At 41.0% G+C, this 142,317-nt stretch overlaps 13 protein-coding genes and 1 long non-coding RNA gene across 17 annotated transcripts; 7 read left to right on the plus strand and 7 right to left on the minus strand.

Annotated features, from left to right (window-relative positions):
• Nucleotides 1-13,035: 13,035 nt before the first annotated feature.
• Nucleotides 13,036-14,819, plus strand: LOC128732603 (putative defense protein 3). Its single transcript, XM_053825887.1, has 2 exons — nt 13,036-13,451; nt 14,708-14,819. The coding sequence occupies exons 1-2, from the start codon at nt 13,036-13,038 to the stop codon at nt 14,784-14,786; spliced, it is 495 nt and encodes a 164-aa protein (XP_053681862.1). The 3' UTR covers nt 14,787-14,819.
• A 4,807-nt stretch (nt 14,820-19,626) lies between these two features.
• On the plus strand, nt 19,627-21,063 carry LOC128734040 (probable phosphoserine aminotransferase). Its single transcript, XM_053828020.1, has 4 exons — nt 19,627-19,906; nt 19,966-20,338; nt 20,400-20,569; nt 20,632-21,063. Exons 1-4 carry the CDS (start codon nt 19,731-19,733, stop codon nt 20,999-21,001), a joined length of 1,089 nt encoding a protein of 362 aa, XP_053683995.1. The 5' UTR covers nt 19,627-19,730; the 3' UTR covers nt 21,002-21,063.
• LOC128734048 (guanosine-3',5'-bis(diphosphate) 3'-pyrophosphohydrolase MESH1) lies at nt 21,010-23,464 on the minus strand. The gene is made up of 3 exons (XM_053828032.1): nt 23,370-23,464; nt 21,544-21,708; nt 21,010-21,463 (listed from the first exon to the last, which is right to left on the minus strand). The coding sequence occupies exons 2-3, from the start codon at nt 21,668-21,670 to the stop codon at nt 21,039-21,041; spliced, it is 552 nt and encodes a 183-aa protein (XP_053684007.1). The 5' UTR covers nt 21,671-21,708; nt 23,370-23,464; the 3' UTR covers nt 21,010-21,038.
• An 815-nt stretch (nt 23,465-24,279) lies between these two features.
• On the plus strand, nt 24,280-41,970 carry LOC128733171 (pyruvate kinase-like). 2 transcript variants are annotated; one of them, XM_053826834.1, is made up of 4 exons: nt 24,280-24,488; nt 40,033-41,413; nt 41,476-41,632; nt 41,737-41,970. In XM_053826834.1, exons 2-4 carry the CDS (start codon nt 40,042-40,044, stop codon nt 41,747-41,749), a joined length of 1,542 nt encoding a protein of 513 aa, XP_053682809.1. In that variant the 5' UTR covers nt 24,280-24,488; nt 40,033-40,041; the 3' UTR covers nt 41,750-41,970. The 2 variants fall into 2 exon arrangements, with proteins under 2 accessions (XP_053682809.1, XP_053682800.1); XM_053826825.1 differs by lacking the exon at nt 24,280-24,488 and adding an exon at nt 26,394-26,584.
• Nucleotides 41,971-43,112: 1,142 nt separating this feature from the next.
• Nucleotides 43,113-44,751, minus strand: LOC128745374 (dimethyladenosine transferase 2, mitochondrial). The gene is made up of 3 exons (XM_053842434.1): nt 44,006-44,751; nt 43,627-43,946; nt 43,113-43,573 (listed from the first exon to the last, which is right to left on the minus strand). The coding sequence occupies exons 1-3, from the start codon at nt 44,741-44,743 to the stop codon at nt 43,222-43,224; spliced, it is 1,410 nt and encodes a 469-aa protein (XP_053698409.1). The 5' UTR covers nt 44,744-44,751; the 3' UTR covers nt 43,113-43,221.
• Nucleotides 44,752-46,038: 1,287 nt separating this feature from the next.
• On the minus strand, nt 46,039-47,101 carry LOC128742466 (uncharacterized). Its single transcript, XR_008412259.1, has 2 exons — nt 46,994-47,101; nt 46,039-46,920 (listed from the first exon to the last, which is right to left on the minus strand). It is a non-coding gene; the product is annotated as an uncharacterized LOC128742466 (long non-coding RNA).
• A 12,429-nt stretch (nt 47,102-59,530) lies between these two features.
• On the plus strand, nt 59,531-60,306 carry LOC128745394 (huntingtin-interacting protein K). The gene is made up of 3 exons (XM_053842457.1): nt 59,531-59,807; nt 59,880-59,987; nt 60,041-60,306. Exons 1-3 carry the CDS (start codon nt 59,658-59,660, stop codon nt 60,134-60,136), a joined length of 354 nt encoding a protein of 117 aa, XP_053698432.1. The 5' UTR covers nt 59,531-59,657; the 3' UTR covers nt 60,137-60,306.
• A 205-nt stretch (nt 60,307-60,511) lies between these two features.
• LOC128735364 (uncharacterized) lies at nt 60,512-61,438 on the minus strand. The gene is made up of 3 exons (XM_053829855.1): nt 61,275-61,438; nt 61,087-61,203; nt 60,512-61,022 (listed from the first exon to the last, which is right to left on the minus strand). The coding sequence occupies exons 1-3, from the start codon at nt 61,436-61,438 to the stop codon at nt 60,512-60,514; spliced, it is 792 nt and encodes a 263-aa protein (XP_053685830.1).
• Nucleotides 61,439-70,012: 8,574 nt separating this feature from the next.
• On the plus strand, nt 70,013-88,093 carry LOC128735571 (uncharacterized). The gene is made up of 8 exons (XM_053830087.1): nt 70,013-71,290; nt 83,888-84,046; nt 84,152-84,279; nt 84,345-84,658; nt 84,721-84,844; nt 84,901-85,029; nt 85,095-85,783; nt 85,846-88,093. Exons 1-8 carry the CDS (start codon nt 71,166-71,168, stop codon nt 87,211-87,213), a joined length of 3,036 nt encoding a protein of 1,011 aa, XP_053686062.1. The 5' UTR covers nt 70,013-71,165; the 3' UTR covers nt 87,214-88,093.
• A 2,831-nt stretch (nt 88,094-90,924) lies between these two features.
• Nucleotides 90,925-93,254, minus strand: LOC128735458 (glucosidase 2 subunit beta). Its single transcript, XM_053829943.1, has 3 exons — nt 92,609-93,254; nt 91,637-92,550; nt 90,925-91,576 (listed from the first exon to the last, which is right to left on the minus strand). The coding sequence occupies exons 1-3, from the start codon at nt 93,104-93,106 to the stop codon at nt 91,336-91,338; spliced, it is 1,653 nt and encodes a 550-aa protein (XP_053685918.1). The 5' UTR covers nt 93,107-93,254; the 3' UTR covers nt 90,925-91,335.
• Nucleotides 93,255-97,221: 3,967 nt separating this feature from the next.
• On the minus strand, nt 97,222-100,839 carry LOC128737905 (uncharacterized). The gene is made up of 3 exons (XM_053832677.1): nt 100,538-100,839; nt 97,785-98,339; nt 97,222-97,726 (listed from the first exon to the last, which is right to left on the minus strand). The coding sequence occupies exons 1-3, from the start codon at nt 100,652-100,654 to the stop codon at nt 97,496-97,498; spliced, it is 903 nt and encodes a 300-aa protein (XP_053688652.1). The 5' UTR covers nt 100,655-100,839; the 3' UTR covers nt 97,222-97,495.
• A 5,369-nt stretch (nt 100,840-106,208) lies between these two features.
• On the minus strand, nt 106,209-108,045 carry LOC128745148 (uncharacterized). The gene is made up of 2 exons (XM_053842149.1): nt 107,833-108,045; nt 106,209-107,778 (listed from the first exon to the last, which is right to left on the minus strand). Exons 1-2 carry the CDS (start codon nt 107,843-107,845, stop codon nt 106,298-106,300), a joined length of 1,494 nt encoding a protein of 497 aa, XP_053698124.1. The 5' UTR covers nt 107,846-108,045; the 3' UTR covers nt 106,209-106,297.
• Nucleotides 108,046-123,716: 15,671 nt separating this feature from the next.
• On the plus strand, nt 123,717-127,814 carry LOC128738656 (uncharacterized protein DDB_G0283357-like). The gene is made up of 5 exons (XM_053833967.1): nt 123,717-124,177; nt 124,241-124,414; nt 124,571-124,790; nt 124,858-125,004; nt 125,062-127,814. Exons 1-5 carry the CDS (start codon nt 123,962-123,964, stop codon nt 125,721-125,723), a joined length of 1,419 nt encoding a protein of 472 aa, XP_053689942.1. The 5' UTR covers nt 123,717-123,961; the 3' UTR covers nt 125,724-127,814.
• Nucleotides 127,815-135,056: 7,242 nt separating this feature from the next.
• On the plus strand, nt 135,057-139,354 carry LOC128732673 (RNA-binding protein cabeza). Of its 3 annotated transcripts, XM_053825966.1 has the most exons (8): nt 135,057-135,196; nt 135,338-135,568; nt 135,857-135,968; nt 136,464-136,501; nt 137,940-138,049; nt 138,122-138,386; nt 138,451-138,865; nt 138,923-139,354. In XM_053825966.1, exons 1-8 carry the CDS (start codon nt 135,187-135,189, stop codon nt 138,960-138,962), a joined length of 1,221 nt encoding a protein of 406 aa, XP_053681941.1. In that variant the 5' UTR covers nt 135,057-135,186; the 3' UTR covers nt 138,963-139,354. The 3 variants fall into 3 exon arrangements, with proteins under 3 accessions (XP_053681941.1, XP_053681960.1, XP_053681951.1); XM_053825985.1 differs by lacking the exon at nt 135,338-135,568; XM_053825976.1 differs by lacking the exons at nt 135,057-135,196; nt 136,464-136,501 and having other exon boundaries at nt 135,344-135,568.
• The last annotated feature ends 2,963 nt before the right edge of the window (nt 139,355-142,317 follow it).

Consider the following 142,317-nt stretch of genomic DNA (forward strand, 5'->3'; position numbering starts at 1 on the left):
CGCGAAATTTGTTTTGTTTCCAGCGATTGTTTCGTGTTCGTTTGCAATATAGACTTACTGCACATTATTTCTGGATGCATTAACATCCATGGTAATCATGATTGTACTTTGCAATGAATCTGACTTTATAGATTACTTGAGCATCACTCGAGCCTTTGGAAGCATGTGTAAGTGAATTATATTCATCCTTGTTAGGTTTAGGACCACCACTTTGCAATCACTTTATGTCCAAGTTGTCGATTTCCCAACAATACAGTTTGTAGTGTACGCCCAAAACAAGGCCGCATTCGAAGTAACAAAATAGTTACAACGAATGATACCTACTATTTTCGTTAAGGAAAAATTACTTCAAGTCACGCGCATTGATGTATTCAAGCCAAGCAAGAACAAACAAAATCTGAAATCTGAAAGTAACACACCGAGTAAAATTGTGGCACCACAAACAGTGCACTGTCTTGAAAACAATACATTATTTGTATAGCAGCAAATTATGAATTGTTCAGGTTTCTGCACTTGGAAAAGTTGGCGAATCATTGGATTTCGTTTTGACCTACCATTTTATTACTCCAATAAATCAATAAATATTGAATTTCGACCACTGCATCGGTTAAAAAATCAATGTTCATTCATTCATACAGCATTACTATGTTTAAACAGCAAATTACATGCCATTGTGCGCCATGAAGAAGTTGGCCCATTCGGTGAAAACAGCTCCTTTACTAGTAGAGCTCCATAAATATAGGCGAGTTGAAAAATTACGCCCAACATGTTTGGCTAAACGAAGCAGGCTAGAATACAGTTGCATGATTTCCTTCTTTGGCAATCCTCCACCAGTTTACCGTCGAAAACATGACGCTCCTGGCAGCACAAAATGCATCAGGAGCAGCAGCAGCAGGAGCAACAAAACGACGCCGCAGTTCTGGCCACAGCTTAGTAGCACAGGTTCACCGTCGTATCGTAAGGCCAACAGAGTGGCACGCCACTTTATTTATTTTGTTCCATGCCATACTCGGCTGCACAACAATAATTGGGAACAGTACCGAACTTGATTTGGGGGTTGTTTTTGCTGTCAAGGTTAAGAAGAAACTTTTACCACCTGTCCAATTCGCCGATTTTGAGGAAGAAGAATGTCTACATTTCGGAATTGAATCGGGAAACTTTCGTTAAAAACATCGTAATTCGCCGATATTGATTAGTAAATAACTGCAGTCGAGCGCCAAATTTTGAACACAACATCCTGCCTGATGGTTTTCACTTTATAAGAACCTTTTTTCCATTCTGTTCCTTTGTTCGACCCTGAACATCCAAAACACTTCTGTTGATGAGTGCATTAAGTTCCATGACTGTCTGCTTTGGTTGACGATACGTTTGTAACCTTACTTAACGGGTACGTCTGTAACTTCATTAAAATCAGTCATTACTTCGGACATATATTAAGGACTACTTTATTTTCAATTTACTTTAGAGGCGACGGTCCATTACCGATCCTGCGCCGAACGAATTATGGTCCTTCAGCACTATCGCTCCTGGGCCACCGTTCTCCGATCCCCTCGAAGGTCATCTAAACCTGCATCGTCCTCAACAGCACACAACCATCGGGTGTAGGGTTTGCCCCGAAATCTACGGCCTCTTCCTGGTTCTCTGATGAAAATAGTTTCGGCTATTCTCGCGTCGGGCATTCTGACCACGTGCTCAGCACACACCGCCTGCTACATTGTACTACCTTCATTCACTATGTAAGCATATTTGTATATTTGACACAGCTCGTGATTCATGCATCTGCGCCGCACTCCATTTTTCATTTTGCCATTAAGTATTGATCGCAGAAATTTACGCTCAAAAACACCAAGTATTCGTCGATCATATACGGATATGAATCATGGACGCTAAAGGAAGCCGTCCATGATTCATATCCGTATATGTCCACCGGAGGGATTGATGTTCTCTAGAGCACCTGTTTTGTGCGAGTTTGCAAACTACGGAACTTCAGTTGGCTACGAAATCTGTGGAAATATATGAATTACTCCCTTACGTCATTTTGTTCTTCATCCAGCTTCATCTCGACACGAACACCTTTTAAATCCCACGTTCCCTACCAGCAACCATGTACCTGAAAGCCACTGCTTTACGGTTGATTTCGATGAAAGCGACGTCATCCTCAAAACGAAGAAACCTGTTAGATTTCGTGATGATAGTCCCGTTCCTTTCCACGTTTATTATTCGTGTTGAACCTTCTAAAGCAATGCTGAATAGCAGGTGTAGCAGAGTGCATCCCCTTGCTTCAGTCCATTCAACGTCACGAAAACAGTTGAGAACTCACCTACTATTCTGATGCATGATTTTGATCTATTTAGCGTCGCACGAATGAGTGTAACTAGTTTCGTCGGAAAACCATATTCTTGTATTATCTGCCACAGTTCGTTTCGTTTGACTGAATCGTACGCCGTCTTGAAATTCACAAACAGACGATTAATCTGCAAGTTGTACTCCCTTGAAACTTATCTAGTTACTAACGCAGGATAAAAATCTGATGCGTCGTGGAGCAACTAATGGCCTCAGCCGAGAGCCGAGGTCTCAGATATGAGAGAGCACATTGTAGGCAGAATTAAGCAATGTAATGCCTCGATAGTTTTTACACTCGCGTCAATGTCTTTGTCAATGTGGATTGCTTCGTACAGCCGATCGCTCCCCGCTTTTAGAAGTTCAGCCAGGATACCGTCCTTCCCAGCAGCGTTACCCTTTTTCAGCTCACTGATTGCCTTCTTAACCTCCTTCTGTGTTGATGGCTCCACAGCTTAATCATCGCTCATAATTCTTATCCTGTTCTTACTGATCTCTGTGGTTACTTATTCATTTAACGGCGTCTGGCAGTGCTCCTGCTACCGCTGTTTTGTCAGTAAGCAGGTTGCCAGCAATGAGGTTTAAAAATGTGTGGAAGTAGAAGATATTTATTGGTATTAGTAGCGAAAAATCAGAAAACGACTTCAAATTACAAAAACAAACCGCGCCGGACAATGGGGTTTGTTTTTGGAGTTTGACGTCACGCTTCATGGTGATTGGTCGGTTTACGATTCCACCCACAGCATGATGAAATTTCTTCACTGCACGAACACCACTTAACCAACAACTATCCACCCAACCAACCAAGTATCATTGCACATCGCAGGCATGGCAATATTCCTGCGCGTCACCTTTTTGTACGCTCTGGCATTTTATTATATTTTATTATATTTATTTACCAACAGACATATTGTTGTCCTAATGATAATTAGTCTAACGAAGAATGTTTAAAAAGTTTTGACGAATAGTTCTACGATTAAGGTGAAAGCCGAACTCAGCTGAAACTTCGCTAAAAATTCGTTGTAGCCCGACGATGACCCCGTTTACTGCATAATTTGTCCTTCAAAACGGTATTTAGAGGAACATTTTGCTACGAAGAGGTCGTGGTTGAGCTCGTAGACTAATATGGTTGAGAAGCCATGGACAATCGGCCCTCGTGATTAGGTCAAGACTGCGGGATGCGTCAGCAACGATGTAACTGATGTGCTGCTTGTAGGTCAGCTGTGAGTCAAGGAGGACTCCCAGGTCCTTGATGCAGGACACTCTTTTAATCAGTTCACCTCCTAGATGATAATTGAATAGGATTGGCCGTTTTTTCCTGGAGAACAACACCACTGAACACTTGCTAATGTTGAGCACCATTCTGTTTTCGTTGCACCATCTAGAAAAGCTCCGCAGTGGCTGTTGCAAAAACATTGCGTCTTCAACTTTTTTGACCTCGAGATAGGGTCCTCGTGGCGAAAAGTTTACATCGTTGGAATATAGCACGAAGATAAGCGGTCCTAGATGACTGCCTTGTGGAATACCGGACGGAGCAAACAGGTCGAGCGAAGGCTTCATTTCAGAGAAGGCTTTTTGGATCATAGCATCGCTCAAATTAATAACATTCAACGAAAGCCCAGAAAGCGGAACATTATTTGTAGCCAAGAAGATTTGGTCAGCTGACAGTGTGTCACACGAAAATCTGGAGAACTTCTCGGCGAAAAGCTTACAATTTTCATCTGCATTCGTACCCGTTTTGTCTCTGTACTTCGTTACTGAGGGTAGACCGTATTCTTTCCTTTGCTCGTTAAAGTATCTTCAAAACGAGTGCGGCGCTGTTTTCAGTTTGCTCTGTATGTTACGCAAGTAATTCGCATAACAGCGTTGGCTCGTACGCTTGTATGCATTGTTTATCTGCCTGTAATGATCACGCAGGAATAGACCACCATATTTTGAGAGCCTTCTTAGAGCTGCTCTTTTCGATATCTTCAAGCGTCGCAACTCAGTAGTCTGCCAAGGTGCATGTTTAACAAATGGAAGTATACGTTTAGGAACATGTCGATCAATAGCATAATTCAGGATATTCGAGAAAGTCTGAACAGCAACATTGATATCGTGGTTGTCTAAAATCTCGTTCCAATTGATATCTAGTACTATATCTAGAATACCAGAGAAGTCAGTTCGTCTAAAAGGTGTAAGGCGGGATGATGATACAGTCTTCACGAGAGGATGTGGGGCTGCCGTAAGCCGAGGTGCGTAATTAGGAGCATTCGATTGAGCATTCGACATTTCTCATCAGTCACGGAGTTGGTTTGTCGCAGAAGGTTGAGGTTGTAGCTGTCCTGCAGTGTGTGCATACCATCATGGAAGGTGGATTGTGATGGATCTGCATACAAGAATCCATCAGTAGAAGACTGTCACTTCAAGGTAAGAAAATTGGAGTCGCCGAGAACCACCAGTTCGTCGATAGGCAATGCTTGCATACAGATATCGCGCAGCGATTCAGTATGAGTTTTAATAAGCGCGAGATCACGCGTTCGGTCAGGTGGCAGATAGAGCACACACAGGTAAAGCGAATAGCCCTCTAGCTTGAGTTGCACCCAGATTTACTCGATGCTTGTCCAAACACTATTCTCCACGATTTGTGCCTTGATTCGTCGGTGAACAGCAATCAGCACCCCACCGCCGTGAGATTTGGAACTGTTCTATGCACCCGTATCACTCTGTCAGACCGAAAAACTTCATAGTAGGTAGTCTACAAATATTTGGCATGACAAGGTCCGCTCACAGATCCAAGTCTCCGTAAGAACGATGACGTCGAGCGATTCGTCTGAACTGGCAAAAAAGTACTCGGCAACGGACGTATTCATGCCGCCAGCATTCTGATAGTTACAGTTAGATAGCTGCAAGATGGAATCACTTCAGGCAGTGCCGATGAATGCATACCACGATACTTGCCTAAGAACGGATGCTGGAAGCCCACTTCCCGATCCCTGACTTCAGGGCCGAAGCGACTGGGCTGGCGGAAACAAACACCAAACGCGTCGTGCCTACTACCTCTCTCGCAATTGTTCCAACAGCACCATGGAGGTTTCTCCATAGCCCACTTATATCTTCTTCCATTCCATCCTTCTATTCTGCGATGTATTGAGCATGCTTTCTGGAATATACCGCTACCACGTCATCTGCCATCAACCGCTGGATGTTGACACGCGCGAGCCTCCGCCGGTCTTAACAACCTTGCGCGAATCTTTCACACGATGAGATAGTGATCAGAGTCGATATTTGGTCCTCGAAAAGATCGTACATCGATGGCATCCGAAAAGTGTCGAAATAAAAAGAGCTAGTCTTCATTTGGATGCTTCCAGGTGTGTTTCCGCATATTCTAACGTGGAAACTAAGTGCCACAGAAGGTTATTCCTCTGGCCACGGCGAAATTCATGAACCTCAGATCGTTATCATTGGCCGTCAGATGAAGGTTATGTCTTTAAATAACAGTAGAGAAGAATTCTCGCGTCACTTTTGATTTCGTCCAATGTAACAATTCCACCATATTGAGAAAAACGAGATCGAAGTTCTTCGAATTGAACTTTAAATTGTTTCAAAATGAAATAATTTTCAGTCATTCACTCAACGTGGTTGATGAATAATAACATTCAATATTTAACGGAGATTTTAAAAATCTAATTAAAACTAAGCAGTTTTGGTTTATTATGGAAAAAGTTACATTGGACTGTTTACCATCTCATGCTGTACTTTGGACGGTTTTATTTTTCCAGGCTATTGCACATAAATTAAGCGAAATCACCGTAAAATACGTGCGTTGCCGTGCTACGCTATTTTCGAGGTTATTTTCCAATATTAGACCGCTTGTTTCACTTAAAATGCATAAATAATGCGAAAAAAAACTTTCACTTGCTAAACGTCCAATGTACAGATTGGGTTTGTTTTGATTTTTTTTGCACTTTGGACATCAGATGAGAACGACCGAAGTAACAGTCAGTCATTCGTAATTCGAATGTGCACATTGGACATTTTGATAATGCTAATTTTTTCACCTCAAAATAATTCTATTTGGGCAGGTGTTTTTGTATAACATAGAGTTTAAAAAGAGCAATAATTTGTTGTGATAAACCGGATTTGTTTACATTTGTTACATTGGACGAAATGAAAAGTGACGCGAGAATTCCTCCCTCCCGATCTGCGCTACGCTTACAATCAACCTATTTCTATGATGATTCGCCTATTTGCACCACTCGAATTTGCGTTCAAATAAATAATTTCAACAGCTCCAAATGCTGCTACTGTCCTACCTGACTCAGAACGGTATACGTTGTGCACGCGGTGTCGTTCGGTTTCAAGCGACAGTAATATGCCATGATTTTGTTCTTAAACTGAACGGTTATTCGTTCAACTTTTTACACTTAGGTTAAGTTTACACCATTTTTAGCACCGCAAAATTCACCAAAAGCGCCGTTACTTTTTCATCTTTCAATATTTTTTCACCAAATTTAGATATTTTCCCGAAAATCTTTTCTATTTGCATGATTTTTCCAACCTAATTATCAAATGTGATCATATCAGTTGCTTTGCTGGCAGTTACGAGCCGTGGTACACGCCATCCAAATCCGGGGGGACACTGGGCACTATGAACTCGGAATCGGTTCCCAAAAAATACTTTTCTAAATTTGAGAATTTTTGCATTCGGATTTGAATGTTTGAGAAATGAGTTTTTTTATTGAAACTTTCTCCATTACCACGACTTTATTCAGACACCAACATATGACATCACCAGCACCACAGCTGCAGGGAAATGGGCTTATTTGGCCACAAAAGGGTTTATGATATGTACAAAAACTGTTTAGAGTTTTGCGTGCCACACCACATCAAACTACAACCAAAAATGTGACAGCAATGTGACTTATCAAGCGATTATTCCACTGTTATTAGCCATAAAGCGGTTGAATAAGCAGATTTTTTTTCAAAACACCAATTCGAAACAACTTTGGCTCCCTAACAGAGTTCCATTGATTCATATTAATTAAACCTTCGAACTCCTAACGAACTCAATCTGATAACACTATACAAGCTTCCGTATTAGCTTACGAAATCCTTTTTAATCACAAAATTACCAGCGATTAACTTTAGCTATTTAATGTTAGCGTTTAAATCTGTCAACCCGGCGAACACCTTCCGGTACACAAGAGGAAGAAGAGTGTCGCCTAAAATTATGCCTAATATACATAAATCGATTGATCCCAGAGCGGTTGGTGCCTCTCGGGCCGAGGTCACTCCATATCATTATTACCAGCTCGCGGTTATTTGAAGACTACCCAGAGCCCGCTTGGTATTCACCATGGCCGTTCTGCCTGGCGACACTGTGGTTATTGCAATGAACGCCTAACGTGTCATTACACTCGCTGCTTCGTACATTTGAAATTCGGCTATCAACACTGTTACTTAGGCATACGTACTTGCTACTGTCTGAGCTGAATACATGTCGGTGTCGCGATAGTTGCCTACCGTAAGGCGTGCATGATTTTTCCCCCGACGGTTGGTCACGTTATTTCTATTTACTCGCATGACACACACGCGCTGATGATGGAACACAGAAAAAGTGCCTGTTCGCTCCGACAAGGAGTGTGAGAAACACTGTCCCCCGGTGGGTCGAGTGAAACAAAGAAACCCCGCCATTAAACCCACACTCCGCATGTATTGCTAAATGAAATATAAAATTACCGTACATCGGTTCCACGCGAATGCGTGCGAATGTCCGTTCAAATAAGAGTAACTTACCTCAAAGCCTACTACGCCGCACGGTGTTCCTTTACTTGGGCGAAATGTGAAAAATCAACTAGCGCCGAAAAAGCATTGTGACTACAATCCTCGACAGAACGTCAGACTGCTGCCTTTTTCGGACAAATCTCGTATTTTTCAACCCCCAGGTCCCAGGTGATACCACTGATCCTGATGATGGTGATTGAAACCAAAATCACAGCGAGCTGGTCGAGCTAAACACACTCCCGGAAACTCACTTGAAAACAGAACCGAAACGAGGCCAATGGGCCGTTGCACCGGCTGATGTGCTTTACTGCAGGATTTTTATTTTCTTTATTTTCTTTCTCTGGCGGCACTGGATTTGTTTGCTTCACAACACTTTTCCGCTTCGTCTGCTGCTTTTTCTGTATCGATTTCCAAGCGAAAACTCGGTTTTCCCTGTGAACAATATGTATAATACGCAAAAATATCAAAATCCGATGAATCTAATCGTTCCCGTTCTAACGATCAAACATTAAACCGTAAAAATTCGAAGCTGCCCTACATACCACACACAAAGACGGCTGCAACCGGACAAAAAATCACATTACACGAATGAAGCAGAAAACATTTGCCGTGTTGACAAAACTTCGATTAAAACGCTCGAGTGGAAAAGCCGTAGCTTCCGGATAATCACACCCCCGCGAGCCCGTGCAGTGTTCGCGAAGAATCTTCCACGCCTGTTAAGGTATCCGAAAAATGCAACCGTGGTTGTCACATGCGGTAACCGTCGGATTCCCGAATCGACAGTTTACACTAAATGAAGGCTGGTGGAGGGGGTGACGTCGTTCGGCTGTGGTGTAATAGCACTATCTTCGGAATAACCGCCCGCGTGTCTGCAATAATCGAAATAATAAATAGAACTGACAAACCGAACTCGCTCGATTGCGGTTTGAAGCTAACGGGCTTTGTGCTGAACTGGCGTTCCGCTGGTTCCAGTCAGTTTGCAAGCCGAACACACTGGCACAAACGTTTCGATCGGCGGCGGTGTGCTCTCTCGATGCTCTGCCACACAGGACTTGGAGTAGCAAAAATACTGCAGCATAGGATGGCGCCCCGATTATCTATGCGCAGGCGTTGCAGTAGAATAGAATTGGCGAACGGCCTACGAACGTGGGGCACCGCCGTTTCGCAATCCGAACGATGATTATGAGAGTGTTCGCCTGTTGGGGGTGGTGGAGGGCGGTTGGAGAACATTGACGGGGTGGTATTTTAGTAGTTTAGCAGAAGAAGTGTTCGTTCACAGTTTGCCTAGATGTGTGCTACACGGTAGACGTCAGTGGAAACAGTGCTGCCAGGTTCATCCTTTGTTTCGATATAATCGAGACATTTCGTAATCACAAAATAAGTTGAAGTGAAAGTCCTATGAAATTTATAATACAAAAAAACGACAACGTTTATTAATTACGTAATTACGTACAGTCGATTTACAGTCACTTAAAAGCACCAAGTGGTGGGTGCAGTGAATATTATAATCAAAAAAATGTCAATCGAAATTCCTACGAAAGCTCACAGCACACATCAAAAGCTTACATCGATTACCGGTGCTTTACTTCACCTGACTTTGAAACGAAGCCCGTTGGCTTGTGGAATCAGAGTACGTTGAGTAAATATTTTACACAAAGAATTTTCCTTCCTCTATAAGAATCCTTTTTCATCATCCAAACTTTAGCATAAAAATGACACCGACAGCACTCATACATTCAGCTCGAAACATTCGTGCTTTTTCGGTTTTATCCCCGAACTATTACAAATTTAGTACCACAATTCACGAAACACAATCGCTACCTGCAGAGAGTCCGAAGCGAAGGTACTCGGCCTCGGGAGAAATCGTTCTCCGAACTCGATTCGATCAGTTGGTAACCGCTGGTTGGCTACTCTACTCTTCCTTTTCTGGCTACCATCCAAACCTCATTCCACCGATTAATTCCAAGTCCAACACATTCGAATGCTTACGACCTGCGACGGCACGGAGCAGCTTTGGTGACGAATGAATGCACTTGAGTGTATCGCATCCATAGACTGGAGGGTGGGAGAATGATTTATCAATGATTGACCGGCATTGCGTTTTCTCCCGTATTCGAAAATTTCTCTTACCGTCAAACAAACTCAACCCAACCCCTTCTGACAGTTACCGTAGTGTTTGCAGTGTTCCACTGAAAATTGAAAATTTGCACTGGGAATTGTGACGTTATTTGAAGTGTCACATATGTAATACGTTTGGTTAATTTCAAATTGCGTCCATTTTCATATTCCGTATTTACTGAAAATTACTCTGGCCATATATTCGGAACTGATTATCCGAATCCAACCATAATCAATAGCGACATATTGGACATTATTGCTTTTCATTTCGCGGTTGTAAACTGACTGGTGCTAAAACTACCCCCATACTGATTTCCAGTATTGTAAGCCCGCACCCGTGTGGTCTATTTTTCTCACACGCGCGTTTTAGTTCTAACGAACAAGCCGGCATTAGTATCTCCTACGGACTCTCGCTCTTATATTTTTATGCACTGCGACAAGTTTTTGCGAGTGTATATTTAGCTATCGGCCACAGTCGCCGCTCTCGCTCGTCATTGCAATCCAAGCAGCTGACACCAATCACTCGCGAGGGTTCGCAGTATTATCCGCGTGTGTAAGTGAGGGCGTTAGGTGTACAAAAAAGAAAAAAGTGCAAAATAAGTATCCATATATCCTAGTATGTTGCTAGCCCGCACGGGCTGTTGGCTTCTCACAAGTTGTTGGCTTTGTGAGCGGGCTGTGCAGCAGGACACTTCGAGGCTGTGCGCTCGCTAGTGAGTAGGTAGCAAGATGTACGCACGCAGCATCGGCGGTTGCTTATCGTACGCTTGCATCAGTTGCGTAAGCGCTGGATGCTGCTTATACTCGCTCGCTTGAGACTGAGTATACTTTACTTCTCGCTCGATTTGCAACATTGCCGATTTCACCCGCCAAGTTTTAGGCGCCGTCTGTTATACGCAATGCATGTAATATCCCTTAATTAAAAAAACACATAGGCAAAAAACTGAAATTTAAATTCGATCTATACTATAGCAATCGAACGTTCATATGTATGACATAAAATCGAAAGATGGGGTGCGTATCCCAATCTTCCCTGCCTTTTACGTACCAGTACCTACCATAGCGCGTATTCGCAAGCATGCAAATAAAAAATAATTCAAAGATTTAAGGGTCATTAAAAATCATTCACAAAATAAGCATTATTAAGATTTGTTTTACCTGTCAACTTTAGTTCGATTTTTAAAAAGATTTTACTTAAACTTATACGAAATGCGGTAATTTAACGATGTAAAATACTCGCACGCCGATGCAGGACGCCGCCGCTGACAGTAACGAACGGCGTCACACCGGCGAATTGAGACCCCTTCGCTCTTTAGGAAGGGAATTATGACCCCTCTCCCCTTTAAAAGGGGGGGGGGCTTCCATACAAATGAAATACAAATTTCCTGATAACTTGAGAACTAATCAAGTAAATGGAACCAAATCTGGTATGTGGAGCTTTTAGGGGGCAGAAATTTTTCCTATGGTGATTTATGACCCCTCCCCCTTTTAAGAGGGGGGGGGGGCTTCCATACAAATGAAATACAAATTTCCTTATAACTCGAAAGCTAATCAAGTAACGCAGTAACGAACGGCGTCACACCGGCGACGCCGCCGCCGCCGAATAAAAATGATTCCTGCGCCATCGCCGCCGATCTGACCGGCTCACACCTCATGTCACCCGATTTCGGGGTTATCCCGATGTTTCTTGAGAACCCGGAATAGCTTTTTGGGGTAATTTTGTCCAACAGTGATTGAAATCCGAACAAATCATCAACAGTAGCCATATCAGTATGGCTTCTTTTTGACACAAAATCGGATCCTGTGCGATACTTGTTAGGTCCTGTCCTAGCCCAACACCTTTATTTAATTTTATTTTATTTCAACCTTTATTTTATTTAACTTCGAACGAAACTGTTTCGACTGAATTGTTTGGCCGTTTGTTTTTGCGAGTCAAAAAATACCGGCCTCTTTGTTTCGAAAATCGATCCATCGAAATACACCATTTTCACCATTGTGAAAGTTTGATTTTTAATGAGCTGACTTGTTTTTTCTATGTTATTTCAAAAATTTTGTAAATAAAGTGGGACGTCTTCCTAGAATCTAGCGACAAAATAAACAAAATCCTCCACGTGCAATCATCCATACTGGACAGATGCCCAGCAATACATACAAGCAAACACAATTTGAGCTCAAAATCAAATTAGTTTTCCTTTTCTCGTCCATTCCAGCATAACGCCAACGTTGTAAGTACTGCATATGCAGATCGGAAGGTCAAACCAAACTTGTGAACCCTCTGCCGCAATGATGAGCCGCCGGTACATCAACCAAAATCTGTCTAGCTCTACCGAAAACAATAAAAAACACGGCATTTCTCACTTCAACGCCACCCGACTACAGAGAAAAAAACTCGTTTCAAATGGATCGTTTTTCGTTTGCCTCCTTCGACGCCAAGGCGCCATTCATTCATATTTGACTGCTCTCTGCAAGACGGCGTATATGTTTTAGGAGCATAATTAAATTGAAACCTTGTCACAATCCGTTTCACAAACCAGCCTCGCCTGACTAGCGGGTCCGCTGGACGGGTAAACGCACGGCAGAACGGTGTACTCGAGTTTGCCAGTTTCGCGACCACCCCCTTCCATTCGAACTAGACACTAGCGGGCCTGGCAGCCATCATCGGTATGACTACTACCTATTGCTAACAATATAAAGCCCACCGGATCGACCGTTTTTGGCCGTTTAGTTCGTACGCATTCGAACCGTTCAGTTCTCTCTTGGTGCAGTGTTCTCAAAGAGAAGGAATTCGGAACCAAACTAGACTATCAAGTAATGAAGGTGATCCCAGCGTTTGCCTACTTTGGAGTACTCCTGGGTGCAGTCAGTGCATTCCCGGATGGAGCTCCAGCGGATACCTGTGTCAAAAGCCGTTTCAACGAACCGAATCATGGTGCAGCTAGAAAGCAAGACCCCAGCACAAGTCCGTTCCGGGTGACGGCCAGTGGCAACACCTACGGACCAGGTACCCAAATTCAGGTGGATGTCAGCGGCCATGACGTGTTCCGTGGGTTCTTCCTGCAGGCCCGGGATGCCCAAAGCAACGAATGGATCGGCGAGTGGATTGAGTCCCCGAACACGAAAACCATTCCGGAATGTTCCTCCATCACACATGCCGACAACCGGGACAAAGAGCGGGCAAGCTTTGTGTGGAACGCGCCAAAAAATGGTCAGGGGCAGGTGCTCTTCATGTAAGTGCAATATTGACCCTCTGAAGAATGACGAAACTTGTTGACCGGTCGAGTCCTTTCACTCATATACTGGAAGGTTCGTTAGCACTTATTTAAACGTATAATTTAGTGTCATTTGAAACTGTATTTTATCGATAGTGAGCACCAAACCGTGCATTACCAACGGACACACGTTAGACGACCTTTCTATCACCACGCACGCCCTCAGCGTGAAGTGCTTCGGAAAAGTTTTGTCCGCCAAACGTTCTCTCCTAAGTCTGAGAAGGTGAACAAGATGTGGGTTGCAGTGAAACCGGTTCGAGTGTTCCACTCCAACTGCATACCCTATAGTGGCCCCAACCAAAGTGGTAAAGTTTGATAAGTGCCCTCGCCGAAGGCTGCCGCACAGTTTGCCGCTCCGAAGCCGCGTTTTTACAAAGTGTCGCAATTGTTTCGAGTGTCACCACAACGCAAGACCAAGACCCCCTCACCCGGTCCAACGCACGATGGGGTCACTGTTCTGAGTGCGTAAAAAGGTGAAAATGTGTTGGGAGCGGCACCCGGCACGGCGGTTGGCAGTGTTATGCTCGGTACAGCAGCATCGTGCACTGGTTCCGAAAGTTGGCAAATAAAATGGAACGTAGAAAAGGATTGCGATGTAAGCAAATCAAAGCAATAATTTTGTAAGTTGCAATGTATTCTTTTTCAAATTCCATAGGATATCCAAAATCGAAGTCACAATTTGTTGTGTTGAATCCATAATTATTAAATTGGATCAACTAAAGCACGTCAACCACTAGTTAAACTTTCGATCATTGACAATAAAGTCAAAGATAAACGTACTGAACACAAGGAAATGTTTATGAATTTTTGCTGGAACCGTTACGCTCAACGAATTAAGCTGTTTTGCATGACTGCTATTAGTGCTAATACGTTTCAAGGTTGAGGAAGTTGACCCTTATTGAGGAAGTAGCTGGGTGATAGCTATAATAAGACATACGCCTACCAAAGATAATGTGATTTTATAGTCATTTACCTCACTTGGCGTTGCAAACCTGATCCTGTCTAAGCAATTTTCTTATAAAATCAGAACCTTGTAAATCATATCTCCCGGTTTAAACCATCGGATATGCTGAACTCTAATTGCTCCTCTACAAAATTCTTAATATATAAATGGTCAAACTTATCAAAATTATCTCAAAATCTAAGCGTTGTTGGTTACCATCAAATTCGAATTAAACTAATTATTTTCCATTCCTTCGATTTTTCATTTACAGTGCAACCATTGTGAAAAACTATGGAACGTTCTGGGCGAATTTGATTGCCGATGTACCAGCAGCTCGCCACTTCGGATGATTTTCAAACATTTATTGTAATAATATGTCGTCGATGCGAGATGATTGTATGTAAATAAAAAAAATAAAAACATGGTTAAATACAGGATTCTACACTCTATGATCACGCGATAACGAGAATGATATTGTGTCGCAAAGTAAAAGTATTTGGTTTTGGCGATACAATCGATTGAAAGGAAGATGCCGTAGCGCATGTTTGTAAATCAGTTTAAAATGTAATGGTCACCTAGATGCAAATTTCACAGAGATTTTTATGTAAATGTTGGTCGCAACTACGCTAAAAATGGTCCATTCGAAAGGTCCAACCCCGCACCATTTCTTCGAGCATTCGCCTCTCAATAGATCATTGCATCTGCATGCTGTCACCATTTAGCTGTCAAATGGCAATTCTGGGTGGTTTGCTTGCATGAATTTAGTAATTTCCATTCGTCTCAATGCGAGTGTTCATGAAAGTTTCCTGTGTCGATTGTCGATTTTGTTAAAAACAAAAAAATGACCATTATCTGAAAGGCTAAATCGAAACAACAAAACCACCCACGATTATCAGAAAAGTGAGGTTAGCTCGTTTCATAAAATGATCTATTCATCCATTGCTTCGCATGCGGTGCGACAAATAGCGCTGTCTGGCTGAAACAACATATCGGCCATATCCAATGCTTACAATTAAAATTACAATTCCCATCGTACATCTGCCGAAAGTCAGTAGGCAGAGCCGGCGTTTATGCCGGCAAACCCGTGCGGTGGATCGGGGTCTCGCGCTTCAGGGGGGCCTCGCGCTTGGTGATGACAAGAGAACTTTTAAAAATTCTAGTGACCCTTCTTTGGCTGTTCAGAAAAATTTGCATGATTTTTATCGCTTATTTTCTTTCCTCCTTATTGAAATTGATTAAATTAGGCCTCGTTGCTTTGGAAGGTGTCGTTACATAATGTGCCAAACGATTCCGCTCTGCTTACACGCCGGTTATTTCCTGAGGATTCGTTCAAATGAGTACTAAGCTCTTTTGAACCAATGAAATTTCCAGATCCGGGTGGTATTTTGCCCGTTTCCTTACAGAAAATGGACAGCATTATAATGTCCAAGCTTATCAACATTTTTCGAGCCAATTTAACTTCGGAACATATCCTGGAGAATTAGTGGAAAGCAGGCAGATACCCAAAAGCATACCTAAGGCCGATAAAAAAAACTATGCAAAAGACTTTAAGACCAATAAGTTTGACATCACCACTACTCAATTTGATAGAGCAAATCGTGGATAACTATATCCGCAATGAATCATTGCATGGAAATCAGCATGCGGTTGAAGAGAATACAATTTGTTAAAATACGCGGCAACAAATCTTGCTCATTTACTGTAGACTCTGGAGTACCGCAAGGCAGTCACTTAGGACCGCTTTTGTTCATGATTCTAATGAACAAATTGCCTGATGATATCTCCCACGCAATTATTCTAATTTACGACGACGATGTAAAACTATGTTTACCTATCAAGTCCATGGATGATTACTTGAAATTATAGTTCGACCTAGGAAAATTTGGAATGTATTGCGAAAACCGTGGATTAAAAGTGAATACAGACAAGTGCTCAGTAATGACATTCAGCAGAAAAGTTCGACTGCGCTTACCGGAATAGAGTCGTACCACATACAGAATATGTTCGCGACTTGAGTGTAACATTTGACCGCTCACTCTCCTTCAATAGACACATTGTTAACGTGATCAAAGAGAGCTTGAAGCTGTTCTCAATCGTCAGGAGATTTGGTCGTCACCTCAATGAGCCACACGCTATATTGGCATATTTGATTTGCTCTTGGAAATCTCGGATGGAACGGAGAACAGCTACCACCTTATCATGATCTGTGTTGTTTGGTCGACCTCGAATCGGTCCACTCAAGGCATAAGATAACCGATATCATATTCTTCACGAACATCCTTGCAGGGCGAACGGTCAGTTAACCGCTTTCCAGTCGATTAGTACTAAACGAAAGCCCAGTTTCGCTTCGAAGAATCTTTATCATTTAAACAATATCGAATGATACAGACACCTTCCGTTTTTGTGAATCTGCATTTGAAAGTACAGCGCAACTGCTCTGCAATTGCGGGGCTCTTGCTTTATCTAGGCATAACTTCTTCGGAAATTTCCTTCTTACTCAATACCGAGAATAGAACCTAAATCCCAAAAAGTCATTGAATGCATTAACCATGTAGTACCGAAAGGCGCCACAGGATTACAACTATCTAGCTCAACTTCATCAATGGGTATGAGCAGTCCGGAAACTGTGTACAGCAATCGAAGCCCACCTCATAAGACGATCATTGAGATTGTCACAGTAGCCTTTCTACCCAATGCTCTTCCGGTCCTGGCATACAAAAAAGGGCCTCGCTGCTTAATCTGCACAGGGCCTCGCGCACTGTAACGCCTGCTCTGCGGTAGGCAACGGGGGGCTGGACACATCGTAAGGATGCCGGACGACAGTGCGTAGTGTAGAAAACAGTTCGTTTCAACCAGCACCACCAGCACCAGAAACAGGAGGACTGAGACGAATGGGAAATTGGCGACGAGGTCCAAGATTGAGTTGAACGGAGACGACTGCTTGAAACAGCACGAGCCACCCCGACTCTAGGCTGCTGACGAAGACGATGAAGGTAATCCTAAACCGGATCCAAAAGCCGTTCGACGCTACTCTCCGGCAGCAGCAAGGTGAATTCCATGCTAGCCGCTCAAGCATACAACATATCACAAAGCTCCTTATTTTTTTATGGAGACTGCCAATTTTGGCATTCGCCGCATTATATTGGAGCAGATCAACGAATTCCAGGACTCTCTTCTGCTGCTGTTCGTTGACTTTGAAAAGGTGTTCGATCGACTTAACCGTGAAAACAACTGGTGCGCTCTCAGGCGTAGAGGAGTTCCAGTTAAGCTAGTCCATCGATTGAGGCTTAGTACGTTACGAGACGTTTTCGTTCTCGATGGTGTGAGACAGGGCTGCATACTATCACCGCTGTTGTTCCTCACCGTTATGGATGAGAATGAGATACTAGTTGGTGAAATTGACAAACTGCTGGAGATAGCGCAAAACCTGCAGGTATTTATTAATCGCTGTCTGCAATATATCATTCGTGCTTGCTGGTCTGACAACTGGATATCCAACGAGGAACTTCATCGTCGATGTCATCATCGACCGATAGCAACAGAAATTCCAGAACGTAGGTGGAAGAGGATCGGACACACCTTGGCGGAAAGGAGCAAACGAGATCTGCAGAGTAGCACTCGATCGGAAATCGGCAAGGACAGCGTAGAAGCGGCAGAACCAATGTTTCAAGGCGACGCAGCTTAGCCAGCGACATTCGGGCTGTAGACGAGAACTTATCTTGACGACAAGTGGAAGCCATGGTCTGTAGTCGTCGGTAGTGGAGATCTCTGATTTCATCCCTTTGTTCTGCCGAATCGGAGGGTATGGACCAGCCACGTAGCCAGAAGGGGGGGCCCGGGGGCCCAATTTTGATTTTAACTGTTTTATATGCATATTTTTTCGTTTAGAACTACAATACATTAAATCTATTGTAATTTATTATATTTATAAGCAGTAAGATATGCATATAATGTATTAGGAGCCAAGATAGGGCTCCTGGCCCCCACCTCTGGCTACGTGGCTGGTATGGACACATAAGTAAGTAAGTAAATTACTTAGTTACTTTGACGAAAAAAAACTATGATTCTATTTTGTTATTTTTTCCATCAGCTTCTAAGTTAATTGAACAGTTTTTTCGACAATGTTGAAAAAACAATGTAGAGAAAGCGGAATACGATGCAGTGTACAGGAAGTACCATATTACCATATTACCATGCTGTTGATTAAGTACGAGGGTGAAAGTTATTATTGCAATGAATTTCGTCATCAGCTGATGCAACGCAAGTGTTTGCGTTTGTGATAGTGTTTATTATACACTACTTTCAATCTGCTCTAGAGAGACAAGCGAAAAATATTTACAATTTTATGATAGTGCAAACAACAAAAGTGACCTGTTTGTTCCTATCAACAGTTATCTGCATCTCAGAAAGTGAAGATTCGAAAATAATCACACAGAGCCATATGTTATGGTTTGGGTTGGCCAGAATCGTGAATGTGAAATTTTATTTGACGAAAATTTTGATGGTTTGATATTAAAGAAATGTTTATAGCAAACAATAATGTAAATACAATGACCCTTGATTGATCAATTGCAGGTGTACATTTATGCTTTTATTGTTTGAATTATGTCGTTATATAATGGAAAAAGAGAACCATGAGGAGCTTTCGAAGAACTGTTGCTATAAAACCTCGCTAATGGATTTGCTGTTAATCTCTAAGTACAATAAATAAAATGATAAAATGTTCTCAGTCTCATGGAGATTGTGTGGCAAGTGGTGGGAAAGTAGACAATTGATAACAGTTATCAACTCTACAGATCAGCCAGTCTGCTTCGGTTGGTCCCAAGCCCAAAATAAATTCGTCTGTTTTCGTCTGAACCGGTTTCATTCGATTCGTTCACGCACAGGTCATTCGAACTGCGATTAACCAAAGAAAATAACCAAAACAACAACGCAAACAAATTGTCCTATCAGTAGTGCTGACCTCCGAAAGCGTTGAAAGCGGCCCGGCTTTCAAGAATGAATACGAAATTGATAGGCATAAGTTTCTGCCGCATCGTCTGCTCCTTTCTCTCACTCGCCTATCATGTACACAGAGCGTACTTACTGCAACAAGTGCAACCTGATTCTTGGCCTTCAGTATTAACTACTACACATGTAAAGCCGTACGATTGATTGAGCGATGGAAAATTGCCATCATCGACTGTGTCGCCACGCCACGCCATTCGTAAGTGGATCTCGTCGCAGGTCGGTCGTCTAAAGATCGCAACCTTAACTGTACTGTAAGTCCCGTTAGCAACAGTGAATTGTAAAAGATGGTGATAAATTTCGGAGCTGGACCGGCTAAACTGCCTCGTGAAGTGCTCCTAGAAGTTCAGAAGGAACTTGTGGAACATGGCACGACCGGCATGAGTGTCATGGAGATGTCTCACCGTGGATCATCCTATGTTAAGTTGCATAATGACACACTTGAGTTGGCTCGGGAATTATTGTGAGTAGTTTTTGGGTACCCGAAAACGGAATATTTTTCATTGATAAGACAAATTTTAGAAAGGTGCCTGACAACTACAAAATTCTACTCATGCAAGGTGGTGGAACTGGGCTGTTTGCAGCTGTAGCAATGAACCTAATCGGTAGGACGGGAACAGCCGACTATCTCGTAACTGGCTCATGGTCAAGCAAGGCCGCCAAAGAGGCTTCTAAATACGGCAAAGTTAACCAGGTAGTGCCGAAACCCGACAAGTACATCTGTGTACCGAACGCAAAAGACTGGAAGCTTGACCCGAATGCATCATATGTGTATTACTGTGATAATGAAACCATCGAAGGAGTAGAATTCAATTTTGTTCCACAGACCAACGATGTCCCGCTGGTCGTAGACATGTCGTCCAACATTATGTCTAAACCAATCGACATCAAAAAGGTATGAAAACCAATACCCACAAATTTATTTTAAAACATATACAAATCGTTACCAATTACAGTTTGGAGTAATCTTCGCTTGTGCTCAAAAAAATATTGGACCAGCCGGAATAACGTTGGTTATCGTTCGGGAAGATTTAATTGGACACCATTTGCCAATAACACCGACCATTCTAGAATTCTCAACCGTTGCAAGGGACAATTCAATCAACAACACACCTCCTACATTCATGTAAGATCTCATACGTTCATTCACTGGCTGATAAATAATATCTCACTCAATATTGCATGTAGCATCTACGTCGTGGGTCGCGTCTTTGCTTGGATCAAACGTCAGGGCGGTATGGAAAAAATGCATCAAATCGCGCTGAAAAAGTCAAACATGATCTACGAAGTGATCGCCGGATCCAAGAATTTCTACTATTGCCCTGTGGAAGGCAACGTCCGCAGTCGAATGAATGTACCCTTCCGTATCGGGGGCCCCGGTGGTAACGATGCCTTGGAAAAGGAATTCCTGAAAGGAGCTGAAACCCTAGGAATGCAACAACTAAAAGGCCATCGTTCCGTAGGGGGCATCCGAGCTTCGCTGTACAATGCAGTCACCCTGGACGAAGTGGAAGCTCTACGAACATACATGTTGGAATTTCATTCAAAAAATTCATAATAAATTACAATAGCATTTCTATTCAATAAATATAACATCACACAACATTCTCTTTCAAGAAGATATCGTCTAAGATGCCCTCTAACTTTGCATTGGTACCTTTCAGGTTATCACATACCTTCTTCGCCCACACAAAGTACTGCCGACAGCGTTCGTCGGTCCATCCCTCCGGTTTACACCTTTGCAAGTCCCGTAGGTTGTAGATCTTATCGGCAAGCTTCACCAACCTTGCCTGTGGACTGCTGCTAGCAGCATGTTCAATCTGAAGACGCTTGCGTTCCATCTTCGGCAAGGTCTTATCGTCGGTAACTTCTTCGACTAGTCGGCGAACACGTGTCCCAAAGTGCTGTTCAATCTCTTCGAAGCTGGTGTCGGTGTCCTCTACGGTGTCGTGCAAAATCGCTGCCTGCAGTACTTCGAAATCGGCCACCCCTCCTTCGGCGGTAAGGATGCAAGCGACACCTAATGCGTTCAGTACAATGAAATTGTAGCTATTTGTTTGAAAATATTAGGATTTAACAATCAGAATATTTAGCCCCTACCGATCGGATGGTTAATGTATGGTGTTTTATCGGCATCTAGTCGGCGTTGGTTGCGGTGCTTGACAGCTGCGAAGTCTATGCATTTGGTGTATTGTGACAGCACGGTCGAAACTTCATCGCAAGACATTGTTAAGTAGGTGAATTAATTGATTGGATGTGAAATTGCTAATTGGAAAGAAAAGTAGAATGGTAAGTTTGATCAATGATTTACTTATTAGTTACAGTTGTTAAACTAGACGTTCCCAAAAATTCAAAATGTTCAAAATTCAAGATCAAATAATTCCGTTGCCTGTATGTAAATTTTTTATAACGGTAGTTTTTACAATCGACGGAGGGGACGGTAGAAGAAAGTAATGAAACAAAGGAGTTGATAGTGATCAAACAGAATGGGACAAGGCGTAAAGTGGAAAGAGCGAGAAATTAGGTAAGGGAGGGCCATTGAAGCAACTCTTGAGAAGTTGTGTACCGTTCCTTTCTACCCAAGCTAGAGGATCCGCTCGTCGAACCCAGCTTTAGTTACAACCAATTTTTAGCGGAATCGAAGGCAAGATCTTAGGCCTTGCGGATTGCAGATATTGCAGGTACTTTTGAAGCACAGTGGACTGGATAGATCAGCGGATCCCCCTTTGAGGGCTGAGGGATTTCTTGAACAGGAAGTCATCTAAAAATTATGCATGAACATAATCTACTTGCCAAATTCCGATGCATCTATTTTCAGGCCTATACTCATAGCCTCCGCCTTCAGGGAACGATACAAGTCGGCATGACGATTTGACGTAATACAGACTCTCTCCATCAACTTCCCTAATAATATGTCTTGCTCCCAAATCCTACAACTTATTGCCGTAGCCAGAGATTTTCAACTGTGTTCATAGAGTTACTAATCGGCAGTTTTACTGATCGTTAGCAATTCAATTTTGTGACAAATCTCTTGAAGGATTATTGTGAACGCCGCTAGGCAATGCTAGGTTAATTTATGTTAAGCTTGCCTCTGTTATTTATTTATTTACATTATCAACAGGCTCATTTTATGCCTTAATAATATTTAAGTTGTATAAAATTGCCCTAAAATTACGCTTAATTGCTTCCCTGGACAAATCATTGCGATGACGTCATTTTGCCGTCAAATGACACCACTTGGTGGTTTGTTTACATCTTTTTTGTCACATCCAGCGGTTTCGATTTGAAATTTCGTGAAGGATTACTGCATCCAGGGATGGCACGATCACTTTGACTCAATTCACATTCATTTGACAGTACCGTCTTAGCCAAGCAAAATTGAACAAAGTTTTATATGGGACATTTGTAGAATTAAAATATCATTCTTCAGCATGTTCAACTTCAGACATTTGTCAAAAATTCATTTTAACTTCAAACTGGCTAGAATTTTCAAGTTGACCTCCCAAAGTATTCTAGAAAATGATAAAAATATAATGATGGCAAAAGCTTGAAACTGGATTTTTGACTTTTGGCGAGTGGCCCAAGACCGAGTTGACTGGACACGGGTGCTTGAAACGGCACGAGCCGCCCCGGCTCTATGCTGAAGAAGAAAATGTCCACCGTCTCGCACTCACATATCACATATACATATCAAACTCTGTTCAACTGTTTTGTTTTTGTAATTTAGTAATTCATACTTTCATTCGTAATTTAGTATTCACAGAAATTGAAAATTAAAGAAAATTTAAATTGTTTCGATTAGAAATATTATTTAACCTAATCTATTCTCATCTTCAGCCCATAGCGTAGCGACGCATGCACAGATCATGCCGATACGGTTAAGGTATTCCTCACAAAATTTTTAATAATTGTACTAGCTCACTCACCTATTAGAGAATAAAACAAACGTTAAAAAAGAGTACTCTTGTCTTTATATTACACGAGTGAAGTAACAACTGAAAAACACACTCATAGACTGAATTTCTCTGTAAAAACAACAACAAACTCTTGTATACTGTCAAAACAACTGATAAACACTTGCGCATGAAGCTCTATCATCGGCGGTTTGCGTCTTCGCTGTTGAGTCTGTACCATAACGTGAATAACACATGTAACTTTTTGCACATAAGCTGCCGCCCGCTTCGGTATTGGAAAATTAGCTAATGCTCTGTTCACAGTCAGCACAGCTGAAATGATCTCATTGATTTTACAGCTAAAATATTTCATCCGCATAGTTTCTCGCTTTTCCTGCATTAAATTCCTGCCCATCACAGGAAGAACATTGGCAGATCAAATAATAACGGTTGCCAGCAGCGAGCAGCACCACGACTACAGATGATGATAGCGATAATTTCGCTGTATGCGATAAGACCAGAAACGGTATAAACCGGAAAACCTGAGACTCACCGCTCCGTTACTCCCCGCAGAGCTGTGTGCCGGTGTGTTAAACTGAACAGACAATAATTATTGATGTCCTTTCGAAGAAAAAACTTGAGCTTTCATAAAAAAGTCGGTAGAATGCTAATGAGCTCTCATTTAATTAATCTTCCAATATGTTTTAAATTTTAATTTTACAACTTATTTACCTACATTTGCAATTGCATTTCAAAATCAGAAAAACTAAAGATTGAATACATTAATTAAAAGGCTAGCAAAAGAGAAAATCCAGCTGTTCACTTCCAGTGGGATGGAGCCGCGTCCGTTTTATTGCCACCGTGTGAACGGGCAACGCCGCCGTTCTGATAACACACACTCCACCCGAGCATCGAGCGAGGCTCTGTGTGACGGTAACGCTGGCCCGTTTCAGTTTACTTTAGTCGCTGGAATTGATCACAGCTTACTGTGTTGAAGTAATAAAATAGTGCAAACAATCGTTATCGTTGTCATCATTGCAGTCCCGTCGGTGTCCCGTTTGTCAAATAGTGAAAGTGAACGGAAACAGTCACATTGTTTTAACTGACGAGTTTTAATTGTTGTCTATTTGCTACGCTTCGAACAACGAACAAGTGAGTGCATTGCTTTTTATTCCTTAGAAATGTTAATATTTTTTTGACAGGAAGAATTGAGGTGACCTCTAAGATAGGTCAAGACAAAAGAACTGTAAACTTAATATTTTTCTCGGTAGCTTAGGATCCGTAGGATCAACGGAATCAATTGCTGTGCTTTTGTTGCAAAATGTAACCTTCATTGACCTTCAGCTAAAAGTGTGTTACAAACGTGACTCAGACTCGGTGTCTCAATGCGAATGGGGTTCGCACATTAGGTGCGTTTCTCTATGCGTGCAGGATCTAATATTTGGAAGAAATCACATTTATTTTGGTTTCGAAATCAACTTTCACGGGATAAATTTAGCGTTAAATTTTTGGCATAATTAGCAAATACAGATCAAGCAACAATATCGGCTCGCAGCCGTCCAGTAGATCGCGTGAGTGTCTTCGGCATAAAATGGTGAGCGTAACGCGAGTATGTTCTTTTGGATATTTTATTCCTTCAGTAGGTATATAAGTGCTAGCTGGAGCGGCTGGAACGGTGTGCGTGCTTTTTATTTGCAAAGCGCAGACCGAAATTCTGACGGCGACTCAATTTAACTACTCTTACTGAACCAAAATGCGTGAAAAACTCCGTTTACTGGTCATAGGCACTTTCGAATTGAGGAAACGTTTTTTCAGAAAATGTCAATAATGCCTTTCATTTGCTTCTAAAATCAGTCTAAACACTATGTTAAAACAAGGACGGGGCAATAGTAATGATTTTTGGAACCACCTTAGCCCAGGAGGGGACAGAGCGAAATAAAAAAATAACAATCCTATTTTTTCAAAAATGAATTAGTAATTAAAGTTTGAGTAAAACTTCTAGAAAAAAAACCCCACAATTCCCAGAAGCTCGTAAAAAGTATGAAATATTCATAAATATTTAATTTGCTGACCACAGACAAGTTTTTTAATATCCCGTATGTTACGGGAACTGCAATGCAATCTTTACGCAGCGGCAATGAGGTCATGAAAAGTTATCAAGCAGCATGAACCCAACGTAAAAACAATCATTGGCAACAACCCATTCATCATGAAACCTACTTAGAATAGTTTATCTAGGCGCCTTCTTGAAAACAACGGAGATAACAAGTGCATCGAATGACATGTAAGCAATAAAATCACGTGATTATAAATCTCACCCATGGATAGCCATAAAGCTCAAGTGAAATTAAAAATTTACAGCGGTACTGCTAATATAATGGTTGCTATAACGACTATTTTTTTCCGATCAAACACAATTCGATCTTTCTTCCCTGTGTCAGCACAAAACAAGGCGTATGAACTCTGGAATGACGATTCTTTTGCACTATTTTCTAAATATCTTTTTAGATTTTTTGTGACTTGCCTTTTAAAAACAGCTGCATAAAGGTGATAAATAACCTCAACAATTATTCTCGTTAATTATATGCCGGTCAGCTGTGCTAGGGTTCTCATGTTTTCAAGTATGTACCGGTTTGCGGTGAAACTCACATTCAAACCTTAAATATTTATTAGGGGTGTATCAGACTAGCTGTCAGCTTTCCTCTGCAGGAAATATCCAGGTGATGCTTTTCTTACTCTCGAATTATAATCCCTTGTGAATGTTTGCAATTTCGGGTTATGGGTATTTTCAAATGACTTTTTTATTTCACTGCAATCACCGTAGCTGTTTCTGCGAAAAAAAATGACATACACAAGCGTTGTCTCACGTTCGAAGCCGGCGCGGCGGCAGTTTCATTCAAAAAGCGTACATCCAATTCAACTCATGCGGACGAAGATAGGGACAGTCAGAGTGAGCAACACAACGGGTAAAGCTTGAACAAACGTTCTTCCAGTAGGGACTGTCTGAGCCGCGGCAGTCGGGTAAACTTTCTGCGCCTGTTAGTTGATTGTCACGATTCAGCGAGAGCGCATCGCATCGTTGTTTTTCCCGGAGGTGTTTTGTAATATTGTGTGCGATTGGTGCGATTTTTGCTTTGCTTGTGTTGTGCATAATAACCCTTGCCGAGACTCAGTAGATATCGGAAAAATTTTTATTTGTTCTGAAGCGCAATAAGACGAACAGCAAAAAGGAAGCGACAATGGCAGAGGTAATGATATGAAGCCGAAGCCGGCATGGAAAATTTAACCAATCTACCGGCATAACACTTTCGGCTGCGTTTTTTTTTTCTTTCTCGGGGAAATAAAATTGAATAATTCGACAAGCGGACTTGATTCTATCCGGTCAAACTAAACACCTTAGTTTGCTGAGTGAAGGTTACTTGAATGTCACCTATATATATCGTCATCGTTTTTGTCCAGCAGTTTCAAGAGAAAAAAAACCTGGAAATGTGTGAGAAAATTCTTGATGACTCAAGTTGGCACTGTTGACGGAAATCGAAAAAAGATCTATCAAAAACTGAATGATGGGTGAGCTGAACGTACTCTACTCAATGGGCGAAAAGATAAAAAAGAAGTGTACCGCCTGTTAGATCAGATGACTTTGCACATGGTTGCGGGTTGCGGTTCGTGCTTAGTTCAATGAAACAAAGCGAAAAGAGAGCGAAACTCCAGAAAACAGCAACGCGAACGGAACGTTTGCTGGTCAATGATCTTCTTTTTTTAACATGACGAAATTTGAACACTAAACGTGACTGCGTTCTATATTTATTTCGCTTTGATGTGTGCTATTTATAGTCGCATATGTCGGTCGTATGTAAAACGTGGGTAAATGAATTATGAAACTAAATGGAATCAGCTGTGTTTGTCTAATTAATGAAACTTATTTTAACCATAATGCCGGATTCTCCTAAACGCAAAAAAAATTGATCATAGAAGATCAATATAAGAACAGTAGAAAATTCATGTGTTTGAAAGTCATCTGGTATCAAAAACCTGCCTTTGGCTTTAACGTAGAATTACGTTTTTGTTTTCTATATTGGGGTGCACTTTAGAAGTAAGAAAAATAAACATGTAACGAAACGTGGTTACGTTTTGCACGCTTATAACTCAATCAATCTTCAATGGAATTTAGAGATATTTGCATCAATCGATCAGAAATTTTTCTAAGCATAGATTGTTAAAGCAACTATAATAGTAATTTGTCAAATTACTATTGAATCAACCAATCACATGTGAGCATGACTTTGCTTCCCAGACCCGAGACGGCAAATTTATACCCTCGCAAGTTCAACTACCTCGATATTAAAAAAAAAGTAACAATGTCTTCCCGCCCAACTGGTAAAGAATTATTTGTTTCGAACGAACCTGTACTAAGTTGGTGTTCTGAAAGTAAACATTTTTGTGAAAGTGTAACATTTCCATTTCGCTCCAATCAATTTAATCATTCGAACATTGAAACTAGAACAAATTGATGTGCTGAAAAAAGAGTAAAAAAAAGTTCGTAAAAAAGAGCAGTCATCCCTTTCTCTCAACCGATAATTTCGATAACTAGCCCGATCTCACTCGGAATGCCTATGGATGACAACCACTTGTACATCAGTTATTTTCCAGCTCCCCTTCTTTTATCTCCCCGGCCACTTACACATCAGTTTTCTTTACAGAAATCCCTATAAAACCCTATAAAGAGAGTTAAAGACATTTGTCCTATTTGCACCTTCCGCTTTTAACAATGGCCACCCCACCCATAGCAAATAAATAGTTTTGTTATTGTACTTTACTAAACACAGCTTTTAGTTTATTTATTAGCTAGTACTAAATGCTATCCTAATAAAAAAAGTAGAAGATGCAACAGTGTTTCTTTCATGGATACAACAAACCTGTCATTCCTTTCATCTCACTTCAAGACACTTGTTTGTAAACAACGTTTTTAGTTTCACCGCCAGGAGCAAGTATGCGCAAATTATTGGCTAAGCCCATTCTGGAACACGCCACATAAAGTTGACCATGTAAAAAACATGGTGTTCTCAGAACAACTACACACTGTTCGAATGATTGCCCCTGTGACTCAAATAGAGTCGACCAACAACACTTAGCAGTAATAATCGAACGCTTCTTATACGGGTCGCTTTGATTCGATGCCTAATTACTTACTTTTTCGGCGACAATCCGCTTATCGAATCCATGCCGAATTCAGGAGCCATCTCCACAATACTCGGTCTTGGGCTGCCACTCTCCAGTCGCCCCTAACACCCGCTGTTCTAGCATCCTCGTCAACAGCGCTTAACCAACGAGTACAAGGTCTGCCTTGAAGTTGTCGGCCTCTGTCGGGTTCTCTGCTAAAAATTGTTTTCGCTGGTCTCTTCTTCGGCATCCTTGCTACGTGGCCAGCCCATTGTAGCCTGCCGTATTTTACAATTCACAATATCCGCATCTTTGTATACTTGGTATATTTCATGGTTTATGCGCCAGCGCCACACTCCTTCATCTAATATGCCGCCAAAAATCGATCGCAGGATCTTACGCTCGAAAACGCCAAGAGCTCGTCAGTCGCTCTCTTTCAACGTCCACACTTTGTGGCCGTAGAATACCACCGGGAGAATTAGCGTCTTATCAAGCGCGAGTTTTGTAAGGAGTTATAGGCTACAGGACCTCAGCTGGCTACGTAATCCGTAGAAGGCCCTGTAGGCAGCCACTACCCGCCTTTTTACTTCACGGCTCACATAGTTGTCGCATGTCACTAACGTACCAAGGTAAACAAATTCGTCGACCACTTCAAAAGTATCTCCATCTATCACCACCGCAATTCCAACACCCGAAGGGCTACTACGCTCTCTACCAGCCACCATATACTTTGTTTTTAGGAGCATATGAGATTTCGTGATGATGGTACAGCTTCTCTGCACGCCGGCTCTTCGAATAGCACCTTCGAATGCAATTTTGAACAGCAAGTTCGATAGTCCGTCACCTTGCTTGAAACCATCGAATGTCACAAACGAGTCCGATGTCTCACCCGCTATCCTGACGCTTGGTTTTGAACCATCCAGGGTAGCACGTATCAGCCTAATCAGTTTTGTTGGAAAACCATGTTCAAGCATGATCTGTCACAGTTCATTTCGTTTAACTGAATCGTACGCTGCCTTGAAGTCTATAAACAAATGGTGAGTCTGCAAGTTGAATTCCCGGAATTTTTCGAGGATCTGTCGCAAATGTCGAACATTTGGTCCGTCGTGGAGCGTCCCTCTCGAAAACCGCACTGGTATTCGCCAACAAAGGTTTTCTGCAACGGCCTCAGTCTGAGAAACAGAGTGCGGGAGAGAATTTTGTATGCAAAATTGAGGAGAGTAATGCCTCGATAATTGCTACATTCGGGCCGATGACCCTTTTTTGTAAATAGGACATACGAGACCTTCCAAACCGTCCGTAGGTAATTTCTCCTCAGTCCATACATTTAGTATAACCTGATGGATTACACAATACAGCCGTTCGCTCCCGACATGCAAAAGTTCGACGGGGATGCCGTCCTTTCCAGCAGCTTTGCGGTATTTCAGCTCTCTCGCTGATTTTCTAAGTTGGTGTATCCACAGCTTGTCCATCATCCTCAATCGTTGTGTCTGTTGACCGCTCCATCTTGTTCATTATTCAATAATGCATCGAAATGTTGTTTGCAACGCCTAGTCACCTCTGATCTTTCGGTAATCAGGTTCCCCTGCTTGTCATTGCACATAACAGAAGCTGGCCCGGTCCGGTTCCTGATTCCGTTGATAGTATTCTCGAACCTTCTCGTATCATGCCTCTCGTAGCAATTCTCCGCTTTCGCAAGAACGCGATCCCAGTGCTGACGTTTCTTACGACGGTGAATTCTCTTTTCGACAGCTCTAGCATCTCGGTATCTCTCTTTGCTCTGGCGAGTCATAGTTGCAGCTAAAATGTGACTTCCGATTACAGGCAAACTTCGATATAACGTACCCTCGTTATTACGTACCCTCGATACAACGTCACTCGATATAACGTACAATTTACCTCGATATAACGTACATATTTTCAAGTGTTGCAAATTTCTTCTGAAACTGTATTTAAAGTTTCATTCGCAATTATTTAAATACCCTGTCAATCTCACAGATTCATAATGGCCATCTAGTGCCTCGGTAAAGGTTCCTGAGTTTCAATTAGGGTATTTCATAGTACAGTGGTGCTGAGTTGCAAAAACGCGATCATTGGCTATTACGTAAGAAATGCCTTATTTTTCTAGGATAATGTCTTTGGTGAAGATTATTAAAATATAGCGCATCTTATTACATTATTAATGTGATCGTGAATCTACCTATTAGGCTGATATAAAATTTTGTTTTTTTAAATGCGTCCAAAATTTGCTCTTTTATCGGGAAAGTTGTAGAACACACCAAAACCAGTAACTTTACTGAATACTGTAACTATCTATCTCTTACCGTTTGCGAAATATAATGATTTCTTTGAAAAGAGTTAGTGTACAGGACTGTGTACAGGAAAAAAAACACCAAAAAGGTTGCAACACCCTTCTAGTTGGATTATATTATCATAATTTATTAAATGTAGTTAAACAGTAACAAAATAAAGTAATATAAGCTATATTTTTGAATTCTTTTTGTATGCTTCGATATAACGTACAATTCGATATAACGTACAACTTGAAAATTAAAATGTACGTTATATCGAAGTTCCCCTGTATTACGGCGATGGAAATGTATATAAAAAAATCTTAACACTTAGCTACAGACTCCAGCAACCGAATCATGCAAAGCTGATGTGTTAAAGCGCATTTGTACCGCCAGGATAACCGGAAGAGAAAAATACGAAGATAATCGTTCATTGTTGCTTACGTCCTTTTGAAAAAGTACCCGTAAGATGTAAGATTAGGAGCCAGAAGCCACGTGACACCGCACCTCCCAGCTCAACTATTTGATTTTGAAATTGCAGTATACCGGGTTAGTAACCTTCCCCATTTCATACCCAATATCAGTCGATCGTCCCAGTTAGCTTCGAGGTACGATGCTGGTTAACAAGCCAGTCGTTATATGTTCGAATCTCTACTGGGCACAGTGTTACTAGATAGAGACTCAGTAGGTAGTTTTACAGCCGGCTAGCAAGTCCGTCGATAAAGAAGGGCCAAGTCTTAAAGACGTTTAAGCCGCAAGCTTAGGATCAGTCGATTATTGATCTCGCTTTGGTTATCTCTTTCACATCTCTGCATATGCCGGCTTACGGCACACAACCATGGGGCAGATTCATCTTCTCCCCATGATCACGATCTTCCTACTGGCGATGCTTCTGTTTCAGAACTATTGTAATTCAGAACCAAGCCGAAAGAAACTGCTCAAAATCCGATACAACGGATTAGATTCCCTGGAAGAATCCCTTCTAACCTTCAAAACTAATTCATTTGTTGATTATAATGACGCTCAAATTCAGACTGACCAGCGTAAACTAGAGTTTAATAGCACACATAGTAAATTTAATATTTTTAGAAACGATGGTTTTACAATTGATGAAGGGACGGTAAGGGAAAGTAATGAAGAAGGATTTTTTGGGAATGGAGGGGAAAGGGTGGAAAGGAAGGGGGGGGGGGGGGTAATAGGTAGCTACGCTTAACAAGTAGTCGTGACTCCTACCTTTTGTCCAATGCTGGAAGGTGCATGGGTCGAACCAAGCTATAATTTAAGATTATAACCGGATTCGAACCCACAACACCCGCCAGTAACCACAGAGGCACTGGACAAAAGGAAACTGCACAACCCCCCTTATTAATGTAGCGACATGGGTTGGACTATTTTTAGACACATTTTATTTTTCTTCCTCCACCTACTGTAGAAAACCACCGACCGAGAAGTTTAATCTAACTTTGTGTTTACTGGCAGGACGACGACACTATGCAGGCCCTTGCGACTTACAAGGTACTGCGTATGAACGCTGTTCGTCTCTCAGCGTGTTAGCTGCGATTCTCAGCGCAGGGTTTCGGGGGGAAGGCCCCGTTCCTGTGAAAATTTGACCAAACCCCCCTCCTCTCCACTCTTTCCCCTCAAAAGGTTTGGTCAAACAATAAATTTGTTTATTATGTTTGCTGCTCATAGTTTAACCTTGTAACAGACAGCGTAAAAATAATAGAATCAAGCTAATATTTTTTTCATGTAAATTTAAACAAAAAAAGCTTAAATAAATTGTGATTTTTATGCGAAAATAATTGTTTGAACGACCGGCAAGACGAGACATAATTTGAAAATTCAAATATATTATGATTATCATGTATTATTTTGGCAAGTCGGCCTTTTTGCGTTTTGCTCTGAACTTACATTTCCTTAAAAAGCAGCAACAAATCAGCTTTTAATAAAAAAAAACTGAAAGTTAGTCAAGCAGAATAAACAAACAATGAAAGCCAAACCCTCTCTGTTAGCCTCGAGGTCGCACACTGCCCAACAAACATTTTTGATTAAAAATAGCTTATTAAACTATTGTACAACTATTTCACGTGGAGCAAGTGCTTGATAAGCTATTATACAAAGAAAATGTTACTTGGGTGGTCTAGCAAGCCAGTCCTCACATGTTCGAATCTCGACTGGGAGAGGTTGTAAGGGCACACACTAGTCCCGTACTTGTTTGTATTCTTACAACTGGTGAAGTCTGTCGCAAGAAAGCAGAAGGTCAGCAGAACGACGCTGCATTCCGCACACCTAAGTACAAGTCGATGAACTCGAAACGCTCTTTCCTCGGCAAGCTGATTTGAATTGCTGGATAGATGCGGCGTGGGCGGCAGTGCTGCTGTATGCAAAAGCAGATTATAAATCTTTCCTGTGTTTACTAAAACATGTCGCTATCAGAGCTGACATCGGAAATCGTTATCGCAGTTATTGTTTTGGATAGTAACACCAATCCTGAAAGAGTTGTTGGAATGAATGTACAATCATTTCGTAACAGAGAACATATCGATATAGCACCACGTATTCATTCGTCGTTGCAAAAGCGCATGTCCACAACACAATCACAGCTGATCAACCTTGTCGAATCTGTATGATGTTTAAAGGTTCTCACTTTTCTATAAGTAGCGATTTTAAAACACTTAAAATCTCATAAAATATTTTTTATTTCAAAATCAAATGTTAGAGAATTAGGATTGATTTTTATGAACTTGTTCCTTCTATGTTTGAACACTACTCTCGCTTTAATGTCACATTGTATAAAGTAAGCAGCGGGTTATTTTTATCCAAACCTGCGTTGGCAGGAAAATGAACAGGATCGAAACTATTCCCAGTTGAACGAATCAGTGCAGATACTTTGCTCATAACAACCCAACCGAACTTTGCTCTAGTTTTTAGTCTCAGGTTTTTAGAAAATAATTTCAGTATCGTCGCCTACTGGATGGTGGTCGAAGAAAGGGGGAGGAATTTTTTCGAAGAATACTGTCAAATACCCACAAAAGCCCAGAATAACAATCGAAAAAAAACTCTAAAACCAAACAGCTGTTACGATAAGACCACGGAACAATTAATTACCGAACAATTGTACTAACTAGCAATGAACACACCGCGAAGGTTCATCCGGCGGTTGTCATCGAGTTCCGCTCGCGGCGTGATCCTTCGGGAGAGTGAATCGTTTCTACCGAGCGGCGATGTCCCGTTGCTTCGGCTGTCTAGGGTGAAAATTTTATCGATCGATCAGCGGTTTCATTCTCGTTCGGCATTGCACTCGTACCGGTCGATTGTCGCGCGGTTGTTGTGTAATCGAAAGTCTAACCCGCTAGTGAATTACAATTATTACTATCAACTCCAGTGCAATACACTTTTCCGGTTCTGTTCAGCAGCATTTGGACATCTTACCACCCGAGCAGCAAGCAGTGTAAAGTTTAACCCTCCAACTTTGGGCTTTTCCACCCTCTCCTCCCCCTTCTCAATTCGACTGATAAGTTCCTTTCACCGCACAGGAATGATGGTGTGGCTGACTGACTACGACTTCGAACCGAAGGTAACGAACCACGTAACAACTATTTGTCCTCAGCGGAGCAGTTTCCGCCGTGGCAAAGTCTGTACCAGTGTGTGTTCTGTTCACGGTAACTAACGCCACCGGATGTTCGTCTCATGCCGCCGATTTCGCTGAGAAGGGCACGCCAAATCAACAGCAGCCATCGAATCACGGTTGTCATCTAACCTCAGCCCGGCGAAAGGCCACACCGGTCATACAACAACATTGATCTTTTTAGAGTCACCGTGTGCCGAAAACTAGTTGAATCGAAATCTAAACTAAAAATAGTGCATTTGATGCGCTGTAATGCATATCGGGGAAGGTCAGGTATCGATGGTTGAATATCGATTTTTCGCAACTTTTCTCCGTCAATCATCGCAGGATGCGCAGTGTGGGAGAAGACGGGGTCGTACAACGATAACCTCAAGTGCCCTTGGTCAAGGACATCAAACTTTGCATCTGTGAAACAAGCGATGCCGTATGTCGGCGGTCACCTTAGTAGCGTGGAAATTCATCAGTTTTCATTTCATTTTGCGGAATTTCTAAAAATAATTTTCCCGGCTAATACCTACACGCATAACATAGACATGTTGGCTGTTTTGGTTGTTGAATAACAGTCGGGAAATTAGTAGAGGACAAATCTACTAGTAGCACACTTTTATTAGCTGTCAAAAATGTTTGGATACTTTCATAACGCTGACGAAGCATTTTTTATCACTCAAGTTCAAATCAGAAAACTTAAAACTGCAGTTGCTCTCCTAGCTTCAGTTCGAAGACTAAATAATACAGTAAATATGACTAAACCAAGATAAGCGATGGCTAGTGGAGATGTATGGGAACGGAAAGTGTTACATTTTACACTTTATTCTCAAGATGATGACTGTGAATGTGACTGAGTTCACCTTGTTTGTAGGTTGTTGTTATGGAAACGATGATGGAATCGTTTGGAAGCCTAATGAACGCCGACATCAAAAATGTTACTAATTTTCTAAAAAGTCATCATCGGTCATCAAAACGGTGTACTAGCATGTACTGTGTTAGCATTTTTCAGTAAATCAGTGTTTATTTTTTCGTTTCAAATTTACCGTGCTTATCGCACGAAAAGCCCGGCAAACGTGCGACAGGTCCCCGCTAAGCGTTCTAACTCTTGGGGGAGCAAAAAGATCCTGAACTTTAGTGAGACACTATCAATAGGTATAGCCATAGTCCATAAGGGGTTCTATACTAATCTTGTATGATTGTATAGCTCGAAAAAATGATAAACTTAGAATAAAGACTGACTTGAGAACCAAGAAGGCCCCAAGTTGGTTCTTCGCCAAGGACGCCACAATGTCACGTTACGGTTCTGCATGTATTGATTAGTAACGTAACTTTTCTTATTCCAGTTGAATTGAATCAATTCAAATCTTTTTTCAACACAAAGACTACATATTATATACTCAGGGTAATGTAGTATAATGTGCCCCTTTTAGGAATAAATGGACATCTCAAGACTAACGTTACAACTACAAATGTTTGTTAGTTTTTTAGCTGAAAATTAATTGCAATTGTGTGGTAGAATAAAATTTTTGGGGCTAACAATAGCGTCTAAATTTTGAGTTTATAGTGCTCCTCAGACCGTTATTATCAAAAAAAATCTCCATGAAATCTGAGTACGCCGGTCGATTTGAAGTACTTACCACCATATTTGGGTAAAATTGTAGGCACAGTTTTGAAGATACGCGCTTTTAAAGTGAAAAAAGCACAAATCTAAAAAACATTGACAAAAGACCTGTACAAATGCGCACAATGGTATTCAATATCTCTCCCACTGTGCATAGATTCTGAGGCTTGTTCATTATGCCAGCCCAAGCCACGTCCAGATTCTTCACAAAACTCTTTAATGTGAAATTTGGTGATGTGGTATTTCGACGTTTTGGGAAGTTGTAAGTCTTCCCAGCAAGCAGCGAAACTATCGATTTCTTCTCTATATCCATCTTGCAAATCAAATGAGAATCATTTTTTATAGAGACTTTTGAAATGCTTCAGGACCTATATATAATAAAGAAGTGAAATTTTATATTTGTCTGCCATGGTCGTAAAAAGGAAACCTTACATGTGCTATACAGCCACGTAAGTCCTCATTCTCCAGCAGGATATCTATATTATCAAGCCAACTGTGGCAGGCACGGCCCATAAACCCGTAAGTTCGCTGCTGATGTAGTCTAACATGACTTTTGTTGACCTATAGACCCGCCCAGTCTGGACTTATTTTTTCAACGGCTTTGAATACTGTGTTTACTTTCCCAAGCGTCACGTGGAGGGGAGGCGGTGGGCTTAGTAGCAGAATAGGAGTACTATCTTGACCGTGTACTATCGGAGGCTTGATGATTAGAAGGTTGATGATTTTCAAATCTCCGGCAATAATCGATTCGATTTGATGCAGTTTTAAAAGTTTTATCCAAATTAGAGAAATATTGTCGTATTTTTCTGACAGATTAGAAGCCAATGCCAACAAATGAAGCCGTTTTGCGCCACTATCTTTGATCTTTGAAGCATTAGCATAATTGTTTTGAGTCTTCGAGATGATAGAAAGGGTTATTTTTAAAAATCCTCCTCCACCATCGACACCTAGCTTAATAAAGAGATCATCATCACCAACAGGTCTACTTTTCTTGATTCGTTGGATGAGTTCGGGTACATTTTGGCAATGTACCACGGGTACGTGGGAAGACTAGGTCAAATAGAAATCTTCAGCTGAATTAAAAATATTCTTGATATGGTCTCTTTGAATTTTTTTTGTTTAATTTACCTCTGCTATTTCTCCAAACTCTACTATACCGAACAAATCATCAAGCTGTGAGTTGAGCCTAGCGAGTTTTTGCTTGAAACCAGTTTGTATCTTCATCCCGCCACGCTTTAAGTCTTTTACAATACCTGCCAATCAACGATGAAACAAATTATGTGTTATCGAAAGAATTGCAAATAAAAATATTACCCAAAGTTTTACGCAAGCTCAAGTTATTTTCCGTCTTCACATTAAAAATATCTTTCGTCTTCAAGCAACTATTTTCGGTTGAAGGTGCAGTAGATATCACTTTCCTAAAAACGGATGGTTTTTCTCGACGACTTGATAAACGGATATTTTCAGATCCTATATAAATCAAAGTAAATATAACTTATGTTCAAAATATATATGCGGCTCGTATACCTGAAGTTGATGCTTTCCATCTTCTTCCAAATTCTTTCCAAGTTTTTGGTACGTTCTGAAGAAGTACAGACATGTTTCCCCGACCGATTTCCGTCAAGCAAGTATCACACATACGTATAACTTTACTTGTGTTGAAATTGGACGTCTTCGTTCGGCCAACTTTTAATTTCCTCGGAATTGTTCTCGGTAGACTTTTCCCAATTTGCATTCGAGCGTCACAACTCTAGAACTAATCAATCAAATGGTACCAAATTTGGCATGTGGGGGATTTTAAAGGCTTGAATTTATTTTATGATGGTTTGAGACCGCTCACCCCTGTGGTAGTGGAAGCGGCCATACAAATGAATCAGAAATTTTCGCGTAATTTGAAAAGTAATCGAATTCGAGAAATTTTAGACTTTTCCATAAAGCATTAGTCAATAACAAGACTACCAGAAACTACCTACAGTAACACTAGATGATTCAGGGCGAGACGGCCGCAGGCCACGAGTGTTGTCAGCGACCTGCCGTCGGAAACGCTGGGCACTGCGGGGGGTAGCACCCAGGATTTATGCACAGCACAGTTTCGTTTTTGGCAATACGAAGTTTGTCGGGTCAGCTAGTATTTAATAAATTTTAAACAGTTTCGTTGGTTGCAGCATGTGCGCATTTAATTTAATCGAAAACTAGTTGTTTTAACAAAATGAATATATTCAGTTAGTCAATCTCAATTTCTAGCAAAATCATTTTAGTTGCTTCATGTGACAGAAAAACCGATGAATTACACCTTTCTTGCTGCAAAACACCTTGCCGTGATGAATTTTTGTTTGCGAGCTAAAACAAAATACTTGAATATGGCAATATTGCTTCACATAAAAAAATAATTTTAGTGTTGAACTTTAGTATTGTTCATGATAGCAGCAAAAAAACTGTTTGGACAGGGTGTTACCATTTTAATAGCTCTTTAAAACTAACAGTTTTATTGCGGTTTGACAAGCAACCGCAATAAGATCAATTTAGATTGGTGCGTCATTTCGTGTTGCTACGCCACACTTATGATAAGTTTATAAGAGACGTGGTGCAGCTAACAAGTTTTAACGAGTAATAGTAACTACAATAAATTTGCTTTATAAACAGTTTTATTATGGTATAATTGTGTTTGGACTCGTATCCTCTTATTATTGCGCAATACCGCAATAAAACCTTTATAAAATTCAACTAAAACCAAGTGGCTTTAGAATTGTGACTTGGGTTATTATTTAAAAGCTACATATAGCTGCCACTAGTAGTACAAACATTGACGCACCCAAGCTGGGGCAAGTGCTCCACCTTCTATTAAATTTGATGTAAAACAAAATGGTTTCTCGTGGTGTGACCTGCGACACTTAAGGGCTGTTAAGCCCAATTTCAACTTAAATTTTAGTTTTAATTTTCATGTCCCTTTTCAAGTCCTATTACGAGTGCATTGTTATGTCGCATTTCAAGTCTAATTTGAAGTTTAGTTCCAACTTCAATTAAAAATCCAGTCCTATTTCAAGTTCAATTTGAAGTAAAGCAAGTCCAAATTAGTGCTAATTCAGGTGCAATTTTAAGTCCAATTTCAAGCCAAATTCAAGGTTCTTGTCTTATTTCAAGTTCGGGTTGAAATCCAATTTCAACATCAAACTTAAAACTCTCAATTTCGCGCTCAAATTTACGTTTTCCTAATAAAGCAAAAAATATTGCACAAGAATAAAGAACGTCGTGAACTCTCAAGGTTTCTCGAAAGAATCAAAACAATCGTCAGCTTTTGGATTGTATAACTAAAGAAGTTTTAGGTAAAATGCCTTATATTTTTGTATCACCATCAGTAATTCGGATGTTTAGGATAATTACGATGAAATCTATAAGGTTGATCCAATCATATCAGGGAATATTTATTACCAACTGGATTCCTCGCATGGAAGTTATGTGCGTTGTTTGTAAGGAATCCCGCAAATTCCTTTGAAGATTCTGTAGAATTCGAACATAGGGTAAACCAAATGCTACAGTCATTCCGACACAAAATCAGTGAATTGTATTGTTATCTTTACTAGATCTCGTACTGTACTTTCAGAAAGTATTGCATTGCATTCAGCACTTTTCCTCTTCAAACCCAAACACGCTTCAAATTCTTCAACAAAGATCAGTTACCTAACTCAATACGCTACCGTATAATTATGTAATAAAACAGCTTTGATAACATAACCGCAAACCGATCATCCGATTGATAAGGAGATAGTTTGTTTACTGACGAACAGTAACCTACAGCTGACATTCCTCGATTGTTACGAAAAGTACCAATCGCGATTAGATTTCCGCCCAAACTAGCTTCCAGCATACGGTCGACCAATTTTCTTCCAGGTTCTATCCCGTACCGGTACAGGTATCATTCTGTAAATAACCGTTTAGTTTCAAACAAACCAGCACAAAACAAATCAAAAGCCACCCGGTACTAATTGTCCCCTCCGCCATTTCTTTCAGAGTCGCAACATGAATCCGCAATCGGTGTCCCACCTGGAGCACATGTGCTCGCTGGACATTGACTCGCCGACGGCCTTCGTGCGACTGTCCGGCATCATCTGTACCATCGGGCCGGCTTCGGTGGCTCCGGAAACACTGGAGAAGATGATGGCCACCGGTATGAACATTGCCCGGTTGAACTTTTCCCACGGATCTCACGAGTACCACGCCAACACGATTAAAAACATCCGCGAAGCGGTCGATAATTACTCGAAAAAACTGGGCAAACCATTCCCGTTGGCTATCGCATTGGACACTAAGGGACCGGAGATCCGTACCGGTCTGATCGAGGGCAGCGGAACCGGTGAGGTCGATCTGAAGAAGGGTGATAAAATTCAATTGACCACCGATAAGGATCACCTCGAGAAGGGCAGCAAGGAGAAAATCTACGTTGATTATGTAAACATCGTAAAGGTGGTGAAGCCAGGCGATCGAGTCTTCGTTGACGACGGTTTGATCTCGCTGGTGGTGGACAGTATTAGTGGGGATACATTAACCTGTACTGTAGAGAATGGTGGCGCTTTGGGATCACGAAAGGGAGTTAACCTGCCTGGAGTTCCGGTAGATCTGCCTGCCGTGTCCGAAAAGGACAAATCCGATCTGGTGTTCGGTGTCGAGCAGGGTGTTGACGTAATCTTTGCCTCGTTTATTCGTAATGCTGCCGCGTTGAAGGAAATCCGCGGAATTTTGGGTGATAAGGGAAAGAATATCAAAATCATTTCGAAGATTGAAAATCAACAGGGTATGCAGAATCTGGATTCTATTATTGCTGCCTCGGATGGTATTATGGTTGCCCGCGGTGATCTGGGTATTGAAATTCCCGCAGAAAAGGTGTTTTTGGCGCAAAAGTCAATGATTGCACGGTGCAACCGGGCTGGTAAACCGGTGATTTGTGCCACCCAAATGTTGGAATCCATGATCAAGAAACCGCGCCCAACTCGTGCTGAAATTTCCGATGTCGCCAATGCGATTATTGATGGCGCGGATTGCGTTATGTTATCCGGTGAAACTGCCAAGGGCGAATATCCGTTGGAATGTGTGCTGACAATGGCCAAGACATGCAAAGAAGCCGAAGCTGCTTTATGGCATCGCAATCTTTTCAACGATTTGGTGAGCGCTACTCCAAGCCCACTGGACACGGCAAGCTCGATTGCGATCGCCGCTTCGGAAGCGGCTACCAAGACACGTGCGGCTGCAGTTATTGTGATCACTACCTCGGGACGTTCGGCTCATCTGATTTCTAAATACCGACCACGCTGTCCGATCATTGCAGTTACACGGTTCCCGCAGACCGCACGTCAGTGCCATCTATACCGAGGCATTTTGCCGGTAATTTACGAGCGTAAGTTGAGAATAAAAATGTATAAACGGACTGCCAACAACTTAATTTTCCTCACTTTACAGAACCTGCTCTAGAAGACTGGCTGAAGGATGTCGATGTTCGCGTTCAGTACGCTTTGGAATTTGGAAAGGAACGTGGCTTCCTGAAGCCAGGCAACCCGGTGGTAGTCGTAACTGGCTGGAAACAAGGCTCCGGTTTTACCAACACCATTCGTGTCGTGTATGTATATGACGAAAAAATGCTCGTTTGATTGCACCGGTTCATCAAGAATGAGAAAACTATAATTTTGCTTTCGTTTTTCTTTTCACTTTGTTATTTTACAGGAACGTCGAATAAATCTAGCTACTCTCACAGCGATGCTGTTTCTTCATCTACACCAACTAGAGTGTTTCATGGAATTACTCATAGTCGTTATAACATTAATCTGGCCCATAAATATAGATATACTACCGAAGAATGTTTCACGTTTTAGTCTGCTAGTAACACAAGCTATTCCAGACTTTAAACAACATGTATGTCACGAAGAAAGTATCTGACCTCAAATAAAATAACCAGCAGTTGAACTTTGTGGCTTATCCTCCTTTACAGCACATATCACAAGTCCGTGCATCATCTGCTGCCTCTATCTGTGCTTTCTGGTAAACGTTGAATAGTAAGAAAATATTATGTGTTCCATGTCGAATAGTGGTCTGGTTAAATATCTGAGACCTGAGGTTTTAAGCTTCCAAAACCTGCTGGTTGCAGGCAAAATAGGTTATTATGCCTGCCATATGGACGCCAGATAAATTAAGCATCAGTAATTAGATCGCTTTAAATAGTGCAATAATCGTAGCAGGCGAAAATTAGAAAACCCTTATTTGACAGTTCGCTAGTAAAGTCATAAATCGTTACACACGCTGTTTATTCCCCACAGTAATCTGAAGTTTTCCAATATTCCACGGACACAATATTTTTTCTTCCAGGTGCTTTAAACCAGAGCGACAATGGATGAACCAGTTTGATGGGCAGGTAAATTTTGTGTCTTCGCCTCGTAGGCTGGCTTAGTTTGATTCTGTTCTTTTGATTGAAAATCGGAATTTCAAAAAATGTTGCTGTTGGATATTTTTATCAAAAAAAAAGACCACAGATATCCGTACCCTTGGAGGTAAAAACACTATGCGTGTCATTGTATTACCACATATTTTTAAATAGTAGCTCAAAAGCTCAAAAACTCAATTTTAACTTCTCAGAATATGTTTTAATATGTTATTCCAAAAAAATGTCTAGTATTAAAAACGGGTATCGTTCGGTACTCGGTAAAAAATATTTTTCATGCTTTGAGGTTAAAAAAAATCAAGCCATTCCATAGTTTTGTGGACAAGCTCATTAAAATCTCCCGTTATGTGAACCAAAAGTTAAACATTTGGAAATGGCAAGCAATGATCCTACTAATCCGTTTTGTAGGAACTGTCTAAGCTTGAACCTTCATAACTTATCTCGCTTTACTGAACCGTACGCTACCTTAAAATAAAGACTCCTGTATTGATCTCGGCCTCTGCTATGGAATCAAACGATAGCAAACGAACTATAATTACACGATATGGACGTGAAATAACTCACGGACTCAACTTTCGTTAGAATTTGTATTGTTAAACTTTACTTCAAGTATTCAGCAATACTTAAAATTTAAATAACAAAAATTTTAGTTTATCTGCCTACCTATCTACAACAGTCTAATGAGAAGAAAAATATGAATCCAGAAAAAAATCTAGGAAAACATAAAATCTATGGCATAAATGTTCAGATTGCTTCCCGTTACCTCCACCCGGCTAAGTCCGGTTGCTATCCTCTTCGTGATCTTCTTCTTCGTCAGCTATTGCATCTGACGACTGTTTAAGCACAGACAATGGCCTTTTCTGATACTGTTCCGCTGACTGGATAAAAGGTGACTGCTGGAATTCGGGCCAGCTTATAAACCGGTCGAATACGGCCAGGATTTGTGACGGCGTGAGCTCCCCGAACTCGGTAAAAATGGTCACCCGCTCAGGCAAGTCATTCTTCCGAAGGGGTGACGATTTTTGCAGGAAAAGGGGTAAACTTTCTTCCCTTTCGAGTTCGGCACCTGACGGGACATAGTTCTGGTTGAGAATCAATCGTGCGCCGCAATAAGGGATCCATTTCCTAAAAAAAGTGGAATAAGTTCAACAGTTCAACAATAAACTCAGTCAACCTACTCCATTGCAGGTACAATTCGGTTCTTTCGACTAATCAAATGTTGATAGACGAAAAATTTTAACAATTTCAAATTGTCCGGGGAGCAAAAATCATGGAGATTCTGTCGAGGCACTATTCGCATCAAATACCATTCATCCTTTTGAAGTTGTTCATAACGCGCTCGTTCCGTTCGTACTTTTCGTTTGGTTGGATTAGATGCCCATGGCAGAATATGCTTTCGTGGTATTGTTGTTAGCAGTTCATGTTCAAACAATAGCTGAAACAACACGGAATGCTGCCGGTACAAGTTATACCCAGCTTCTTTAGTGGATGTAAATTGCTGTTGAATAAAAATAAATGTTTGCATATTAGCTGGTACCCCAATAAATCAAGACTTACCACATAAGTCAGCGGAGGAACAATTAGCACCATTTCGCACCTTCCAAGAGAAAACAATCCCGTTTGAGCGGCTAAGGAGCTCACCATTGATTTGAAAAACTTTGCGGAATCTACGATTGAAAACAGTCGCAAATTTGGTTCGTCTTTCCATCGTTTTTTAGGTATTCCTTCTAACAAATGGCGTATCTTTTTCCTGTTGTCCTCACATTCGTAATACATATGCCGCCAATGCCCATTGAAGTTGGCCACTTTGAAAGACCAATCAGTGTCGCTGTGGGATGCCATTAAATTGCGAAGAGTCGGTTCAAAATATTCGTCGCCTTCGATTAACAGCAGTTTTTGCATACCACTATTTAGCAATTCTCGGGTTAAAAGACCGGGCCCAGGATTCACTTCAGCCAGTAAGGTATTTTTCGATAAACCCGCAGTAACGTGTTTCTGAACGATAGACGCACACTCCGGTGTTCCGATGTACAGGCGATCGGTTTGCTTCGGACACTGATTCAGCATTTCAGCTGGAAGCTGGCCCAATATTGTTTCATTGCTATTTGCTTGGAAAAAATTTCGAATTTCTTTTTCCAAACGGTTCGGCTTGCCTGGTGTCTTTTGCTTTCTGTTTGATGTTAACTCGGAATTGTCTTTGCGTTTTAGACGTGTCGCCTCGGAGCTCCATGATCTATATACGATCCCGTACAGGGATTGTCTACAGGGATTCAACTTTAACACTGAGTGGCTCATAAACAACATATTATTTACGTTAGTGCCTTAGGTGCCTTATTAGTGCCGGAGAACAGCACGAAACGCGAATAATTTAATTTATTTCTTCTTCTTCTTCGTCTTCTTCTTCTATTTTCAGAACTGACAGCCGTGAGCAGAGCTGCTATAAATACAGATATTTGTGCATGCATAAATTTGGGTCCCTACCGTTTTCTCCGGAGAAGAGTGCCCAGTTTTGATGTATGCAGAGTTGTCAAAAAGATTGTTCACATATTACGAACACAATTCAAGAGCAACATTTCAAATAGGCCGAAGTCAAAACTGACAGTTTCGAGAAAATCGATGATGAAACTTGCGCATCATTTTTTAACTCCTCATTTGATATAAATAGTTATGTTTAGAATTGAATGACGCATTTTGATGCAAAAACATAACAGTTTAATGTGTAATGCAACAACTAGCAGGAAACACATTGATTTACTTTGTAATTTGCAAAAATATGCGTTGGGCCGTTTTCGGAAATCTTTCGGCAATACGACTTTTTCATAAGGCTGATTTGATTATCCATTGTAGTTGAGGCCTTTGACATGAGGCTTTTATTTACTGTCAGTGGTGATATGATTTTGGTGTTGGGCCGATTTTCAGTCAGCGTTTTGCATTTGGCCCTTGTTTATCGAGTTGCTTTAAAGCACAGTGGCTATAAAAGGTTAAAAATTCTTGATCAGGACAGAGGACAGGATGCCGGCCAGCTTCATTATTTGTACTAGAGAAGTTGCGGTTTAATTTCATCATCAAATCTGCCACCTCCGTTGAGCAGGTTTTTGTGAAGCGAAACCTGTTACCCGTGAAATGCAGAAAAATTTGCCGATTTACGTTAAAGGTGCGTTTAGACCGGACAATTTCTTGTCAACATGTGGAATGCAACATGCGGAATGCGACATGTTGCTAGTTGTTGCTAAGCGTTGCTTCTGTCGCCATCTAAATACTTGTGATATGTTGCTATAGTTGCATGGAAACATCAGGTAACAGTTTGGAAAAAGTTGCGTGCCACATGTTGCCAATCTAAATGTACCTTTAGGATTTAAAACTTGCTGTCTCCAAAACCATTAAAGGCCAACTTGAAAGGTCAATTCTTGATAAGATTTATTTATCAGGATCAAGTTGGAATCGTTTCGCGTTCCAGTAACACCGTAAAAACATGTATGGTGGTTGCAAGCCATGTATTTTTACCCTATTTTTCGCGGAGGACTCAAATGTTGGTCTCGTTGCCATCGAAAAACTGGATTTTACAACTTTTAGTAAATATAATTTTCATGTTCTTCAAGAAAAAATGTTTATTTTGGCATTCTTATTGAGAAATTGACAATTTTCTAAATCATTGTTCTTTCATCAACGCCAATCAAAAGCTTTCGACACATATTTTTCATCGCCGTCATTCGATCGGATTTTCCAGAGCCTCAATATGCTGCAAAAGCGAATCATCTATCCGTACATTTTTAATCAGTTCACCGGGTCTATCAGGAACTTAAAATCCGACCCGGTCAGCGTATTATCATACAATAACAATTTCCTTTCCAGTTAGTTTACGACTATTAGCAGCAATCTTCTAGTTCAAATTAAGATTCCACGTCATGAACGACATCCACCGATGTTTGATGTGTCCTCTTTATAATCATCTCGAAAATTTTCTGGATCTTTAATTTCTAGCAAAGGTGATAGTGTGTGGATATTTTTCTGTATACGTGAAAACTATTTTGCAGAATAAGCCTTCAGTTACCGCTTCCGTTTCATACTCAGCGACAGTCGCTATGGTAGTTTAAAGCAATGCAGCGGTTCATTCATTTGCATTTCTAACTCACCGCGTTCAAGTGCATCCCGCCTTGGCAGTTCAGCGATAGTAAATGTTGGTCGCGCAACTAATGAACTTACTCCGGTCGGTCCCTCCACAGGTGATACATATATCAAGCGAAATAGCTTTTTTTTGTGTGAGCCGGAAAGGCCGGAAAGTAGCGTAAATGTTTGTTGCCGTGCAGGCTTAAGTACCAAAACGTGTCGTCTTTGTGAATGGCCGTGTTATTTATGCAGGTGAAAAGTATTTAAACAACGTATTGTTTTTATTGCCCGTTCGAATATGGGTCTTTCTCGCAATTGTACGGAAGGGATCATCTTCGTGGCAGCAACTGCAGAACTGGCTGTTTCTAAAATATTTAATTTGCATTGTAACATTTAATTACTATTGGAAACACAAACGTTTGTGTATTTAATACTTACGAAACGTACTAAACCGGAGATGGCCAGTGATTACTTGCCACTTGCCACTTGCGATGCGTAGAAATCTCACAACAAAAATAGGGCCGAAAGCAAAACAAAACACAAACTGCCTATAGGCTTTTTCATACAGAAGGGCCGAAGCACAAAATGAAAACTTTGTTGCCAGTTTTCACATAAGGCTTTTTCAAATTTGCTTTTTAAGACCTATATAGTTTTTAAATCACTATGATGTTTTGTATTTACTATAGATACTTAAAAAAGCTTTAAATATAACCAAAAAACCAGTTTTTTTATATTTTGCACTTGGGTCCTATTGAAATGTTGCTCTTGAATTTATAGCGTCCGCCATTATAGCGCGTAAAAAGCTGGATAAGCGCAAAAAAGCGCGCTATAATGGCGGAAGCTATAAATTGTGTTCGTAATATGTGAACAATCTTTTTGACAACTCTGCATACATCAAAACTGGGCACTCTTCTCCTGTACGGCAGTGTTGCTCTTTCTTTCGTTTACGCAAAAGAAGGAGAGCAATAGTTTTGTTTACATTTCGCACATTTTTGCTCTCCTTCTTTGGCGTAAACGAAAAAAAGAGCACGGTAGTGTTGCAAGAGAAGAGTGTCAGATTTGATGAATGCAGAGTTGTCAAAAAGATTGTTCGCATATTACGAACACAATTTATAGCGTCCGCCATTATAGCGCGTAAAAAGCTGGATAAATTGTGTTCGTAATATTCGAACAATCTTTTTGACAACTCTGCATCCATCAAAACTGGGTACTCTTCTCCTGTACGGCAGTGTTGCTCTTTCTTTCGTTTAGGCAAAAGAAGGAGAGCAATAGTTTTGTTTACATTTCGCACATTTTTGCTCTCCTTCTTTGGCGTAAACGAAAGAAAGAGCACGGTAGTGTTGCAAGAGAAAAGTGCCAGATTTGATGTATGCAGAGTTGTCAAAAAGATTGTTTGCATATTATGAACACAATTTATAGCGGCCATCATTATAGCGCGTAAAAAGCTGGATACATTTCGCACAGTTTTGCTTTCCTTCTGTGACGTAAACGAAAGAAAGAGATCGGTAGTGTTGCAAGAGAAGAGTGACAGATTTGATGTATGCAGAGTTGTCAAAAAGATTGGTCGCATATTACGAACACAATTTATAGCGGCCACCATTATAGCGCGTAAAAAGCTGGATAGTTCGGCGGATAGAAAACCAGGCGAATTGGCAACTCTGATTTTAGAAATTAAATTTGAAATTATGGAGAAAATGTGCAGGTTTTTACGAAAAATAATCACTAGTGGGTGAATCACTAGTTCTATGAAAATAAAGTGTGTTTATTAACATTAGTCCCACAATTCGCATTTTGAAAAACGTTTGGCTCCGCTTTTGACGTTTATTTGGCTGCCGATTTTTGTATCCGCCGAACTATCCAGCTTTCCACGAGCGATAATGGCGGATATTGAGCACAAGTGGGCACAATCTTTTGACATGTTTGTTGTTCGAATGTAAAAATGTAAACATTGTTCAATTTTCCAGATCAGCTAAAGAGGAACATAATTGTACGGACAAGAAGTTTTATGGATTGTGGCTTCGCAGTTTTCGGACATTTCAGGGAAAATGTCCAAATACGCAACGGAAAGTTTCTTATCAAGTCGAGACGCTGTTCGAGAGTAAACTTGACAACGGCTCGACCAACATGAAGTTAATGTTTGCGTTAATGTGTAATGTTTCGAATGTTTAATTCGCACGATTGTGAAAAAGTATTCTGAGTCAGTGCCTTCAGTAAATTATGGCCGCAAACCACTATAAAAGTTTGAATCCGTAGTTATGTTCCACTTCAGCTGATCTGCAAAATCAAACAATGTTTACATTATTTCACTCGAACAACAAACAATTATAAATGTATCCATAGTAACTCCGTCAGGGCGAACTCGACGCTCCTCCAATGCATGTCAAAAAATTGTGCCCACTTGTGCTCAATATCCGCCATTATCGCTCGTGGAATGCTGCATATATATAGTAACTATATTATGGAGGGGTATGGGGTTCATATCCACCTTTTCGCGCGCTTAATGGCGGCTAGTGGGTACAGTTTTCGACAATGTTTATTTGCTTTTCGGAACTCCGCTCACATATGCTGGAAAGTTCTACAACAACAATTAAGGCTGGAAATATCAACTTGACGTGAATAAGGTTGCCAAAGGCATGCTAATGTTCTCCGAAAGTTGTACCCACTAGTATAGCCCCCATTACGCACGCGAAAAGGTCGATACACACAGAAAAATTTCATGGTAAATTCTACCATTTTAGGGGTAAGCTTGACCAGAAAAGTATGGTGGTTTTCAACCGACTGGGAAAACTGGTCTAGACAACATTTTCATGGTTATTTCGACTATAAGCTTGAACAATGGACGCATGGTACGGTTGACCATGCATAGTAGGCATAACTATAATCTGTATACCATAAAATTGTCATCATTACAATGCTTTAGTTATCTTAACCACTTTTTGTATAGTTTTACTGACAAGAAAATAGTCATCTTGGACAAAAAAATAAACGGAACTAGCTGGTTGCAGTGACAATTTTATGGTAAAAATGACCATGTATGGTTGGGACAACTATAATTTAAAACTATACAATTGTCATCATGACAATGGTTTTGTTATCATGACCAGGTTTTGTATGATATTGCTGACAAGAAAATAGTCATCTTAAACACGCAATGAACGGGACGAGTTGGTTTTCGTGACAATTTCGTGGTAAAAATGACGTTATTAACTATTGTTGAAATAACCATGAACGTAGTCATCTCAACTATAAATTTTATAGTTTTTATAATCATTGACGTTATACTTACTCCGAATGAATCAAACGAATCTTTTGCAATAAATGAATGTGGTGCACCTGCAGGTATACTTGCAGAGAAACTTTCAAGTATACTTGCAGATGCACCACATTCAATTATTGCAAAAGATTCATATGATTCTTTCGAAGTAAGCATAATGTGAACGGTAATATATAAATAAATTAGACGGATTTCTCATTATTTCACAATCCAAATAACAAACAATCGGTTATGTCTATACATATATATCGTAGATTACTATAATTTTAACAGGAATTTTACGTACGTTTTTGGTGTGGCTCTGAAGTGTAGGTTTGCTGACTGTGGTTACCTGCATTCCAAGTATAGATTCATCCGCGGCTAAAACCACAATTTGCGATGTTCAGCCTGCAGCAGAGCCGGTCAGATCTGGCATATTTAGCTGGAATATACTGAAGTGAAACCACTGGCTACCTATTAGTTTGAACTGCCTGAACATTAATCGAATGTGGCATAGACTTCACGTTATCCTATTTGGGATGAGAAGCGGTTTTAGACGTGTGCTAAACTAACACATACCAATATTTACCTCAAAGTTGTCGAGCCCGTGTAGCTACTACTCTAAAAATCCTTATCATGATGGCACATCCAATGACGATCATCGGTTATTGGGACTTCGAATAAATTGGAAACATCTCCCGGGGGCATTATGCAGCAGAATCCTGTACGGATGGGAAAATCGATAATCCTGGTTCCAGCTAGTTTTCTGGACATATGCCGTATTCTTGACTGCAGACAACACGTCTAACTTAAGCCTATCCATGATGCCAGTTAACTACAGGATAAGATTCTCCACCGTGCACCATGCATTGAAAATATTGTTATTTCAACTGTTATAAACGGCAAGCAAAGGTGATCTCCGTCAAGTGATTTAACAATTGGTTTCTGATCAATTTCATTAGAACAGGTTGGTACAACCGACATAATTAGCATTTTATATATGTTCGGTTCTAAGGGAAAGTCTGTCATACGGCAATCTAATCATGCCGGCTGTCTTTCGTTGTCTAATGCAGATAAAGAGTGCAATAGGTCTGAAGCAGGCAACAGTAATTCAACTAGCGGAGCATCCATAAAATCAAACTGCAGGAAATCGTTAATTTCCAGCTGAAATATCATTGTGGTCAAATCGGTACGCTAAATTTTTGGAACCAGCATCGGAAGCGTTTTACGTTCCATTCTAGTTTTTGAGATGAAGACTTTTTGCTCAACAAATCCTGGATTAACCACATAATAAATACCATCGACTGTGAGCGATGTTTTCGTTATGTCCGTTCGTAGTGTGTCAGCAACTTGAATAACAGACGACTGAAATGAACAAAATTGAATAAACATTGAAATACGACAAAAATTAAATACTCACTTCGTTCGTTCGTTGGATATGCCGTAGTTTCGGGGTAGTTTAAAGGCCGGCCGAAATCTTCCGATCAAGTAGGACGTCATAACTGCTGGTAGAAGTAGATTTTACGATTGAAATATTTCAAAGTCTCGGAGTTGCTAATTGTGACTCTGATCGGTTTTAGAAGTCTATTGTGCTCCAGTGTCTGCTGACGGAAATAGTTTGACGATGGTCTAGCTCAGTGGTGGCCACGGTACAAGCATATTGCGGGCTAAATCAGATCTCCCCAATAGATCCGCGGCCCTAAATGACTTCTGACATTAATAAATTCAACCTATAGTGTCCGTCCGCCATCTATCAAACCAGTTCGCGGGCCGCAAAGGCCAAATTCAAGAGCCGCAGTTTGGCCATCACTGGTCTAGCTGGTGTTACATAGGATGTCATTTTGAATTATTCGACTGAAGGTACCGAAAGTGTAATCCTCAATTCCCGACACGAATCAGCCATCGTTGGCAGTTCCAGAACCTGCTTTTTGTTTGTACGTGTGGCAGGATGTTCGAACTGGTTTGTCTGATCATCTGGATGCTACGCTTGTTCCGCACCTGCCACTCTACCGGTCAGGAAAAATATGTACTAACTTTTGATTCCTGTCGGTCTACTATATTGCCGCTTTCCTCTGTCGAAACGTATTTACTTCTGTTTTTTTTGCTGAAATATCCAGTAAAACACTGTACCTGGAAAACAACATATTAGCCTCAACCGTTTGAAACAGTCCTAATCGAGTTCATTGCTGGTCCTAAAAAGAGTTATTATGGTGTATTTGAAGATAATAAAAGATGATTTTTCTATTTCTTTACCTAAAGCACAAATGGTGCTTCCTGTAGTCCGTACGGTATGGAGTTATGATGACGGCGATTAAAACTTTGGATTGATTCTTTTTTTTTCACTGGCCTAATAAAATAAAAAGTTTCACTGGCCTGTGGATTCCGATATAAAACATCTGTTGGTGAGCAAACCGTGATCATTGTATTGTATTTACGACGAATCAAGAAGATCTATGACGTGGATCTTGGACCCGGCAACAATACCGTTCGCACAATAGAGGCTAAATGTTGTGATTGCTGGATGGTGTTGGCTCATTCCTAGTTTTTGTAAAGAGCTGCAATCCGGTTATGTTCGATATTTCGGAAGCAAGTAACAGATGCAAATTTTCTTAAAAATATGTTGCGGAAAATATAAAGAAAAAGAAAATATTGTACCCAACAAATATTTTTGTTATATAACAACTTATCAGGCGTTTGCTACTCGGTATTAGCTATACAATGGTTTTAATAAGGTATACTATTAAACAAAAATGTTTGTTGGGTATACAGAAAAATGAATTTTGTCTGTTCTGCATGTGCCTTATAGACTAGGAAACTACTAAACCGATCGGAGTGAAAATTTGCATGCGGTTTTTAGGGCCAGGGAAGGTTCTTATTGTACTAGCTAGTGCTGCTAATGAAAATACGTCTGTGCCGCCCAGTTGTAAAGTTTGTACTTCCCAGTATGTATATTAAATAACATATCCAAGAATCTATGTTTACTAGATCAACGGATAATAGAGTTTATAAATATTTTACTATACTACACAGGGTGGCTCCCATACAAATAAAACCCAAATTTTACATATCTCGAGAACCAATCAAGCAAATTGAACCAAATTTTGGATGAGGTGGGGTTTTCCCTTCTCTGGAAGGGGTTGTACTCACACAAATAAAGCGGATATTTTTGCAAAACTCAAAAACTAATTGAACTCGAGAAAAATTCTTCCATAAACATTAGTCAATATCAAGATCACTAAAAACTGCTTATATACACTAGATGATTCAGGGCGAGACGGCCGCAGGTCGCGAGTACTGCCGGCGGAAGCGCTGACCACTACGGGGGGGGGGGGGGCAGCCCCAGAGAAAACACCTCTGTCTAGGTTTATTTGTTTTCCTAGGTCTACTGCCCTCTATTACTTTCCTTCAGTTGGGTCCGAAAGAGCGACGGCGGGTAAGTGAGGATCGCACCCGCGAAATAGTACTTTTCGCTAAAAGGGTTTTCGCGAAATGGTATTCCGCTAACACTATATTCCGCATTATGGTCAACTGAGAATTAGTTTTCCGCGAAAATTCGGCGAAATGTTATATAATCACGGTGAATATTTAAATACTATTAGCTTTATTTTATCTGCCGTAATAATAATGGTGGGAGCAGCCACGTAGCCAGGAGGGCCTGGCGGCCTTGGCCCATCCCCCGAAATATTTTGGCTCACATTTTTATCGCGGCACTGCAAGAGATCTGTCGCAAAGGCGAGAAGGTGTGGAGGATCCGTGGCGGTAAAGCCAAATTTTTCCAGAGCGGTGGAGCGATCGACGAGCTGGGAACGGGCTTCGTAGTATTGGGACAAATGCAGGATCACGTAATGGACTGGAAAGCGATCAACGAGAGGATGTGTGTGTTGAGGATAAAAGGCCGTTTCTTCAACTACACCATCATAAACGAGCATTGTCCATACGAAGGTAGACCCGACGACGAGAAGGAAGCGTTCTATGTGCAGCTGCAGGCAACGTACGACAGCTGCACACGACAGGACATCAAGATCGTCATCGGCGATATGAACGCCCAGGTCGGCAGGGAAGCAATGTATAGACCGGTGATCGGGTCCCATAGCCTGCACACCGATACGAACGACAACGGCCAGCGATGCATGATCACCAGCGATGGTGATCAGAAGCACTTTCTTTTCCCACAAAGATATCCAAAAAGCCACCTGGAGATCACCTGACCAATGAACTTCGAACCAAATCGACCATATTCACATCGAGGGCCGGTTTTTCTCGAATATCACCAACGTACACTCCCTACGGGGTACGGATACCGACTCGGACAATTACCTAATAGCAGTACACGTGCGCTTAAAGCTAGATGCTTCGACCCTCGAAAACGGGTGGAGTATGATACGCTCGGTCGTCAACGGGGTCGCAACCTCGGCGCTAGGAGTGGAAACCTCGAGCGGAACCAAAAAAGTGGTCTCTAGGAAACTCCGGTAATATACGTGGGAAAGGCGAGACCACACGAAGCCAGCTCCCCCTCGATCCAAAGTGTGTTCGGCTACTGGTAGTAAGAAAACTACGGCCTCCATGAGGCCAAACCTCCGGTAATTCCGTCTCTCCTAAATGCCAGTGAGCGGAAAAATCACAAAAATACAGTGCAGATAAACCTTCCACTTGCGAAAGCTGTTTCGGGCGTAATTTTCAGGAGGTTTATCGAACACGGTGTGGACCTGGCCCTGGGGTGACATTGCGATTCTCGTTTCGAGTGATTTTGGTTCGTTTCGACCACGTTAAACGAATGGGCGAAACGAACTAAAATCACTCGAAACGAAAATCGCAATACCACCCCTGATTCAAGAGCCCTGGGTCTACAAAGGAAGAATACAAGGTATTCAAACAAGAACATGTAAGTTCTTCTATGATGACAAATATGATCCTCCGAGAGCTGCTGTCTTGGCCAACGCAAACATTAATTGTTTGCCCATTACAGAGTTCATCAAACGAGACATAGTGGCGATCAGAGTTGAGGTATCAATCGCCAAGGGAAATCCGATATTATCGCAGCATCGCCCCATTTTCCTGGAGACGTTCCTAAGGTTGCAACTCAAGAGGTTGCGGCGTTCGTCAAATTCTGCATAGAAGTCAACAAAGACTGTATTATCGGCTGCGATGCCAACGCTATCGCATTTTGTGGGGAAGCACCGACCAGGGGTGTGAAATTGTCAAAATTTTGCGGACTAAACATCCATGAATAGCGACAATTTGGAACCAGCCAGCGTATCGAAAATAACAGCTAATAATAGTTAAATTATAACTAAAAGGCTACGTTTAACTGCTTTCTAATTAATTTCAGTTGTTTTAAAACGAATCAACCTTTAAGTAGGTCCCAGCACCAAAGGTATTAAAACCAATGAGTGGGACATGGACAATGTATGTGATTTGACAGCCACACCACCTCGCTGGCACCGACATCAACAATCGAGATGAGTGCCTTTTAGAATTTCTCTCGTTAAACAATATCGACATTGCTAATAAAAACAATGAACCTACATTCATGAATGCTATGAGGCAGGAAGTCTTGGACCTGATCTTGTGAGAAGCTAAGAGGCAAAAGGTTTCGAATTTGTGGGTTTTGCTGATGATTTGGTCATCATGGTTCTTTGAAAATTCGACGACGTGATATCGGATAGAATGCGGAATTCAATCGGATAGAATACGAATTCAATTTTAAGCAGCTTATCATTTATTTAGATAAATCACTAATAATATAAATCCAAAAATAACCAAAATAAATAAAACGAAACAAAATAAAAGTTATATCAGACAAAAAGTGAAATGTCGGAAAACTACCCTTTTTGCCGCATTAACTGTTTTGTGGATAAAATATATGCCGGGCCAGCTAAAAACTTATTTAATAACAACAATAAATAAACTCAAAAATATAGATATATGGACAAACATAGAGTGCCACACAAGTCTTTTTCAGTCTAACCCATCTTGCCCCTATTGAACTGGTAGAACAAAATACATGTTTATTTAAAACTTTGTAGTATATAACAAACTAGCTGACCCGACAAACTTCCCCCATTGCTTAGCCTGATAATATAAAGCGGATAGCATTTAGATATTCGCCATCATTGCAAACCATTTAGCCGAATACCATTTTGCGGAACACCAATTCTCGGTTGACTATAACGCGGAATATAGAGTTTCGCAAAATACTATTTCGCGAAAAACCTTACGCGGGATGTACCATTTCACGGAAAATCTTTTCGTAGAAAGTACCATTTCGCAGGGGTGACCCAACTGAAGGAAAGTAATAGAGGTCAGTAGATCTAGGAAAATAAATAAACCTAGATAGAGGTAATCTCTACGGGGGGCTGCCACTCACAGTGGCCGGCGCTTCCGACTGCAGGTCGCCGGCAACACTCGCGGCGTGTGGCCGTCGCACGCTGAATTATCTAATGTTACTATTGATAGTTTTTGGTGGTTAATCAATAACAAGATTAATGTTTTATGAAAGAATCTAAAATTGCTCGAATTCGATTAGTTTTTGACGCAAAAATTTCTGTTTTATTTGTATGAGAGTCCTTATCCCCCTACCACAGGGGTGAGGGGTCTCAAACCATCATTAAAAGAATGATGGCTCCAAAACCCCCCCACATCCCAAGAAACATTTTTGTTTAAGAATAGCTTATTCAACTATTGTACAGCTGAATCAAGCAGAACAACCGCTTGATAAGCTGTTATACAACAAAAATGTTCCTTGGGATGCCAAATTTGGTTCCATTTGCTTGATTACTTCTCGAGTTATAAGGAAATTTGTATTTCATTTGCATGGGAGCCCCCCCCCTCCTAAAAACCGAGAGGGGTCCAATTTCATCATAGAAAAAATTCATACCTCCAAAAACACCCACATGCCAAATATGGTTCCATTTGATTAACTAGTTCTCGAGTTATAAGGAAATTTGTATTTCATTTGTATAGGAGCCCCCTCTCCTGAAGCGGGGAAAGGTTTCAATTCATCATAAAAAACATTCTTGTCTCTAAAAACACCCATATGTCATATTTTGTTCCACTTGCTTGATTAGTTCACGAGTTACGAGGAAATTTGTGTTTCATTGGTATGGGAGCGGCACTAAAACCCTTTAAAGTTTTTAAGTGCTCCTCAAAAATTGTCTGGGATTGCAATTGCTTCTTACGGCAACTAAGCCAAGTGAACTCGGTAAAATTGTACTAGGTTCCTGGTCATTGCGCTATAGAGTGGAATGAACTTGCAGACGAACCAGCCAGATGTGGATCTAACCCTCCATTCACGGTTCCAAATCCATTTCGCTGCATCCCTGACTGTGTGCTGAAAAGTGAGCTGACACAACGGGAGAGCCGAACAGGCATGGCCAATTGGATGGCCGTACAATCCCTCAAACAATCAAAAAAATTATAACGCCGTGTATTAGGGTTACTCAAAAGTTGACATCAAGAAATCTCAGCACGCTTACCGGTCTTGTGACAGGACATTGTGCAAGTAAATACCATCTTCGGAATCTCGGTTTCGTACAAGATAACATTTGTCGCTTGTGTAATGCCGAGCGTGATACCTCGGAACACTTGCTCTGCAATTGTGGAGCACTAATAGGACGTAGAGTGCAGTATCCCAAAAATGGTCTACCAGAGCCAAGGGAGATCTGCTTTGCGTCGCCGATCAAGGTAACAACGTTCAAAAACCAAGTCATCCCTGATTGGTACCTGTCTCGCTCCAGCTACGAGCCTATTACTTACTTAACAAGTGATAGGTAAGCTTGAAGCGTACAGTAAAAGAAATAAACGGGGCATAGCACAATAGTTCAAAATAATGGACGCAGTGGTAAGAGTACTCAACAGAAGAGGGAGTTTCATAAAGCAATTCTTGATAGTTATTCAAGATCAGTGTTATCGCTCAGAAGTACGAAAAATCGAGCAGATATAGTATAATGGGGACATGGCAATCGTTCGCATTATTCCAATTTTTCTCGGTGACGGTAATTGCGGCTTTTAAAAGTAGAGAGTGTTGGTTATTGGGTTATTAGGTTAGGTTACATGCTATACATGAAACTAAAACTGGCGGTTGCTGAAGGACTCAACAAACCACCTACTCATGGAAGAGAAATTAATGTATCTAAAGTAATTGCTCAGTAAGTGAGTAATTTTTATAAAAGAGAATTTGAAATCAAAGCATATTAATAGCTAATACAATAAAAACATTAAATGCATACCTGTCTGCAAGATTCTTGTGTTTCGCAACTTTTGATGCAATTTGCAATCTATGTTCAGTAATGATTCTCTGCTCAATCGCTTGCGATAGTGCTTTTCCACTCGCGCCTCCACATATTGCGATCTCTCTAAGGCCTAACTCAAGAGCATGTTTGTCGCTTAAGGATTACTCGATCTAGATAAAACATTTCAATTAAATTATGACTATTAAATTTTCAACCGTTACTCACCAGGTCATTGACTAATTTACAAGGGTATATTTTACGCTCAAGGATTGCAATTGGCAATCGTAAAGCCATAGCTTAGCCAGTACATTTCCTAAAAAAGTTATTTATCACAATTTGCTCCTAGTAGTTTGCGTCTCATGTGTAGTAATCCAAATATACCTGACGAATATTAAAGAAAAGATAATACCAATAATTCATACAATCAAAAAATATCGAATACTACCTATAGATGATGGTCTGCATGCAGATAGGATATATAAATTGCCTTTATTACAGTTCCAAATATACGTTTCCAACAGTCTATCCCGCAGCTCCCTCGCCGCAGTCAAGTTAAATGGAAATATTTGGACATCATTTCACGTTTTATCCAAAAACACTTCACGGACACGTCTAAACCACCGATTGAACTGTTTAGAGCGGAAGTCCAGCACCATCCGCAATTAAAAAAATAAAACAGACAAGCTATAAATAACACCGATTACACCATAACAGTTTAGCAGTTTGTTTTTGTTAGTACACTACACAGTAAAATAATTCAACCTGTTTTCACGTACACAGAAAATAATTTAATGCAATTTGTCACTTAAAGATTAGATTTTTTTTATTATTTGTTTTGCACTAACAAACTGTTCATAATATCAAAAAAAAATTTAATAAAAACAAAAAAACTCACAACTAAGCACATCACTCGTGACTCAAATTTTTCGTAATGGCGGTGCGGTTTCAAATGACAGAAAGAAAAAGGGCAAAATAAACATAAAATTGTCATCAAGAAACGCGTTTCCATAGTCGGTTGAAAAGCACTAAACTTATACTGTTACGATAACCCATAAAAATGTTAAAACTACCATGATATTCTTACAGTTAGTAAGTTACCAATTTTATGGTCCTGTTGACAATTCAATATTGTTATATCAAGCTGCAAAAATATTGTCATTAGAAGTATAAGAGAAAAGTCAATTTAACCACGGAAATAGTCAGCGATTTGCTTGTTGTCATAGTAGTTTTAACCACGAAACTTCTCAAGTTGACAATAATCATGGTAAGCGCTACAATATTGCAAAATAGTTAAGATGACCATGCATACATGTTTCGCATTACCATGGTTTTTTTCTCAGTGTAGAAATGGTGTTTTTGATGTTACGTAATATTTAACCGGGACAGGAAAGGCGGGCAAAAACAAGCAAAAAATTGATATGCCGAAGTAATCTGGCAACTCTGATCTGTCTGCAGCTTTATACGCTTACTTGACAGCTGGCGGTGGTCTGAATGTAGCACCAGGAGGTTTTCTTCGCAAGGCAGAGGTCTCATCGGTCTCATCCATAAAATCTTACAAAACGCAAGAAATTAATTGCGATTATTTTACAAAAGTAGTGCTAAAATAACGAACTGCACTATGGCTGATCCTGAAGAAGTAAATGGTGTCGATGATTCCGCCGACAAGAAACAGAAAAAAGCTTCGAAACACGATAGCGGAGCGGCGGATTTGGAACGAGTGACCGACTATGCTGAAGAGAAGGAAATCACATCCAAGGAGATTACCGATGTAAGTCATAACCTTGCCAATGTATGTAACGAAAAATTAAAGAACAATAATAAGTTACATATTCTCCCTTAGGCGGCTAATATGTTCGAAGAAAAACGAAATAAGGAAAATGAAGAAAAGCTAGCCAAAGAACGAGAACTGCAAAAAGTCCACGTGAGAAAAGAGGACATTGAGCTAATAGTAAGATAGACAATATTTTCCACCTCCAAAGGAGTTATTATACTTTCTTGTAGATTAGAGAAATGGAAATCAGCCGGTCGAAAGCAGAGGAAACCTTGCGGGTACACATGGGGGACGTCGTGTCCGCCCTGGAAGCACTCACCAACTAGCGAACTGATTGTAACAACAGGTAGTGCAACGTGACATGCAAGGATCAGATCAATCAGCTACCGACCAGGTACTCATGGGCAATGATTTTTTTGTTTAATTGTATAGTAGATTACAATTGTGGCGCTTATCGATAATAGATGCAAGCCGATGCCGTAACTACATCCGCTGACCGACTATTTGTGCCGCTTGAAAAATTCATGGTTTGAGAAATCCGAATGCAATATGTTGTGGCTTGTCTTCATGTTTTTGAGTGTAGTGGAATCAAGAAAATCGGAGTAATTTAAACTTCCCTGTGTCCTGAATTGGTAAAATATGTACATTTATTTGCGTCGCGATCACTTTGAACTTATTATATTATTCTAAGTTTAGCAGTCTTAAATGTGTACTGTTTTATGTTCATCCTCACCATCAAGCTTCAATTTCAGCTCTTCGAAGCCACTGGTTCTATTTTGTTCTAAGTCTGTGGAAATTGGGTTTACTCTTGCATCTATATTACTGCACGCACTATTTGAACGGTCGTTCAAAGTACCTTCTGGAGCGTCGTGATTTGGTACAGATTGCTCACCTATTATGGCAATTCTTGTTTCCGCATGGGATGGTTCCACCGAGTATGGCGGAGGCAAATCCAGAACGGAAGTCACTTCTCCATCGTACGTCGGCGGTGGATCTCCGGTAGGCGAACTGACTGGACTAGTGTCGTGTCGTCGTTGTTGATTAGTCTGACCGGTACGTTCTCGTTGGTGAAATTCATAGTTATGCCGTGTTTCATACTTCGGAGGCCTGTCTCTTAATCGTCGGAGAACTCGTATCTGAATAGACGAAAGTGAAAGTCGACTCGCCCTGGGGCGATTCTGGTCGCTTTCTAGTGTTTGTTGATTGGCGTTCCTCCTTATCGAAAAAAAATTGATTCAAACCACCGAATGATGGTTTAATTAGTAGCTTTGCTTACCTTGCTCTCGCTCTAAATGTCTTATATAGTAGAGTAGCTAGTGCGGAAACTCCTATCACCATTGCTGTAGCCAGTGCCACTTGAGCTGCTGTGAGGAAGAACAACGAGTCCTGTGTTCTGTGTTCAATCGAAATAAAATCTATGTCAATGCAATAAGTTTGCTTGATTAGCTGTTGGCAATCACTTACATGCATTCACCGTCCTGATCTTTCCAACAATGTGTACACCTTCCGGCATGGCACACCATTCCTCCGAAACAACATGATGTACATAACTGTCCATCACCAGGACAAACATGACATCTACCATCATCTGGATTATAGTCGAAATCCGGCCTGCACTCACACGTCATATTTCCTTCGCATATCTGGGTGATTCGGTTGCAAAGATATTGCCCGCATGGCTCTTGATCGTAAAGTTCATCAAAAAATTCTCTATTTGAAACTGCAATTAGGTATTACTTACTTATTGCCGTGGAAATAATCACATTTATATTACGAACCGTTATCACCAAGTGTTGTAACCACCACTGGGTAGCACAGCTGTAAGAGTATTACGATTTTGGGCAGCATGTTTAAATAATAATAACCAACGATATACACAGCATAATTCAAACATCAAAGCGCGATCGTTTTTGGGGTAAATAAATTTGAATAATGATCACGTAATAAGATTAATATTTTTTTAATAATGACAGTTGCTTGGAAGCATTTCAATAGATAAGATAGTATCCTTATCTATGCGCGCAAAATGCTAGATGCATTCAAATGGCTATTAAACTTTTGTCACTTTGCATTTGCGTATCCACAAAGTAGTGCACTTTTTACGAACTTAGCCAACAGGTATAAAAAATTAAACGAAACTAGAAAGCAGTTTACAGTTTCGGCTCCAAACGCTTATACTAATTGATGGTTCCGTGACTGACTGCAACTGAGGAGTGTTTTCCTGATAACCGCCTCTATCGCGGCTTCACCTATCGATATGTACTGCGCGTTCGGATGCTATTCAGAAAAAAAATTATTCTACGGTTACTGATAAGATATTGTGCTGCTTGCCAAATGAGCACACACACCGTGCTTCGTCGCGTGGTTCGCATCCCGAAAAAGCGATAGTTTACCTGTGTGATAAGCGACGTTCATTGCTTCACTTTGCGGTGCGGAAGGGTGACTATTTAGTTCGTGTTTTATGATTTCCTGTTGGTGACAAAAAACCTTTTTCTCTAACTAAAGGGATTTTCAGGAACCTCTCCTGCTATAGGAAAAATCGAACCAACCTAAATAGGTTAAGGTAGCTAGATTATTATGCGGCGCTTATCACTATTATCGAATGTTTGTGTCGTGGTCATCAATGAACTGATTGCTGTTCAATTGCTCTGTTGTGTCCTGTCTGACTCGCTCTATCCACTTCCCAATTATTTCTTCCAACTGCAGTACTACAAATTACGTGACAACCGTGAAGATGAAGACACACCTTACTCTCTCGTATATTTACATACCTATTAATACTCGGCAAGTGAGTTTTGACGTAGGACTACGTCCTACATTAGCAAAGAGGCACGCTGAACAAGCAGCAATTCCAGCAAAAAAGTACCTACATAAAAAGGTTCCCAAGGACCTATATTGAACCTTTGTCTGAATTAGGGGTTTGTTTTAGAAATGAAAATATTTTTCAGTTCCTCAACATCGTAGTGGCTGACAAAGGGTGAACATGTGCATTCCATAACCTCTGTTCATTAACTGCTATTCCTACCTCCACGAGGTGCTGGCTGGGGTTCGCAACTTCGGTTGTCGTATGCTAACAGGAAATGGGGCACAGTGGCTCTTGCCCACATTAAGATGGCAGCCCCATCAGCGGGATAAGGACCTTAAGTTAACAGCCTACTGTACCGGAACACAAAAAAGTTACCAAAAATGAAAGAAATCTCTCTGGATTATTGGCAACGACCTTTAGCATGAAAACACGGACACGAATCGGAACATGAAATAAACTGACCCTTGCCCAGCAGGGCAAGCTGGTTCAACTTGCAAGGGAAGCTAGCCGCCTGAAGCTTGAAATCCTGGGGCTGAGCGAGGTCCGCTGGCCGGGTACTGGCGAACACAGGACATCATCCGGGCAAGTCTTGCTCTACTCTGGCATACGAGGTGAAAATGCTACTCGAGAGAGAGATGATTTGGATTCCTACTGAGCCCAGGGGCACATGCAACCCTGATGAAGCGGGAACCGATAAATGAGCGAATAATCGTTGCCAGATTCAGAACACGGGTTAGGAACCTCCCAACAAACATTTTATTTGAACAGTAGATTATTCAACCGTTATACAGCTAATGTTCAGGAATCAAGCGCTTAATAAGCAATTATACAGCAAAAATGTTTGTTGGGCTTACAGCAATCCAGTGCTATGCGCCAACAGATGCTGCCGACCTGCAGGAGAAGGAGAGTTTTTACAGCCAGCTGAACAGCGTGGTTGAGAAAATCCCGAAGGGGGACATCCAAATCCACATGGGCGACTTTAACGCGAAGATTGGCGCCAACAACGCGGACCTTGAACGCGTCATGGGACGCCATGGCCTAAGGAGAGATGAGCGAAAACGGGGAGCTGTTTACAGAATTCTGTGGTAAAAGCAACATGACCATTGTTGGATCGCTCTCCCCATAAACCAGTACATAAAGTCACGTGGGTTTCCCGCGACGGCTGAACAGAAAACCAAATCGACCACATCTGCATCAGCCGTACATGGCGAAGGAGCCTTCTTGATGTACGCAACAAACGCTGATATTGCATCCGACCATCATCTTGTTATCGCTGAGATACGTCTGCGCATCGCACGTGTGCAACGACAGGAGGAGAAAGTTGGGGACCGCTACGACGTCCACCGATTGGAGAATCTTGCGGTGAAAAGGGCCTTTGTCGAACAACTTGAATCTCGAGCCTCGGGGTTGCCACCTGGTGGAACCGTCGAAGAGCAATGGACCGGCATCAAGAGCGCCTTAATCACGACCAGTGATGAAACCCTCGGCAAAGCGCGTAGCGGACGGAGGAAGTGGATTTCGGATGAAACTTGGAGGAAGATCGGCGAGCGGAAAGAGGCGAAAGCCGGCATTGAGCGAGTGCGGACCAGAACGATACGCCGAACTGGAGAGGGCTGTTATACGTGCTAGTAGGCGGGACAAGAAAGCCTGGACTAACTCCCTAGCCGAACAAGGAGAAACCGCCGCTGCCAGTGGTGATATCCGTTTGTTGTACGATATTTCTCGCCGCCTTAGTGGTGCCAGGATGAATACAAAGATGCCACTAAAGGACAGAGCTGGTCAGCTACTGACTGACCGTACAGAAGAGCTTAAGCGATGGACTGAACATTTTGAACAACTCTTCCGAGTTTCAAATGTCAGAGACCAACAAAACCAGCACCGTATGACGCCTGCAGTTCGTCGAATTAATCGCGTCAACTCGTAGGCGCCATCGCTGGATGAAATTGTAGCTGCCATCAAGGGTATGAAATCCAATAGAGCGCCAGGGATAGACTGTATTTCAGCCGAAATGCTCAAAGCTGACCCATCTTTGTCAGCCCAAATGATGAATCAGCTTTTTAGCAATATATGAGAAACCGCAACTTTTCCGGTTGACTGGATGTAGGGCATATTGGTCAAAGTCCCTAAGAAAGGAGACTTAACTGAATGCGGTAACTGGCGTGGCATCACGTTACTCTGTATTACTCTCGAAGTACTCTGTAAGGTAATCCTCAACCAGATCCAGGAGAAGATTGACGCTGCTCTCCGGCGGCAGCAAGCTGGATTCCGTGCTGGTCGATCATGTGTAGACCATATCACAACGCTTCGCATTATATTGGAGCAGATCAACGAATACATAAACTTCTATTTGGTTTCAAACATGAATTCAATAGGAACTTAATTTGTATATGATAGAGATAGAAACAAATATTTGTCATAATCTATGGACCTACGTTTATGCTTTCTATGCACTTAAATCGTGGCTTCGTTGCTCTAATACAGTGAAAGAATTGAAATTTCCCTTACGCATGATAACGCACACAACACGTGCATAGATACGCTTCTGACACCGCGCTAAACAAATTAGCTAAACAGAAAAAAGGCTAAAAGAGCACACGATCCTTTTGCCCTCGTGCTTTTCATTTCACTTTCGTTTCGGTGTGATCTCCACCTAAAGCAATATTTCACCAGCATGTCTGATGCCAGCTCATTATAGGCAACAGATAAGCCAAATTTAAGCGGGACGAATTCACAAATACCTTTCCCGACTAAACTATTTCATCGAGTCATTTTTCCCCGAACGGAGCATTTCCCTGAAGCATTTTTCCCCGAATCAACATTTTGCAGAAACAATATACTGCATTTGACCATTCAGATTAAAAATGAGCTCGCCGAATCTAAACGAGGTCCCAGATAACACAAAATCGTAATAGAAAGTTCACATTAAATTGTTTTCATATCAATTTCACATTGGAATTGTATAATGATTAGAGAATGTCAAATCTAAGTGAACAATAAGCTACCCCGTAACAAAGTGACAGTTATTAACAGTTTGCCATAACACCCGCCAGTGTCAAAAATGTCGCGACGATCGTTTTTACGTGCCAGTCAAAATTGACGCACCTTCAGGGGCTTGCGATGGGTGCCATGTTTTTGTTGCCAACATCTCAGCACATCTCGACAAAGGTTGGCAGCAAATCTACCTGTCAGACGGGCGCTATTTCTTGCATTTTTCGAAATAGCGCCCTTCGTTAAGTGGACTGTCAAACACCGTTCGTTAAGATACGGATAGCACCCAATGAGGTTTAAAAAGGTGTGGCAGATGAAGATATTTGATGGTATTAGTAGCGAAAAATCAGAAAACGACGTCAAACTACAAAAACAAACCGTGTCGGACAATGGGGTTTGTTTTTGGAGTTTTACGTCATGCTTCATCGTGATTGGTCGATTTACGATTCCACCCACACCATGATGAAATTTCTTCATTGCACTAACACCACTTAACCAACATTGCCACACCTGTATATATCACCTTGGATAGCACCCCGCTGCGCACCTTCGATTTCCAAAGGAAATGTTAATTTTTGTTACGTTAAATGTGAACGCAAAAAGCTGTCTGGACAACGATTTGAAAAGTGCGTATTGATTATTTCAGCATTATTTCATGTTTTCGGTAAAACTGTATGAATTCTTGGTGGGTCGTTTGATTGATTTGTTTACAAGATAAAAAGTGGTATTTATTACAAGATTGTCATTCTTGTGTACGAGTTGTCTGCTCTAAAGTATTTGAATATTGCGTGTTTCATTAAAAGTTATCCGCTGCGCAATTCAAAATGAAATGCTCTTTCATGATTGCTGGATCGATTTTGTCGTTAACAGAACAAGTTAAGCAAAATTCAAGAGCAAATCCAAGCAATAGAGATCGTTGCAGTTGTACAAAAAACACACTGTTATATGACAGAACCAAATAGAGCATGTTATTATGACAGAAGAACCAGTTATGCTGCTATTGTCATTACCACGGAAACGTTTTGGTACTTGACATAATATTGTCAGTTCGTAAAATACTCTATTGAAATAATAAACCAATTCAGATCTCATATGCACAAGGGATTTTTTGCCAAAACAAATGATGATAAACTCTTTCTTCGTTATTTACGCCGCTTTCAAACATCTGTCGTGAACCATGAACCAGCAGTTTTAGGTACGTTTGATTAGTATGGGAGCTGTCACATTGTTACCGGGTTGACAATAAGTTGTTTTGCAGTCGTGCGTGTCTTCATATACAATTCATGACTATAATTCACAGTGTAGACGATTGCAATATTTGATTATATCTTAATCATATATTCAGGAGTATTTAGTTGCGTGTTATAAAAACTACGCAAAATACAATTACAAATAGTTTTCAAAATTTTCGCACCTATATCGCCTCCACTTTGGTACATATATGTTCTTATATGGCGTGAAATATAACTTTTTCGTTCAGATATGATTTCGTATATCTCAGTTGCAATCGAGATATACAAACCAAATGGTTTACTGGGGTATTCTTCATATTAGCGGGGGTTCACGGTATTTAAACATAATTTGTTGTTTTACTTAACGATTTGTTTTATTGTCCGCTTATAAACCTAACTCTAGAATTATAGTTTTCCAACGGTCGCATATTAGACCATTTCAAGAGCAACATTTCAAATAGGCCGAAGTCAAAACTGACAGTTTCGAGAAAATCGATATTGAAACTTGAGCATCATTTTTTAACTCTTTATTTGATATAAACAGTGTTGCTTAGAGTTGAATGTCACATTATGCAACAACTAGCAGAAAAAACATTGATTTACTTTGTAATTTGCAAAAATATGCGTTTGGCCGTTTTCGGAGATCATTCGGTAATACGACTTTTTCATAAGGCTGATTTGATTATCAATTGTTGATGGGGCCTTTGACATGAGGCTTTTATTTACTGTCAGTGGTGATATCTCGCGTCACTTTTCATTTCGTCCAATGTAACAAATGTAAACAAATCCGGTTTATCACAACAAATTATTGCTCTTTTTAAACTCTATGTTATACAAAAACACCTGCCCAAATAGAATTATTTTGAGGTGAAAAAATTAGCATTATCAAAATGTCCAATGTGCACATTCGAATTACGAATGACTGACTGTTACTTCGGTCGTTCTCATCTGATGTCCAAAGTGCAAAAAAAAAATCAAAACAAACCCAATCTGTACATTGGACGTTTAGCAAGTGAAAGTTTTTTTTCGCATTATTTATGCATTTTAAGTGAAACAAGCGGTCTAATATTGAAAAATAACCTCGAAAATAGCGTAGCACGGCAACGCACGTATTTACGGTGATTTCGCTTAATTTATGTGCAATAGCCTGGAAAAATCAAACCGTCCAAAGTACAGCATGAGATGGTAAACAGTCCAATGTAACTTTTTCCATAATAAACCAAAACTGCTTAGTTTTAATTAGATTTTTAAAATCTCCGTTAAACATTGAATGTTATTATTCATCAACCACGTTGAGTGAATGACTGAAAATTATTTCATTTTGAAACAATTTAAAATTCAATTCGAAGAACTTCGATCTCGTTTTTCTCAATATGGTGGAATTGTTACATTGGACGAAATCAAAAGTGACGCGAGATATGATTTTGGTATTGGGCCGTTTTTTAGACAGTTTTTCGCGTTTGGCCTTTTTTTATCACGTTGTTTTGAAGAGCAATGGCTAGAAAAGGTTAAAAATTCGTAACTGGGACACCGATCAGCTTTATTATTTCTACTAGAAAAGTTGGGGTTTAATTTCATCGGCAAATCTGCCACCGTTGAACAGGTTTGTGAAGCGGAACGTGTTACCCGTGAGGTGCGGCAGTCGCTATTGGTAGTGTGATGCAGCAGCAGTTCATTCATTTAGCATTTCTAACTCACCACAGCGTGCAAGTGCATCACGCCTTGGCAGTTCAGCGATAGTAAATGTCTCGGGCGCGCAACTAAGGAACTCTGTCCGGTTCCTCCACAGGTGATATATATATACAGCGAAATAGCTTTTTTCGTGTAAGCCGAAAAGTAACTTAAATTTTTGTTGCCGCGCAGGCTTAGATACTAAACATGTCGTGTCTGTGAATGACCGTGTTATTTATGCAGGTAGCATCGTATTGTTTTTTTCGGTCGTCCGTCGAGTCTCGCGCAATTGTACGGCGGAGATCATCTTCGCAACCAGCGGGGTGCTATCCGTATCTTAACGAACGGTGTTTGACAGTCCACTTAACGAAGGGCGCTATTTCAAAAAATGCAAGAAATAGCGCCCGTCTGACAGGTAGATTTGCTGCCAACCTTTGTCGAGATGTGCTGAGATGTTGGCAACCAGGGGCTTGCGATGGGTGCCATGTTTTTGTTGCCAACATCTCAGCACATCTCGACAAAGGTTGGCAGCAAATCTACCTGTCAGACGGGCGCTATTTCTTGCATTTTTTGAAATAGCGCCCTTCGTTAAGTGGACTGTCAAACACCGTTCGTTAAGATACGGATAGCACCCCGCTGTTGGCAACAAAAACATGGCACCCATCGCAAGCCCCTGTTCGCAACAGCAGCAAGCAGCAGAAATCCCACAACAAAAAATAGGGCCGAATGCAAAACAAAACACAAACTGCGTATAGGCTTTTTCATACAGAATGGCCGAAGCACAAAATGAAAACTTTGTTGCCAGTTTTCACATAAGGCTTTTTCAAATTTGCTTTTTAAGAGTCATAAAGTTTTCAAATCGCTATGATGTTTGGTATTATTATAGATACTTAAAAAAGCTTTAAATATAACCAAAAAACCAGTTTTTTTTATATTTTGCACTTGGGCCCTATTGAAATGTTGCTCTTGATTTTATATGACAAGCGACAAGGTAAACGCGCTGATATTGATATTGCGCTTTCCCGTGCTGTAGTTTTGACAATTCGCAGATGACCCTACGGGAAATCGTGAAATAATCGCTGGTAATGATGCAACTCCAGACCCCCTGTTGTTTTTCCTTTCGAATATTCTGGCATCGCTGCTTGAAGAAATCTTTCGTCAAATCAAACCAAAGCTGTCTGTCAAATCCAGGGATACCAGATTTGCAGATTTGTCTGCAAATTGCAGATTTTTGAAACGGTCTTGCAGATTATTATAAATTTGCAGATATTTGCAGTTTTTATGACTTTTATTGTTTTGTTGCAGATTTTTGTTCGAAGCTCTTTAAACTTTCACAGACTTCCTAAAAAAGTGTGCAGATTTTCGCAGATTATTTTCAAACCAGAAAATTCGAGTAGCCGGAAAACTGCTCGATTTTTCCGGTTTTCGAGCAGTTGCAGACATTTTTTTTAGAAAATATGGCATCTCTGGTCAAATCGTTCAATCAGTGTCTGTGTTTTTCCCGTGGATGCGTCTCGTTCGTTTTTGTCTACTAGCAGCTTTAAGTGAGAAGTTTTCTTTTGCTGGAAAATATAGGAAAACTTGCTGCAGTTTTTACGTTCCAAACTTTATTTTTAAAGACGACCAGTGGCAGTGATGTGAATGTACTATTTATCTTTAAATGTAGTCTTATCAGGCTCGTCATGACGGTTTTGAAAACTAGTATCTGTGATTATTTGTGAAAAAGGCAGAAGTAGATATCGTAGCAATAGCTGGAGGAGAGAGTTTCTATCCGCTTCGATAGCAAAGGCCAACGCCAACCAGTGTATTATGTATTAAAATTCAAGACCTGTGTGCTTGTGCATAACTGTGCGACGAATCGCGAAAGTGCAGTTGAGAGCGGATAAAAGCAACCTGTGATTGGTATGGGAAAAGGGGTGTGTGAGCAGTACATGGATTAACAGAAGAAAAAAACGCAAAGTAAAATAGTGTTGTGCTGTATTATTTGATGTTTTTGCCTCTGAGCGCTTTGCTTTTATTCAATTCGTTGTCAAACCATCGTGAGTGAATGGCCTTTCTACTTCACGGTAGCAGTAACAACAACAAGGGCAAGCAGAACAGCTCAGCAGCCAGCGGGTCGGAACCGTGAACAACTCGCCCACCACCACCGCGAGCCGCACTGTGCACTAACTTATAAGTTTTGTTTTGCTTTGATGGCCTTTTTCGTTCCGAAAAGTGAACTGCTTTGCTGAGTGTTTGTCATCTAACTACGTGGGACATTGCTAGGTTTAGATCGGAAGGTGATTTTTGTTACACAGACGTTTTGAAATCGTTTTTATGGAACAAAATTGGTAGAAGCCACTAATGGCAGAATGTGCATTAACTTGGGATAGAAACTGCGTTGTATAGTGTGTTCAATAGTGTATTGAGCTTAAGATTATGATGATTCAGTCTGCACTGAATGCCGTCATCATCGATTACTACAACGCACAACTGTAGAGTACAATTGCGGAAGCAGAAAATATTCTTCTCGTCTATTCCAAGATGAGCATCGAACGGCAGAAACACTTTCTAAGTTCCGACGTCATTGGAGAGTAAGCTGGCCCCAGCGTACTCCAACAGAGAAAGTACTGTCCTTGCCGCTAGTTTTTCCCCCTACAAATAGTGCCGAGAGCAAGAATGCTGTACCTGACAGCGTTCGCCACTAACAGCTTCTGGATCTACTGCACTCTATCGGTGGTGGTCATGGTGACCCTGGTCACGACTTTAGCTTCGTGCCTATGCTGCAGGAAGCAAGAGATCAAGTAAGTTATCGAAAGGTTTTCTTCTGTTGTTTTGTTGTATCGTAAATTATTTTGATCACCGCACCTAGTACTTCTATCATGGTATAATAATATCATACATATTTGCATAGTTTTGGTTTTGTGATTGGACGTATATTGAGTTAGATTTACCTAGGAATTTTTGTGCACCATATTTCTGTACTCATACGTTGGCCAAGTAGCGTGAAATTTTACTTTTCATTTACTTTTGACTACAGCATATAGCACATATCTCTGCAAAATGTACCCAATTCGTGAGAAAACAGTTGCTTCGGATAATTGTGAGAGAGTTCATTGCAAAGCAGATCATAATAAATTACTTACTTATTTTTTAGGCGACAATCCGCTTATCAAACCCATGTCGAATTCAGGAGATGTCTCCACGTTTCTCGGTCTTGGTCTTGCCGTGTTTTAGTCGTTTCACAATATCCTCTTCATCTTTGTATATTTGGTATGTTTCATTTCTACGGTTAACATCGATGATTAGGAGCACCTGAGAATTCGTAATGATGGTATCGCTTCTCTACACGCCTGCTCTTCGAATAGCACCAATTCAATGTTGAACAGCAAATTCGATAGTCTGTCACCTTGCTTCAAACCGTCTAACGTCACAAACGAGTCCAATGTCTCATCCTTACGTTTGATTACGAACCATCTAGCACGTATCTGCTTAATCAGTTTTGTTGGAAAACCACGTTGAAGCATATTCTACCACAGCTCATTTCGTTTAACTAAATCGCACGCCGCCTTGAAGTCTATAAACAAACGGTGAGTCAGCAAGTTGAATTCCCGGAATTTATCGAGAATTTGTCGCAAGGTGAACATTTGGTCTGTCGTGGAGTGTCCCTTCCGAAAACGGCACTGGTATTCGCCAACAAAAGCTTCCTACAAAGGCCTCAGTCTGAGAAACAGGATGCGGGAGAAAATTTTGTATGCAGAATTGAGCAGAGTAATGCCTCGATAATTGCTGCAAACATTTTTGTACGTCAGCTGACCATTCATACAAAATGTTGTGTAGAAATGTCATGCAATTGCCGTTTTTTGCTTACAGTTGTAGTTGGACTAGTATGGAGAAGTGATAGAGAATAAGGTGTATTGGAGACCTTCTTATTTAAAACCGTCTTGTTTGGGTGAAAGTGTCTCCAAGACCGATGACATTTTCTTCCCGATTCCGAAGATTGTACGACACGTAGATCAAAAGATGTTTTTGTTGTTCTTGCATTTCTTATCTGTGCTTGTATACTTGTGTTATCTCACGGTTGGTATCGTTGTCCTCTGTTGCCAGTGAGCCAAGGTATACGAATGCGTCGACTACCTCGAACTCATCCCCGTCGATTACCACGGTACTGCCCAAGCGGGCCATGCCGCGCTCTGTCCCGCCCGCCAGCATATACTTCGTTTTGGACATATTTATCTTCAATCCAATCTTCTCTGCTTCGCATTTTAGTCTGGTGTACTGATCTTTCACCGCGTCAAATGTTCTGCCGACAGCATCCACGTCGTCAGCAAAGCAGATAAATTGACTGGATTTATTGAAAATCGTGCCCCGCATTTCGATCGTCGCTTGTCTTATAACATCTTTAAGCGCAATGCTGAATAGCAGGCAGGAAAGATCATCTCCTTGTCGAAGTCCCCTACGAGATTCGAATGGGTCCGACAATCCACCCGAGATCCCATCCATCGTAGACATTGTTAAGTAGATATATAAGTCCCCTCGTACCTGAACTAATCTAGATAAGTTTCTTGTATCTTGAGTTTATATAATTATGTTGTATCGATTGTATTTCCGGTTTATATTATATAAAAGAGATTGCGTTGAAAGGTTCGATCTCTTTCACCTTTCGGATGTCGAAGAATAAAGTATAGTTTAAAAGTACCAAGTGTTTTATTGAATAAAGCGGTAATTATCATTGGCGACGAGAAAAGTGCAACAAAAGTTGCGGAAAGCGCGTGTGTAAGAAATCGTCTTATCGTATATAGGAGAGTGAGCGGAGCACGTGTTCGTGAGTATTGTTCGAATCATCGTTGTGGATATGGCGACTAAAGCTGAACATGGAGAGGCTTCGGCAGTGCAGACCATGAAGCTAATCGGGAATCTGGAGAACTTTGTTCCAAGTACAGACTTTGATGACTACTTGGAGAGAGCGGAAAACTTTTTCGAATTGAACGATATCAAGGATAACACGTTCAAACGGAAGCTGATCGTGCACTATATCGGGTTGCCGGCGATGAAAAAGCTTCAGCAATTATTGTATCCTCAAACACACAAAGAGGTTACATATGAGAAGGTGATCGAAAAATTAAAAACCTACTTCAGTCCGAAGAAAAACCGTATAGCTCAATCGGTGGAGTTCTTCAAACGAAATCAGAACGAATTCGAAAAAGTAGCAGACTTTGCAGTTGAACTGCAAGCACTCTCAAAGCACTGCGAATTTGGTCAATTCCTCGACAACGCGCTGAGGGATAAGTTTATAGCCGGCCTATGGAACCCCAAAATCCAAGGCGAGCTATTAAACAGTACGGACGATACCACGTTTGAAAAAGCAGTAACCGTAGCAAAGAAAAGAACCTTGAGCAAATTGAAGCAGACATGATGAAGATGAAGACCAGACAGGAGTATACCAATCGGATCAACGCTGGACAGTACACAAGACGAGGTCGTTCAAAAACACGTGGCCAGGAAGAATGTCAGCGCAATTATGGGAGCTCGGCGAGACGGTCCCAATCCAGAAAGAACACGAACAGACGCGGCAGGAAAGAAATCACTTGCTACGCTTGCGGTAAGAAGGGGCACTTCGCCAGGAACTGTTGGGGAAAACGAAATATGAACGGACTGGTGAGCAGCGACGACGACGCCGGTCTGGTAGAGAGCGACAGTGAAGTCCACCACGTGGCCAATCATCCCTTGTTTCGAAAGATATGACTAAATGGAAAGTGGTTCAATTTCGAGATCGACTCAGGAGCAACGTACACAGTTATGAGCAAGTATGATTATTTAGACAATTTTTCAGATTTGCGACTTCGACGAAGTGAGGTTAAGTTAAAAGTGATTACTGGAAGCATTTTGAAGATCGCTGGATCGATTCAAGTTGAGGTTAGTTGTGATAATAGGCGATCGTTCATTCTACCGTTAATTATTGTCGATGGTGATAGATTTTGCCCGCTTATGGGTCGGGATTGGTTAGCTATTTTATATCCCGAATGGCGGAACTTTTTTGTACACGAGTTAGCTGATTACTCGAATACGAGTGTTTCTGGTAGTGACCAGAAGTGTGAGCGAGAGAAAAGCAAATTAACCGCGGTATTGGGTATCAAGTACCGGGAGCTTTTTACAGATAGTCTACAGCAGCCGGTAGAAGGATTTGAGGCTAGCATCCGCGTAAGAGACCATGCGTCTCCCATTTTCTATAAGCCATATGACGTACCGTTTTCTCTCAGAGATAAAGTCTCAGGGGAATTGGATAGATTAGTAAGTGAAAATATTCTCAAACCGGTGCGCCATAGTGACTGGGCATCACCAATCGTAGTGGTTCCTAAGACTGACGGTAGCGTGAGGATCTGTATGGATTGTAAGGTGACAGTGAACAAGGTTATTTGCAACGAGCATTATCCGTTGCCTAACATTAGCGATGTATTCGCCAAATTAAGTGGGTATAAGTATTTTGCTAAATTGGATCTCCAGGGCGCGTACATGCAGATAAAGGTCACGGATGAGTCGCAGAAATATTTGGTCGTAAACACACATAAAGGCTTGTACGCATATACGAGATTGCCGTTTAGAATTTCGAGCGCGGCATCTACCTTCCAGCGAATTATGGACGAAATCCTAGCAGGCATAGAGGGAGTAGAGTGTTATCTTGACGACATTCTGATTGGGAGCAAGACCACTGAAGGGTTAATTGCAGCCGTTTATAAAGTACTTGATCAGTTGCAAAAGCATAAAGTAAAGGTCAATATGCACAAAAGTGAGTTTTTGGTGCAAGAAATTCGGTATTTGGGGCATAAGGTGTCAGAAAAAGGTCTCAGTCCATCTGACGAGAAAACAAAAGCAATCGTTGAGGCCCCACGTCCTCAAGATGTTTCGCAGCTAAAATCGTTTCTAGGTATGATTAACTATTATTCGAAGTTTATTCCGAACTTGTCTGTGAAACTAAGTCCACTGTATGCCCTGCTAAAGAAAAACTTACGCTTTCAGTGGAATGAACAGTGTGAACGAGTGTTCGGTGAATGTAAGAAGCTTTTGCTCAGCTACAACCTGCTCGAATTGTATAACCCTGAGTTACCTATTGTGATTATATGTGATGCTAGTTCAAACGGGGTGGGAGCAGTGTTGTGCCACAGAATAGGTGAGGTAGAGAAGCCTGTTTTTTACGTATCTAGTACACTGTCCGCATCGGAAAAAAATTATCCGAACCTTCATCGAGAAGCACTTGCGGTGGTATTTGGGCTAACGAAGTTTTTTAAATATGTTTACGGCAAGAAGTTCACAGTCGTTACCGATAACAAGCCGTTAGCCAGCATTTTTAACTTCAAAAAAGGCATTCCGTCACTAACCGTAACGCGTTTGCAGAAGTATGTACACATGTTGTCTATTTTTGATTTCGATATTGAGTATCGACCGGGTTCGAAAGTCTCGAACGCAGATGCCTTGAGTAGGTTGCCGGTTCAAGGCGAGACAGGGATAGAGGATGCCGCTGACCTTCGATGGGTGAGCGACGAGGCGGAAGTTGTCGATCTAGAGATGATCGGTCGGGCCACTCAGGAGGATCCAAGAATGAGAGAGCTTTTTCGTTGTGTGAAAGACGGATGGAAGGAGAATGCAGTTCCAGGAGATTTGAAATTCTATTTTTCGAATCAGAGCTGTTTATCGCTGTACATGAACTGTGTGATGTATTCGGAGAGAGTAGTTGTTCCAAAGTCTTGTCGAAGACGTACTTTAGAGTTGTTGCATGGATGCCATTTAGGTGTTGTTCGCATGAAACAGGCAGCTCGAAGATTTGTGTTTTGGCAAGGGTTGGACAAAGAAATCGAGGAGTTCGTCCAGCAATGTGAAGTGTGCAGTAGTATGGGTAGATCCATCAAGAAAAAGTTTTCAGAATGGCCTAAAGCTTTCCGTCCCTTTGGTCGTATACATTTGGACTTTTTCTACTTAGCCGGAAAGACATTTTTGATTTTGATAGATGCTCATTCTAAGTGGATGGACATTACCATGATGCAAAGGACAGACGCAGAAGCATTAATCAATGTGCTGAACTCTGTGTTCAGAATTTTTGGTATTTGTGATACTATTGTGAGCGATAATGGTCCTCCATTTTCTAGCAACTCATTTTCTAAGTACGCGAAAGTTATGAAAATCGAATTATTGAAAAGTCCTGCTTACTCTCCAGAAAGCAACGGACTTGCAGAGAGGGCAGTGCAGACGGCTAAGAGTGGTATTAGAAAATTATTAGTTGATCCGAAGTTTAGCCACATGAAATTGTATGAGGTCATTGAAATATTTTTATTCAGCTATCGTAATAGTTATAGTCAGGCTATAAATTGTACTCCTGCTAGTAAGGTTTTTTCATTTACTCCAAAAACGGAGCTTGAATCAAATTTAAAGCCACATGAAGAAAAATTAAAGAAAAGAGTTACTTTTGAGTTGGATGGTAAAGATAAAATCTATGATAAAATGAAAGATAAAGCCAGATACAAAGAAGGGGATCTGGTATGGTATAAAAGTGAAGTGAGATCTACGAGATCATGGCTCGAAACGAAAGTGGTAGGAATTAATAGTCCTAATACATTTTATATCGATATTAATGGAGCTGTTAAATTAGCTAGTAGAAACCAGTTAAAACCTAGAATAGTAAAGAGAGATGATTATATATACCCAAAAATTGTAAATGAAAAAGTTCAAGTGAGGACACGTGTTCAGCCTAGGCACTCACGAGCTTTTAGTGCTAATTCACCCAGAAGACAAAAATCCCCTGATGAGCCTAAACGAAGTGTAAGTGTCGAATCGCCATCAGTGGAAATTCGCAGGAGTAAGAGAGCAATGAAGAAACCAGATAGGTATGGCTCTGGTTTACAATGAAATTATTTAAAAATGAATTTAAGCAGGGAGGTGTTAAGTAGATATATAAGTCCCCTCGTACCTGAACTAATCTAGATAAGTTTCTTGTATCTTGAGTTTATATAATTATGTTGTATCGATTGTATTTCCGGTTTATATTATATAAAAGAGATTGCGTTGAAAGGTTCGATCTCTTTCACCTTTCGGATGTGGAAGAATAAAGTATAGTTTAAAAGTACCAAGTGTTTTATTGAATAAAGCGGTAATTATCAGACATGATAAGTCTACTAAGCTTACCCGGAAAGTCGTTTTCGTCCAAAATTTTCCATAACTCCATGTTGATTTACGCTATCATATGCGGCTTTGAAATCGATGAACAGGTGATGCGTGGGGACTTGGAATTCGCGGCACTTCTGGAGGATCTGCCGCAGAGTGAAGATTTAGTCTGTTGTAGACCGACCCTCCATGAAGCCGGCCTGGTAGCTTCCCACAAATCTATTGACTATTGGCGATAGTCGGTGAAAGATGACTTGGGACAGCACTTTGTAGGCGACATTCAGGATAGTGATTGCTCGGTAGTTCTCACAATCCAGTTTACCACCTTTCTTGTAGATAGGGTAGATAACTCCGTCCCACAGTGGGACCATTCTAGAAGAAGGCGGTCAAATGTTTTTTCTCGCTTTTCCTGACGTTTTTGAGCTTAGGTGTCTTCGGAGAAGTTCCTTTAAAAAAGTATTCTGCATCTGTTGACCTTTTCATACAATTGGATATTAAGGGAATAACACATTTGAAAAAAATAACTTTTTATAGGAACTATATAGCATATTCGTGTGCTCGGCAAAGTTGTAGATCTTTGAATTTCATTAAACTTTGCCGAAGATACTAAGTATCTGCATCATATGGTTTGCGAGATATAATTGACTTTCTGTCGTGACCCCCTTAAAATCAGTTTATTAAACTTTTTATATACAAAACCTCATCAAACGGGTATGACAAGTTCTACAAACTTTTTGATACTAACAAAATACACACTTAAAAATACTCGCCAAATTTGCAGACAGCAGAGCGTTCGGTGAAAATTTCGGGTTTGCCAATCGACGTTTACGGATCTTTACTCGGCAAAATTTGCCAAGATTTGGACAGCCGCTCCATCTTATTGCACCAGGTCTTCATCTGATTGATGTCTTTGACAACTTTTCCCTTTGCCTTGAGTCTCCTGTTCATGATTGCCCAGTATTTCTCAATAGGGCGGAACTGGGGATAATTGGGTGGGTGAAGGTCTTTTGGAACAAACTGGACCCCTTTCTTTGCATACCATTCGTGAACGACTTCTCTGTAATGACAGCTTGCCATATCTGGCCAAAACGGTATTGTGGTGGAATCGAATGAACGGCAAAATTCGTTTTTGGAGACACTCCTTTTGGTACAGCTCCGACGTCATTGTCTTATTTGTAACGAAAACTTTCGTTTTTCTGCCACAGCTGCAAATGCTCTGCCAAATCATAAATTTTTGTGCAAATTTATCGGCAAAAACCAATTTAAATTTACTTGAAATATCCTCCCAAGCCGTTGCCAAGGAAAATTTTTGACCTGGCATTTGCTCGAAGTCAGCCTTAACGTAGGTTTTATCGTCCATCAGAAGACACCTGTCGAACTTGGTTAGCACCCGGTCGTATAGCTTTTAAGCAGGGATTTTGGTCACACTATTCTGTTTTATCCCATATAGCCCTAACTGTGCTGGCGGCCGGCTAAATGGAATCAAATGGACTATTTTATGGTTCGGTTTGGCTGTTTGCTAGCTCGATACGACTTGATTCCTTCCCGGAGTCGAATTCTCCTCACGGTACCATGGGCAGCACCGAGTTTTCTGGCCAAATCACGGTCCGACAGATTGGAATTCCTCTTGATGGTCTTCAAAATCTTACCACGGAGTTTCCGGTCGACAGTTCCACTTCGATGATTAGCTTGAGGCTTTCAAATCGTCGTCAATGTTTCCTTATACCGTTTGATAACGCGCTTACAGTATTTCCAGGCAATTTCAGCTGTTTAGCTAGCCTAGATGCAGATCACAATGTATTTTACAAATAACTGTGCACAATATTCTCCTTCTTTTGGCTTCCATGTTTTGTTTTTACAAAATGCAGTCGTTTAACGGAATGTCAAAAAAATGTATAGGTGAAGCTAACAAAATTTCCGACACGTGAGCGCCAAGAACTTCCAAATCCGTCTACCAAGAGCGCCACAATATGAGCAAAAGTTTGTTCCAATTCTAAATGAAGCAAGCGTTAGTTTTCGTCCAGGCTAACAGCCAATTAGCATGACGGAAGCATGCAGTCGGCACGAACTGGATGTCGAACCAGTTGAGTAGCAGTTGAGTGCGAATTACCCAGAGTTAGAAGTGTAGAACTAACCTTGAAAGGTCTGACAGATCGATATGCAGTGATTTCTGCTTGAAATTCACCGATGATACCAATCTCTCGTCTTCACTGATATAGTTTAGTTTCCGTCTAGTGAGTTGGTGGTTGACCAATTGTGTATTAACCTTCGGCTATACATTTTTTATGAAGTCGAAATTTTAAAATCCAACGAGTTGAGCTGATTACCAGTAGACACAGCCTAATTGTATGTCGCAACTTCCCAGAAGCAAACGAATTTAACATATTATTCCAAACGTGAAAATTAGCATTAAAAAATCTTCAAATTTATCTTCTTGTACCAACATCCCTCCCATGGGTAGGTGGTTTGTCGTGTTCTTCGGCATCATCCTATAGCTTAGTTCCGCATGTAGAATGTAATATAGTTTAAGTTAGATATATGTGTAGTATGTAGTATAGTATTGCATAATTTACCTTTACGTGTAGTATGTGTCTCGTAAAGCGGAATGGAGCGGAATTGAACGAATTGATTTAAAATCAAATCCGTTCAGGCCGAAGCACCGGGAGGGCTTACTCAGTTCCCTAGATGAATTGCTGGTATGCACAGAAATTTCTCTAGAAAACTGAAACCAAATCCTATCCACCATTCATGAGATTTTTACTTACTCATGAAAATTAAAATTTATCGCTAGTTAGAACGAACGAGTGTTCAAAAATGATGTGATGTCTTTATTTGCGTAATCGAGACATTTTCTATGAGATTGCCATAGAATTTGTGGCTGTTATGCGATTATGGACAGCACAGCACTGAAAATATACACACACGTACATGTATACATGTGTATGCATGTATGAGTGTGCATGAGTGTATAGGTACGAATGAATATATGTTTGAGTGTTCTATGATGAGTCGGAAGTTTTTCTTATACTTATGCTGCCAAACTACAATTGATAATGGGCAGGAAGTTATAGTCAGTAGCTGTGTTTCCTGTGTCAGTTTCCTATGTTATTACTAATATTGCTATCGTTGCTGTTACTGTCACCTCTATTGTATTGTTTTGGATGTAATTAATTATAATTATTTTTTTTTTTTTTTTTTTCTTATTTCCCTCCTTTATTAGAATGATTTGCATGTCTTGTGACTAACCGCGTTAACGGTATTCAACTAACAACATAAAATGATCATGAATGACGCTGTTTGTCTCCCAAGGCCCTCCTAATGCTGATGAGCCTCTGTCCGAGAGTCCATCAAGTCGAACGGTGGCAACTCACCGGCGGCCTGCTCCTCTCCATTCTTGCGGCAGTCGTCGCGGTCGGACTTAGTGGATCTCTCGAAAAGCTTTATAGCCTCGATATATATTTTGTTCTGTCCAATGCCCAATGCTGGCAGACTTCAACTGAAATTCCATTTCTAACTAAATCTTTTTAGAGTTAAAACTTCTTCAAGTAAAAACAGGTATTCGATTCTCTGGCTGATTCAAGCGATAGCGAAGGGCTGTCCTCAATATACCATCATTCCCACTTCCTAAAATAGGGTCATAGTACATAATATATGGCCATGGTATGAGGATTTTTTTTTTTCGATTCAATACCAACCTCACAGAATTATCAACGTCGTTAACATCTTATTAAGTCTTGCTTCAGTGACAGCTTGCACTTAAGACTTAACACGGCATATATACATATCTCCAAGTGAAGTTCTACTTGATCCACCTCATCCCTTCTTAGTTACAGAATCATTTCAATTGACCACGGTCTGAAGAGCATACCGACAAATCGGTTGACTACCGCTACAAATATGCAATTAATGCCACCGGGAATAATACGAGCGAGTACCAGTCCCCATTATATCGCATCTGCTCTATTTGTCGGAAGTTTAAATAGTTTTTCGATAGTTCTGAGCGATAATATTGCTCTTGAATAATATTCAGCACAAAATATTCGAAAATTTACGCCAACAGCTACAATACTGCAAAGATGGTAGATAAAGAGGCGGCTGTGGCTTTTAATGAGCACAGGTTGTTGAACAGCGCTGGATCAATCGTGATGGCATGAGTATTTGGGAGATGAGCAGCGTCCATCCTAGCGAGTAGTTAGTCGGTAGTAGCATAGGTGATGGACAGACATAGAATTCTCGTGATATTACTAACTCGAAAATTGCGATCAACATGTTGACTAAAAATTTCTTCTTTTCTTTTCTTTTCTTTCTCTGCCTGATCTCTATCGCTTCTTCTCACGGCAACAATGTTGTCGTGAGGGGAGGCAAGAGATCAGCCACAGATAACTGCACTGGAGACAACGATGGAGAGGGCGGCCGTCGTGGAGCCTGCTTTGGGCTTAATTAAGATCGACTACGAACAAGACTAGGAAACAAACAAAGGAAGGAGAAAACAAGATAAGTACAAGCCATCTTATGCTATATTGACCAAGCACACAATTATATCAAGCCAAGTTCTGTCACTCTTCTTCCGCCCATTAATCCATAATCACCAACACATTATGGAGCTAGCGTAATCCGCACGGATTCTTTTAACATTATCACAACCACCTTATCTCAGCCCTGGACAGACTTGGCTCTAACTGCCCCACCTTGTGCTGCAAACAGAAACAGAAACAGAAACAGAAATTTATCTTCTTGTACCAACATAGAGCCGTGGTGGCTCTTGCCGTACCAAGGATTTCTCTCCACTGTACTCTGTCCTGGGCTATTCGTCGCTAATTCGTTGAGCGTTTCGACACACGCAAGTCGGCTTCAACCTGGTCGAGCCATCTAGCACGTTGGGCCCCGCTATTCCTGGTGCCGATGAGGTTCTTGGAGAGAACGAATTTCACTGTACAGTTGCGACGTGGCCGGCCCACCATACTCTTTTCGCTAGGTGTACGATGGGACTCTCTCCTAGTGCCTGCAACTCGTGGTTCATGGTCGACGACAAGTGCACGTATGTCTTCCGCAAGCAAAGTTATTATCTCAAGTCCGTAGAGGACTACCGGTCTGATTAGCGTTTTCGTTTTGTCATTCGTCAGGTACGAAGGGAAATGTAGGCTCGACTTCCAGTTCAACAATAATGTACCCTTTTTTAGGCACTAACTTAAGTTCGATTCTAGGGCGCTGTCACGGATAGAAAAAGATCGCTTCTAGGGATTAAGAACATAGGAGCGATCAGATTCAGATTCATTGACATCACTACTTGGAAGCGACATATACTTTGTCGCAATCTGTACAGATTGTGACAAACCTCATCTCAGATCATGTTCATTGCTTGAGAAATATAACAGATACAGACGATTGGTTGTGTACAGTGTATGAATCTCAATTCAAACAACATGAGTAACATTTTTTCTCGCAGCTAGGTAAGATGTAACACTGTGATCGACTGCTGACCATTGTTAAGGGAACAAAATCTTGTGATTCACTGTTTCTTATGAACTGTACAGACCATGATCTGTGCGTGTGGCGATAACTCACAGATTTTATCAAAATAACTAACTTTCCATCCCTGGGCGCTGTAATTTGACTCCCCGTACTGAAAGCAACCTCCTTAACCGTATTCAAATTAACAAGTTACTGAAAGATTCGTAATAGCTTAGCAGAATTGATTGGTGTCAGTCTATCGGTACAAAATTTTACACCGAAACAAAGAAGGGAAACCGGTTAGAAGGGGTTGGTAATTAGCGCGGGTGTTAAATTTGGGTGAGCGATTTGCATCATAAGATGGTAAAAGAACTAAATTAAACTGTCCAGAATCATTCTGATTAGTCAAAATGTTTTGCACCCTTTCACTCCTCACGTGATGTGGCTTCCAGTCTGCAGTAGAAAAGCGACCTACGTTGACGTGGGCTGATTAACATCTTGATGTGATTTTTCAATTAGACATCGATCTCGTATAGTAAAGCCGCAAATGTTTTCTATTTATTTGTATGACAAATGTGCTATTCTTAGAAAGATGACCAAAAATTTGTATGCTTCTTTTTGTTTTTTTTTCATCCCATTTCCACCAGTAGTTTGAACTAATTTATTTTTTTCTTCTTCACCAAACTTCATCGTGCATCCTTTTCCGCGTGCGTGTCATTATGTTTATGTTTGGCGTGCCCATTTATTTGTGCCCTTTGCGTGTGTATCTCGCCCGCCCGTTTGTGGCCTTGCTGCAGAAATGACCTGCTCGGTTTGGAAGGCATGGTCAAACTAACAAATCCGGACGAAACCATAGCCAGCCAGGGAAGCACCTCTATGACGGCCACCACCGTAGCCATCGGCGGGCCGGGACCGGATCAGACCGATTGCAGCGAACCGGAGAGCATAAGTAAAAGGTTGTTATTCGTTTCATTTTATTGTGTGCCAGTGTGTGTGTTTGGTTTTGTTGGTTGCAGGGTCTGTGTTTCTACCGTGTGGTTAAACTTTTCTTTATCTTTCAGAGCATCCAGTGCGCCACATCGTAGTTTACCGGATATTCCAGTAGTGGAACCGGTCGGCGATAATAACTCTGAACTATACGCAACGGTAGGCGATAAGGTACAGGACTTGCCACAGGGAAACCGAAGTCGTAAGAGTCGCTGGTCGCTATTTAAGGGAGTCAATCATGTTTTCAATATCATTTATCCATTTTAGCGGCATCCAGTCTGAAGAAACAAGCCAGCGTATCACAGCACAGCTCAATTAGCCAGGCGGACGACATTAGTTCTCCGTATGCACGTGTTCGATCGCCGCCCCATGCGTACGATAAATTACGCAGGACAGAACATCCCTATGCTCAGGTGGTACAGCCTGGCGGTAGTGGATCAGCCGCTCAAGTTGACGACGAATTGTTAAGCCCGATATCAAGACGCACCGCAGTTGCTCCTGGTGGTGGACTAGCGGGAAGCAGCACTGGCGGTAGAGATTCGAACCAGAGCTTGCTGGACGAGCGCGAAGGCTCTTCTGCGGTTAGTCGTAATCCTACTGTGTTTATTAACTTTTCGCTAATAATTTTTGTTGCCATAACCAGGATATCCCAGCTGCTTCAGCCATCGCCGGTCGAGTTTCCGCCAGTCAAGATCTACCCTATATGACACCACCGATTGTACCGCAACCGCAACAGCACTTTAGCGGCGACTCGCAAGACTCCTCAAGTACGATTCGATGGTCTGCAACAAATTTGTTTATCTAATTTTGTGAAATTTTACAGAAGGCTACACCAGCATCAGTGTTCGAGAGCCGCTGGCCAATCTTTTACCTCAGTCACAAAATCAAACCACCGCACAAAGACGCCAGCTGATGGGCGATTCACACTATGCCACCGTGTCGGATGATTCTGGTAGAATAACCCCGTCAAGTCGAACCAAACTTGAAGCTTACTAATCAAATTCCTTTGCTTTACAGACGAAATGTATGCAGCAATAGAGGATCCCACCAATCAGGGAGACCTGTACACCAGTGGATCAGAAACGTACGCGCAAATTCAACCGCCAAACATGGTGACGGTGTCGGTCGAAATCAACACCGGAGCATCAAGCCGGCCAGCTGCCGCTGGTCAACCAGAGGATTCGGGCGATGCGCTTCAACCACTTCCAGCGAATCCAGCCTCGGGTGCAATAACAGTCCACAATCGGCTGAGCAGCAGCAGCGGAAACAACATTCCATCGGTGGATGATTCTCCAGCGCCGCCTCCAATCGACAGTCTTCGGGCGCATCAGTCACATGTAGCCTACGCACATTCGCGGCAAGCATCGAGCTCTAGCTGCACCAGCTCCGTTGGAAATCTCGGCTCGCCCAAGCCGGAGAAACGACAAGCCAATTCTCCTCTTCCGCCTACACCAAAGACGTTGAAACATCAGTCCACTGGCAGTTTCTTCAGCAATTCGAACCTCACCTCGATCAGTTCCAATACTTCAACACAGACAGCACAATCGGGACGCAATTCAGCGGCCTCGGTGATCGAGTATAAATGCTCACGGGAGAACATAGCCGTCGGTAAGCTTGCCGACCCTGACGGTACTCATCTGGCAAATGGGTCTGCCGGTAAGCCAAAAAAGAGTCCCTCCAAGGATCTGGAAGGGATGTACGCAAAGGTATTACTTCTCCAGTTCACATCAAGTTAAATAAAAATTAACGTTTCATTCGTTTTTCGTAGGTAATGAAGAAAAACAAACTATCGAAGGCTCCATCGCAAAGTTCCAGTCCGGTACCAATACGTAAGGAGGGAACCGCTCTGCTGGCAGATGCCGAACAGTTCCTTTCCGATACTGAGTTGACCCATCTGAACGGTAGCAATTCCCTGCATGGATCCCCTAATAAGAAGGCTTTACCGACTATCATATCGGGTAATGATTACGAAACTTTGGAGAAAAAACATGTACGCCATCGTAATCCGTCGCAGGATCCAGGGTACGAAACCATCCCCGGTGATAGTGGTCCCAACAGTAGCATGTTGGTGGAAATGCGAAAATCGGCTGATTTTGCACAAATGCAGAAGCGAGCCCTTGCGGTAGCTCAAGGCATTCAAAGTGTCTCACGTAATTCGCTGGAAATTTTTCAAGGTCTAGATAAGTCCTCGGTGGATGGGGAGCCTGGCTATGAAAGTTTACCCGGCAGCAATGATCCGGGGTATGAAACGTTGAATCGCAACCGGGCAGAGTCAGATTCGGATCCCAATTACGAAATCCTAAGACCGACAGTTCGCAATAACGACGGTTACAGTAGCATTAGAGATAAAAGATCAGCCAAAAATCGACTGGATTTTGGTAAAGACGACGACAACGATAGTACACCCGGTTACAGCAGCATTAAAGAGAGAGTCGATTACGATCCGGGCTACAGTGTAATATCGGAAAAGAGGAAGCCACCTCTGGGGCATGACTATGCAAGCATCACCGAGGAAACGAAGCGGAAAAGACAAAACTTGAATAACAACAATCCGGATCCAGGTGAAGAATCGGACATTTATTCAAGCATTACGAATGCCCCGATTGTTGGTACCGGAGCAGTCACCGTTCCACCGAACGTCGGCAACAATAACTATTCCACGATTCCGGAACCAACTAACCTAACATCCTCGCCGGGTTATTCGAGCATTTCGGAAACCCGAACCACTCCTTCGACCGACAGTACCAGCTCACCGGACAATTTGATAGGATACGCTAAACACCACAACAACACGGCCACGAACAACAGCAACAGTAGACTTTCGTCAAACTACGAATCTCTGACCGGGAGCGAATCCGACCCGAACTACGAATCGGTAAAATATCTGAACGTACGGGAAAATCCGTACGAACGGTTGCACAACGAAGCGGGCCAAACGCCGTCCACGGCTGGGCCGTCGTCTGCCGATTCGCTGAACCGCCAGTCGGCGGACTCGAGCCAAATGAATGATATTACTACCACCACCACGACCGGTTCCGACACCATTTCGGTCGAGTGTCCAGCGACCGCCGGTGCCAAAACGCCGTCCGTCTGCGAACTGGAGGTTACCGGCGTTAGTGACTACTTCCAGGTATGATTCGTTCACCGTGAGGACACTCCGTAGCCTGGTATTTTAGCCATTAATTAATGGCGAAAAAGTTGTGAGTATTTTTTAGTATTTTTTTTTTGTTATTGAAATGTCTGAACGCAGAAAAAAGCTTCGATAGCGAAAATTATTATGATTACCGAATAACTTAGGCCTAGTACACAGCACAGATGATTAATATATTTCAGGAAAAGCTAAGGGAAACTCGTACAAGTTGATTTATTGGTTTTCCGTTCAGTTTTTGTTTTGTTTACTCGTACCTTTCATTTGCTTACTTATACACTAACAGAAAATGACTATTTTTTATCATATACAGTTTAGTTTAAGAGCTCCGAGAGTAACATCATTTTTAAAAAATGATGCTAAGAAAAATCGCATAACGTAATATTTAGTGCATAATTTAACAGTAATCGCATGTAAGAACAATTATTTATTGTTGCAGTCGTTTAACGCCTATTGTTTGGCAAAGCGACCGTTAGGATCTTAGATACAAAAGTTGGACGAAAATTAGGTTTTTTTTCTGTTTATATACCGTCTTATATACATAGTATAGCATCATAGTATGTATGGTTCAGCTTGGACCAATCAGGCAAAAATAAATCGACTAATACATTCCACCGTGTAATCAACCCGGCTAAGTCTATACACACCGGTAGCCACCAAGCGCCGAGTAAAATAATCGAATAACCTTTTACAACTTACAATACTAATTGCTAATCGTATTTATTAGTCCATAAGAGTGCCGCAACCCGCAACAACACCAACGAAACCCAACGTTTTTTTAATATATTGTTCCCGCGCGCCTTATTTGTTCCGGCTTAAGTGCGAAACGCGCAGCCAGCTTCGTTTGAGTGATTGAACAATTTGAATGGACGTGTCGTAATATAGTATACATATTCATAAAATAACCACCCCGTTGTGTGAGTTGTCGGTTTCTCCGGTGATTTTATCATGTCCCGCTTGTTACTTATTGCTATACTACTTGATTGATTGAAGATGCAGTAGGATGCAAACAGGGATCGGGTGCTACTCAACTCTCTTTCCGGGTGGAGACAGTGCGTAATGGTTCACAATAAAAGGATCTTACATTTCAGTCAACTTAGCTATGGGCTGCTGTCTTTCAATTCCCTGAACACCATGAACTCGCCGCCAGATTGCGCTCCACTTTATCTAACAATGTTGCCCGCTGTGCTCCTGGTTCACCGAAGAGCTACGCGAGTTCATGGCTTATCCTCCACCTCCGTACACCGTTCTCGTATAAATCAACGACGATCGTTCTTAGCACTCGTTTCTCAGAAAATTCGAGCGGTCGCAGGTTCACGTTGCATATCCGTTGAGAATAGCCGACTTAATAAACGTATTGTACGGACCGCAATTGCTTGTGAACCCAAAGTAAGCCTGTCACTGTCGTCAGCATAGAGCCACTCATCGCCAACTTCACAGCCGTCTTATCGAGTCATCTTGCATGTTGCGCCTCTTTGTTGTTGGTGCCGGTGTTGGTTCGCACAGCAGTCGTCCGGCAATCTTACGACGAGTCCGGCCCATCGTAGCCTGTCGATTGGCTCCAACCTGTGCATGCAGCTCATGATTCATACGCCTTCACTGCTCTCCGTTTTCAGTTTGTATTCCGCCAAATATCGTCAGCAACACCTTCCGTTTCAACACGACAAGTGCGCATATATTCTCCGTGAGCTTGAGCAGCGTCACTGTTGAAGGTTAACCTAAAAGGACTGGAACCGGGGGCTCATCAGTGATGTAGTAAAGACAAACACGTACGATTACTAGCTCAGTACAAGAAAGAATGAGAATGTACTCGTAACAGCGAAAGTAATAATGTCTAAAGAGTATGGTTGCCAGATAAGCAGTTATAAATGAAGCGTTGCTTCAAGAATCGAGTGGTTCAACACTCCTTATCAAAGCTGGATTGTCGAAGGCCAATCGCCTCCCGGTGTTGCCGTAGCTTGATTGCTTCCAGGGGTATGGTGAGCAGGTTAGCTTGCATATGCTCCGTCGGACAGTACTGGAGACGGACGATACCTTCTCGAACCATCTCCTTAATATAGCTGTACTTCGTACCGATGTGTTTGGTTCGCTTCTCCGCACGGTCACCCATGATCAACGCGATGTAGCTTTGATTATCCTCCTGAACTACGATCGGAAAATCCAGTTCCTTCGCCGACGTCTAGCATCAACTTCCTGAGCCATTGTACCTGCTGTAGGCCCTCAGCTAGCGCGACGTACTCGGCCTCGGTACTGGAGAGCGCTACACACTTTTGCTTATAGCAACTCCATCCAATAATGCCGCCGCCGAACTTGAAGAGATAGCCCGAATTAGAGTTCCGGTCGCTGACGTCGCCGGCCCAGTCGGCGTCTACGTAGCATTCGAGTTTCTCGTGATCGTAGCCCAGACATAACTCCGTGTCGAAGGTACCTTTTAGGTAACGAAGGGCAAAGTAGGCCCGATTTTCCGTTTGGATGCTCCTTTGGGTCTCCTTACTAGTGTTGTCGTCCGCGCTCACCAACGATCCCAAATACACGAACTCCTCTACCACTTCTAGTTCGTCGCCGTCAATGGTTACCATCCGTCGGAAAACGCGCGTTTGTTTCCTTTGTGCCTGTTCCTTTCATGCATTTGGCCTTCGACGCATTTATTTTCAGCCCAATTCTCCTAGACTCCGCTTTCAGTCTGGCGTAGATTTCTTTCCTCCGTCGCAAAGTTCCTGGCTATGATATCGAAGTCATCTGCAAGGCCTAGAAGTTGGCTACCCTTGGTAAAAACTAAAAATCGTGCCTCTCGTTTCGATGCCCGGTCGTCGGATCACCCCCTCAAGAGGGATGTTGAACAGCATGCAGAATAAACCGTCACCTTGTCTCAACACTCGCCGCGTCTCGAAGGGACTCGAGAGTGTGTTCAGTCTAACATTTTTCGCACCAAACGCTCCTCTGCTTTAATCAAAATAGAATTTACGTTTGACCGCGCAAAAGCTAGTAAAAAGTCAGTAACTGTAAAACGAAAAACACACCCGATGTGGTTTAACACCGTTGTGCCTCGACGACGGTATGCACCAGACTGTTAGCTTCTACAACAATGCAGTCGATAATCGTCTATCTTCTCGTGATAGAAGCAAAGGACAGTCATATTACAAATAATAACCGTCACTGGGGGAGCATATGTGTGCGAAAGATGGACTGGTAGGGACAAAACTAGATCTGAGACTAATTAATACATGGGTGCGGTATAGTTTAAATGCGTAAAGCACTCGAGTACTAATCGAGAAATTGTGGGTTGGAGCCCCACTGCCACAAACTAACCCAATATATTTTTAGCGGCCGATCGAAACTTTCCCAGTATTCAGTCTAACATTTTTCGCACGAAACGCTCCTCTGCTTTAATACTTAAACCTTCCTCAAAGGGATGCCCATTTATGAAACATTTCAAGCGCAAAAAAAAATTGAGTTTGTAAAAATAGTTGAATTCTTTCAATCGCATCGGAAGCGGATGTCGTCTGTGATGATTTTTCAAATGACCCGTTATCATTTTTAACGAATTATATATCTGGAAGACGCTCCAAAAACTTCAGTGCATTACTTTACACTTTTGAATTTCCGAGGATTGTATTCAACCACAGGATCAAATCGAATGACCAAAACATTGTCCATAAATTGAGCTACAAAAATGAACACTACATCGGATAGTTGTAGTTGTTTTTTATTATCATTATTGACACTTTATTACAACATCAGAAAGTAGATTTATCAATGCCATATTGTAAACTACACGGTTCAATTAACGCTTTCTGCATCGCCCTTGCGAAAACAGTTGGTTTCGTTTGGCGCTAATAGGCGATCCTATAAAATAGAGGAATGTGCACATCCGAATTTATTACAAAAAATAATATACAACTACACTCGTTCGTTCGATCAACTGTTTTCCTGAGTCTAACCACCAACGCTATTCGAAAATTCATTGCCAATACGATGCTGTTTCTTTTCAAAGTAGGTATTAAAATATCGTCCTGTTATTTAATACTTGTCCCATTGTTTTGTTCCTCAATCTGCTTTTAACTTATGATGAAGGTGTTCGAAATGAAGATGAACGATGACCGTCGTCTTTTACAGCTCATCGTGAAGCTGATCCTTGCTGTTACTTTCTTTGAACGTACAAGCCGCTGGTGTTTGGATGCGATACTCGTACTCGCACCGGTTTGGTTCAGTCACGGATAGGATTCTGCTGTCAAGTCCACAGTCCAGATGGACAAACGCGGACCGCGCCGGTCCGTTCCAGCAAGTTGCTCCGTTATTATATTTCATGGCAGTGTAATCTGTGTTGGCCCACTTTTCCCAAACACCCAATCTACAAGTGAAGTGATGTTTGATAATACAAGCTCGCATAAGCACAAAACAACTATCTTACCTTGTTTCTGCGCCACCATTCTTGGGCTGCTGTATAGCTTTGTCAAAGGGACAAAGCTTGTACACGTACTCCCGATCTTCAAAGTTCAAACACTCCCCGTTGAGCGGGGCGAATTCTTCATCTTTTCCGTAGTCTTTGTTGAGCAAATCTTCAATTTTTTTCATTTCCGTGTCAATTTCGCGAACGTGGCGCTCTGCTTCGGTGAGTTGATTTCTGGCATTGTTGGCCTGACGAATCAATTCCTGCGTCTCGGCGTCATATTCCGGCTTTGGTACCTCAGCCGTTTCGACTTGTCCCTCGCCAACTTCCTGATCGTCCATACCCTCGTCATCATCCTCTTCTTCCTGCTCAATTTCGGTACCTTCTTCGTCCTGATACGGCGGACTCGGTTCACTTCCATCTAAGTCATAGCCATCCTCTGGCTCGTTCTGCAGTTCGGCTTCTTCCGCTTCGTAATGTTCGGATTCCTTTTCCAACTCTTCTGCATCACTCGGTGGTTTGAACAGACCCGAGTCGAGCATCAAAAATGGCTTGATTTTGGGCCAACACAGCGTTACAAACGTTTCGAAATCCACCTGATCGTGTTCGTCCAAAAAGAAGCGTGCTTCTTCTTCCGTCACGGAACCATCCCGATCGCGATCGAACACGACTCGTGTTTGCAGCTCAACGATTTCCAGCAGCTGGTTTTGGTTGGAATCATATTTACGGAACACCTCTTCCGCTTCGTCCCGATTACTTAAAGCTTCTGCTTCCTGTTTAGCACGTTTAGCTTCTTCCTCTCGATCACGATATACTTTCAGGGCAGCATTTTCCAATGCTTCCGCGTCCTCTTTAATGGCCGTCTTTTCTTTACTCAGTGCTTCCGCTTCCGCCTTTGATCGTTCCAACTCGGCAAAACGGACGCGCTGTTCTTCCTGTGATAACACATAAAAATAATTATTTTATTTGCTTCATTTCTGTCAGGACACTTACCTTCATAGTTTTTCCACGCTGGCTCATCTCCGCCCTCAGTTGACTGCCCATCTTGGCCATCTCTGCTCGTTGTTTCTCCCGAAGTCGATCCTCTTTACCTAGCTCGCTGCAGGTGTTGATACAACTAACCGCGGAGGCGTACTCATCCGAAGCATCACAACAGTCACAGATGCCATCATTGACACGACTGCTAGGCAAATTGAGTGGCTTGAAACCTGCGTTGGTACAATGGAATACGCCATTGGCGCAGGCTGCCGTGCCCGGTTCATCACTTCCGTCCTCACAGTCGCAGTAATCATCATTGACCTGCTCCCATTGGATCGTCTTTCGACCGTCTAGGCAAACAAATTTACCTCCGCTATCCACCTGATAAAGACTTGCTCGCGAGATGGAAACCCCCCGGGGACGGGGTATTTCCGTCAGAACTAATATACCCAGACTACACACTGCCAACGCTAAATGCAACCAGCTACTTTCTCTTCCACGACGAGACCACATTACACAATAGAAAAATCAGACTTTAAATCGGCACAAACACTTAGTTGAGGATTTTTTAAAAGATAAATTGAAAAATCTTTGGAAAATTCACTACAGTACAGACGATTGTATCACCACGGCAAAGAATGGCCGGCCGCTGTCCCTTTTTCTCCCTTTTCGACGAACACTGATAAAAAATAAGAAAGGGCAGAGGAAAAGTGCCAGCTGTCAAACTCCACGACCGCAGCAATGACAGCGTATTTTTTATGATGCTTTTCTCGTTTTTTTTCTTGATCGTTAGAATGTCGTGCGCCCAAACTGCTGGGCTGATAAAAATGGCTGCGGCCAGATGTGATAGCCGCGAGTTGCCAAAAACGAATTGAAGATAGAATTAACAAAAGGGCGAATGTCGCAAGCGAAAACAAACCGAGTAAGGGTTGATTTTCCTATAAGGTTTTGCAAGGTGACGTCACGAATGAACCGGAATGAACGCAATTCACCCATTTGACATCCACTCGTGGTTTGTTTACTTTTTGTTAGGCGAACGCAGCCCGGTGTCACCAATACACTCTCACATATGATTTGACAGTACCCCCATACTGATGGGCCCCTCGTTGCTGGGCCCCAAACAACAATGGCCGCTCCATATATTTTCTATGAAATGATTTCCCGCCCAGTGTTTTGACGTTTTAGATTGCAGTCATAGAAAAATGGCGTCGTGCCGGGGGGTCGGGCGAACGCGATATGCATAAATTGAAGTTAAACGTTTTAAAAGCGTATTATCCAGTAGTGTCGCCCTCCAAACTATTCGGAATGGCAGTTTTTGTGCTTTTCTGACTTGCCCTTAAGGCCTTAAGCAATATTCACTTTTAACATGTTAACCCACGTTCTAAGTCCATGTAAACAAACCACTGATAGACGTCAAAGAAGTGAGGTTATGCTCGCCCGTGCAAAACTTTATGCTGGTCCAGCAAAAAGTAACTCTCACCCGGTTTGTTTACATTTGCGACATTCGCCCTGTTGTTAATTCTGTCTAGAATTTCCAAATATGATTAGGGTAACCAACTTGATTTGGACCCCTACATGAATTGCATCCTTTCAACTTATTTATAGCCACATTACTACGTACACACTTAAACGATTCGGTAAAATTTACCGAAATCTAAACAGCTGAGCGTTCAGTAAAATTTTTTATTGCACCAAACATTACTAATGATCTGTAAACGTCGATTGGCACCATCGAAATTTTTACCGAACGTTCAGCTGTTTAGATTTCAGTAAAATTTTACCGAATTCGGTGCTTTTTGTTGAGTGTGTACACATAAAAATTATACGCATTTGAATAGCATGTGCAATTATACACATAAAAATTATATGCATATGAATAGTATATGTGCAAATTTTTCGCGTGCACATAAATGATAACTGTTTGGCATTGGTTTGGCACATAGGGTAACCAACTTATTTTGGACCCCATCAGCAGCTATACATAATTTGGACACTTCCGTTTGATTTTGCTGTAAGTGTCCAAATTATGTACAGCTGCTGATGGGGTCCAAAATACGTTGGTTATCCTAAAGATCATTTACAGGGCACATTGTGAGCTGCAAGTTACAGCTCAAACCTCAAACTCCCCTGAAAGCGTTTCCAGTAATTCAATCGGACACAGAAGAAATGCTTCACTTGATGCGATTTTCTCGACGAACCCGATACCGAGAATGTAACAATTTGGACTTTACTTATGTCGAATTTGTTTATTCAATCCGAATTGGAACTGGATGAACTTTTTGTGTTCATTTGCTCCTATCTGACAGATAAAATTCATCCAGTTTCAACCCGGATTGAATAAACAAATTCGGCATTACCTTGGTTAATACACATTTTATTCCAATAAATGTAAAATTACTTCGTCTAGGGGTTCAAATTCGGTTGGTTACCCTATATAGGTAGATGAATTCAAAAAATTATAATTATGTGGTAGAGCGCGCCAACTGGCACCACTATGAAGTATTCCACCACGCACACATTTAAAGATTTTTTGACATTAGCTGAGGCCCTCGCTGAGGCTGTTTGCAGTAGGAATAATATCAACAACATCAAATTCCAAACTCCCGGATCCCCTCCGCCACTCTTCTCTCCCCTCTCACTCCTACATAATCGAGCCTCAGCTAATGTCATTCTCGTTAGTGACGAAACCGCAAATTACTTCATATCAACAACATCAAATTCCAAACTCCCGGATCCTCTCCTCCACTCTTTGCTCCCCTCTCACTCCTACATAAGCGATCCTCAGCAAATGTCATTCTCGTTGGTGACGAAACCGCAAATTACTTCATTGTTTTGCCGAAAGTTCATTTCGCAAAAACGATTCTGGTTTATAAAGAAAATTAGAGTGACTATATACAGAGTGGCGACAATTTCATCCCAAATGTATGCAATGCGGCTTTTCCAAGGGTTTTCTTTCTCTTTCCTGCATACGCGTTGGATAGGTCGTCTGTTCGATTGGAATGACACTGACAGATAATTATCATTCCAATTTTGACATTGTCGCCACTCTGTATATAGTCACTCTAAAGAAAATGTAAACAACGTGAGTAACGATGTTATTTGTTGTCGTCGAGAATAATTTTAAATTTTATCTTTTAAACACTTATCTCGTTGATAAGAGAGTGATATATTAAATGGGCAAATTAAATATTGTTAGGTCGACGTGCGGTTGACAGTATTTCTATAGTTTGGTTTATTGTGTGTTGTAAAAGTATTATCGGCTAAAATTAAGGTGTCTATCATTTTTGAAGAAATAATTACCGCCTCACAAAGATTAAGATATTTATTCTTGATAAAAGATAGCTCAGGTGAGGCGTGGATGACGAATGAACGGAGAAAATGTTTTATACTCATGATATACTATTAAATAACAATAATTCAATGATTACTTTTTAACATTACCCTTTAATCGTTGACGGATATTCCCAGGTGAATATCCGATTTTCCGTATCTGCCACAGCAATGGTTGCCTGCTTCTAACAGTTCTACGAAATCGCGCTACTTGCTTACTTGAATATGTATAGCTGATTGAAGAGTGTCAAGGACATTTCCCTGCCAGCGTCAGTGTAGCCGAGGAAACCCGCGTCCCGTTCCTCACCGAGTTTCGTCGATGTGCTTCTCTTTTTCTTTCAGAATTCGCTTCGTTGCTATCAAATATTTCTTCAACGGGTTTTGATAAAGCTGGCTGACTACCTTGATCGCAAAACTGATGAGTCATGATAGACTGCGTCAGAGTACCAGTACTGCAAACTTCCTACGAATTTCGGCACGTATTCCATCTAATATGTTGCAATCATTTACATTGAAATGCTGCAAAAAGCTGTTGTAATCTTCTTGGTCTCATCTCTGGTAACCCGCATTCCAAGAAGTTTGCTGGTCAAATCGTGGACTTACATTCTAAACTTTGTCATCGGTTCATTGCTCAGCCCGTTCAATCATTGAGGGTTGTTTGATTATAGCATATCGTCAACGTACATAGCCACAATAAAGTCCACGTTGCGTTCAATCTTGCAGTACGGCTTATGGACGGGTATAGGTTTCAAACCGATGGGCTTTACCCCAGCATTCAGCTTCTGACTCCACATTCTGCTGTTTATTCTTTCTACTAACACTTTTGTATAGGAAGTTGACGTCTCCTGTTGGATTGCTTTTTTCCGCAAGAAATTCAGAATGCTTTACATTCACGTGTTGCTTGCCGCTTATCCCTCTCTCCGGTTAGATTTTCTACGAAAGACTTGTAATTTTGCAACGCCCAAAGCGCTTCCGTTTTTGATTTCCTAAAAAGTACACCAGCAATTTTCCGATCCACGAAGAACTTTCCTTGTTTGCAACGAAACGACACTTCCGGGTTATTGTATTGTATTCCGTCAATATGCACTTCAGCAAGTGCTTGCATCGTCGCCAGTTGAATTAAATTAGTTGCTCCTAGAACTTCAAACGTAAAACGTTTCGCGGTTATTGAAAAATCAATTCTGTCAGTCTAAACTACAGGACAATATTACAAGGCTTGTGCTACGATCCTATTGACTCTAACAGTCTCTCCCAGTCGAGACAAACACTTTAAAACGAATAAAAAACAGCTCTATCTTTCGAGAGGTTTATTTCAGATGATAAATCTTAGATAAATGAACAACTTAATAATAGTTCTGTAAAAGACAAAACCGATTTTGCTTTGGTTCACTCTACTTATGCTATTTCCGTGTTAGTTAGGAAAAAAAAGTCACATTAAATATCTGTCTGCTCCCCCGTTAGGCATATAAACCTGGCAAGTTTGAATGCTCGTTCCGATGGCACGTTGGTAACACTGTAGTGTGCTCTGTTTGTGTAGTTTGCTTTCACATTCTCACTTGCCTCTTATGAGTTCTAGGAGAAATTCACCACCTTCAGCAGCCCGTCGCTTCCACCTACGTAAACGGTAGTCCGCTCCGAACCCAAACACAAAGCGTTGAGGCAACCACTACCAACATTTACTTCTCCTGCCAGTTTTGGGTCCTTATCCAGACCGGTCCACTGCTTTACAAATCCATCGTAACCGGCTGTGTAGAGCAGCTCGTCAGCTCCCAGAATGCAGTTGATGATCATATCATGCGCTTTCTGAAAGTATAACTTTATTCAGTGGAGTAGTTATTCGTATTATGATGTGTTGTTTTACCTCTTTGGTCCAAAGAACAGAAAAATGTTCTTTGCTATTATTTTTGATAAAAGTGATTCCCAATCCATCGCGAGTGATAATTGAAACGTTACTGTAAACTCCGTTGCAATTGGTTCCGCACAGTGCGACAGGACTTTTCCCCGGAATGGTAGCCTTGGTTATATATCGGCCGGTCGAGGAACCTTCCAGCACTTCCGTAATCGTCAAGTCATTGTCTCTAATTGAGTATATCCAATTGTTTTGAATAGCTATCGAACGAACTTGTTCTACCAGATTGAACTTGAACTTTATCTTGTGGTCCACCCACATAGTAACGAGGCCCTTGTCGTCTCCGCTCCACAGATTGTCTTTGCTGTCAACGAAAAGAGACTCGATCTCGTCACTGCACTTTAGTAGTTCCTTGATATCATTCGACTGCAGTGGATTCAGTAGACAACGAATCGTGCCATCACAGCTGCTGGTATATATTCGACCTAAAGAGTCTACGACCATTGCGTAAATCCAGGCTTCGTGAACGGCCACTTCCTTCTCGAGCGATAGATCTTTGGTCCATATCTGAAATCAACCATGGAAACATTACCGGTTGAGGTAAAGCATAAAATTGAATAAAGAATCACAGAATAACAAAATTGACCGCAAAAATCATTGCAGATATTGGAAAAGATATTTAAATATTTACGCTACAGCGACCTGAAGCAGGCTGCCGCCGTCTGTCACCTTTGGTACAGCGTCTATCAGCGGTCAGCTTTTATGTCTAAAATGGTAATACATTTTAAGAAAGAGCTAACACCGGCAACAATCAGTCGTTTTCTGCAAAGTGACTGCTACTATCAGAACATTTGCTTCACCTCAATCGCTTTCTACGACTTGGCAAAATCAAAACGAAGTCTTTGTCGAAAGGACATCATCTACGAAGACGATGCTTTTATTAAACATTTGCGTCTACTATTGGTTAAATTTAGAGACACACTACAAATGCTCTCGTTCTCAAAATGCCACTTGGAACGCGGACGTTTCATGGAGCTCGTCCAAACGGTATCGGGACTGAAGTGTCTGGACGTTGAAGAGTGCATCTTCGCCGGCGAAGATTGTGAACAAATACTCTGCTTACCGCAGCTGAAAAAATTTAACTTCAAATATCCGGAATCAGAAATACAACGCTTCGAATCGGGACACATCTACGCAAATCTGGCCAACAATTCGTGCTGCCTAGCGAAACTGAAGGTTCAGCTCTTTGTCAACGAAATGTATGACGATCCGGACAGCAGTCTATGGGAACAAGTGAAAGCAGTAACCAAACTTGTCAAACGACACAAAAAGACTATGAAGTCGTTCAAGGTGGACAGTTTCAACGAACCAGTTCTCAAGAAGCTTCTGTTCGACGATGACGAACTGCAGCTGGAGAAGGTTGTTTTCGGAGAATTGAAGCTTCGCAAAAACGACCAAATTTTCTTCGATTTCATCAGCCAGCAGAAAAAGATTAAAAAGCTGGAAATCGCCATCGAATCTTCACTAGACATCAATAACGATCAGTATTTACTCGCAATATGTAACAACCTGCAGCAGTTGGAACAATTGTACTACGATATGTCCCGCAATTCGGACGGAGGTTTGGAGCATCTACAAAAATTGGGAAAGTTAAAAAATTTGGTCCTGACTAAAAACCGCAGCACGATAGCACTCACGCAGCATTGCTTCGATCACATCTACATGCCCAATCTGAAGTCACTGGGCATATACTATAAGGAGTTGCCACAGCAAGCTGTGGAGCAGGTTCCCATAAGCTTTCCCAATCTGATGGCCCTCAATTTGAGTGAATGTGAAAAAGCTGTTACGGACAGTACCGTTGAGTTAATTTTCCAAACCCTACCTGCTCTCGAGAGTTTAGACCTTAGCAAATGCAAACTGATTACGGAGCAAGCCTTTCTTGGAAAAACGCGCATTAGTAATTTGAAAAAACTCAAAGATCTCGTCCTGGAAAAATGCGATGGAGTAACAGATCGATCCTTGGAAGCTTTTGACAATCCGGCGCTCAGAAGTATGAGTTTAGCCATGTGCAACAGACTAACCAATCTAGGATGGGAGTTACTGTGTGAGAGATGTCCAAATTTAACCTGGTTGAATGCTTCCCGTTGCCGGTATTTTGATGACGAGTCTGCACGCATAGTGGCCACTATGCTCAAGGAGCTTGAAATTTTAAATCTATACAAAAACAACTGCCTAACAAACGAAGCAATTTATCACATTGCTGAGAACTGTCGGTACTTGGAGGTATAGTTACTGCTTAGATTTTTGGTTACCCGGTGTAACATCAGCCTTACTTTACAGGACCTCTGTTTGACGGAATGCCGCGGGGTAAAAATAAAGAAACACGAATATTTTGACGACAAAATGAATCGCATTAATAAAAATTGCTTAATAAAAAGAATCAAGTTGCTGAAATAAGCATTCTCCAAGTGTAAATAGTAAACATTCATCGCCAGGAATCGAAAGACATTACACAATGAGGGAGAATGATTTTCTCTTTTCTTTATGGTGTTTTTTTTAGGCACGACAGAAGCACGAAAGTCGCCACAAATGTTAGTCAAAATATTTACTGCTATTTTTAGCACACAGTGCTAACTCATTTTTTCTACCATCACATGAACGGCCCTCATTTCTATCTAGTCATAGTAAAAAATCTTTCTGGAACTGGTTGGGTTGAATGGTTTTGCGGTGGGTACGTAATTCACTAAAGGAGCGGGGTTTCTTACCTTCACTTTTCCGTCTCCGCCGGAGGTGAAAATGTGCTCCTTAGAGTACACGATAGCCGTAATGTCGCTCAGATGTTTATCGGCATCGGCAGCTGCTTTCACAATAATTCCGGTCATTTCCACTCTAAGTTACCGGCAGGGAAGTACCGTCTGGGTTGGTAACTATCTTTCCCGGTTGATATTTGGTCACAAATGCGGCGACGGCCTTCGTCAAACGTAAACTAATCGTCACACAGCTATTTTCTTGTGACGTGAGGATGCTGAGATGTGATAAACTGAGCAAAATACGTTTTGTTTTCTTCCAAATCCAACCGGCCGCGCTTGCTTTCCAATCTTTCCGATAGGTATAGTTTGTATGTGTGTGTGGCTAGACTGACGTTTAGTTTTGGTTTAGTGTCATTATAAGGAACCATTCACAAATTATGTAACATACTTGGGGTCCTGTTTAAATATTACGTTGCTTGCAGGGAGTAGGGTTTTGTTTAATTTCTGTTTTATTTATAAAACAATAAAAATTCGGCGAGATGGACCAAGTCTGGTCTGGTCTTAGCCTATGTTCTGGACTACCAGTACGACAGCATAAAATAAATATTCATTTCAACTACAGAGTAATCCAGCTCATTCTATATCCCACACTTGGGCTGTTTAACAGCCCTCCAGTTCGGCCTTCTTCTTCTTCTTCTTCTTCTTCTTCTTCAGCAGCTCAGCAGCATAGAGCCGGGGTGGCTCGTGCTGTTTCAAGCACTCGTCCAGAGTTGCCATTTTCGCAGATTTTTCTGTAAAATCACCGATTTTTTCATCATTTTAAAGCACAGAATCTGTGACCACAGATGACAGATATTTTTGAAAATCACAGATATGCTACATGTTGAAGAAAAGTTTTTCAATTTTATCACTGGAACCGAAATGGCACAAAAAATCGGGAGGTAAAGTTACAAAACCGAAATTACTGCACATCAAAAACAAAATTTACAAAGCGTATGGATGATATTGAATGAACCATATTGTTCAAAAACATTAAAATGCTAATTTTTCTTCATGGGAGCATAATTATGTTACACAGATTTAGTGACAGATTTTTTCGATAGTTTCACAGATTTTCACAGATTTTTAAACTAGAAACACAGATTTCAAAATGGCAACTATGCACTCGTCTCCATTCAACTCGGTCTTAGGTCACTTGTCGCCAGAGGTGGCATAAACCGCAGCGCAGACCAAAAGACACACATTCTTAAACAACACAACACTCGCCATGCGGTGTGTGTTCGCCCACAAATTCCCTTCAGTGTCTCTTTTGCTAAACACGCTCTTTCGTGTTTTACGCGCACCAAGAAAAGGCAGCCGCAAACGCAGCGTGATAAATTTGCTGCGTGCTTTACCACACCAAGAGCCGCACTCTGCGCGGCTGGATTGTACACCCTGCGCTGGGTCAGTTGAAGTGGTGTGATTAAAAAAAAGCATTTTTACTGTTGCGGTGCCTGATCCGTACTAACTTAACATAGACCATATTAGTTGTTCAGTGCAGCGTGTATTTTCACTTTTAAAAGGGCAGAAAATTTGTAAATACAAAACAATTTTTTTGCGCAATTCCGCACGGAGTGTGGCAAAGGGCAGCACCAAGTGCTGTTTGTCACTCACTGGGTGATTTTCACCGAGTGCTGTTGTTCGCTCCCACTCCGCTTTCGCTCGTACGCTGTGTGCATATTAGCTGTAGAGGTGTGTTGCCGAATCGCTCTGTGCGACAAGGCATAATATTGGAACATTGGGCGCATAGTGTGAGCGAATGACAGCCCTGCTTGTCGCTAATTTCCTAGTCGTCTCAGAAGTCGCAAATCGCTTTCGACCTGGTCGAGCCATCGTGCACGTTGCGCCCTCCTGTTCCTGGTGCCGGTGGGGTTGTTGAAGAGGACTATTTTCGTTGCACTGTCGTCCGGCATCCTTACGACGTGTCCGGCCCACCGTAGCCTGCTAACTTTCGCTAGATGTACGATGGGACGGCAAGGGCGTGTATGTCCTCCGTGAGAACTACCGGTCTAATAAGAGTTTTGTACATTGTTAGCTTCTTGCGGCGGCGTACGCTTCCTGATCGTAGCGTTTTACGAAGGGCAAAGTAGGCCCGATTTCCCTCTTGGATGCGCCGCTGGATCTCCTTACTAGTGTTGTCCGCGGTCACCAGCGATCCCAAATACACGAACTCCTCTACCACTTCGTCGCCGTCAACGGTTACCGTCCTTGGGAGACGCGCATTTTTTTTTCCTTTGAGCCTCTTCCTTTCATGTATTTGGTCTTCGACGCATTTAATTTTAGCCCAATTCTCACAGACTCCGCTTTGTCTGGCGTAGATTGCCCCCGCCGTCGCAAAGTTCCTGGCTATGATACCGAAGGCATCTGGAAAGCCTAGAAGTTTACTACCCTTGGTAAAAATCGAGCCTCTCGTTTCGATGCTCGCTCGTCGGATCACCCCCTCAAGGGCGATGTTGAACAGCATGCAGGATAAACCGTCACCTTGTCTCAACCCTCGCCGCGTCTCGAAGGGACTCGAGAGTGTCCCAAAGATGCGTACGAACACCCCAGTAAACAATTTGGTTTGTATATCTCGATTGCAACTGAGATATACGAAATCATATCTAAACGAAAAAGTTATATTTCACGCCATATAAGAACATATATGTACCAAAGTGGAGGCGATATACGTGCGAAAGCTTTGACAATTATTTGTAATTCTTTTTTGCGTAGTTTTTATAACACGCAACTAAATACTCCTGAATATATGATTAAGATATAATCAAATATTGCAATCGTCTATACTGCTTTATAATTCACAGTCATGAATTGTATATGAAGGCACGCACGACTGCAAAACAACTTATTGTTCACTTCGATTTGACATACTCTAATTATTATACAATTCCAATGTGAAATTGACATGAAAACGATTTATTATGAACTTTCTATTACGATTTTGTGTTATCTGGGACATCACTCGATCCAATGTAACTCTGATCAGTCGCGTCAGATTGTCCGGAAAACCGTGTTCGTGCATTATCTGCCATAGCTTGTCTCGATCGATTGTATCGTAGGCTGCTTTAAAATCAATAAAGATGTGATGCGTAGCCACGTTTTACTCCCGACATTTCTGCGAGATCTGTCGGATAGTAACAATTTAGTCCGTAGTTTTGCTAGCCCCCATGAAACCCGCCTGATAATTCCCTACGAAACCTTGTGCTATCGGTGACAACCGGCGTAACAGGATATGGGAGAGTACCTTGTAGGCGGCGTTTACCAGCGTAATATCGCAATAGTTGCAGCAGTCTAGCCGATCACCCTTTTTGTAGATGGGACAAACCACTCCTTCCATCCATTCATTCCTCCGGTAGCTTTTCCTCCTCCCAAATCCTCGAAATAACCCAGTGTAGAGCCTTTGCTAGCGTTTCTCCCCCATGTTGATAAACGGGTTTATTGGTCTTCAGCAGCCCGAGTTCTCGTTTGACTTCTTGGAGATCAGGTGCTAGGACATTACCATCTTCCATGGGCGCTCCTAGGTTAATTTCCGTTCCGCCTCCTTCTGCGACTTCGCCATTGAGGTGTTCATCGAAGAACTGCTTCCATCTGTCGACCACCTCGCGCTCGTTTGTGGTTAGATTCCCTCCCTCGTCCCTCCACATGCCAGGTTTCGGTGTGTAGCCCTTCCAAGTTTGGTTCACCTTATCGTAAAACTTGTGCGTGTCATTAGATCGGAATAGTTGTTCTAATTCTTCACGATCTCTGTCCTCCTTTTGGCGCTTTTTCCTTCTCAGGATCGTGGTCAACTGGTTCCTAGCTCGTCGGTATTTGGCCAGGTTCCTTCTAGTGGCAATACTTAGATAATTTTTCCAAGCAGTTTTTTCCTCTCCACCGCTTGGTGGCATTCCCCATCAAACCAATCATTTTTTGTACTCCGAGGTTCAATATACCTAGCGCCGGCCACTGCGGGGGGCAGCTCTCTCTATAGTTTTAGGTCTAGGTTTCCTAGGTCTACTGACTTCTATTACTTTCCTTCAGTTCGGTCAGCCCTGCGAATGGTAGATCCCGCGTAAGGTTTTTCGCGAAATGGTATTCTGCGAAACTATGTTCCGCGTTATGGTCAACCGAGAATTGGTGTTCCGCAAAATGGTATTCGGCGAAATGGTTTGTAATGATGGCGAATATTTAAATGCTATCCGCTTTATGTCATCAGGCTAAGCAATTGGGGGAGGTGTTTTCTACTTTACTGTGAGCAAAATTTGTATATTAAAACCCCAGAAACTTGCAAAACTCGAGATTGTGACAAAGACCATCCGAGATTCACGATTGATTTATGTACAACAGTTTAATTTGTGGCAATACGAAGTTTGTCGGGTCAGCTAGTGATGTTATAATTGAAGAAACGGCCCTTTATCCTCAATACACACATTCTCTCGTTGATCGCCTTCCAATCTATCACGCGATCCTGCATTCCGCCCAACACTACAAAGCCCATTCCCAGTTCGTTGGTAGCGCCACTGCTCTGGTAAAATTGGGCCTTTCCGCGACGGATCTTCCATACCTTTTCTCCTTTGCGACAGATTTCCTGCAGAGCCACGATGCCGAGTTTGCGGGATTCAAGCTGTTCAATCAGCACCCGCTCGCAACCTGCCAAATTTAGCGATATGCAATTCCAAGTACCGAGTCTCCATTCGTCGTCCTTGTTCCGTCGCCTAGGTCGATGCCAAATATTCCGTTCCGAATTTTGTAAGTGTTGTAATTTAATTTAGGTGTGTAGCCGTACTGGGGCAACACTTCCGAGTCTCGCGATGGGGCTGTCATCTTATAGTGCCGAGACTCACTATACCTCCTTCCCGGTTAGTATACGACCTTAGTTTCCACCCGATCTCCGCTAAGGTTGCTCGTATTTCAGATGGTCCCACGACGAGGTCGGGATCGGAGTTGCTGGATAAGAGGCTAACGACCACTATGGGGTCTATATTCCGCATTATCCAGCCATTTACCAGCCACCCAGTTCGGCCTGTCATTGTCTTAGCGGCTCTGGTTCGCGACCGCTCAATGTCGGCTTTCGCCTGTCTCCACTCGTCGCCCATCCTCCAAATTTCATTCTAAATCCACTCCCCCCTGCCCCAAGATTTCAAGCTTCGGGCGGCTAACTTCCCTTGCAAATTGATCCAGCTTACCCCGCTGGGTAAGATTTAGTATATTCCGTGTTCCGATTCGTGTCCATGTTTTCATACTAAAGGTCGTTGGCTCGTTGCCAATAATCCAGGTCGATTCCTTTCTTTTATTTTCCGTCACGTGTTTAATCTTCGGGTACAGTAGTTGTTGGCCTAAGGTCTCTATCCCACTGACGGGGCTGCAATCTTAGAGTGGGCGGGAGCCACTGTTCTCCCTTCCCTGTCTGCGCTAAGTCGTCTCGGAGTTAGGACGGTGCCATCACCCATCACAAATATACATTGACTTTTATAGTACAAAAAGATATATTGTTTATTGAAATATTATTGTACGTATTACTTTACAGCAATAATTTAAAATGTGTTTCTTAAATTTGAACAAAACGGCAATAATAAGTTGTTATGTGACTACCAGTATACGAATATCGCACACTTTGGTGTCAACAGAAAAAAAAAAACCAAAATTGATAAAAGTTTATAAACTATCTTTGTATTTTTCTTTATTTCCAAGCAAAATTAACTTATTTAATCAATACTTCTCTCAAAACTGATATAACAATTCATAAATTTTATAGTGGAATTATGTTATTTGCTCTATTGAATTTTTAATGTCACTTGATTTTTTTTCGTTCACTTCCGGTGGCTTGTCTTTAGTACTTCTAGTGTTTCCTTCAGGATCAGTCGCAGACACTGGAGATTGACATGCGATATGTGTAACATCGCTTTCCACTTCGGATTCACTAGTGTCCTCCTCGCCAATCGGTGCGTCGCCTGAGCCGTTTTCGAGCAAACCTTCATTCGGTTCTAAGGCTAATGCATTACTAGAACGGGCAAGTTCTTCAACCCTGTTCAGCTCCTTGCGCGATATTTTCTTTGGTGCTTGACTAACATTAATATTTAGTGTGATAGCTGGTGCTGCTGTCGTTGTAGATTGAGATCTTTCTGTGCTCATAATGCTTTCATGAGTTCTTCCCGTGACCGGGGCTGCCGTAGGATGTCTCGGACGCGCTAAGAAATCAAAAAATGCCTCGAATCCACATCTAAAAGTGATGGAAAACAACATATAAAAAACTGATAAGAAAAGGCATAGAATTATTATTTTCTCTAGAAAACCAGCCGACTCTGTGTTTTTCTTCAAGGCACCGAATATTTCCGATACGAGAGATTGTATATATTTCAGTTGAATTTTGGCGATCAGTCCGACCAGCACCTCTGTAGGGTCACAAGTGGTTCGCCCAACTCCTTTTGCCTCTAAAAGACGCTCTCTACATTCTGCTTCCGGGTCCTTGCCAAAGTATGTTTGTATACCATGGAACCACCCTTTCTGCGTGTCATGGAGTTGATTGCATGGATTCGATGAGTCAGGAAAGTGCAATTTGGCTATAGCAGCTGCTTCTAGTTCCTCATTACATTCGTGAAACTGTTTAGTATAGCTTATTGCGCCAAATAACAATGCTACACATAACCATCGTGGTATGTGCAAAACAGTTGAGAGATACCTAAATAAGTAATTAAACAGTATAAGGCCGACCACCGCAATTACCAAATACCACAGAACAACATTTTCCCCTATTTTCTGGAGTAAAAGTGTCGCATTCAAACACAAAGATTCAGCTATAGGCAAATATACATCTTCTTTAGATTGTTCGAATATGCCGGCAACTATTCCGTCAATTTTTCGCGCTGTTTCAGCATTTTTTAGTTCCTCCAATTGGTCTGGCTTTACCTTAAGCTGAAGATTGCGCAGCAGATAGTCCGAATCCGTAGCAGGAAACAGCGTGTTTTCAGCAAATAATCGAACAACGAACTTTTTATAGCTTTGCAGCGCCAATTGGTTGTTCTTGTCAGCTGGGCTGGGTAGAGGTTCTGATGGACATGTCGGTGTTGGCGGGCATTGGCAGTCTTCTAATTGAACTGCTGACATTTTTTGTGATTCGTGCTCGTATCTCGACCAAGGGTCAGGCTTTATCCAGCCTGGGTTAATGGAATTATCGTCATTGTAGGCGGTGTTAGCCGCAACATACCCCAAACGAGAAACAAATACTATTAGAAGTATTGCATCTGAAAAATAGTAAAAACCATTATATTAATCACTAGCATTTCAACATTAGATACCTGTCTTCGTCATTATTGTTGCCCTATTATCGCTATTGCATCACTTTTATTCACTGAAATAATAACGGAACAAAAGAATCCGGCTAGATAACCACAGCCAGTAATAACGATGTTTAATTATTAATAGAATTGCGAAATATGCTCCGGCTTCCGGACTCCGGTTCTGTTCTACAAAGCTAATCAAGAATCAAAAGAAAGTAAACAAAAAAATAACGCTATTCGCGCAATTGGCCTTGCCAGCGTTGCTGATATTGTTCAGGGTTTTGCGTGAGAAAAAAAGAAAGGGAAGTATTTTTGCTTTTGTCAACACTCACGCGTTGACAGTTCGGCACGAGATTTCCTGTAAGTGCGAGCAGCCTACGAAATCTCTTTCAACGCTGGCAAGGCCAATTCGCGACAACGGCGCCGACGAAACTGAAGAAGATTTGTAAGCCTATTCACACTTCCACGAAATCTTATGCCGAATTGTCACAACTTGCTTAAGTAAATATATTTCCTTCTCTTTTTTCCTCGCACAAAAACCAGCGGGGTGCTATCCGTATCTTAACGAACGGTGTTTGACAGTCCACTTAACGAAGGGCGCTATTTCAAAAAATGCAAGAAATAGCGCCCGTCTGACAGGTAGATTTGCTGCCAACCTTTGTCGAGATGTGCTGAGATGTTGGCAACAAAAACATGGCACCCATCGCAAGCCCCTGACAAAAACCGAACCAATATCAGTGATCTGGAGACTTTAGAATACAGAGTGACAACATTGTCCTATAGGACATGTATACATGTAATCAAAAGTACGTTGTAATCGGAGATTACTTTTATTGTCAATTCTAGTAGAGTGACTATATACAGAGTGGCGCCAAGTCATCCCAAATGTATGCAATGCGGTTTATCCTAGGTTTTTCTTTCTCTTTCCTGCATACGCGTTGGATAGGTTGTCTGCTCGATTGGAATGACACTGACAGATAATAGAGGTTTTCCGTCAGATCATGCCCCTCCAAGGGACTGGCAACCCTATCCTTACTCTATGTGTTTGACAGTAGTCAACATCTACTGCCGGCGTGGGTATTATTTGCAAAAATCTGGCTAAGATTTGAAAATAATACCCGTCTGCCAGCATACTGGCTTTGCAGAGTGAAACGAACAGAACGTATAGCAGTGTCATGCTGTCTCATTTACGCAAATGGTTAGATGTTGACTGCATAAACATGGCTGCCTAGCAGTACCGTGTGCCCCTCCTTTTCTTATTTTTTCTCGAAAGTACTCCTAATACGAGTGACAATGGTGCAAAAATATATTTTTTTCGTTGACTCTAAAATTTACTACGATTTTTTAAACAATGCAAATTGCGAGAATGTTGAATTTCTTTTCACCAAATCACGAATGTTGAGTTTTGAAAAATTCGTTTCGGCAGCACTGTTTATCAAAATTTTTAGTTTTTCTGGCAGCATTGCACAACAGATTTTGACATATGTGTATCAGCGGTTGAGCGAAAAGGACAACACGAATGAAAAGCTAATGATTACCTTCTTTTTCGTTTCGTGTGTTGCTTGCCACAAGAGTAAAGAGTGGCACAAATGGTTTCGAAGTGGTGAAAAAAAAGGTCACTGGTACAAAAAGGCATGTAGTACATCCGAGAAGTGACGGGTTGAAATATAAGTATTTTATTTTTTCATTTTTACAGTAGTTAGAGGCTTTATTAAAGAAAGTTTCATGTGGGTATCATTTCTAAGAGTCAAAACCTAACATTTACCGAAAAAAAAATTTTTTGACGGAAAACCTCTATTATCATTCCAATTTTGATATTGTCGCCACTCTGTATATAGTCACTCTAAATTCTAGATAGGATTAACAAAAGGGCGAATGTCGCAAATGTAAACAAAACGGGTGAGAGTTACTTTTTGCTGGACCAGCATATAGGAAAAGCAACCTTCACTCGGTTTGTTTACGCTTGCGACATTCGCCCTTTTGTTAATTCTCTCTTCAATTGCAAGGAAAATTGCACCATCCAAAGTGCGATATCGCTCATAAAAGTGCTATCACAGAGAACAGATTAACAGGCTCCAAGGAAGTAATCGATTTTTTGTGTGTAAAATCTGTCGGTAGCGCCCTCCAGAAATAGTTTGCCAAACGCATGAAAAAATATCCATGTACCTTTATCAATATTTCTTTGTGCTGGAGTTACATAGCAGCGATGGCAGCGACATCAAGGTTTAGTTTGCCACTTACTGCTCGAGGGGTGCTCTATTGAAGGATTACTCGTAGATTACATGAAAACCTTTTACAGTGGAACCCCGTTCGTTTGAACGATTCCTCATCCAAACTAACGGGGTTAGTTTTCAATTTAAACAACTGGTAACCCTAAAGATACTGGAACTTGCATGAACTGGTCGCCCTGCTCTTTGTTATTATTTTGGTAGTTCGATTTAGTTGACAGTTGCAATCAACGAATATTTCATTCTCTGATCGGATTTCTATTGGGAAAACGTAATGTGAAACAGATTAATCACGCTAGATCAGTACAAACAAATCGTGTTTATGTGCATTGTCTGCATAAGCCAATGATGTCATGTTGAGAATGACATTTGAACCATTTTTAATTTGCACGTCGTGCAAACCAGCGGGGTTCAAATTAAAAAGTGTTCAGATTAAAAATGGTCAAACGGACGGGGGTCCACGGTACACACTTTTTGTCAATTACCTAGTAGTCTGTTCTCTGTGGTGCTATTTTGCATTATTTAAATAGTTTCGGTTTCTTCGGCGCACTTTTTTGTTATATTCCAAGCAATAAGTGCGCCGAAGAGACCGAAACAATCTGCAAAATGAAACAATGTTTACATTTTTACACTCGAACAACAAACAATCATGGATGTTTCCATGTTAGGGCAAACTCGACGCTCCTGCAATGAATGTCAAAAGATTGTACCCACTTGTGCTCAATAGCCACCATTATCGCTCGTGGAAAGCTGGATATCGAGCTGCAGTAAGTGATAGCGACTGAATGTCCCGGGCTTAACATTTGACAGCGGGCCCGAAACACTGTCGAGGCAGTCGAGTGAAACGTAGCGACGAAGTGCTGTCACAGAACAGATTACCAGGCTCAAAGGAAGTAATCGATTTTTTGTGTGTAAAATCTGTCGGTAGCGCCCTCCAGAAATAGTTTGCCAAACGCATCAAAAAATATCCATGTACACTCAAAATATATTTCACGTCGAAGTTACCTGAAAAGTTATGTGAATATTTTCCACCCAGCTTTTCCTGTACTATTTACGTGATTTTCAGGTAGTTCGCACGCATGCTAATGCGTTAACGTGTAAATCAGATAGATGTTATTATTTTTTCCAATAAAAATCACCTGAAAGTCACGTAAATCCCTGTAGAGAAATTTACGTGATTTTTCACGTGGAAAGGACGTGTGGATTATTTTGAGTGTACCTTTATCAATATTTCTTTGTGCTGGAGTTATTGTGCGCGCATTCCCTTACTGGACACGACGGTTGAAACAGTCGTGTTTCTGAACGGTCGTAAAAAGGGTCGTTTTTAGCTTTTGACAGATAAAATGTCAAATTGTGTCATCATCGCTGTTTCATTATTGGAACCAATCGAGCAAAGTAAATAAACCTAGGAATTACCGTTCTATCAGAAGAAACGGAATGAAATTTAGCATGAAATGAATTTGTATTTTCAACGCCGGTTTGCCGAAATTTCATAGTGAATAAAGCGTAGTTTATCCTTCATTATCCAAACAAGCAATAACAAAGCAATAACGTTCGTATTCGAAAACAATTTGTTTAATGCTTTTGTATGATTAACACGAAGTCACGATTAAGGTTGCGACAGAAACGCAATGAGCCTGTGTTGCCAGTTATGGCGATAAAACATTACGAACTGTGTTGCCAATTTAGTCATTTTTTACCTTTGGAACGTATGAAACAATATCTGAACTCCCCTCGGAATCCATCGATCAAGTAAATGCACAATACATAGCAGCGATGGCAGCGACATCAAGATTTAGTTTGCCACTTACTGCTCGAGGGGTGCTCTACTGAAGGATTACTCGTAGATTACATAAAAACCTCTTACACACTTTTTGTCAATAAGGTTTTGCACGGGCGAGCATAACCTCACTTCTTTGACGTCTATCAGTGGTTTGTTTACATCGACTTAGAATGTGGGTTAACATGTTGAAAGTGAATATTGCTTAAGGCCTTAACGGCAAGTCAGAAAAGCACAAAAACTGCTATTCCGAGTAGTTTGGAGGGCGACACTGCTGGATAATACGCTTTTAAAACGTTTAACTTCAATTTATGCATATCGCGTTCGCCTAACAAATCGTAAACAAACCACGAGTGGATGTCAAATGGGTGAATTGCGTTCATTCCGGTTCATTCGTGACGTCACCTTGCAAAACCTTATTACCTGGTAGTCTGTTCTCTGTGGTGCTGTCTCATTTCTGCTCACGCTATCATATTGACACCCAAAACATGGTTGCCTGCCAATAGGGTGGGCGAAATATAAACAAAACTACAGTCGTATTTCGCTGGTTGGGCCTCTAATCAAGGGACTGGCAACACTATCCTTACCCAAGTAACACTTGCAACATGTTTTTTAGAAAAATATTCAGAAAACAGTTGCATTTAAATTATAAATAAGTTTCATGGAAAACAAGATGTTATAAAAATGTTTTATTTCTAACGCCGATGTTTTCAGCCAGAATGGCAGGTTAAAGTTGCATTTCGGTTGTAAAGCTAAGTTTTTATTGAACATTTACAACTGAGTATTCGCGACTACGAAAGTAAGAGATTTCTAAGCCTGTTCGCACTCACACCACACGAAACCCCATGCCGAATTGTCAAAACTTACGTGAAAACAAAAGCAAAAATACTTCCTTCTCTTTTTTTCTCACACAAAAATCAAACCAATATCAGCAACTTCGTAGTGGCGAATTGCCGGCATTGAACAGCGGCGAAGCGATGACAATGAGTACAGCACAGATCCATAACTTTGACACATTTTCGCAACATTGCAATATTTTATTGAGCTTAAATGCTCCAATTTATGAGTATTCTGGGTATTTTTTGAGCGCAATTCAAGTTCTTTCACAAATAAAAATTAACTGTGAATCAGTTGTAAGTTAACGCGAAACAAAATGCATACAGTAAAGCTTTTTATTGGTTTCGAATTTTTCGGTTATCGGTGTGCTCATTTGAACGCAATCTTGTATTAAACATGGCCGATGACTGCGCCAAAATATAATGTAATAGATCATTATTTTTGTGTCGTAGATATATTGCGGTTATTTACATAAATTTTCATCCCGTTGCGGCGGTAGTCCGCATCGTCAATCACCGCAACGAGAACAAGGAAAGGTGGCCAAATATTTTTTTGGTTTATATGTGCAATTGTTACTGATGCTTTAGCAACTAAAACTACCGTAAAAAACTTCTTTTAGCCTCTTACATTCAAAAATCTGTTTTATATAAATCATAAGTATAAAAATTGGTGTAAATAGTAACAAAATTTAAGAAGTACGGAATGGTGATGCAAATATCCAAACAATAGAAATTGATCTATTTGTATGGCACCTCTGGACAAAAGCACTTCTTTCAATATTTGGCGAGCTCAGCATTGGGCGATAATGTATCGATATAACTGGTATCGACATTTGTGGACGAAATCTCGATAGTTTTTTTCGAAATTGTATAGTTAATTTCGGCATGCATATAAATAAATACAACAGCTCTGTAAATGTTAACACGCTATACGGAGTGCTATAAAATAAATGTAAAATTCAGATCGTCACGTGATGCGAGCAATTTTGCTGATTATGCTTTCAACTGAGTATACGTATCGATATGTGAAAAATATCGATATTCAATTAACGAAAATTCGTCAGCTTCGCTCATTACAGAATTATTTTGACAGCTTGCTATGAACTTTCCGAGAATGAAAAGATTTCTTGCAAAGCACAATATATACAAGGGACATATAACATAATTAATATAAAATATCCCACCAGTTTTCAAAGAGATTAGCATGTTTTGTGAGATTGTCAAAAAATGATATTTATTTCGATTCCACTCAACTTTTGCTTATAAAAGTAAATCTTGAGCGCATTAATTTTTCGGAAGTAGAATGGCAAAGTTCACGATAAATTTAAAATTGCACTTTAGTTTGGGTTATTTGAAGGCTACAATGTTGCTTTGAGTGATTGATGAATTACCGAAATATAACTTTAGCCATTTTATCTTGCGAAAAATGTCTCATTATTTGCTTGTAAATATAAATATAACTCAACAGCGCGATTAAGCTTTTCAGTTGGTAGTACAAAAATTATGCAACGCATAGGCGTCACTTTGAAATATTTCACAAACATGTTGCATTTTAGCTCGTTTCTTGCGCTGTTTCAGTGTTAATCCGGTCGTAATTGGGTATTTTAGCGGTATATAAATTTTCACATATTATGGTAACATATGATGTCACTGTATCGTCACATGAAGACTTTTTCAAATTTGACGAGTGAATGTAATAAAAATAGCATTTTTTTAATTTAAAATTTTTTTTTGGGATAAGACGATAGCTGAAAAGTAACCCACTTTTCTTCTCAGCTCACCTCAGACAACACAGTGAATAGATAAACTATGGTCATCGGACGATACAGGTTTCATACGGGAGCTGTCAAAAGCTCGGTCAAAATGAAGAGCTCTATCAGAAAGATAGAAGGGAGGGAGAGAACTTCTGACATCATTTCAATCAATCAGCTTGATTGATATCTGTCAAACAGCAAATCATTCTATTTTTGATTTTTATTAATTTTTTCATTAAATATTGACCTAGTTGAAATAAAAAAAGAACTGTTAGATGCAGAAAACGACGAGCTATCAAATAAGGTGAAAAAATCCACTTTTTTGAAGAAATTAAAATACCCAATTAAGTATGTGGAAACGAAAGGTTAGCAATTCGATTAGTTTTAAATCCGTTGTCAATTCTTATTTAAAACCAAGTGTGTTACTTGGGTACTCTATGTGTTTGACAGTAGCCAACATCTACTGCCGGCGTGGGTATTATTTGCAAAAATCTGGCTAAGATTTGAAAATAATACCTGTCTGCCAGCATACTCGCTTTGCAGAGTGAAACGAACAGAACGTATAGCAGTGTCATGCTGTCTCATTTACGCAAATGGTTAGATGTTGACTGCATAAACATGGCTGCCTAGCAGACCTGTGCCTCTAATACTTGGGCTTCGTTTTAGTTGGGCCTTCGCTAGTTGGGCTATGGCCCAACTAAAACGAAACTGGATGTCAAAATTGGTTGTCAAGTTAGAACTGACAATCACTCGTCAATTCTTTCAAGGGGTAAGCAAAAGCGTATCAACTTGTATAATTCGCGTTAATTTTCAATAATCAATTTTTGAAATTTTCACAGATTATTTAAAAAAGAAAAACATCCGCGTGTTACCCATTTTGCTTTACCAAACTTCGATTAGTTCAAAGAATTCAAGTCGCGTAGCTTCCGATACATTGTTCTCAACGTATTGAATGATTAAAATCGACTAAGGGTACCGCCAGAGTGCAAGCGACATGCGACGCGACGCGACATTTCTTGCTGTAGTTATACGCGCAGCCCTTTTTCGCCCGAAGCAGGACTGTGCATTTAGCAACATGAGAGCGAAGTCATGTCGCGTCGCTGTCGTGTTTACTCTGTACGGAGCCTAAGTCTACGGCTATCCAAATCCACTTTAACCCTCAATTGAAAAAAAAAACCCGATTTAATCCATCTAGTGGTGAAAGGAACCTTTGTTATACGGTCTTACTTGCTATTTGAGATAGAAACCGACACGCACGCTATGTCTGAAGGGTGCGATTATGCAACTTTGATGTACAAAAAATTTTCTTTCAGGACGTGTTAGTACAGGTCTTCACGATTCAGAATAGGCCAATTTTAAAAAAATCCATCGGGAAAAAATTGGAAAAAGTCAATTTGAATATTTTAGCTATAATCTACCGGGTACAGATGAATGCTAGAGTGTCCCAAAATAGCACTATGTCAGAAAACCCGGGGGCTCACCCCTCAAATGATAGCTTAAGATGTCACTTTTATATGACATCAACATTGGTTGACGCGATTTAGAGGTCGCGCATTGAAGTTTTATAAAAAAATGGCATTTTTCAGGAGTAAATTTAAAAAAATATTTTTAGAAATGTTAAAGTAGGTGAAACAAGGTACTTAACTATTATTTCACAATCATTGAGATCTGATACATTCATAAAAAAGTTATGGTGGCATGTCTGGAGTCATATTTGGTTACAAAAATTTATTGAATTCGGCAAAAATTGAAAATTTTCGTAATTCCATTTAAATAAACATCAAAACAGGGTATCGAACAGTGTCTCAGAGCAATATAGCTGTACTGTATAGATGGAAAATTTTATGCTGAACAACTTTGCCGAAGAAAGTATGGACGTATGTTCAAATCTCGCTGAGGTATTCACGTTTTGCTGAAGGCGGAACAAAACATATTTTCACAATTTTTAAATTTTAGCAGTTCCACTTGAAAAACGTAAATGATAAAACTTGAACTATTTATTCTAAACGTTATTGTGCTTCCCGAGAAAATATTTCGTTTTTCAACTTTATATAGTTGTGCGCAGAGGTAAATCATGTATTATTGACAGTGTAAGCACGTGTAAGTTTTCTATGTTTATGCTCTTATTCTTTGCTTAGATAACATTTGTTTTGTTCTATTACGTACAGACTTACAAACAACACAGTTACAATGACTTACGTTAACCGAAAATGATAAAATTTAAATGCTGATTGCGTTTGTAAAAAATTGGTCCATGTTTGAACGGACAAACACGAAGCAAGCTACCCTAGCATTCAGCTGATGAGCGAGAGAGAAATATTGTTGCTTTTCTCATCACTCTTGCGTTGACAGTTTCTTACGAGATTTCGTGTGAGTGTAAAAGAGATACTTTGACTGCGAGCAACCAGAACAGAGCTGCGCGCAACTGTTAGGCGCACAACTTAACCTACGAAAGAAAAATTTTAGATAATAATCGCAATACCTACGTGTTTAATAGGAGGAAATATGCACCTTCCACAGAATTTAGCACCATTTAGGCTCAAGAATCACTTTTAAAAAGGGCGTATTTATTTTAATAGGTGCTATGTTTGAAAAATCGCATCTCCCGAAACTAGGGTTGCTCCGTTCAAACGATTGAATAGAAATGAGTATCAATTGGAGGTTAAAACGAGACCACTACGGACAAGGGGTCTTTAAATATTGAAATTTTTATGCTTGGGTCACTGAAAATAACTAAAAGCTTAAAATTACACTTTTAACAACTTGAAACAGTGGACCCCTCGCTCACCAGTTTTCAAAAAAGTTGATTTTTAGCAAATCCTGACAATTTCGTAATGTAATATATCCTAAATTTGCTATTAAATAAATTACAAACAGAATAGTTTTGTAAAGAAGATAACGCTTTCAAATTAAGCGGAAATAATGTTAGTGGTCATCTTAGATTTTAGATAAAACCGATTGATGTGACAAAAAGTCGATTTCTTGGTATAATCTAATAAGGCGACATTTGGATTTGGACGCTCCAAAAATGTTTTACTTAATTTGAAAGCCTCATCCTTTCTTTTTACAAAACTATGTCATTTGTTATTTGTTTATATAGCAAATTTAGGGAATATCACACTATAAAAATGTTGAAGTGAGCCAAAAATCAACTCTTTTTAATACTGTCTGGCCACTTGGCGAACGAGGGGTCCACTGTTTCGAGTTATTTCAAGTGAAATTCTCCATATTTAACAATTTTCATTTAATCAAGCACAAAAATTAAAATATTTAAAGATTTCGTGTCAGTATTCAAAATTGGCATGGAAAAGTTAAGAATTCAAAAGAAGATGACACATTCCAGCGTTACCTCTAGTTACGTTACGTTACCATTCTAGTGGAAAATGAGGTACTCTTTAAACAACTATTTTAGGGGGGCACCCTAATCGCCAAATTAAAAATACGGGTCTAAAATTTTCATAAAAAGAACAAATCCACAAAATTTGAACAAAATCGGAACACTTTTTATCATGAAATAAGTGCATACACCTGTACCCGATTGATTATAGCTAAAATATTCAAATTGACTCTTTTCAATTTTTTCCCGATGGATTTTTTTCTAAATTAGCATATTCTGAATCGTGAAGACCTGTACTAACACGTTGTGAAAGAAAATTTTATGTACATCAAAGTTGCATAATCGCACCTTTCAGACATAGCGTGACACGTCTGCGGAGTATAATCCATCTATTGGTTAACGTTGCGTAGTGCGTTGGTTTACATAAAATTTTTGAAAATTGAATACGTTTACAAAATTTGAACAAAATATGACCACTTATAAATTTTGATAGATCCTTTTTTCATGAAATTGCTGAATAAGGATAAGTAAGTTGTTAATAATTTGAGTAAGTGCAAGTAAAAGTAGGTTGTAAGAGCAAATATTATTCTTTAACATATACATTGCGTAGTAAAGGTCTAGTTTATAGATTTTTGAACTATGCATAATTTCCTGTAATACCTATTTGATTCACACCAATTAAGTTTTCTAGAATAAATTTCATCAATTTTTATTAACCTTCGGTTACTCACGCTGCTGTATTTTGTATAACACGTGTAGGTTTTGGAACGCCATATTGTTATAAAGTTACAAATCGTTGTGTAACTAACGTATATTCTTCAATAAACTTGTTATGAGCAAAATGTCATAATTATCAATGCATTAATACTTTAAATTGTTGGGAAAATTGATCAGCATAAACTGACATCACAGAAATGAAGCAATCAGCATATGAGATGTACCGTCAAACGGGGTAACTTGCAACAGCGGGGTAACATGCAACAACGCTATATCGATCCAATTTATTGTACTTTTTGATCTCTTACTTCAATTTTTAATCTATATCAGTCACTGAAACTTGTTGTTCACAGATTTAAGAAGCCTTGGATAATGTTATGGTGATTTTTTGCTGTTTCGGTGATTTGTAAAAAATCGCACAAGATGATGTCAAATTCATCGTCAATTTTTCGTTTGTGAAACGCTTGTGTCGCCCACGAGTACTTCAAATAAAAGAAGCTTAACATACATTTTTTATAGTAAAATGAATAATAAGGAAACAAAATAATTGGTTTATGATGACTAATTTTGTTTATCTTAAACGGGGTAACTTGCAACAGCTGGTGGATATAAAAAGCTGTGTTCCGTTAACTTCACGAGGCAAGTTATCATTTAATTTTGCATCAAGCAATACTAAAGTACAACGAAGAGTGTAAGATACTTTCGGTAAGTCGGAAATATGCCAGTTTTTCTCTGGATATACCGAAAATGGCTATAGAAGAGGCTAAAAAGAAAATATCCTCACTGAGAGAAATCAACCGGCAATATGACAGTGTCTAATTACGATCACTCGTAACGTAATGAACATTCATACATTACGTAACCAAGATATCGATGATTTTCAACTCCTCCATTCCACTTCATGACGTGATTTTGCATAGTGGATATACGACATGTAATGAGTTACGCAACTCCCGCTCCCCTAGGTACGTTACGTAATATGTGAATGGTCCTTATAGAAGGCAGCTCTATCGGATCCAGACAAGGAATATCAACTGCGTGAATAATATAAAAAGTTTAATTCGTAATTTTCCATTACGGGGCTCATAAATTATTTTCACCAACGTGACATAGGACGTTAATGCGTACATTCATAGCAAAAGCATTAAAAATCGCAAGTCGGATTATCATTTGCATATTCAAGTCAAAAGAAATTCATACAAATCATTAAATTCGTTCAATTTCCAAAAACTATTGCTTGTTGCAAGTTACCCCGTTTAAGGGGTTACTAGTAACAAACTTGTTAAAAAATTCTACAACTGCCAATATTGATCGCATATTTTTTCTCAATATGTGAAATTGTTCTATCCTAGACCTAATAACTTTGTATTAATTAAATGTCCTCAAATGTACTACAGATAAGTTTTTACTTGCACTAATAGTTGAGAACTGTTGCAAGTTACCCCGTTTGACGGTACTGGGATTGGCCTGGAATTTTCTCTCGTTTCTTCATATGGAAAAATGGTGTCTGTATGCATCAAAACAATCAGCAATAATGTAAAATGTTTAAAATGTATCCGTCTGTTGGTAGTCGAGTAATTCGGGGTCAAAATTAGGGTATTTTTTATAATCAAAGTTCTACAGTTCCTGAACAAGCAAACATAAAGGTATACTATATTCAGCAAAGTTGTGTATTTTTACTATTTGTGTAACTTTGTAATACATGAAAAAGTCATACAACAATTACGAAAAGAGCCAAAATAAAAAACTGATTTCACTAATTCATATATAATAAATAATATTTTTCTAGATTCGCTGAAGAGATAGGGGGTTACTGTCTTCAGCAAAATTTCTTGTAATAATATACTCTAAAACTATGCAGAATACATCAATGTGTTATATTGAAACTGAAGAAAAATATTTTTTTTATTCCACTTTTAGGGGGATTAATCAAAATTTAAATTGCACCAGACGATAGAACTTTTAATTTCAAGAAATTCTTCCAAAGGTTCCATAAACCTAAAACCAAGTTTTCCCAGTCAAAACTCTAGTGCGCATATCTTTTTGGCTTTGGGCCATTGTGCGCGCGAATAACCCGTATTACAAAAGTTGGCGCGACTGTTGGAGGGTTAATATCTTTTGATCGGCAAAACCAATTCTACTGAAATTTTGCAGATATATTTGCAGTATTGAAATCTCTAATTTGATGTCAAAATAATTCAAACTAGATAAATCATCTTAGATGAAATGGTTATAAATTATTATAAATTTTAATGTGTTGTATTCAATTGCTCGTAACTTTCAAATTGAACGTCCAATCAAAAAACAAATCAATAGTGATCTATTAGGCTATGTTACCTTTCAAATGAGACTAATAGCGCCTAGGTCGGTTTAGCCATCTCTAAGAAACAGGCGATAATTATTACCTTGTCTAAACAGGTTTTTTAGGATAACTTTTAAACTACTTGTTTGTTTTCAATAAAATCTACCCGAAAAATTTAGCGTTAACAAGAGCTTTCATTCGATACCAAGATCGTTGAAATCGGTCACTTGGTTCCGGAGAAAATCGTGTCACGTAATTTTCACGTTTTTACTTATAACTTTTAAACGAAATGTCGGACCTCGAATAGTGATCAATAGTGATATACTAGGCAATAATACCTTTCAAACAAAAGTAATAGCGAACAAATCGGTTCAGCCATCTCCGAGAAACAGGCGATAGAAAAGTTGCGTCGCGCACATACACACACACACACATACACACATACACACACACACACAGACATTGCTCAGTTCGTCGAACCCTGTCGACTGGTATATGTGGCTCGGCCCTCCGGGCCTCGGATCGATTTCGTGTTTTTCGACCAATTTTTAAACCTTTGTTATAGTATAACAAAGGTAAAAACAAAATTTCAACGCAATCTGACCAACCGGGTACACCTGTACCCACTAATCCTTACGTTCTCATCCGTACGAATTCTCATTCATCCTTTTTGGTAGAGTGACTATATACAGAGTGGCGACATGTCATCCCAAAAGTATGCAATGCGTATTTTCTTTCTCTTTCCTGCATACGCGTTGGATAGGTCGTCTGCTCGATTGGAATGACACTGACAGATAATTATCATTCCAATTTTGACATTGTCGCCACTCTGTATATAGTCACTCTACATCGTCGATATCATCAACGGCCGACAGCAAAAGAAATTCGTGAACGTAGGCGACAGTGGATCGGACACACCATGAGGAAAGGAGCGAACGAGATCTGCAGAGAAGCACTCGACTGGAATCCGCAAGGACAACGTAGACCCAGAGGCTCCTGGCGACGCCGCTTAGCCAACGACATCCGGGCTGTAGACGAGAACCTGTCCTGGCGATAAGTAAAAGCCATAAAGTGGTGGATAGGTAAATTGCAGAGTTAATTATTATCTACAATATTGGTGAAGAAAGTATAGTTTCATATTTTGTATTAATGGCGCTATTGGGTTGCTCCCTCGTTGGTCTCAAAAACGATATTGCAGTCCTGTAGCGCCATAAATACAAAAGATAAAACCATACATGCTTCAGCAATATTGTAGACAATAATTAATTCTACAATTACTCTATCCAGCTTTTTACGCGCTATAATGGCGGACACTATAAATTGTGAACAATCTTTTTGACAACTCTGCATACATCAAAACTGGGCACTCTTCTCCTGTACGGCAGTGTTGCTCTATTTTTCGTTTACGCAAAAGAAGGAAGGCAATAGTTTTGTTTACATTTCGCACAGTTTTGCTCTCCTTCTTTGACGTAAACGAAAGAAAGAGCACGGTAGTGTTGCAAGAGAAGAGTGCCAGATTTGATGTATGCAGAGTTGTCAAAAAAATTGTTCGTATATAACGAACACAATTTATAGCGGCCACCATTATAGCGCGTAAAAAGCTGGATACACTACTTTTTCGAATTTTGTTTGACTAAGGCGCAGTGGCCAAAAGATAAAAATCGAGGCAAAAAGAGCAACGCAAGTCTGACCACGCAAAAAAGTCACGAGTGTATGTTTAGACCACGCCAAAAAGCTGCTGATGTAGGGTAACCAACGTTTTTTGGACCCCATCAGCAGCTGTACATAATTTGGACACTTACAGCAAAATCAAATGGAAGTGTCCAAATTATGTACAGCTGCTGATGGTGTCCAAAATAGGTTGGTTACCCTATATAAAAATCAGTTGTTTTTTATATGGTCATAAATCATTCTGTACCTTGGTGACAAAAGAATGCATCTCTTTTGTTTACTGTTGTTGTTTGCCTCATTTTCAAGCACCAACACACAGATAACTGGGAAGCTCAATAGACCAAATCATCATACCGTCAATTGACATATACTGGCGCCCTTGTTTACATTTTGGAAAATTTTCCTTTTCGTTTATAGCGAATGTATCGTGTGTTTTAACATTTTAAAGTCATAATGGCGTTTTAAATTTATCCTAATGCTGTTTAAAACAACAAACTTGCCGTTTAACAGCTGAAACTTTTTTGGACTCTGCGGTCTGTTTGTAAACAAGGGCGCCAATATCTGCCAGATGACGTCACCTTGATTTGGTCTGTAGAGCTTGCTAAGGGATGCAAAAACTTATCGTTTTTCACTCAAACGCAAGGGGTCGGACACTCAGCACATTATGCCGCGGCACTCGAGAAATATCAAGCGGCACACCTCTAAAGCCTTATAAAAATAACATATATAGGGCTTTACACACCTCCGGCTCAATTTTGCCTATGAAATGGGAGCACTGCCAGTTGTCAAAATCCTCAAAATCATCTCGCGCGGTTGCCAGATCTATCAGATTATAACGAATTTAACAAATCTTGCAGTTCGGCACTTTCGGTACAGCATCGGGCACAGTTCGGCTCGTTTCAAGTCGCCTAACATAAAAACGGCTGTGCCGAGTGACCGACCCCTTGCTCAAACGTATGTTTTTTTACCGGGGTATAACTGGGGAAAACAAAAACAAACGTGTAAAATCAATGTAAAATCTAATAACAGCAACAACAAATCGCACGTCGATGTGTGTGTGCGGCAAACGTCAGCAAGCTCAATTCACCAGCTCGTCGAAAGAAAAACATTTCGATGCCCCTTGGCAGAGCTCGAAGCCCGCTGCCCGCCTGCCTCAGTTCGTGCTGCGCATTGAACGTATTCTTAATGACAGCTGCCATTAACAGTGCGTTCAATGCCAATTTTCCTATCAGCGAAACTGCTGCTGGCCATTATTGTCATTTTTCACTAAAAATAATTACATTTTTAATAGTTTTCGATCCTTAAACAGAAAAAATGTTAATCTTTCCTGTTGAATTTGTATGAAATCTATGCGCTATTGCTGCCAATTTCGCATTTTGTGCAAACCTCGTACAGGAGCTATCGTTTAAGCGTAATAGTGTGATTCTTGAAACATTTTCGGAGTGTAAAAATTAACTAGTTGGATAAACAGGGAATTATTACAGATTTGTGTCGCTTGCGTTAGTGTTACAAAATCGAAAAAATGTCGACTGGTCTGGTGGACAAATCGTTCGCCAGTAACGATGAGTTGTTCTACCTAAAGTGGAACAATTTTCAGAAAAACGTCAGCACTCAGTTCGAAAAGCTACGCGAAGAGGACGATCTGGTGGATATCACGTTTGCTTGCGAGGGTCGAAAACTAACAGCTCATAAGCTGGTACTATTTGCCTGCAGTCCGTTCTTCAAGGAACTATTGAAGGTAGGATAATAACGAAAATGCTGTTAAACGCTGATTACTTTAGTTGGGGAATATCTTTTGCAGAAAAATCCTTCGCCCCATCCTGTGTTTTTCATGAACGATGTTAAGTATGATGTGCTGAAGGCAATTCTGGAATATATGTACCTTGGAGAGGTACATATTACCAATGAAAATTTAAAGGATTTTATCAAAACAGCCGAAGGATTGCAGATTCGAGGTTTGAGCAAGGAGAATAATGTAAGTGTGGTTAATTTCAGTTTAATATGCTAAATAGTTTGGAAATAATTTAACCCGTTTAACCCGTCTGCATGGTTGGAGATGGTAATTAATAATGGTTGCTCAAAATAAACGACAGTTCAGTTAATTTTCGAATTCCACTCTTACCAACATTAGGCTTTGTCCAACACACAGGGTGACATTGTGATGCCTCCGTCAGCGCAGATACCATTACGAAAGGACGACAAACAGGACGTTGCCGTTGAGAACGTTCACCTGCTTGATGAGTTCTGCCGGAAACGCCCAGAACCGGGTGAAATAAATCATGCCGCTCTTATCAAACGTGTTAAAACGATCGACAGCAGCCATATTGCGACCGTTGGAGGACAAGATAGTGGTAAAACATAATGGGAAACGAAATTTGCCAGATGCGCATTTTGCAGTAAACCTTTTGTTAATTCTAGGAAATGTAGAACCAAAGGTCGAAATGGTTGAATATTTGGATGCGGATGGTAACAATCATCAGTCGCCCACGTACTGTACCATGGACAACTTTACAGAGAAAAATGGACCTCGAAATACGATTGCACACATGAATCAACTTACTTCTAGTAAAATCTTGACCTGAGAATGAGATTATTTACTTTGTTAACCGAGTCTTCTTTTAGCTGGATTCGCCCAAACAACGAATCAACCTAGCGGTTCAGGACACCAGCAGCAACAGCAACAGCAGCAGCACGTTCAGCAACACGAGTACAAATCAGAAGAGGATAGCAGCTGGATGGACAAGTCGCTAGATAATATTTCCGTGAACTCCGAGCAACAGAACGTAAAGTACAAAAGTGGTAAATCCAGCAGTAGTCGTTCGAACCGCTCAGCTGATGATAAAACTAACTGCTTGACTCCTCGTTGCTGTCCCGTGTGCTCGCGACTATATTCGAATGTATCAAATTTACGGCAGCACATGCGTCTGATTCACAATCCAACCGCTGTTTGCTGCCCAATCTGCCAGAAGCACTTCAACTCGGAACTTTATCTAAAGCGGCATTATTCTTCGATCCACTCTATCAACCCCAACAGTCAGGGAGGGGACGGAGAACTTGTGGATCAGAAACCTCCTGCATCTCAGTTGGCTGCCCAGCAGCAACAAGCTCCGCAACAACAACAACAGCAGCAACAACAACAGCAACAGCAACAGGCCCCACAACAGCAGCAGCAGCAACAGCAAGCGACTGCACAACAAACTGCGCAACCTCCGACCGCTACCAACACCTGGAATCCATATCACCATCACGACACGACACAGTTGGTAAACCCTTTTATCAAATAATCACTGGTAGTCACCGACAAAGGTCGGACCCCTCAGCATCAGCAGTGCTTCTCTCAGTTGGTTACTATTTGCTCGATTGGTCCTTCGATAGGCTGGCCGCCTAATTAGATGGAAGATAACTGCAATCACCTAGGTTTGTTGCTTTTATTTTCTATAACTTTCATCTCTTTTCAGAAGAGCCTTAAGGAGAAATGAGTCGTCATTGATTCTGTAAATTTCAAAAACAGTTTGGTTTGTTTGAAACCAAAGTTCTGTTCATGAAAATATAGTGGACCCCCGTTCGTTTGAACGATTCCTCATGCAAACTAATGGGGTTACTTTTTAATTTGAACAACTGGTAATCCATAAATATGCTGGAACTTGTGTGAACTGGCCGCCCTACTCTTTGTTATTGTTTTGGTGGTTTGATTCAGTTAGCAGTTGCAAGCAACGAATATTTCATTCTCCGATCGGATTTCTATCATAATCGTTGGGAAAACGCAATGTGAAACAGATTAAACACGCTAGATCAGTACAAACAAATCGCGTTTTCGCGCATTGTCTGCATAAGCAAATGATGCCATGTTGAGAATGACATTTGAACCATTTTTAATTTGCACGTCGTGCAAACCAGCGGGGTTCAAATTAAAAAGTGTTCAGATTGAAAACGGTCAAACGAACGGGGGTCCACGGTATATGATCGGTGTTCAGATTGGCAAAAAGAATGCAGTGTATGGCATTTCTAAGAACAGAGCCCCCGTTTTGGGCCTAAAAACTGCTTCCCAAAGTGGGCTGTCCGACGAAAAATTAATGACTGCTCATTTCCCCTTAAAAGGTTTGAACTTTCTCGATACTGTCTAGTTAAGTCTAGAGCATATCTTCAAATCTAAATTTATTCACATAAATTGAACAAAGCAAGATGCATGCTTCTTTTTCTTTTATGATTGACAAACTACTCGTCATATTATAATAGGTGTGGTTCTTAAATTCATGTAATTTATACCTTGGTATTGAAAGTATGAAAAACTTACCTCTATGAAAAACAGTAACAAAAGTCGATTGAACATTGCTTTAATACGGACACGTGCGGGAAAGAAAAAATCATCAATTACAGTTTTATTTATCAACACATTACAAACGGATATGTAAGTATATGGGGTTCTGCCAGTTTTCATGTTACTATCGAAGACCAACCGATATTAGTAGAAAAACCGTGAGGGAAGGAACATGCCAGTGAAATATGCTTTGAAAAACTGTCCGGTTCTGAAATCAACTCCAGTGAATTTTAGTTTGAAAGGCTTCTGATTCATATTTGGAAACAGATTTTACCCAGCTCTGTCATATTGTACAAATGAAACTCTACAGAGGCAGAAGAAATTAACCTGCTTTGAAGTTAATTGAATTAAATCAACCGTTTGCAGAAAAGCTCGCACTGCGACGAATCATAATATCTTAAAAAATAACTATGATAAATGTAAGAAATCTAAACATTGTCCTCTTCAAGGATTGGCTATTCAAAGTAAAAATCGTTAAAGTGATTTTTTTTTAAATGTAAACTAAAACTGTACTTAGAGTAAAAATAAGTGGAGAGGACGTTTTGGCATGGGACATACACATAACATGCGAGAGAAAAGTGTGAACTATATTATGACTACACAGAGGGCATTTTGCGTCGCTATTCTCACCCCACCTTGGGTCAGCGCGTATTAGCACCAGTAAGAAGTAGAGAGTTTTAACTTTATTTAACTGTTTTTATCGGTTCTACCAAGTATAATTTCTTTGTGTTGATTGTACCACTTCACGTCGTAGTCTGATTGAGATCGACTTTATTTTTGTTTGCGACGACGAAATAATATATACTTATGGGTTGATACTATCTGACAAATTAGTACCGTAAGAGGAAAGATAGCATACTTAGGAGACGTAAGATTAGGGAAAATATTGGATAGCTATAGGTTCAATAGTGCAAGAAAAACGCCATGATTTACAGGAGACAGAAGGATAGGTTCAGAAAATAGAAACCCTAAATGTGGTTTGGCATTTGCATGCTGCACATTATTTGCCTGTAAATACAGTTGTCTTAATGGCAAATTTATAAAGATAAGTAATAAAATGGACATTTCCTCAAAAAGTAACATAGTGAGTTTTATTTGCATCCAATCTTGACCGGTTTACTCTTATTAACGTTGTAGTTAACTAGTGATGTTATTGGCCCCACGATAAAACTGAACCTTAGCGTGGTGTATTAACTAATATGTAAATTAACAACGATCACGTTTAATTCTGAGTCTGGCGTGGGTATTTATATATTAGAATATTTTGTATTCAAGTGGGATTCGGGGTAAATATAACCAAATGTGATTCTTGCGTTGTTCAGAAAGTACTTACATTTTGAATAAGAAGAAGACCAGCACGGGGATGGCAATGTTGCGAATCACACGCGAAAGAGTATGAGAAACATAGCCATCAACGCTTACGCCGCACTCGCAGGCGTAAAAGAAACAGCCGCCAGTGCTGTGTGCAGACATTCTGCTACCCACACACTCGCGCACGCACATCGTGTTCCTGCATAGCTTATTCCCGAGTCGAAACTCGTGGGGAATCAGCTGCCCATGAGGTTGGTGGCACACTGAGATACAAATTTTACATTACTTTTTCTTCTTCGCCCTCGATTCTACTCGCGGGCGGGAGTACGAGCGGTCGCGAGTAATCAGTATCAACAGATCGGTCTGCAACGACGAACTATGAGCGACTACTGTAGCTGTTAGCTAAACACACACGCGCCAAAATTCGTTGCAGTTCATGAAGAAATAAGAGCAAATGTGGAGCGATATAAACAAGCACGGAACATGCAAAACTCGGTCTTCCGGAGGAAAAAGCGCCAACAGGAAGAACGAGATCGCGAGGCGATGGAAGAACTGTACCGTGCTAACGATAAACGGAAGTTCTACGAGAAGTTAAACCGTTCGAGCAAAGGCTATGTGCTGCAGGCCGATAGGTGTCGGGACTCAGACGGTAATCTTCTCACGAAGGAACGTGAGGAGATCGAGAGGTGGAATCAGTATTATGGCGAGCACCTTAACCATTGGCGGAACTAGCGCTCATTTCTAGGGGGGGGGGGGGGGGGGGGGCTATAGCCCCCGGCATTTTTTCGACCATTTTATTTCCTTGGCATATATCTAAAATTAAATGTACATTGATGCATAGGAACTTTAAGTTGTGATGCATATAAAAATTACTCTCAAGTTTTTATTATGTAAAGTTATCTAACTATAGTTTTTTCTTAAATTTAAAAATCCAGCTTAATTTTTCTAGGGGGGGGGGGGGCTAAATGTCTTCTAGGGGGGGCTTAGCCCACGCAATACAACTCCTTTCCGGATGTCAGGTTCGGTCCCTTCAGAGATTCCTCAACGCTTGGCCTTGTGGTCCATCCTGAAACAATCCACCTTCGCGAACCCACTAGCTTCATTACATTTGCAGTACAATCGTGTCTGCCATGTGCGATGTGACCTGTCCGATTGCATTTAATGCTCACGTTCACGCTCAACCCGGTGAGTGCTTGCACACGTCGCACGGAGTCCATTGTTATCCAGATTTTTACGAGTCATAATGGTGGACGTGTTCGTAATATTTGAACAACATTTATTGACATTTCTCTAATACATCGCACGTTTTCTTTCCGTACATTCCTTGAGTTTTACCGTGAACGAGTGGAAACAAGACGTGCGATGGATTAGTGAAATGCCAAAGATGCCGTTCAAATATTACGAACATGTCCGCCATTATGGCTCGTAAAAAGCTGGATAGTGTGTGTTACTCACACATCAACCATATGCTCCTGCAATGTCTCTCTATATTGGCGTAGGGCCAACCCTACGTTGGCTTTTAATCTGAACACTTTTTAATTTGAACCCCGTTGGTTTGCACGACGTGCAAATTAAAAATGGTTCAAATGTCATTCTCAACATGACATCTTTTGCTTATACAATGCACATAAACACGACTCTTAGAAATGATACCCATATAAAACTTTCTTTATTAAAACCTCTAACTACTGTAAAAATGAAAAACTAAAATACATATATTTCAACCCGTCACTTCTCGGATGTATTACATGCCTTTTTGTACCAGTGTCCTCTATTTTCACCACTTCGAAACCATTTATGCCACTCTTTACTCTTGTGGCAAGCAACGCACGAAACGAAAAAGAAGGTAATCATTAGCTTCATTCGTTTTGTCCTTTTCACTCAACCGCTGATACACATATGTCAATATCTGTTGTGCAATGCTGCCAGAAAATCTGAAAATTTTAATAAACAGTGCAGCCGAAACGAATTTTTTAAAACTCAACATTCGTGATTTGGTGAAAAGAAACTCACCATTCTTGCAATTTACATTGTTTGAAAAATCGTAGTAAATTCTAGAGTCAACGAAAAAAATATATTTTTGCACCATTATCACTCGTATTGGGAGTACTTTCGAGAAAAAATAAGAACAGAAGGGGTATGATCTGACGGAAAACCTCTATTCATAGTCATGAATTGTATATGAAGACACGCACGACTGCAAAACAACTTATTGTTCACTTGCGATTTGACATACTCTAATCATTATACAATTCCAATGTGAAATTGACATGAAAACGATTTAATGTGAACTTTCTATTACGATTTTGTGTTATCTGGGATACTTGCAGCCATGTGTGCTACTCACATACGTACACCTGTATGTGTTACCCACATGCAGGTAGCCATATGTGCTATCAACTTATATGCAACGGTACGTGCTACTCACATACGTGCACCCGTATATGCTACCCACATACCTACAACGTGCAGCTCAAGCTGCAGATGCTGATACCGACATACGTCATACATATTACCGACATAAACCATCCACGTATTCAGCTTTTGTGCCATCCACCTTCATGAACTAGGATCTGTGTACGTCATATATGCTGCCCATATCCAGCTTTTTACGAGCCATAATGGCGGACGTGTTCATAATAATTGAACAGCATTTTTGACATTCCCCCAATACATCGCACGGTTTCTTTCCGCGCGTTCACGGTAAAACTAAAGGAATGTACGGAAAGAAAACGTGCGATGTATTAGGGAAATGTCAAAAATGCTGTTCAAATATTACGAACACGTCCGCCATTATGGCTCGTAAAAAGCTGGATACATCCCAACCTATCCAGCTTTTTACGCGCTATAATGGCGGACGCTATAAATTGTGTTCGTAATATTCGAACAATCTTTTTGACAACTCTGCATCCATCAAAACTGGGCACTCTTCTCCTGTACGGCAGCGTTGCTCTTTCTTTCGTTTACGCAAAAGAAGGAGAGCAATAGTTTTGTTTACATTTCGCACATTTTTGCTCTCCTTCTTTGGCGTAAACGAAAGAAAGAGCACGTTAGGGTTGCAAGAGAAAAGTGCCAGATTTGATGTATGCAGAGTTGTCAAAAAGATTGTTCGCATATTACGAACACAATTTATAGCGGCCACCATTATAGCGCGTAAAAAGCTGGATACAACATCACTCTCACAAATCTCACACGCCACTCTACAGGATTACCGCACTTACTAGTTTATTTGTTTGTTTATTTGTATAAAAATATCAACAGGCCTACTGGCCCTACTGATACACTTAAACTAGAATCTACGTGCTAGTGCCAGGAAACGAGTTTTCAGTACCTCGCGGCTGACGTTTAAGTCGAAGCTATGTGTAAATCGATTGAAATGGCGTTACAGACCGATGATTGTGCTAAATGTGCTATAGTTGGTTCGCCGATGCGGTACACGCAGAGATGGACCGTTGCGTAGAACACGACTTTGGGTGTACAACAAAGTTTCGTTAATTGGTGGTTCGTTAATTGGGTGTTCGCTAATTGGGCTATATGACAACTTGAATGTCAAAATTGTATGGAATTTTCGAGTTTAGAAATTTCTAACAACTGTCAGTCGGCCCAATTAGCGAATCAGCTGGAGTGCAATCGTGGCCCAATTAACGAATTCAGGCTGTATCCAGTTTTTTACGAGCCATAATGGGGGACGTGTTCGTAATATTTGAACAGCATTTTTGACATTTCCCTAATACATCGCACGTTTTCTTTCCGTACATTCCTTTAGTTTTACCGTGAACGCGCGGAAAGAAACCGTGCGATGTATTGGGGGAATGTCAAAAATGCTGTTCAATTATTACGAACACGTCCGCCATTATGGCTCGTAAAAAGCTGGATATGTTGAGGTTCGCGAGTAGACATGGGCAATCCACTCTCGAGGTCAGCATGTCGGCAACTGCCATTGCTCTGATCAATGTTGCAAATTCTCATCACGATGAAGACTCATCACCTGCTCGTCAGCGATTTGAATTTTATCAACTGGCAACTCTATCGTATCCTGATTGCTCACGATGAATCACCGACGCAAAAACTGGTAAGCAAAATATGAATTGATTACGCTCGCAAATACTCGCTCGGTATCTCTGTCTCACACTCATCGCTAATCATCGTTAATCGCTGTCATCCAACCAAGAATGTATTTTGCGATGAAACGTAAACAAGCATATTTTTTGGCCAATTACAAAAAAAAATTGCTCGTTCAAATATAAAACGTTATTCGTATCATATATAATAATTATGAACTTGTCAAACATCAACATATACTTGCGACGCCATACACAACCAGTAACTTCAAGCGGCACACGGACAAACAAAATAGTTTCAAGATTTAGTTTCAATGAAATGCAAACCTGGTGCAATATTATTATTATCAATTGGTGCATCGAAGGTTCGAAGCCACGAAAAATAATACATCTTCTTCTAGTGTGACTAACGATGAAGGCTGATAATAAAAATACCGTCGGCCACTGTTCAAAATTTGATCCTGTCAACATGTCTGATAAATTGCTTATATCTTCTAAACATTTGCAAACGTTGCTGCGTTGCTGGTGCTTGTCATTGTCACGAAAAAAAGATGTATGCTGCACTTAACGTGAATGTTGAATATTTATGAAAAAATAATATATGTTAAAATAATTTTATGAGATTAAAAGTATTCTGGGTGTAGAAGAACGTTGGTGTTTTGAAGTGCATTTATGTATTATGTCGCAAAAATGTATATTCCAAGTATCTCAGGTGAAAAACCAACATAAGTGTTAGGTACAAGTTTTTTTGACGGTATAATTCAATATCCGAAAGCGCTTTTGCCTGTTTTCCAAAATTGATAAATCACCGCGATGAGCCAAATACGAGGTATTCGTGTTTAATTGCATCACTAGCGATCAAATCATGCATGAAAAAGAGTGAGTGGTAATTCGCTTTTCTCTCACTCTCATTAAATAATTCTCAGCTAGAAAATCATTGCCAGAGAATTTGACGTTATGGAATCACCTTTGAGTGTGTTTCGAACCGAATCAGTACTTTTATCGATGAATAGCAACATTGGCTCTGATCACGTCGCGACGAGTGTTCAACGGGTCAAGATCGATGAGTCTGCAGCGTTGTTCATAGCAGGGCAGCTGAAAGGGGTCGTTCCAGGGCAATCTTCGAAGTGCAAAACGTATGAATCGGCGCTGCACTGACTCGATTCGGTCAACTCCATTTCGGTGGTACGGACTTCACACAGGAGCGCAGTACTCAAGGTTGGACCGGACAAGAGCACAGTAGAGAGCTTTGAGGCAGTAGATGTCGTTGAAGTTCTTGGCGATCCGCATGATAAATCCCAGATTCCTGCAGGCCTTATCGACAATATATGCGATGTGCTGTTTGAGGTCGAGCTTAGAGTCAAGCAGTATTCCCAAGTCCTTAACACAATTTTTGCGGCGTAGAGGCACGTCTGATAGAATGTAGTCGAAAACGAGAGGGTTCAATTTCCTTGAGAATGTAATTATTTCACATTTGTCGGAATTTAGCAGCATGCGGTTGTCTGTGCACCATTTTGCAAAAATCAGCAGCTGCTCTTGCAGGAACGCGGCGTCGGACGGACTATCGACTTTAGCATACAGCTTCAGATCGTCGGCAAAAGAGAGTCGCGGGCATTTAAGCCAGGAAGTTGACATCGTTGAAGTAGATGAGGAAAACCCAAGGGGTCGGTCACTCGGCACAGCCGTTTTTATGTTAGGCGACTTGAAACGAGCCGAACTGTGCCCGATGCTGTACCGAAAGTGCCGAACTGCAAGATTTGTTAAATTCGTTATAATCTGATAGATCTGGCAACCGCGCGAGATGATTTTGAGGATTTTGACAACTGGCAGTGCTCCCATTTCATAGGCAAAATTGAACCGGAGGTGTGTAAAGCCCTATAAATGTTATTTTTATAAGGCTTTAGAGGTGTGCCGCTTGATATTTCTCGAGTGCCGTGGCATAATGTGCTGAGTGTCCGACCCCTTGGGAAAACCAAAGGTCCGAGATGGCAACCTTGTGGAATTCCAGAGCTAGCAGTGAAAGGTCTGGAGGTGAACCCGTCGATGCTAACTTCTAGGTGGTATATTGCTTAAAGAATGCAAATATAGGTGCATACACAACAAGCTCGAACAATTTTGATATTGAGTTTAGTGCAGAGATGCCGCGATAGTTATTCACATTTCTCCTATTCCCCTTTTTATGAACAGGAAACATGTATGCCGATCAGAGATGCCAGGTGATTTTTTGAAAAGTCTTCACAAATCAAGAAAATGTCTTCATTTGTCTTCTTCCGGCTTTCCAGATTTTTTTACCCATTTGAATTGCATGGTGAAGACATGTCTTCAAGTGAAGACATTTCAAAATAAAAGTCTTCTTTGTAGCAAAAATGTCTTCAAAATGAAGACATGTCTTCACATTTGGCATCTCTGATGCCGATTTCCATATTGTTGGGAAGACACCTGTACTGATTGATAAACTGAACAGGTGGCTCATCGGAGCAGCCAAGAGGTTGAAATACGCTGGAGAATTTCCGCGCGAATAGTTGGGAAATCTGTTCTGTGTTACTGGCAGTTTCACTACCCAGGAACATTACCGAAGGAAGCCCGTTGTCCTTCCGCTGTTCGTTGACGTGCTTCCAAAAGGATTTGGGATTCCTTTTCAGTCTACGTTCGATGTTGCTCAGGTAATTCCGGAAACAGGAGCTCCTATCTGACTGATAAAATTCATCCAGTTTCAACCCGGATTGAATAAACAAATTCGACATTAGAGAGCTTCATTGACACACTTTGCCCTGTCCTACCCTATTAAAGTAATCACTGATTACTACGCACTCATTTACCTTACTGAAAACCCCTTGGCATATTATCTAGATCTAGTACATAAAGGTTCATATCTCCATCTAGTACCACGCTGAATTCGTTTCATTTTCATTCCGCGTTTTTCCTCGACTGAAGGAAGACGCGTGTGAATTTTTTCAAGATCAAGTTTGCTTGCAAAAACTGGTGTTAAGTGCTAAAGTCCTAAAAATTGTTGTTGAAATCGTACATCAAGGTCCCTAGAAGAAGCAGCAAACAGAAATGGCAGATCGTAAGTAGTTTTACAGCGTGAAATCAACCTAGAAAATATTGGCTCTGCCGTGGCACACGACAGGCGCACTATCCTCCATCTTGAAAAATGCCGTATAGCAAAAATGTGATGCTGCAAAATCGATTTTTTCCGTTTTTGTAGAATATTCCGGCTACGGCCAGCAGGATTACGGCGGCCAGATGCAATTTTCCGTTCCACCACCAGCGCTCTCGCAGACCAATTTCAGTCAGCCTCCCCCGTTGTCTGGCGGCGGTGGGTATGGTGGTGGAGCCGGCGCAGGTGCTGCCGCCGGCGGAGGATACGGCGGTGGTCAGCAGCAAAATGCTGCCCCCAGCGGCGGCGGTGGTGGTGGTGGCTATGGGGGACAAAATGGTGCGTAAATCCAATTAGTCGCCTAACGTCACTTTGGTTCGCTTGTGTGTGATTTGAATGCTTGTTTTTTTTTGAATTTTATTTTTGAGAGAAAAATTGAAGTAGTGGTTAGTGACATAGTGCAGGCTGAAGCCGCGTTGGTTGGCGCGTGTGAAACGGCAGAGCCCTTATGATGATAGTGTTTTGATTTGTGACTTCAGCCTGCGGTATTTCATAGGCCGGCCTCTTATCACAAATGGCGATTTGGTGTAAAAGCGAATTAATAACGGTTTTTTTTTTCGTTTTCAGACTATAAATCGGGTAACCGCGACGGTGGTTATGGTGGTGGAAACCGCAACAGCTACGGCGGCGGAGGCCAGCCAGGCGGCGCCAGAGGTGGTAATCAATCTGGAGGCTACAGGTGAGAATCGATTCCCCTGTCTAGTCGATATACTGCACATACTACCGTTTACCACGAAACACTTGAAACTGTTCCGCTGTCCGCATTCCCGAAAAGACCATCCTAATTTTAATTTGAGTTCAATATTGAAAGTCAGCTAGCAAATTCCTATTCTGTTAGGTACAGGTAATTGAAACACATTTTCACACTTGCTAGTTGATTTTCATGTGCTCGGAGAAATTTGTCCTTTTGTAAAGTATTCCTACCCATCCGTGTCCATCTTTTCCTTTTCTTCCTGTATCCTGGTTTGAATACACTATAACACTGTTCAGTCTATTTTCGGAAACTGGACGACGGCGGGCAAATTGTAGTTCTTTTAAGCAATCAACTGTCTACCAAATTGCATTTTATATATGTTTACTTATATGTCCTCCAATCAATCATCATCAATTCAAATACTTCTCAATCAAAACAATGCAAATGTGTAACGAAATGGTTTGGTTTCATGTGTTATAGCAGTGGCGCCGGCAACAAGGGTGGTTATAATAGCAAAGGTAAACACCGATCGACTGTTCGGTGAAAAACACTTTTTTTTCACTGTATTTACTTACCTATTTTCCTATGTAATTTCGTAAAAAAAAAGAAAACGTACAAAATCAACAATGAGAGTATAACAATCTAAAGAAAACAAAGAAACAATGTTTAGCTTTTACAACTATGTAATTAGAGTTCATGAGTATACCTACTGTTTTCGTGAGGTTGTCTATCATCAGATCGAATGGGTCTTTATTGTTTTTTTTTATTTTGAGTATCGATAGGTATGCTTTAAGTGAAAAGTTCAAGTTTTCGTTATTTATCCCAAGCTGATTTCCTGAATCGACATTTACACAGCTTCGTGCGACTTATTTCGTTTCGATAGCGAAAGCTTGAACATTTTTGCTCAACAGAAAACTAGTGTCATCATCGCCGTAAATCGTTATTCTGTGAAATTGTCTAATTTTGAGATCCAGCTAGGTTTTACACGAGGTAACAGTTTTTGGTACGTAACGTAACCATAGCGACCCGCTAGTATGGGGAGTGTCAAACTTTAAAGTGAAAATTTGGAAAATGGTTGGGTAAAGCAAGCTATAATTTTAGTTTAACACTGGTCGGCATGAAACAATTGGCCTGATACAAATTTAAACTGAATATTCATTAGCACACTGGAACACTTATTTATATATGTATCCTAAAATAAATTAACTGGTAATAGCATAATATAAGAGTTCCGAACAGGAAACTATCAGATAGTTCTTAATAACGTTTTAAGGGTTATGGACATCTTCTTCAACTGCTTGAAATCATCAGAATAATTTTATTCATTTATTCATTCATTCATCAAGATTTTTAGTTTTGTTGATTTTCCCTCCCGTAATTTCGTATGCAGTTGAAAAAACTTCGAATAGTTATTTTTGTTAATTTTTGCTCATACGATTTTTTAGAACGGAATTTCACTGGGACTGGTTATCATTCATGAAAAGGTTCAAGGTTTTCCAGCATTGAGTTTAAGGTTGTTCGAGTAAAATGATGGTACACGTCCGTGGAAAATGTGATTCAGCAATTTAGGACAGGTCAACCAGCGTTTTACCTAGATTTCTTAATTAGACAATTTTACAACACATCATTTGGTATCGAAGAACGTAACGAGGCGAAGAGTAATCACAAAAGAGTATTAGAGTTTTCCTACCGAAAAAGCGTAACAAATTTAGAAGCGTATTGTTTCGACAAGAGTTAGTAACATGTTCAACAGTAAAATCAGTAAAGCGTTAAAGAAGAGTAATCGGTCATACTGTAGAGTACAAATATCTTAAGAAAACAGCAAAACAAAAACGAGGCCCCAGCTTCCGGTCAACACTAATGCGTACATTCTTCTTGTTCTTTTTTGTCCTGTCATTCTTTTTCCCTCTATCCACTCGAACCGTCACTCTTGCCGATTGGTGGTTGGATGCTTAGGCGAGGGTGAAATGGTTACCCAGGAGGATACGATCTTCATCCAGGGTATGACACCGGAGACAACCGAAGAGGAAATCGCCGACTATTTTGGCGCCATCGGCGTCATCAAGGTGGGACTTGTTTTTTCGTTGTTTCTTTTTTACAATCACAATCTGATTTTACCCATTTAATGTTTTCCGTAGAAAGACAAGCGTACCATGAAGCCGAAGATATGGATGTACAAGGACAAGGAGACGGGTCGCATGAAGGGCGAAGCCACGGTTACCTATGAAGATTCGAACGCTGCTCAATCGGCCATCGGTTGGTTTGATAATAAGGACTTCAACGGGGGTGTCGTAAAAGTGTCCCTGGCTCAGCGTTACAATAACTGGCAAAACAAGGGCGGAAACCGTGGCGGATTTAACAAAGGCGGCGGCGGTGGTGGTGGTGGCGGTTTTGGCGGCAATCGTAAGCTCTTTGGCGCACATTTACTGAAACAATTTACTGATTGCTGATTTTGTAACTGCTGCAGGTGGCGGAGGCGATCGTGGAGGCTATGGTGGCGGCGATCGTGATGGTGGCAATGATCGTGGTGGCTCCCGGGGCGGTCCAGGAGGCGGTGGTGGTCGCTTTGGTAGTGGAGGAGGTGGCGGTGGCGGCGGCGGCGGTGGAGGTGGTGGTCAGGAACGGGAAGGAGACTGGGCCTGCGGAGAGTGCAGTAATAAGAATTTTGCCTGGCGAAACGAGTGCAATCGGTGTAAAGCTCCGAAGGGTGACAGCGCCGGTTCGGGTGGTGGTGGCGGCGGCGGTGGAGGTGGATTCGGAGGCCGCGGAGGTGGCCGAGGATCGTTTGGTGGTCAACGCAATAGCGGTGGCGGCGATCGTGGTGGATTTGGCGGCCGAGGTGGTTCTCGAGGCGGAGGCGGTGGCGGCGCTATGCGTGGAGGGTAAGCTCGATGTTCTATTTTTTTTAAGAATGAAAATTAACAAATTTCTTCTTGCAGTGACCGAAATCGTGGCGATCAGCGGTCAAGACCCTATTAAACAAACCTATTCCCGCAGCAACGTTGTGTTGCGAAAAAAACTTTAATTTTAATACTGTTTCTTCGCCTCCATCACTCATTTCATCGATTTTATACGACGGCTCTGCCGTATAATTTGTACAGTAATGGTTCAAATCTAATGTCTATCACTTGACGACGGAACAGAAACGGTTTGTCTGTAAGCAGTAGCACGTTTCGTATGAATGAACCCTTGTCATCTAAGCGCTCTGTATCCAGGTAGCGTAGTATAATTAGCTTATAGCAGATGTATGCGCGTGTACTGTAAACAACACGACCGCCAGCATTAGCACTAGACGTAAGGCACAAAACAAAATATTTGTGTTAGCCAGCTTCTAAGCCAGCGCAAACGGTAATGTCGAAACAATAAAACATTGTGGAAAATAGCTGTGTCCATTTCTTAAAAGAAACTTACATGATCGTTTGACCATTGCCTGTTTGGATCCGTATTAATCTTTACACGGCACCTAACCTTAAGTCTGGTGTGAAGTTTTCGTGTGGTTTCTTTTGATTCCCTTTGTGATCTAAATTTTTTGCTGGTGGATTTATTACTAGGGTAAAGAACCGGTTTTAACCAGTCTTAGCGGGTCACTGATTGTTTTACCTTATTACAAGCGATGGATTGACTAAGTGGGGGATATCAGCATACTAATCTTCTTGCTATCTTTAGTTCTTCAAGCTGTTACCATTGGAAGACACTATTGTTGTGCTAAACTTTTGATTTTCCGCTTTAAAAGTTGGAGCGGTGGAACCAATTTTGATCAGACCGAACATAGGGCCCTATTTTGTAAGTCACGTCGACCTACTCGACTCGACTCAGTCACTGTCGAGTCACTGTCACGTCGAGGGAAATTGTGCATTTTGTAAGTCGACTGAATCTGCTCGAAATGACAAACTTGCTTGAATGTCAGCTGTCATGGTGAAAGTTTTCGAAATGTTTCTGAAATATTTCTCGGCGCAACAGATCGTTCAAGGGGTTTCCCATCATGCATACAAGTGCGTAGTAATCGGAGATTTCTTCAAAGTTTTAACGGGTTTAACGAAGAAATCGTGTATCATTACCTATATAAGTAATAAATACAACAATTAATAACAATTTTTAGTAATTACAGGTATTTTACAGTAATCGCAAGAGCGAGATTTGGATTAATTATTAAAATAATCAGAGTTAACATTTTGCTGCTGTGTTACTGTAATCAATGCTATTGGAAACCCCTACACATCGTATTTGTTGTTGTTTTGCTTGATAGCCGAAAGTGATTAATCGTTTCTGTTTCTGTAACTAATGGAAGTAAAACTTCCAATTTTTTTATTTAAATTCATATATATCGTATTTTAAATAGGAGAAATCCAACTCTAGTGGTTTTATTCAAACTGGTAAATACAGTTCCAATATTATAGTTCTAATTAAGTGAATAGAAGTGCTTCAATAACTTGTTTATTTTTTTGCCTGCAGGGCAATCCATCATTTACACCTCAAAAAGTGGTAAAATCGGTCACGACAGCTGGGGCCAACATTATCAAAGTACTGAAGACACCGGAGAAGCCTGTTATGCCGCATTTGTGCTACTTACGCAAAATTTGGGATTCGAACAGCCTTACAACTCAGATCTGAAACTGGAAAGTGGTAGAAATATCTGGCGTTATCTGGCTGCAGTAGGACCGGCATAAAATTGAGGCTATCTACGCCGGGAGGAAGCGATGGTACCGGCGATTTACCGTTGAACCGTCGATGTATGATATATGATGGCTTTCATGCTAACATTGATGGTCGACCAGGTACGGCCTTTCGCTTGATATCTAACAACATAGAGAACTATTAGGACATCTAAAAGCAGGTCAAGATTACTACGTATACGTCTGAGATTCTAAACAATATAACGATGTACGTGTTTCGATCATTGTTGTTTTTAGATGCTTGGTCCGATCAACGCAATCGTAAACTACCGCTAATTCAGGGTCTAATAGGAAAACTAATCTATCGCGTATTGATTGTTGTGAACACACATGACTAGTTTGCCAGTGAATATATTATTTATACAGCGACCATTCTTAGTGCCTTAACGCGAGCTGACATTGCAATATTCGCCGCCTGTTTCGCGTACATTTCCGATGTTAGAATGATGGCAGTTCGAACAAAATAACAATTTTGGATGCAACTTATCTGAGTACGATATCAATGAGTCGCACTGGGATAATGATTAGAGCGATGGCGGCACGCTTGTTCTACTTTTCTATGCAGGCTGGTTACTGTACGTGGTGTCCAGTCTGGTAGCTCTACGGTCGATGATCTCTAAAATGGTACCCGCCGAAGTGCAGGGCATCATCTTGTCCTTTCTGTCCGTGTTCGATAATGCACCATCGCTGTTCCGTCGAGTTCTGTACCTTCGGGTGCACAAAACGTCGATCAATACATATTTATAGGTGTTCTTATAAATGGCAACCCAAGCAACCGTGTTCATTTTGACTTTGGGCGACCACATATCACTGAAAGAAAGAACTTTCGAAAATGGTGCCGCTGGACAACTGAGAAATGGACTGCCTAATGGCCATCCCAGCAACTAATGGAACTGAAGCCGTGGAAAATAAATAGCTGCTGCTATAAATTATTGGATTTGAATAATTGAGAGACTTCGTAATGGTCACAGCGAAAAATGGTAACCAGACTGTAAGCGTATTTTTTATTTTAAGAAAATCGTATTCGTTTTATTAGTTACTACTTAGTAAAAAGCATTAATACATTCGCCATCCCAACTGCTACTTTAACAAACGTCAATTATTGAAATTAAAGAAAACTAATAGTGGAATTCAATCGTGATTTTTTTTAAATTCCAGTCTTTGTCTTCCGGCCCTTAAAATACTTGAGTCAAACGTCAATTAATCCTGGTCGTCTTGTTCCTACCTGATTTGAGGCAAAAATTATCTTTGCAGGATGGTTGTCCGGCATTCTTGCAACATGCCCTGCCCATCGTATCCGCCCAGCTTTAACCACCTTTCGGATACTGGGTTCGCCATAGAGCTGTGCGAGTTCATGGTTCATCCTCCGCCTCCATACTTCGTTCTCCTGTACGCTGCCGAAGATCGTTCTCAGCACTCGTCGTTCGAAAACTCCGAGCACTCCTCGAGCATTGTCCATGTTTCATGCCCGTAGAGAACAACCGGTTTAATAAGCGTCGTGTACAGGGTGTATTTTGTACGGGGACTAGTCTACTCGACCGCAATTGCTTGTTAAGTCCGTAGTAAGCGCGACTTCCGCTAATAATAAGCCTCCGAATCTCACGGCGGGTATCATTGTTCGCCGTTACCAGTGAGCCAAGGTATACAAATTCGTCGACTAC

Source organism: Sabethes cyaneus, chromosome 1 (genome assembly GCF_943734655.1).
Source record: "Sabethes cyaneus chromosome 1, idSabCyanKW18_F2, whole genome shotgun sequence".
Lineage (NCBI taxonomy): Eukaryota > Metazoa > Arthropoda > Insecta > Diptera > Culicidae > Sabethes > Sabethes cyaneus.

Coding starts and splice junctions, on each gene's coding strand:
- LOC128732603 (XM_053825887.1), top strand. CDS start 13,036: ATGAAGGTGATCCCAGCGTTTGCCTACTTTGGAGTACTCCTGGGTGCA. Junction 13,452..14,707: donor CAGGGGCAGGTGCTCTTCAT/GTAAGTGCAATA, acceptor TTTCATTTACAG/TGCAACCATTGTGAAAAACT.
- LOC128734040 (XM_053828020.1), top strand. CDS start 19,731: ATGGTGATAAATTTCGGAGCTGGACCGGCTAAACTGCCTCGTGAAGTG. Junction 19,907..19,965: donor GAGTTGGCTCGGGAATTATT/GTGAGTAGTTTT, acceptor GACAAATTTTAG/AAAGGTGCCTGACAACTACA. Junction 20,570..20,631: donor AACACACCTCCTACATTCAT/GTAAGATCTCAT, acceptor TATTGCATGTAG/CATCTACGTCGTGGGTCGCG.
- LOC128734048 (XM_053828032.1), bottom strand. CDS start 21,670: ATGTCTTGCGATGAAGTTTCGACCGTGCTGTCACAATACACCAAATGC. Junction 21,464..21,543: donor ATACATTAACCATCCGATCG/GTAGGGGCTAAA, acceptor TGAACGCATTAG/GTGTCGCTTGCATCCTTACC.
- LOC128733171 (XM_053826825.1), top strand. Junction 41,414..41,475: donor TTTGCCGGTAATTTACGAGC/GTAAGTTGAGAA, acceptor CTCACTTTACAG/AACCTGCTCTAGAAGACTGG.
- LOC128745374 (XM_053842434.1), bottom strand. CDS start 44,743: ATGAGCCACTCAGTGTTAAAGTTGAATCCCTGTAGACAATCCCTGTAC. Junction 43,947..44,005: donor TTCCTCCGCTGACTTATGTG/GTAAGTCTTGAT, acceptor TTTATTCAACAG/CAATTTACATCCACTAAAGA. Junction 43,574..43,626: donor CGAATTGTACCTGCAATGGA/GTAGGTTGACTG, acceptor CACTTTTTTTAG/GAAATGGATCCCTTATTGCG.
- LOC128745394 (XM_053842457.1), top strand. CDS start 59,658: ATGGCTGATCCTGAAGAAGTAAATGGTGTCGATGATTCCGCCGACAAG. Junction 59,808..59,879: donor CATCCAAGGAGATTACCGAT/GTAAGTCATAAC, acceptor ATTCTCCCTTAG/GCGGCTAATATGTTCGAAGA. Junction 59,988..60,040: donor AAGAGGACATTGAGCTAATA/GTAAGATAGACA, acceptor ACTTTCTTGTAG/ATTAGAGAAATGGAAATCAG.
- LOC128735364 (XM_053829855.1), bottom strand. CDS start 61,438: ATGACGTGTGAGTGCAGGCCGGATTTCGACTATAATCCAGATGATGGT. Junction 61,204..61,274: donor GATCAGGACGGTGAATGCAT/GTAAGTGATTGC, acceptor GATTGAACACAG/AACACAGGACTCGTTGTTCT. Junction 61,023..61,086: donor ACATTTAGAGCGAGAGCAAG/GTAAGCAAAGCT, acceptor TTCGATAAGGAG/GAACGCCAATCAACAAACAC.
- LOC128735571 (XM_053830087.1), top strand. CDS start 71,166: ATGCTGTACCTGACAGCGTTCGCCACTAACAGCTTCTGGATCTACTGC. Junction 85,030..85,094: donor CACCGTGTCGGATGATTCTG/GTAGAATAACCC, acceptor TTTGCTTTACAG/ACGAAATGTATGCAGCAATA. Junction 85,784..85,845: donor TGGAAGGGATGTACGCAAAG/GTATTACTTCTC, acceptor CGTTTTTCGTAG/GTAATGAAGAAAAACAAACT.
- LOC128735458 (XM_053829943.1), bottom strand. CDS start 93,106: ATGTGGTCTCGTCGTGGAAGAGAAAGTAGCTGGTTGCATTTAGCGTTG. Junction 92,551..92,608: donor AGCGTGGAAAAACTATGAAG/GTAAGTGTCCTG, acceptor GTGTTATCACAG/GAAGAACAGCGCGTCCGTTT. Junction 91,577..91,636: donor AATGGTGGCGCAGAAACAAG/GTAAGATAGTTG, acceptor CTTCACTTGTAG/ATTGGGTGTTTGGGAAAAGT.
- LOC128737905 (XM_053832677.1), bottom strand. CDS start 100,654: ATGACCGGAATTATTGTGAAAGCAGCTGCCGATGCCGATAAACATCTG. Junction 98,340..100,537: donor GCGGAGACGGAAAAGTGAAG/GTAAGAAACCCC, acceptor GGTTGATTTCAG/ATATGGACCAAAGATCTATC. Junction 97,727..97,784: donor CTGTTCTTTGGACCAAAGAG/GTAAAACAACAC, acceptor TTATACTTTCAG/AAAGCGCATGATATGATCAT.
- LOC128738656 (XM_053833967.1), top strand. CDS start 123,962: ATGTCGACTGGTCTGGTGGACAAATCGTTCGCCAGTAACGATGAGTTG. Junction 124,178..124,240: donor TCTTCAAGGAACTATTGAAG/GTAGGATAATAA, acceptor TATCTTTTGCAG/AAAAATCCTTCGCCCCATCC. Junction 124,415..124,570: donor GTTTGAGCAAGGAGAATAAT/GTAAGTGTGGTT, acceptor TACCAACATTAG/GCTTTGTCCAACACACAGGG.
- LOC128732673 (XM_053825966.1), top strand. Junction 135,569..135,856: donor TGGCTATGGGGGACAAAATG/GTGCGTAAATCC, acceptor TTTCGTTTTCAG/ACTATAAATCGGGTAACCGC. Junction 135,969..136,463: donor AATCAATCTGGAGGCTACAG/GTGAGAATCGAT, acceptor CATGTGTTATAG/CAGTGGCGCCGGCAACAAGG.